This window comes from Microtus oregoni, unplaced genomic scaffold (assembly GCF_018167655.1).
Source record: "Microtus oregoni isolate MIOR12 unplaced genomic scaffold, Mior012 000062F_ref0000492, whole genome shotgun sequence".
Taxonomy (NCBI): Eukaryota; Metazoa; Chordata; class Mammalia; order Rodentia; family Cricetidae; genus Microtus; species Microtus oregoni.
This window is the reverse complement of record NW_024543872.1, coordinates 8,635,012-8,778,361: the sequence shown is the minus strand read 5'-3', so window position 1 is coordinate 8,778,361 and position 143,350 is coordinate 8,635,012. Positions and strand designations below refer to the sequence as shown.

The 143,350-nt window shown below is 47.3% G+C and overlaps 3 protein-coding genes across 3 annotated transcripts in view; all 3 read left to right on the top strand.

Moving 5' to 3' along the window:
• Positions 1 to 405, top strand: part of LOC121439677 (solute carrier family 35 member F6-like) — an 11,685-nt gene extending 11,280 nt beyond the window's left edge. Inside the window, exon 6 of the mRNA XM_041640251.1 lies at positions 1 to 405. This exon is cut by the window's left edge and continues 795 nt beyond it. The gene's annotated coding sequence lies outside the window, so the exon portion shown is untranslated.
• Positions 406 to 6,340: 5,935 nt separating this feature from the next.
• LOC121439702 (histone H3-like centromeric protein A) lies at positions 6,341 to 12,910 on the top strand. The gene is made up of 5 exons (XM_041640286.1): positions 6,341 to 6,713; positions 10,741 to 10,838; positions 11,251 to 11,328; positions 11,587 to 11,741; positions 12,814 to 12,910. The coding sequence occupies exons 1-4, from the start codon at positions 6,476 to 6,478 to the stop codon at positions 11,719 to 11,721; spliced, it is 549 nt and encodes a 182-aa protein (XP_041496220.1). The 5' UTR covers positions 6,341 to 6,475; the 3' UTR covers positions 11,722 to 11,741; positions 12,814 to 12,910.
• A 44,916-nt stretch (positions 12,911 to 57,826) lies between these two features.
• LOC121439756 (dihydropyrimidinase-related protein 5) lies at positions 57,827 to 139,508 on the top strand. The gene is made up of 13 exons (XM_041640374.1): positions 57,827 to 57,949; positions 88,653 to 88,917; positions 119,168 to 119,326; positions 119,901 to 120,080; positions 120,839 to 120,907; positions 122,946 to 122,990; positions 124,574 to 124,649; positions 125,689 to 125,845; positions 129,515 to 129,656; positions 132,023 to 132,165; positions 132,986 to 133,193; positions 135,145 to 135,313; positions 136,952 to 139,508. The coding sequence occupies exons 2-13, from the start codon at positions 88,657 to 88,659 to the stop codon at positions 137,035 to 137,037; spliced, it is 1,695 nt and encodes a 564-aa protein (XP_041496308.1). The 5' UTR covers positions 57,827 to 57,949; positions 88,653 to 88,656; the 3' UTR covers positions 137,038 to 139,508.
• The last annotated feature ends 3,842 nt before the right edge of the window (positions 139,509 to 143,350 follow it).

Below are 143,350 nucleotides of genomic sequence, written 5' to 3'. Positions count from 1 at the left end.
TAGCTTATGAATCATAAGCTACAGAGGATCCAGTGAGCAGGTTCAAATCAAAACTAAGAGATGTATTCTCCAAACTTATAAGATACTCCTTAAGCCTGTCTGAAGACCTAGGTTCTGGCTCAGACTTGGCTGCGGACTCAATGTGTGCACCAGGTCTGTCCACTCTGGGGCACATGATGTGGCTTTTGTGCCTTATGGCCCCAGCATTCTGCAGGCCTCTGATTGTCACTAGCATTAGAAAAGAGGAGTGGTACCCCCCCTTCTCCCATGGTGGTTTTTTTTTTTCCCCCACTTTGCAGCCCTGACTGTCCTGAAACTCATGATGTAGACCAGGCTGGCCTGGAACTCATGATGTAGACCAGGCTGGCCTCAAACTTACAGAGATCCACCTGTCTCTGCTTCCTCAGTGCTGGAATTAAAGGTGTGCACCATCATGCCCAGTACCTCGTCGACGTTTTGATGTTCTGTTCTTCATAACTCAAGGCCTCTCTGCTTGGGAAAGACTACAGGGAGATTCCAGGCAGCCTGGGGAAATCACTTCATGAACCCATTTTGTGTTGTTTGAAGCAAGGTCTGTGTAGCAGCAGCATTCAACTTCCTCTGTAGCTCCAAGCTGGCTTCAAACTCAGTCCTGCCTCAGCCTCCCAAGTGCTAAAATGACAAGAATGTGCCACCTCACCCGGCAGTTTCCATTTTAACGTAAGGAGACTGAAGCCCAGAGTTGTAACTTGTTCAGCAAGAGAGATCTGTCTCTGGCTGTCAGCTTGGGCCAAAGACCTGGGAGAACCCTGACCTAGAGCCACTGTGACTCTCAGCAATCTGGACCCAGCGTGCCCATCAGAATGACAGACTACCCACAGAATTCTTCCCCATGGAGTAATTTGGCATTCCCAGCGTTCGGTTCAATGCTCAAACCTCACTCCCTTTCATGATATCTGCAGAGGCAGGTACAGAAGGAAAATCTATGGCACTCCCAGAAGGCTAAGTGATAAACACATAGAGCCAGCGTCCCAGCCAGCCAGGTTTGTCTGATTTGAAACCTGTGGCCCACTACCATGTGGGTCTCTGGGTCTTTGGGGTGGGTTTCTGTGGCCGGGCTAAGTGCCTAACATACTGTACCCTGCAGGTACTCCCACCCTGGATAGAAGAAAAACAGCAGGCCCAGGGCCCTGGCAGCCCTCAACCCCAGTGTTGCTCCTGGAATGGTTGAGTTCAATAATAAACAAAACCCTAACACCTTTCTTAGACTGCAAAGAGAAGAGGCCTTGACGAGCAAGGTCCTCGGTTTACCGTTGATTCCCACAGATTCTCATGGTGTGTTGAGGAAGAAACTCCTTTCCATCGGCCCTGAGTCCCGGGGGCCCCACACTTATCTGGATTACAGTGTGTGACCCAGGGAGACGTAGATGAGGATTCTGTGCCCACTTACTCAAGGTGGCAGAGACAGTGTGGGAGCTGTCTGTACAAAATCAAAACTGGCGCCCCACCCATAGCCAATTGGGGGATGTTGTTTTTGCGTTTATTTTTTTTGTTAAAGAAATGGAAAATTGTCGATATTGAACTTTTTTAATGAAATAGAGAAGGTGTAAGAGAGGCCCAGGAGTCGCATCTAGAATGTGTCAGAAGCACAGGCATCATTTATTCCTTCCAAGGAAGACTGCAGAGCCCAAGGCCGGGGCTCAGCAGGTAACACTTGCCTCACAAGCCTGGTGACCTGATCAATCCCAGAACCCTCAGCAGAAGGAGCAAACTAATTCCTAAATGTTGACCCCTCTGACCTCCACATGCTGTAGCACACATGCAACCACGCTCACATACATATCATACATACGTAATAACAATTGTAAAAATCCTGAAAAACACTAATGCCCAGCATGGAAAGGACTTCCCCGAGGGCACAGTCTGTTACAGACAATGCCAGACGCTCTGGTTCGTTGCCCATCCCGTCTACTACAGATGGACAGACCAGAGTTGGTAGCCAGAATCTCACCTTCCATGGGCTGCCCCACTTGTGCTAAGCAGGCATGAGCTGCCATGCCCACTTGCTGACATCCTCTTAAAACCCATCAGCAGGAGACTTGAGTCTTAGAAAATTGGGTTGCCCTTCTTGAACACTTTTTGGGGGGATAGTGAGACAAGGTTTCTCTGTGTAGCCCTGGGTGTCCTGGAGCTCACTCTTTAGACCAGGCTGGCCTCGAACTCAATCTGCCTGCCTCTGTCTCCTGAGTGCTGGGATTAAAGGCGTGTGCCACCACTGCCGGCTTGAACACTGAACGCTTTTTTAGGCCTGGGGAACCTGAATTCTGGAGCAGTGCTGCTGTGGCTCTCCTGATCTTAGAAAAGTGGAGACCCGGGTCTGGCAGCAGTGGCCTCACAGTCCATACTTCCCTTCTGAAATCCTGTCTTAATTCACGAGTGAGAGTGAAGACAGCATTGGGCTCCGTTCTGCACTGCTGCTGTTTATGATTTACATAATGCCATAACTAGGTTATTTGCCACAAGATAAATCCGATCACCCAGAAGTCAGGACACATGACCTTTTGTCGTTTGATGTGCCCCTTGCTCCCACAGGTGCACCCATGAAGGGCTTGAGAAAGGCTGCCACAAGTCTGGGGAAGCTCATGAGGTTGGTCTGCCTCTTGGGCATCCGAGGAGCTAAGAGTTCATTTACAGGTTCAGGTTCATCAGGACGCTCCACCACCGCTCCTCTACATAAGCACCACCGCAAGGAGCTGCAGCATAGGCTACCTGCCTCCTCAGGGCTTTCCTCTCGGTGCTGCCAAACCATTTCTACGGTGCTCCCCCAGGATCCAAAGCAAATGTCCCCTTCAGCCCAGTAGCAAAGAGGGAGGTGTGTAGCGGTCAGGTTTAACGTGGCTTTCCTCCAGAAGTGGTGGAGGAGGAAGCAGTGGCTGTCTGTGATGGAAAGGACCGAAGACCAGAGCACAGCATGCCTCCACACCCTGCTGCAGGAGGCAGAGGGGCATGGCTGTCCCAAGGGTAACTCCCACTTTGGGAACATTTGAGCCACATGGGCAGAATCAACTCTAGTGACCCTCATCTACTTCTTAAATGCATGTGAATCTGTGTGCGTGTTTAAGTGCATGTGTAGAAGGTGTGTGTACACGTGTGTGCATATGCATGTAGAAGCCACAAGACAACTTCAAGGAAACACTGTTCCCAGCTTATTATACCTGCAGTGCTAGAACAGGGTACATGGGGCCCATGACCAAAACAGAAAGCCATAGCCCTAAACAGAAAGGAGGAAATCCAGCTTCCTAGTCAGTTCGTTCTCCCCATGTTGGGACAAGGGTCCCTACTTGTGCTGTGCAAGATGGAAACTATCGTTTACAGCAGGCAAGTGAATCTCCAAAGTCACGAAGCTAGCGAACAGGAAACTAGGAAATCCAAGCTTATATAAAAAGCTTATATAAAGTCCATACTGAAGCAATGCCCTTAAGCTGCCTACAGTCAAGGTAGGGACTGTGTATTCTGATCATGAAAGTGGCCCAGAAGTTGTGTGTGTGTGTGTGTGTGTGTGTGTGTGTGTGTGTGTGTGTGTGTGTTGGAAATTGAACACAGGACCTCATGCTTGCTAGGCAAGCCCTCTACCAATGATCTATAGCCCCAGTCCTGTTTTTACTTTTGATTTTGAGTCTTCCTCAGTTGTCCAGACTGGCTTTGGGCCCTGTAGTCCAGACAGTCCTTGAACTGAGGTCTTCCTCGGCCTCTCAAGTAGATGGGCTGATGGGTCATAACCACCGTGCCTATTACAATTGATATTTTTCAAGCCAGACCTCCTGGAGTCGGTGTGGTGACGCCTCAGTCACATAGCCTGCCACTGCCGTTACCCTCCTCCTTCACTCCCTTCTAGCTTCTCACTGCACTGTGAAAGCCCGAGTGTGTCTTTTCCAGTTAGCATGAGCAACGTGGTTGTTCCCAGCTCCCGGGTCACCACAGTGATGCCAAAACAGCAAAGCACATTACAGGCCACAATCCCTGGGCCTGAATGGTCTTCTTGTCTCAGACTCTAGAGCAGCCTGGGACTTCAGATGTGTGAATTGCACCTGGTTCTCTCTTCAGTAAAAAGAAAGTAAAACCACCACAAGAAGCAGTGTGTGGTGACAGAAGGTAGACGCCACCGCTAGGTGTGGGGTTCAAATCCCGACTCAGCGTCTTGTTCCTATGTGATGTCAGCTTTGGCTGAAGGCATCTGTCTCAGAGATGTCACAACCAACTAATGTCTCCCCCTTTCTCTCACCTACGCTGAACTCCACATTAGTTCGGAGGGCTCCTATGAGCTATAATTTACTCCTCCTTGTACCATTCAATTCATCTAGAGCTCAAAGATGGTGAGTGGTCACCTTGACATCTTCAGCCCACTTGGTTTCCATTTAGTTTATTTAACAACAACAAAAAAAAATCAATAGTTCAATTGGTTCAAAAATCAAAATATGTAAAAAATGTGTACATTAATAAACACCCCTCCCTCTTCTACCCATATCTTCTGCTTCAGTAGTAGTCAGTTTCATCAGGTTCTTATAAAAACGAGATTCTGTCTTCCATCTAACTTTCTACTTCCAGTTTAATAGAGGGCTGTGTGTCTAAAGCAGAGCTCGTAAGTGGAGATTCCCTCTGTCTAATTAACAGTTGATCTGGATTTCTTCCGTCCATGCTGAGACCTGGATAACTGGGGACGGGGGAGTATCCTTCTGTGATTTGACTATACCTTAAAGGACTTAGCAAGACCTCCCCCCCCCCCCCCCGTAGTAAATATAACTTTTTTTTAGAGACAGGGTTTCTCTGTAGCTTTGGAGCCTGTCCTGGCATTCGCTCTGTAGATCAGAGCTGGCTTTGAACTCACAGATATCTGCCTGCCTCTGCCTCTCAAGTGCTGGAATTAAAGGTGTGCACCACCACTGCCTGGCTGTGGCAAATATAAAATTTTGATGACCTTAAGAGCATCCATGGTACACAACCACAGCCACCATCAGTCGCTAGAACTGTTTTCACTTCCCAGTTGGAAACTCTGCCCTGACTAAACAGTAACTCCCTGGGAGTTGCCTCGGTCCAGACTCCACCTCCGAGAAAACCCACCAAAGGACCCCTCCCCAGAGATGCTCAAGACCACTCCCACAGGGTATTTTAATTGTACCCCAGAGAACAAACACGTGGCTTTCCCGTCTTCCTCCCCCCACCCCCTCTCTGATCAGCTGGAAGGCCATCCCTTAAACCTGGGCTTTCTCTAATTTGGTTTGATTTGGTCTGATTTGGATTATTGCGTCTGCGGAGAGATTTATCAGTGGGTAGTATACTGAGATTGAACACAGAACCTTGTGTATGAGGTGAGTGCTTTGCCGTTGAGCTATGTCATGATTGGTTTGTTTGTTTATTTGTCTGAGACTAGCCTCCAACCCACTAGGCTAGGCTGTTCCTGAACTCACAGCAAACCTCTTCCCTCTACCTCCCAAGTGCTAGGATTAAATCCACACAGGAAGTCAGAGCACCTACGACCAATCATCTCCCAAAGTCCCCACCCCTAAACACTGCTGCACGCAGGACCAAGCTTTTGTAGGACGTTTCAGATTCGAACCGTGACACATTTCCATAGCAGCTGCACCGTTTTACACCACCCACCTCAACGTTGCAGAAGGCTTCTGTGAAATCACTGATTATATAAGGATTTTCTTGATTAGAGTACACGTTCATGGTAGAACATTTAGAAGTCTCAAAAAAGCAAAATGACGAAATTGAAATTCTCTTTATTCTAATTACGGAGACATGACCCGAATTCATATCACTCCGAGGAGAAAGGAAAAAGCCAGTTTTTCTCGGACAATATCGTCATGGTGTTCGATAAGCACGATCCAAGAAGAGTGCTAGCGCCTGCCCTGCCTGGACCTTGTCCTCACATCCCATCATCCTGGCTGTCCCCACAAACCTAGAAATGTTCCGAGGCTGGTTGATCTCATATTGTAAGGTCACGGGAGCTGTATGGAGTTGTCACATTCTTGGGTGATCTGTTTCCCCATCTTCAAAGGCACACCAACGTTGATATGAACGAACGCAAAGAACGTTTGAGGGAATGAATTTTACAAATTCACCACCCACAACAGAACTGAGATATCCTTTTGCCCAGAGGGCACCAGAGCCAAAGAGCAAAAGCGAAGAGAGAAAGCCCCGCCTTCCTTCACTTTTCCAGGTTCTCATTGGCTGACCTGCGGCCAGTCCTTCATTATCACTGGTCCTTCCGACTGTCGCTCCACGGTGGCTTTCCAGAGTCAGCCACTGAGAGTCACGGAGTTGGTATTTTAAAATGCGATGGGCGGGGCGGGTGAATTTTGAACTGATGGCGGCGGAGCTCAGTTGTCGGTGATGCGCACTGTGCACGGTCGTCTCGCTCTTTCGTCCGGCTTCGGCAGCAGGACTCGGAAGGCTTAGCGGAGGCGGCGGAGCTTGGACCCTCCTGCCAACCATGGACCCACGTCGCAAGGCGAAGGTCCCGAGGAGACGGCCCCCCAGCCCGGTGCCGGGACCCTCGCGGCCAAGCCCGAGCCCGCGCCGCCCGTCGAGAACCCCGACGAGACGACCCTCCAGCCCGGTTCCCGGACCCTGGCAGCCAGACCCGAGCCCGCGCCGCCCGTCGAGGACCCCGACGAGACGGCCCTCCAGCCCGGTCCCCGGACCCTCGCGACCGAGCAGCATCCGTCAAGGTAAGCGTGTCTGCCTGAACCTCCGAGACCGGTCCCGCGCGCGCCCTGCGGAAGCTACGGACCGGCGCTGCCTCTGGTTACCGCTTGTCGCTAACCACATTAACTAGTTTGTTTCTTGGCGGTTTTCCAGTCAATGAGAAAAGCCAGGCGCAGACAGGACAGGTAGCTTGAGCAAAGACACTGCTCATTCTGACGGACACGGATCTCTGTGGGTTTTTTTTTTAAAGTATTTATTTTAATTTTTATGTATGTGTGTATGTGGGCTGGAGAGATGGCTCAGCGGTTAAGAGCATTGCCTGCTCTTCCAAAGGTCCGGAGTTCAATTCCCAGCAACCACATGGTGGCTCACAACCATCTGTATGTGTGTATGTGTCTAAGTATGTGCTCCATGTCTGAGGGTGCTGGCGACGGCCAGAAGAAGGCTCGGAAACCCCCGAAATCACAGGCAGCTATGAGTTGCCCTGTAAGGGTGCTGGGAACACATCACATTGGATCCTCTGGAACAGGAGTTACAGACAGTTGTGAACTGTCATGTGGGTGCTAGAAATTGAACCAGTGATCTTACCGACTGAGCCATTTCTCCAGCCCCTCTATCTCTACTCTTAACCCATTCCAGTTCTTGTCTTACATGGCAGCTGGAATGTTATTTTTCCTTTGTTTGTTTGGTTTTTCAAGACAGGGTTTCTCTGTAGCTTTGAAGCCTGTCCTGGAACTCCTGGAACTCACTCTGTAGACCAGGCCTTGGAACTCACAGAGATCCACCTGTCTCTGCCTCCCTAGTGCTGGGATTAAAGGTGTGCACCACCACCGCCTGGTTGGAATGTTATTTTTCAATTAAAAAAAAAGCACTTTGGCGAAGAAGGGGCTGAAGAGATGGTTCAGAGGTTAAGAGCACTGGCTGATATTCCAGAGAACTTCAGCTCGGCTCCCAGGACCCACATAGAGGCTCACAACCATCTTTAACTCCATTTCCAGGGTATCCCATGCCTTCTGGTGTCTGCAGGCCCTGCACACACAGACATACATGTAGGCAAAGACCCATATACGTAGAATAAAATTTTTGGTGTGACATTGCCTTCCATGTACTAAATCCTGAGGGGAAGAAGATGCCCTGTCTCTGCCCGCCCTGGAGTTGGAATTGGACCTATGGGCCTGGCTAGAAGGACTAACCCCTGCTCGAAATTCTCTCTGGCTCCCAACAACGCGTTGGCTCGTGGAACCCCGTCTTCAGTGCTTTTGGTTCCCGCACTTTTCCATGGCGCCTCTGACCAGTTCCTTTTATAACCAGTTGTACTTTCATCGTGAATCTTACAACTCTCTTACTCCCCTTGACTTTCTCAAAATCTTTCTTTTTCGAGAGAGAATAAGGTCTCACTATGTAGCCCTTGCTGTGGTCTGTTATTGTTAGCTTCAGCTGTCAGCGTGACATAAACCTGTCACCCAGGAAGAGGGGACTTCTATCAGACTGGCCTATGGCCACGTCTGTGAAGCATGTTCTTAATTGGTGTGGGAGAACCCAGTCCACTGTGGGTGGTGCCGCCCACCCCTGGGCAATGAGCTTGGGCTAGGAAAGCAGGTCAGTATGTAGCGCTCCTCCATGGTTCCTGCCTCCAGATTCCTGCCTGGAATCCTGCCCTGGCCTCTCTGGAGGATGGACTATAGCATGTGAGCCAAATAACCCCTCCCTCCCCACGTTGTTGGTTGTGGTGTTTATCACAGCAACAGAAACCAGAGTAGAACAGGATCTTCTCTCTTTGTCTTCATGATCCTAACCTCAGCCACAATTAAGTCTTCTCTGCCTGTCACCTAGCAACAGGCCATTTGCTTGTCTCCCTTCTTCCATGGCCCTTGCAGTGTTCTCACTGCTCGGGATAGTATTCTTTATTGGCTGGACCTTAAATAACTGTTTCTTTGAAGCTAATTTTATCCTTAAATGCTGTCCTTTTCAGTGTTTCTATTTTGCAGTACCAGGGATAGAACCAGAGGCTTTGTATGTGCAAGGTGGGTGCTCTGAGGGGCACCTCCAGCCAGTACCCGTGTGTGTGTGTGTGTGTGTGTGTGTGTGTGTGTGTGTGCTTTGTCTTGTTAATTGTTTTAGCCAAGCTGTTCAACTAATCAGGCTTATTCATTTTTATCAGTCATTGTTTATAATTATTGAGCAGGTATACTATTTACTTATTTAATTTCTCATTTTCACTAATTTAATATATTTAATTTGTCTTGTTTATCTTAATAGCTAACACTTCAGTTGAATTTAACTCAGTTATCTATTTTTTCAAGATTTATTTTTATTTTGGGGGCCTAGAGAGAAGGCTAAGCAGTTGAGAGCACTGACTCTCTTCCAGGGTTTGATGCCCGATACCCACGTAGTGGCTAACAATCATCTGTAACACAGCAGGGGATCTGACTCCGGACGTCTGCAGGCACCAGGCATGTACATGAGACACAGACATGCACACAGGCAAAACACCCACCAAGATTTTTGTGGTTTTTATTTGTTTTAATTAGAATTTTATAACTGTGAAGAAACACCATGACCACAGCAACTCATATACAGGGAAACATTTCACTGGGGCTGACTTACAGTTCAGAGATATTGTCTGTTGTCATCTGGGCGGGGAGCGTCAGGCAGCCGTGGTGCTGGAGAAGGTGCTGAGAGTTCTACATCTGGATCCAAAGGCAGCAGGAAATGACAGCGACACATCTGCCAGGCTAGAGCTTCTGAGACCCCAAAGCCCACCCAGTGACGTACCTCCTCCAACAAAGTCATAATACCTCCTAGTAGTGCCGCTCCCTATATGCCTGTGAGGGCCATTTTTATTCAACTACAACATTGTTTACCTCCACAGAGGTCAGATGCAGGTGCCAGGGCATTGGATTCACTGGAATTGGAGTTAGATGGTTGTGAGCCACCATATGGGTACTGGGCACCAAACCTAGGTCCTCTGCAAGAACAACAAATACTCTCAGCCAATGAGCCATGTCTCCAGCCCCACTTTTTATTTCTAATTATGTGTTGCACCTTAGTACAGGTGCCCAAGGACACCAGTCATTAGTTCCCCTAGACCTAAAGTTGTAGGCAGTGTGAGCCACGTGACCTGACGTGAGTGCCAGGAACCAAACTTGGTTTTTCTATAAGAATGGTACACACTCTGGACCTTAACTCATCTGGCGGTCTTGTTTTCTACTAGATATATTTCATTTGCTTCTGGCGCTGTTTTTAGGGTATCTTTCAGGTTTTTAAAAGTAAATGTTTATATTAACCATTTTAAATAGTCTAATATCAGTTAAGTTTCTTCTCCGACATTAGAGTTAGAGGTATGGTCTTTCTTTGTCTGTCGCGAGGAATTGAACCCATGGCTTCATGCATGCTAATCAAGGGATCGAACCCATGGCTTCGTGCATGCTAATCAAGCACGTTACTGCAGAGCTGCATCTCTAGAACAGATTTTTTGTGTGTGTGTTTTTATTTTCTAGGGAAAATTCGAATTTTTACCAAAGGCTGTGACTTCACAGCCCACATTCCCAGCACTAGCCCTGAATTATGCCACTTCCAAAGTTCCAACACAACCTCTAATGAGCACTGGCCAACTATCACTACTTCCCTGGGCTCCAGAGTAATCAAGACAAGGGATATTAGGTAGTATCTAATTCCTTCCAGCTGTTAAAAAGGAAGAAAAATGCCTAAAAATTGAAATAACGAGCTTTTCAATCTAGGTGGGAATGGGAAAGATAGATGCGTGGAGTACTGCGGGGCCCCGGCAGGAAGGAGCTGTTGGGAAGTGACTGGGGTTTCAGAGGGCTTCACGGGAGTTAATACCCAACCCAAAGAAAGGCTCAGACTGCGCTTGCCTAACAAGCCTGTCTTAAGCACCTGTCTGCCATTGTTGCTGACTCCAACAGCTGGGAGTGAGTGAATTCCCTGCTCTGGGGTAGAGGCCTGTGGAAACATCTGTGGTCTCAGCTGCACAGCAATGGACCAGTTATTTCCGCTGCACCTTCCTTACGACCTACCTCTTCTGCTCAGGTCTACGCCGAAGGCGGAAATTTCTATGGCTGAAGGAAGTGCAGAAACTGCAGAAGAGCACAGACCTCCTGCTGAGGAGACAACCTTTTGCCAGAGTTGTGAGTTCTGGAGACCTTCACTCTGCTCTGGGCCACCTTTCCTTTCAGTCTCTTGGGTTTGTGGCTGAACGTCACCTCGAACCTTTGGAACACCGCACATCCTCTGTATTTCTGAGGCTGTTTTCTCCTCATCCCCTCTGTCTGTGGTAGAGCCCTCTCCTCCAGTTTCCCTCCCTGCCCTGGAGATTGCCCTTTCTCCTCTCCACCCATAAACTCTGCCAGTTAAAGCTCCCAGAAGTCGGCAGCTACTCTGTGCCAGGCCCTAAGAGGTAATGGAGGTAATGCCTAAGAGGCAGCAGGTAATGGAGGAAATGAGGATGTGGAGAGATACTTGGAGAAAGACCCTCTACTCTTTGAACACTCACTCACCTCTGCTCTCTGCTCACCCCCACCCCACCACACCCCTCCACAGGTTAGAGAAATCTGCCAGAAATTCACTCGCGGTGTGGACTTCTGTTGGCAGGCCCACGCCTTGTTGGCCCTTCAAGAGGTAAGGAGTAGAGGTAGGTGAAGGCTGAGAGGGGGAAGAGTATCCCAGAATGCCAAAGGACTGCATATGAGGTACCCCCAGACTGTTCCTGACCTCCCGAAAAGAACAGCCAACATGTAATACGTGATGGTGTGGAGGGGATGTGGTGGATGGCCATGGGGTTCGCCCCGCTCTTTACTTCAGTCCTTTGAGTCAGGATGTCTCCAAGAGAAAACAGTCCGGGCCCTTCATCCATGGTGGTCTTCTCTTTGTGCCCAGGCAGCAGAAGCATTTCTAGTTCACCTCTTCGAAGACGCCTATCTCCTCACCTTGCACGCTCGCAGAGTCACCCTCTTCCCCAAGGACGTGCAGCTGGCCAGGAGGATCCGAGGCATTGAGGGAGGGCTCGGCTGAGCCGGCAGCATGTTGTGTGTGTAAGTCTTTCCTGCTCAGACAGTGCTACTTGTTACTGGGAGTGGAGACTGAAGGAGAGTGTCATCCGTCCTGAGGCTCTTGCCATCTTACCTGTTTGTTCCCTGTACAGGTCTGGCCTTGCCCCATGTCTTTTTGTACAATGTTAAAATAAAAGCTGAGTGTAGTGATTCATGCGTGTAACCCCAGCACTTGGGAAGCCAAAGCAGGAGGATGAGCCTCTCAGGTGCCAGGCAGGATGCCAGCCAGCACTACATAGTGAGAGCCTTCTTCACAAAGAAGGGAAGATGGGAGATCTGCTCCATATATCTGGCAGTACATTTTCCCGTTTACACAGAATAGATTCCCTCATTTTTTTGTTTTTAATTTTTGTCTTTTTTTTTTTTTTTGAGACAATGTCTCACTATGTAGGCCAGGCTGACCTCAAATGCAGAGATCCCCTTGCCTCTGCTCCACCCCCACTTCAGATTCCCTAATTGAAATTACCTGGTGTGAGTGAGAACTAAGCATATAACGGAGTTTATTAGAGACGCGTGAACAGGCCTGGGGACGTCGGTGTGCAGAAAGAGCTTGAAGATGGCGTGGCCAGCTCTTAAAGGCTGCCTAGTGCATGCTTGCAGGGGGTTGATGAAGCTACGTTATACACAGATGACAGAGCTCACACATGGTACCCAGGGCTTATGTAGCTGCATCATACGTAGGTGATGCAACTATGCTGCACGTAGGCCATGCAGGGCCTTTTAAGGTCTCCGGGGTGGCTAAGTATTTTGCCTGAGCGCTTGTTCACACATGAGTAGCCCTGGAACCCGAAAGTGCCCGCCACCACTCTAGAATCATAACACTAATTTTAAAGGAAATTTTTCTTTTAAAAAGTCCCTGTTAGCCAGGCATGATGGCACACGCCTTTAATCCTGCACTCAGAAGGCAGAGGCAGGCAGGCAGATCTCTGAATCTGAGGCTGGCCTGATCTACAAAAATGAGTTACAGGACAGCCAGGACTGTTACACAGAGAATCTTTGTCTCGGGGTGGGGGCAGGGGGAGCCGTGTTAATAAATGTGATTCCTAAATTTCAGAGTCAACACCTGGGACATCTGGAGCCACAGCTAGACCAGTGATGTCTGAGGAGCTGCCTGGACTCGGCGGGGGTTGAACAGCATGCACACGTTGCCCTTTAAGCTTTCTAAGTAGAAGACTGTGTGGCATTTCTCTGTGACAGAGATAAAAGGCCATCTGCACAAGTCCATGGACATGAATGTTTGCAAACCAAAGGTCAGTTTTGGCGTGTGAACTGCTTGACTGTTTGACTGTTTAAGGGTTTCGGACACATGAGATCTGCCGTGTTAGGAGGGATATTGTTATTTTAGTCTTTCTGTGCTACGTGCATCTTTTACCATTTGTGTATTTGTGCTTTTGTTTAAACTATAAGGGAGAAAAATCTGGGTGCAAGGCTTGAATCTGTTGTATGGAAAACCCTGGCAGTCCCGCCATAGAAATGTCTGCCTTCCAGATTGATTTCACCAGTAGTGCCTGTCAGCAAACATGCAGCTTTTCAAAACTTAATTAGAATTGAATACAACTCTCCCCTGCCTTCCCTTTAATGCTAGGGCTTGAATCCAGCGTTTTGTACATGCTAAGCTTGGACTGTACTGTTGAGCTACAGCCGCAGCCTGAAGTGTACAGTCTTTCTGTTTCCTACAGAGTCCCTCATAGAACTGGACATTTTAGTCCTAGCTGTAAATCATATAAAATGTGTCATATCAGTTTGGGGTTTTAAAATGCGTTTTTGGTATTTTTACAGGTATTTCTTCTTAGCTTATTTAGGGGAGAAATAACAAAATTTTTCTTAATAAAAAAATTAAAATGAAGTTACTGTTATAGGTGTTATAAGCTCTTTTAGTAAATATTAAGCTCATTTTTACACCATTTGAAACAGCCACAATGTAAACAAGAGATGTGAGTGGCGGAGCTTTGCCGCTGATGAGACAGACACACACAGGACTTGCTCTTTTGTTGGCAATAAAAGTAATGTAAGAGTCTGTCTCCATGTATGTCTGCAAGCCAGAAGAGGGCACCAGACCTCATTACAGATGGTTGTGAGCCACCATGTGGTTGCTGGGAATTGAACTCAGAATCTTTGGAAGAGCAGGCAGTGCTCTTAACCACTAAGCCATCTCTCTAACCCCCTGATTCTGATTTCTTTCAGTGTTTAATTTTAATTTTATCTTCTGAGCCTTGAAGGCTGAGTGCTGATCAAGTTTATTCATTCACAGAACAGTGTGATAATTCTGGGACTGTGGGGTTGAGAGAAACACCTCAGCCCTCAATATCCCAAGGAGGAAGAAAAGTAGGCCCTAGAAAATGGTAAAGGTAGAGCAGACATACATGGAGACAGACTATTGTATACATAATAAATAAATATTTAAAAAAAAGAAATCAGAATCATTCTGGTCTAAAATCTATAATTATTAATTAATGACAGAAAAGAAAACTGGCCTAGAACACAAGAGAAAGCCCTTGTGACCCAAAAATATAACCCCCAGTTCTGTTGTTCTTAAAGAAAATAAAACATTTCTCCCTCTGAAGAAAAAAAAAAAAAAGTAATGTAAGAGGTTTCCTATCAAGGACCGGCCTTGATAAAATTACTTCTACCAGGGTAAGAGCATGGGAATTGAAGAAATATAAGTAAAGAATATGAAGATGCATAAAAATAATAAGACAGAAAACACAGGAAGTATTGGGAGGGCATTCCAATGATCAAAATCCTAAAATTCACCCATGTTTATTTTTCCACGGCTTTTATACCCAGCATAAAGGGGGGAGGGTAACATGATAAAAAAGATAACTCACAGTCAATGGCTGTATCTCTCTGAGACGTCAAATCTTTAGCCTTCTGTTGTCTAAGTGACAGAGGTGCCCTTCCCTAGGTGACCTCATAGTTACAGAAGAAGGAGCAAAAGTACATTTGCATATCCTGACCACCTGTCAGGAGGGCACCAGAATTACTAGAACGAGCTCTCCTGAGTTAGGACAAGCAACTAAGCTTGTCCATCTCCAAACTCTCTGACCTTCAGACAAGGTGGACATGGACCTGCAGTCCCAGGAAAATGGGACCTGCTGCCCTTGGACTTGAGGTGAATACAAGAGCGAGCACTAAACAGTCTGTGCTGTTGATGAGGACTCGGCAGCTGACTGACCTCGAAGTTCCAGGTTTTGCCATTTAATAAACTTTACCCTTTGTAAACATCTGCCATTTGATCAGATATATGCAGCCATGCAAATAAAGCTTATTTGTGGGAGTTTTGAGTTTTCAAGTTCCAGGCGGGATGAGTGTTCTCAGCAGTGTGGTGTTTACGGTGTTTACGAGAGTATGGCGTTTTACATCCTGGGAACTAATGGAATGTGATTGATTACAAGGTGAGCTCTTTAGCAAGCGAGCCATCCCTGGGGGGTGGGGCACGGGGGTAGCAGTAGGCCTTGAGGGCTATAGTCTGGCTTTGCCAACATGGGTTACTCTAGTCCCTCTGCCTTCCCCTACCATGATGAATGTTATCCCATGAATCAAAAGCCAAAATAAGCCCTCCTCCCTGTTTGATTGAAAGAGAGACCCCAGCCCTCTGACACCCCTATATCCAAGGAATCTGGGATGATTGGAAGCGTCGCCTCAGCCCCTGGCATTCATCCTTAGGGTGCCAATGGAGCAGAAAGCTCCATCTCAAGCCCCCTGGCCTGAATTGCCTTAGTCCGGACTCCACCTCCTGAAGAGCCCACCAAGTGCTAACTCCTCCCCAGGGAGGGTCAGGACCAGAAAAGGAGCACTTGGTCTTTGGGTTTTGTGTGGTCCACCCCCCACCTCTCGCTATGCTCCCAGCCAACTGGGAGCACTGCGTTTATTACGTGGGCAATTTTTATTCGGCCTAATCTGGTCTGATTGGAATTATTTGCATTGGCGGAAAGGCTCGATTTAAGATTATTTCTAACACTCCCTTAACTTGCTTCTGTCAGGGGTGTGGTCACAGAGACAGACTAGCTAAGAGAACCCCACTCCTCATTCCTTAGCTTGTTTGATGCAGACAGGCTCCTGCTGTGTGAATTTACCACCCCCCTCTGATTTTTACCTTTCTCAACCAGGCGAGTTCATCATTCTTCTCTAACCTTTCCATTGACTTTATTTCTGCTTTCAAGTTTTTAATATCAAAGATCTTTTAAATATTTATTTATTTATTTATTTATTTATTGTTCCTCTTTTTTTCCCTTGATTTTATTGAGGTCTATTTTTTCCCAGTGCACTCCTTTCCTCTCCCCTCCCCTCCTACCCTCTCCCATGGTCCCCATGCTCCCAATTTACTTAGGAGATCTTGTCTTTTTCTACTTCCCATGCACATTAGATCCATGTATGTCTTAGGGTCCTCTTTGTTGTCTAGGTTCTCTGGGATTATGAATTGTAAGCTGGTTTTTCTTTGCTTTATGTCTAAAAGCCACTTATGTGTGAGTACATGTGATATTTGTCTTTCTGGGTCTGGGTCTGGTTACCTCACTCAATATGTTTTCTAGATCCATCCATTTGTTCACAAATTTCAAGCTGTCGTTATTTTTTTCTGCTGTGTAGTACTCCATTGTGTAAATGTACCACATTTTCCTTATCCATTCTTTGGTAGAGGGGCATTTAGGTTGTTTCCAGGTTCTGGCTATGTCAAAGAATGCTGCTATGAACATAGTTGAGCAAATGTCCTTGTGGTACGATTGAGCATCCTTTGGTGGGTCTTGAGGTAGGTTATTTCTGAGAAATCGCCATACTGATATCCAAAGGGGCTGTACCAGTTTACACTCCCACCAGCAATGCAGGAGTGTTCCCTTTATCCCACATCCTCTCCAGTATAAGTTGTATCAGTGTTTTTGATCTTGGCCAATCTTACAGGTGTAAAATGGAATCTCAGAGTTGTTTTGATTTGCATTTCTCTGATGGCTAAGGTTGTTGAGCATTTCCTTAAGCTCAACAATTTAGATTCCTCTGTTGAGAGTTCTCTGTACTCCATTTTTTTTATTGGATTATTTGTTCTTTTGATGACCAATTGCATGAGTTCTTTGTATACTTTGGAATCAGCCTCTGTCTGATGCGGGGTTGCTGAAGATCTTTTCCCATTCTGTAGGTTGCCATTCTGTCTTGTTAACCATGTCCTTTGCTTTAAAGAAGCTTTTCAGTTTCAGGAGGTCCCATTTGTTAATTGTTCCTCTCGGTGTCTGTGCCACTGGAGTTATATTTAGGAAGTGGTCTCCTGTGCCAATGCGTTCAAGTGTACTTCTCGCTTTATCTTCTGTGAAGTTCAGTGTGGCTGGCTTTATGTTGAGGTCTTTGTTCCATGTGGACTTGAGTTTTGTGCATGGTGATAGATATGGATCTATTTTCATTCTTCTACATATTCATATCCAGTTATACAGCATCATTTGTTGAATATGTCTTTTCTCCATTTTATATTTTTTGCTTCTTTGTCAAAAATCAAGTGTTTGTAGGTATGTGGGTTGATATCTGGGTCTTTTGATTTGGTTCCATTGGTCCTCCTGTCTGTTCTTATGCCAATCCCAGGCTGTAGTAGAGTTTGAAGTCAGGGACTGTGATGCCTCCAGAAGTTCTTTTATTGTACAGAATGATTTTGGCTATCCTGGGTTTTTTGCTTTTCCATATGAAGTTGAGTACCATTCTTTTGAGGTCTGTGAAGAATTTTGCTGGGATTTTGATGGGCATTGCATTGAATCTGTAGATTGCTTTTGTTAAGGTTGCCATTTTTACTATGTTAATTCTACCTAACCAAGAGCATGGGAGATCTTTCCATTTTCTGGTGTCTTCTTCAATTTCTTTCTTCAAAGATTTAAAAGTTCTTGTCATAGAGGTCTTCCACTTACTTGGTTAAAGTTTCTCTGAGATATCTTATGTTATTTGCAGCTATTGTGAAGGGTGATATTTCTCTGATTTCTTTCTCAGTCCATTTATCATCTGTGTAAAGGAGGACTACTGATTTTTTTGAGTGAATCTTGTATCCTGCTACATTACTGAAAGTGTTTATAAGCTGTAGACGTTCATTGATAGAATTTTGAGGGCCACTTACGTAAACTGTCATATCATCAGCAAACAGTGAGAGTTTGACTTTTCCAATTTGTATCCCCTTGATCTCCCCCCCCCCTTTTTTTTGTCTTATTGCTCTAGCTAGAACCTCAAGAACTATATTGAATAGATATGGAGAGAGTGGACAGCCTTGTCTTGTTCCTGATTTCAGTGGGATCGCTTTTGAGTTTCTCTCTATTTAGTTTGATGTTGGCTGTTGGCTTGCTGTTTATTGCCTTTATTGTGCTTAGGTATGTTCCTTGTATCCTTGATCTCTCCAAGACCTTTATCATGAAGGGGTGCTGGATTTTGTCAAAAGCTTTTTCAGCATCTAATGAAATGATCATGTTTTTTGTTTGTTTGTTTGTTTCCAGTTTGTTTATACAGTGGATTACATTAACAGATTTTTGTATGTTAAACCATCCCTGCATCTCTGGGTTAAAGCTGACTTGATCATGGTGGATGATTTTTCTGATGTGTTTTTGGACTCGGTTTGCCAATATTTTACTGAGTATTTTTGCATCAATGTTCACGAGTGAGATTGGTCAGTAATTCTCTTTCTTAGTAATGTCTTTTATTGTTTGAGTATCAGGGTAATTGTAGCCTCATAAAAAGAGTTTGGCAAGCCGGGCGATGGTGGCGCACGCCTTTAATCCCAGCACTCGGGAGGCAGAGGCAGGTGGATCTCTGTGAGTTCGAGACCAGCCTGGTCTACAGAGCTAGTTCCAGGACAGGCTCCAAAGCCACAGAGAAACCCTGTCTCGAAAAAACAAAACAAAACAACAACAAAAAAAAAGTTTGGCAATATTTCTTCTGTTTCTATTGTGTGGAAGAATTTGAGGAACAATTATATTCATTCTTCTTTGAAAAATCTTTTAGAATTCTGAACTGAAACCATTTGGCCCTGGGCTTTTTTTAGTTGGGAGATTTTTGATGACTGTTTCTATTTCTTTAGCAGTTATAAGGTCTATTTAATTTGCTTATCTGGTCTTGATTTTATATTGGTAAGTGATATTTATCCAGAAAATTGTCCATTTCTTTTAAGTTTTCCAATTTTGTATAGTACAGTTTTAAAATATGGCCTAATGATTCTCTGGGTTTCCTCTGTGTCTGTTGTTATATCCCCCTTTTCATTTCTGATTTTGTTAATTTGGATATTCTCTCTCTGCCTTTTGGTTAGTTTGGATAAAGGTTTGTCCATTTTGTTGATTTTTCTCAAAGAACCAACCCTTTTTCTTATTGATTCTTTGTCTTGTTTTTATTTGTTTCTATTTGTTGATTTTAGCTCTCAATTTGATTATTTCTTGCTGTCTAGTCCTCCTTGGTGAGTTTGCTTCTTTTTGTTCTTGAGTTAACTCACTAGTGTGGGATTTTTCCAGCTTATTTATGTAGGCATTTAGTGCTATGAATATTCCTCTTAACACTGCTATTATTGTGTCCCATAAATTTGGGTATGTTGTGTGGTCATGTTCATTGAATTTTAGGAAATCTTTGATTTCTTCCTTTATTTCTTTATTCACCCAGTGATGATTCAAGTGAGTGTTGTTTAATTTCCATGTGTTTGTGGGCTTTTTGAAATTAGTGTTGCTGTTGAATTCTCATTTTAAACCATGGTTATCTGATAAGATACATGGGATTATTCCAATTCTTTTGTATCTCTGGAGGTTTGCTTTGTTACCTAGTGTGTGGTCAATTTTTGAGACAGTTCCATGAGGTGCTGAGAAGGTATATTCTTTTCTGTTTGGATGGAATGTTCTATAGATGTCTGTTAAGTCCATTTGATTCATGACATCTATTATTTCCCTTATTTCTCTGTTAATTTTCTGTCTGACTGACCTGTCCAGTGGTGAGAGTGGGGTGTTGAATTCTCCCACTATTAGTGTGTGGGGTTTGATGTGTGACTTAAGCTTTAGAAGTGTTTCTTTTACTTATGATGGTGCTCTTGTATTTGGGGCATAGATGTTCAGTATTAAGATTTCCTCTTGATGGATTTTTCCTGTAATGAATATGAAATAACCTTCTACATTTCTTTTGACTAATTTTAGTATGAAGTCTATTTTTTATGGTGGGGAGATCAGACGCTTAAAAGAAATCCCACACTAGCTCAGAACTTAGAGACAGGTATTTATTTAGGGCGAAAACTTATAAATTAGAAATCTCTGCTTGAAGGGTGGATTGAGATGGGATTCAAACAATCCGAACGGGCAAACAGGAACCAAGGGGGAGGAGAGAAGGGCCGGACATGCTTCAACATCCGGGTAAATAGTATATGAGGCCACGCCCCAGTAGACAGGTAATAAACCTTCCTGAAGCATATTTTGTTAACTGTTAGGATTACTACACCAGCTTGTTTCTTAGGTCCATTTAATTGGAAAATTTTTTTCCCAACCCTTTACTCTGAGGCGATGTCTGTCTTTGAGGTTGAGGTGTGTTTCTTGTGTACAGCAAAAGAATGGATTCTGTTTCCATATCCAATCTGTTTACCTATGCCTTTTTATAGGTGAGTTGAATCCATTTATATTAAGGGATATTTATGAACAGTGATTTCTAGTTCCTGTTATTTTACTTTTCATTGTTGGTGATGTTATTGTGTGCATTTTTACCTTCTTTGAGATTTGCTGCTGTGAGATCATCTATTGTCTGCGTTTTTGTAGATGTAGCTAAGTTCTTTGGGTTGGAGTTTCCAGTGTAGGGCTGGATTTGTGGCTAAGTTATTGGTTAAATCTGGTCCTGTCATGAAATATCTTGTTTTGTCCAACTATGGTGATTGAAAGTTTTGCTGGGTATAGTAGTCTGGGCTGGCATCTGTGGCCTCTTAATGTCTGCATAACGCTTCACCAGGATCTTCTGGCTTTCATTGTTTCCATTGAGAAGTCAGGTGTAATTCTGATAGGTCTGCCTTTACATGTTACTTGGTCTTTTTCCTTTGTCGTTCTTAATATTCTTTCTTTATTATATATGTTTAGTGTTTTGATTATTATGTGAAAAGGGGACTTTTTTATTTATTAATTTATTAATCATTAGTCTATTCGGTGTTCTGGAAGCTTCTTGTATCTGCATATGCATATATTTTTTTAGGTTGGGACAGTTTTCTTCTATGATTTTGTTGAATATATTTTCTGTGTTTTTGAGTTGGACTTCTTCTTCTTCTATCCCTATTATTCTCAGGCTTGGCCTTTTCATGGTGTCCCATATTTCCTGGATATTTTGGGTTAAGCTTTTGTTAGATTTAATGTTTTCTTTGACTGATGAGTCTATTTCCTCTATTGTATCTTCAGCGCTTGAGATTCTCTCGCTTGAGATTCTCTCTTCCGTCTCTTGTATTCTGCTGTTTATGCTTCATTTGTGGTTCCTGATCTTTTTCTCATGATTTCTGTTTCTATAATTCCTTCGGCTTGTGTATTCTTTATTATCTCTATTTTGGTTTTCAAGTATTGAATCATTTCTTCCATCTGTTTGGTTGCTTTTTCTTGGTTTTCTTTAAGGGATTTGTTTTCTTCCCAATTTTTTATTTGTCTTTCCGTCCATTTCTTTGAGGGATTTTTTTCATTTTCTCTTTAAGGACCTCAAACATTCTCCTAAAGTTATTTTTTTAGGTCATTTTCTTCTGCTTCATCTGTATTTGAGTGTTCAAGCCTTGTTGTTGTAGGGCCATGTAACACCTGCGCCTGCATTACTCTCGGTACAGTTCGTGAGCCACTGTACCATATGTGAGCCAGGCAAGGGCCTGGAGACTGAAGTCATTCGAAACGACACAAGAGACCTGGGTCATTCGAAAGGAGATCAGCCGAATGCCGTTTATTCAAGTTTAGGAAAATCATTATATACCTAACTGCTGCACAAGGAATTCCTCCCAGGCAGGTGGGAAATTGCCACACCCAAGATGGAGTAAACAATGCCCTATAGCTAATCACCAGGTGGGGCAGAGGGAGCACAAGAACAAACAGGAAATGCTGGCTGGCCAGAAACTGTCCTCAAAATGAAACCCCAGAGCAGGGATAGACCCATGGGCCCTACAGGGCCACTAGTTTTTGTTGGTATTGCGTTGCTCTTTGTGGTATTGAGTGGTGGTTCTTACCTTGTCTACCCATCTTTTCCTCTGATTGATTGTAGTTGGGGCTCTGTCTCTGGTGATCAGTCTTCCAGATGCCAGTGGATCCAAAGCTTATTCCTTGTGGTGCAGTCAGGGCCATGGTTCCAGTCACCCTGGAGGTCACTCAGTGTTTCAGGGGAGCGGGGATTGTTCGGCCCTGCTCCCACTGAGGTTGCTGCTTTGAGCCTGCTCCGGCAGAGGTCACTGGCTCAGGCCTGCTCCAGCGGAGGTCGCTGGCTTTGGCTTGCTGCCTGAGAGATCACTGATTTGCGCCCAGTCCCAGCAGAGGTCTCTGTCTTGGGCCTGCTCCCTCAGCAGTGGCTCCCTTGTACCTACTTCTGTGGAGGTTGTTGTTTTGGGCCTGCATTGGCTGAGGTCACTGGCTCAGGCCTGTTCCCACAGAGGTCCCTGGCTTGGGCCCAGTCATGCAGAGGTTTCTGGCTCTTCCTGCCTGCTCCCTCAGCGGTTGCTCCCTAGTACCTGCCCCAGTGGAGGTTGCTGGCTCAGGCCTGTTCCCACAGAGGTCCCTTGCTTGAGCCTGCTCCTGCAGAAGTGCCTGGCTTGGGCCTGTTTCACAGAGGTCTCTGGCTCGGGCCTGCTCCTTCAGGGGTCGCTCCCTTGTACCCCCTTTTTATTATTATTATTGTTTTTTTGAATGTTTCTTTTTTATATAAAATGCCAGTCAGCATTCATTGACTCAGTAAGACAGCCACTATAGTTATTTAAATCAAAGATATTGATGGAGGTGAATAATAACATCAGGAAGGTAGGAGGCGACAAAGGGAAGGTCAGGAAGCTGCTGGTGTCCCAAGCCCACCCTCACTGTAACCACGTAGGACTCATGGCCCCCACTACCATCGCACCCACCTGTGTGCTGCTCCTGAGCCGCTGCCTCACGCTGAGCATCACACGTGGCGGCGACTCTGCCAAGAGCCCCGTTAAAATTGGAAAGGAAGATGTCTACTTGTTCCTCCTCCCTCCCAGGCCCCACAGGCATCTCCCATTGGCAGAACCTAACCGGAAGCAGCCACAAGGGAGTCTGGGAATGTACCTGACCAGATTCTAGTCTCTTTTATTAGAACTTCAAAGAGTAAGAACGAGGACTAAAGCCAATAGAATTGGCAACTATCCCCTTCTCATGAGTGCAATGCCTTTTTAAGTTCATCATAATATTCTGTTACTGGTTTTGTTTTGCTGTGTAGTAATTGTTTGTTCTAAAGTACTTTCCTTGTTGTTCTAGTCTCTCTAAGGGTCTCCTTTAGTAACTAGCAATATTTGCTTGAGGCTGTAGACAAAAGCTAACAGAGTTCTGAGCATGTATGTGGCTGCGAATAGCTGTTGGCGAATATTTTAGAGACCCCTCAGAATAAATACCTTCTCTGAGGAGAGCTAAAGCTCAGGCAGTGCCGAGCGGAGAACTGATACCCATATTCAACATCTACACACAAACCTTCAGCAGGTCCCCAGTTTTAGCCTCCTTGCATCCAGGGACCCTTTACCAAATTGACTCAATGGTAAGAGAACCCTGGGGAGAGGCAGCTAAGTGGGGAGCGCAGGGAAACTTGTAGGGCATTGTTTGCCAGTTGCCTTGCAGCCAGCCCTGCCCAGCTCTCATTTCTGCAGTTGCGGAAGGATTTGATGCCCTGAATTTGGGGCTGCTGAAGGCTGCTGAGTGGATGTACTGGCTCAGGGTTGCCCTGCCCTCGGTCTTAGGAGCTGCAGAAATCAGTGTCTGCTTGTCCATCTGAGCTTCTGCTTTCGAAAGTGTTGCTGCTTTTGCCTCCATGGTTCTCCCCAGCTTTGTCTATGTGTGATGATTCTCTTAACTCTGTACAGAATTGTGTTTTGGCAATTTTCTTTCTTTCTTTTCTTTCTTTTCTTTTCTTCCTTCCTTCCTTTCTTCCTTTCTCCTTCTCCTCCTCCTCCTCCTCTTCTTCTTCTTCTTCTTCTTCTTCGTTTTTCTTTCTTTTTTTTAATTTATTTATTTATTAAAGATTTCTGCCTCCTCCTCGCCACTGCCTCCCATTTCCCTCCCCCTCCCCCGATCAAGTCCCCCTCCCTCATCAGCTCGAAGAACAATCAGGGTTCCCTGACCTGTGGGAAGTCCAAGGACCACCCACCTCCATCCAGGTCTAGTAAGGTGAGCATCCAAACTGCCTAAGCTCCCACAAAGCCAGTACGTGCAGTAGGATCAAAAACCCATTGCCATTGTCCTTGAGTTCTCAGTAGTCCTCATTGTCCGCTATGTTCAGCAAGTCCGGTTTTATCCCATGCTTTTTCAGACCCAGGCCAGCTGGCCTTAGTGGGTTCCCGATAAATAAAGGACATTGAGCCTATAATTCGCGATCCTAGAGAAGCTAAATAAGAAGGTGAATCCAAAGACAAACATATAGGCATCCTCCTGAATATTAACCTTCATCAGGCGATGAAAGGAGACAGAGACAGAGACCCACACTGAAATCTCAAGGTCCAAATCAGGAGCAGAAGGAGAGAGAGTACGAGCACAGAACTCAGGACTGCAAGGGGTGCACCCACACACTGAGACAATGGGGATGTTCTTCTTCGTTTTTCAAGACAGGGTTTCTCTGTAGTTTTGGAGCTTGTCCTGGAACTAGCACTTGTAGACTAGGCTGGCCTTGAACTCACAGAGATCCGATCTCTGCCTTCCAAGTGCTGGAACTAAAGGCATGCACCACCACCGCCCAGCGGCAAATTTCTTTCTTGACATGATAAAGCTGACTCCACAGCTTTCTGGGACCCGTTTTTGCTGTTGAGATGTCACTCCAACCGTTACTCTTTGAAGCTAATACTATTTCCTTGATTTATCTTTTCTTCAAAAATTTTTCCTTGCGTCTGGTGTTCTGCAGTGTCATGATGTTGTGTCTAAATGTAGGCTTCGTTTTCTTAGTTTGCTTAGGCTTCTTGAATATGGACTGATGTCTTTTCATCAATTCTCACCCATTATCTCTTCAGATACTGCCTCTTCCCAGTCTCTCTCCTCTCCTGAATCCCCAGTTACCTGCTTTTCCCCTGCGTCCTCTGCCAAGGCTTTTGGATTACTTCTGCCCTATTTCATAATTCATTAGGGTTTTTTCTTCAGCTGTTCCTAATCTATCTTTAAGCTTTTCCATTTTCCTTTCATTTTGTTTGTCCTATTTTGAGACAGGATCTCGCTATATAGCCCTGGCTTGTGCTGGAACTCACAGAGATCTTCCTGTCTCTGTCCCCGCCCCCACTGGGATTAAAGGTGTGCACCAACAGTTCTGTCCTTTGTCCCTTTTCTTAATTTTAATTATTGTGAGGCTTGTTTTGTTTTAGTTTATTAGTTCTATAATTATTATTTTGTTCTTTTGTTGTTGTTGTTACTGTTTTGCTTTGTGTTTGAGACAGGGTCTCACATAGCCCAGGCTGGACTCTAGCCTGCTGTGTGACCAAATGTACCTTGAACTCATTCTCCTGCCTCTGTTTCCCAGAGCTGGGGTTATAGGTGTGCACCGCCATGCCTGACATCACCATGTTCAACTTCCTTTTAATTTCTTATGTTACTTTTAAAGATTCTTGTTCTCTGCTAAAAACCCCTTTCTCTCCTTTCATGTCAGCATAGTGGCTTCCAGCCGTGTCCAATGGTTCTGACGTTTTGCCTCCCTATGGATCTATTGCTGTATATGGTTTGGGTTGGTTCTCATGCGTCTCCAGTGCCTGTCACTTATAAATGAGGAAAGAATATGAGGCCTCAGATGCCACCTTCTAGAGAGACTCCTTTCTCTCCCACCAGCCGCCTTGAGGCACTGAAAATCAGAGCACCTCAGTGGCTTTCACCCACTCACCTCACAAGATCAGCCAGCTTTTCCCAGGTGTCCTGTGCCAGCCTCCACCTCCCTGCTGAATTTATTTGAATGGCATTGTTTCCCAGAATTGAAAAATTCCAACAAAATGTGTGTGTGTGGTATGGACTTTGATAGAGTAGGTGTGTGCACGTGGCCCTGGAAGCTAGAGGTTGATGCCAGGTGTCCTTCCTCGATTGCTACCCACCTTTGGTGCGCGTAAGTGTGTGCATGCATGTGTGTGTGCACACGTGCACACACCAAAGCCAAAGGAGAATGCCAGGTCTCCTCATCTATCACGCTTCACCTTATTCCCTTGAGACAGGACCTCTTACTGAAACTGGAGCTAGCGGCCCCTCAGCCCTAGCAAGGCTGTAAAATGGCAAACCCCAGCTATCCTCCTGTCTCTAGCCTTCCCTGCCATAGCCCCAGAGTTACAGGTGCACAAGACTCAAGACTATGCCCAGCTTTTCACTTGAGCATCAGGGACCTGAACTAGGGTCCTCACCTTTGCACGGCAGGCACTGTAACAGTTGAGCTCTCTCCCCAACCCCTCATTATTTTAATCGAAATATTTGCATGCCCTTGAAAAACCACAAGTCACAATTTCACGCCTCTGAAACACCATTATAACAGTATTCAGATTGAGAATCAGACACTTCCAGCTCCCCAGAAGCCTGCTCTGGGCCCCACTCTAGAAGATGCTTGCTTTGCCAGGGGTAGTAGTCCTGACTCACAAATTGACACAGGCTGCTGTGAGAAGAAATGGGAGAGGATGTATTCTGAGTCTCCTGCATCTGTGAGAACTGTTATTTCTTACAGGCAGCTGTGTTAATTCTCATGACTGCGTAGACAACCCTCCACATGGGTTCTGCTTCCTTGGTTTCAAACAATCTCTCTAAAGAAGACTTGGGAAGGAATGGCATCTGTGCTGAACACATACAGATTCTTTTTCTTGTGACTTATTCTCCCAAACAAGTCCCAATGGCCTTTTACGTTGTATTGTACATTAGAGTGGCATCCAGATGAGGTTGTGTATGGAAGGTGTATGTGGGTTATTTGCAAATATTCTGGTTTAAACAAACAAACAAAAAATAGTTCTTTCACACGTAGATCAGGCTAGCCTCCTGCCTCAGCTTCCCAAGCAGGCATTCACCAGCACGACAAGCCAAACTACTATGCAATTTTATATAAAGAACTTGGGCATCCATCCACATGAGATGTTGAAACCAATTCCCTGTAGGCACTAAGAAACAAATACAAAATATCCCATTGCACAGATATACCCAAAATGGTATTGGACGCTTGCGTAGATTCATGTTTAAAGCTGTTAGAAATGTCGGACATTCATTATGCTTAAAAATTTATGAGATGAAATTATTTGTAAATGTTTTATAAATATTGTAAAGAAACCAATTTCAGTTCAGAAATGTATTTTTAATTTCCACATAATTCTATGAATACATATTTCATACATTTTTCAGAGATGACCCATGGCTAAAATTAGACCTTCAGGTCCACCATCCGTGGACAGTTATAAACCCCCACTCTAGAATTAGATGACCTATTTTGTCTCAGACCTCATATTCTAGATAAACATTTTTTTTTTTAATTTTTCGAGACAGGGTTTCTCCGTAGTTTTTGGTTCCTGTCCTGGAACTAGCTCTTGTAGACCAGGCTGGCCTCGAACTCACAGAGATCCACCTGCCTCTGCCTCCCGAGTGCTGGGATTAAAGGCGCACACATTAAATTTTGGGGGTGAGGCTTTTCTTGGTTTGTTTGTTTTGTTATTGTTTTTTGAGACAGAGTCTCACTGTCTGTCCTGGAGCTCACTATGTAGACCAGGCTGACCTCAAACTCACAGAGATCCATCTGCCTCTATCTCCCCAATGCTGGAATTAAAGGCTTGCACCACTATGCCCAACTTAAATATTGCAGTTCTTTTTTTAAAAAAAATTATTTATTTATTTATTATGTATACAATATTCTGTCTGTGTGTATGCCTGCAGGCCAGAAGAGGGCACCAGACCCCATTACAGATGGTTGTGAGCCACTATGTGGTTGCTGGGAATTGAACTCAGGACCTTTGGAAGAGCAGGCAATGCTCTTAACCTCTGAGCCATTTCTCCAGCCCCTTGCAGTTCTTTTATATAAACTTTTTTTTAAAAAAATGTTTAATGCACATATGCATGCATTTGTGGAATATCTGCCTCAACTCTCCATCCCAGGGGACATTCCTCTGCTTGGGTGAGAGTAGCGATGGCTCCGTCTTTCCAGTGAACGCTCTTTAGTCCCTCATGCAAACTCACGATGGCAGACCTACATCATTTGCAGGAGACAGATCTGCAGCCCAGCGGCCTGGGGCATGGGAAAGCTGCTACACTTTAAAGAGCAGCAGAGCGTTTGTTACCCAGGGTTTCTCTCCCCTCCCCCACCCACACTGGGCCAATATTTCTGTCTCACTTGATGCCCAGCGGAAGAAGTTGGTTCCTAATTGCTTTAGGATCGATTTAAGCTATTTCTGCAACTGTGGTTATTGCAAACCTTTAAATCCATGTCCCCGAGATCTGATTCATGACATGATCTTGACTACCCTGGCGCCTACCCACATCCCTCCTGACTCCAGTCTACTTGGCTTAACTCACCCCATCCAGTGGGCTCCCAGCCACCCTGTTCCCCAAGTACCTGTCTTCCCAGCCCTGGCCAGCACCTTTCAAACACCGTTGACCTTCAGCTCCTTAAAAATTGATCGCATTTTCCAGAGCAAACAATCGTTCCCATTTATCCTCGTGTACCTCAGACTCCGTGGCTGGGCTTAGCTCTGAGCGTCTGTGGCTCTGGGCTTTTGCTTGGGCTGTGAGAGCAGAGCTTCAGGTGTGCACAGCTGTGGGATTTTCCAGGGCAGAGGTCCTGGGAGGCAAGATCGTTTCCTGGGGAAGAAAAGCCAGAGGGTACCCAAGTCTCCTCCTTTGGGTGGCGTGAGAGGCAGAGAGGCTCCGAGTGGTGAAAGGACAGGCCGAGGCACTTTCTGGGGTGACACTAAATCCAAGACACTGTGTCTCAAGGTGTTTTTTTGCTGTGAGCAAGTCCTTTTAGGCAGTACCTCCGCTGTCTTTGTTCCCTATACCTTACATTTAGCCCAGATCCATCACAGACTTTCAGGGTCCAAAGGTATCTTTGAGGTCATTTAACCCAACCCTCTAGCAAATGTAAATGTCTTCTGTTAACCTAAGCTCTGTTCTCATGCATTAATGTTGGGAGACTCAGTATTTGCCCCTGGGATAAAAGCTGTCTTGATGTTTAGTATGTATAATGTAAATGCCCTTAGCTTATTAACCAGACTCGCTGAGATCCCAGAGAACTATTAAATGTCTCCCTTTAACTAAAGAGGGAAAACATGTCCTGAGTTGCTTGATTATCACAGCTAAGATTAAGGGGTGGTTGACTTACCACTATTTCACTGTTTTCTTATATCGGTTTTTCAAGACAGGGTTTCTGTGTAGCTTTGGAGTCTGTCTTGGAACTAGCCGTTGTAGACCAGGCTGGCCTTGAACTCACAGAGATCCGCCTTCCTCTGCCTCCCGAGTGCTGGGATTAAAGGCGTGTGCCACCACTCCCCAGTCACTATTCTTTTTAAAGTAGGTTGTGGGCTGAGGATGTAGCTCAGTTGTTAGAGTCCTTGCCTGGTGTGCAAAAGGCCCTAGTTCAACCCCAGCACCACACAAAGTGGGTTGGTGACACACTTCTAAGATCACAGAGCTCAGAAGTGAAGACAGGAGGGTCAGAAAGTTCAAGGTCATCCTAGGCTAAGAAATGAGTCTGAGGCCAGCCTGGAATACCTGAGATCTTGTCTAAAAAGAACCCAGGCTGAACAGATGCCTTAGGTCTTAAGAGCACTGGCTGCTCTTGTAGAGGACCCAGGTCAGTTACCAGCACCCACATAGCAGCTCACAGCCACTAACTCCAGTTTCAAAAGATCTGGTTCCTCTTCTGGCCTCTGCAGGCACCAAGCACACAGGAGGTGCACAGATGTACATTCTATTCAGGCAAAACACCCATGCACATAAAACAAAGCAAATAAAACTTTTAAAACACTGTAGGTTTCATAGGGAAAATGCATTGACAGGAATATGTCAAAGTCTGGTCCCTAAGTTTATGAGAGATGATTTGGAGAATGGTAATCTATGTACAAGAGCTCTATAAGCCCAGGAGAGATGTATGTAGTGGTATATTGTTTGTGTTTTAATAAATAAAGCTTGCCTGAAGGTCAGAGGGCAAAGCAGACACACTAGTCAGCCACACAGGCCAAGGAGTGGTGGCGCACACACACCTTTAATCCCAGGACTCGGGAGACAGAGGCAGAGGGATTTCTGTGAGTTCAAGGCTTCCCTGGACTACACAAGATTGAATCTGTCTAAAAGGTGATCCCAGTACTTGGGGTCCTACACCCTTTAATCCCAGCTCTAGGGAGGTGGAGACAGAGAGTTATGGCTGGGTGGAGAGAGGAATATAAAGGGGAAGAGACAGGAACTCTCTCGGTGGCGTGTGGAGTCTGAGGACTCATGGAGACAGGATCTCTCCCTTTCAGTCTGAAGATTTGGTAGAGGTAAAAGGTCTCTCTAGTGTTTGGCTGCTTCACTTTCTGATCTTCAGGTTGAACCCCAATATCTGTCCCTGGGTTTTTATTATTGATGCTATAGATGTGTTGGCTTAACTGGAAATAAGGGAAGATAAATTTCCATTTTAAAAGACATTGGCAATTGATGGAAACTACTCAAATATTGTGGTAATTCATGATTCCTTGTTATATGCTATTTGGGAAAGAAACCTGGAGATTTTACCCGACTCTGGGTGGGATGGGGAGATGTTCTCTCTGGTGAAGGTTCTGGGTAATGGTCTGTGCTTTTCTCTCTCTTTTTTCCTTCATTTTTTTCCAGGTATGTGTGTATGTATGTTTTCATGTACACAGCCATCAGATGCTGTGTACCCTGGATCAGGGCAGGCTGGCATGGGCTGGAAGGCAGGACAGATGAGACGCTTCAAAGCATGTCCTCCCTGGAGCATGATGGAATGCAGCAGTCCCAAGGGGAGGCTGTGACCATGGCAACACCTCCATTGCCTGTGTGCCATGGATAAAGAGCTAGCGAACTAGGCCAGAGGCAAAAACGTTAGGTAGGACATGGGACTCCCAGAGAACTTCTCTCATTTCTTCAATCCTTGGGCATGTGTGTACTTTCTTGCTTGCTGAGTATGCTTTACTTAATATTCTCATAGAAGAACCTACAAATACAACGGCATATATGCAAGTCATCAAAATGTAAGTGAAACGTTAGTATGAAATGAGGAGAAAGAAAGCATGAGCACATCTTTTGTTTTGTTTTCTTTTGAGAATGGGGTAGCCTCGAAGTCACTACGAAGCTGATGCTGATTTTGAATTGATGTAGCTGATGCTGATTTTGAATTGGTGTAGCTGATGCTGATTTTGAATTGATGTAGCTGAGGCTGATTTTGAATTGAACCTCCCAAGTGCTGAAATTACAAGTGTGTACCTCTGTGCTTTTTATAAACATCACAGAGCAAGGCAAGCAGCGGAGGTTTTCCATGATATATTCCTCTTTCTACAAGTTACATAGACATGCCGTAGTGATTCAGAGCTAAGAAACTCAGCTCCAGGAATCCTGTGATAACCACCCCTGCGCTGCCTTCCAGGAGACTGGTAGGTTCTGTTTCCATGGCAATGAGGTCAGCCAGGAGAAACAGCCAGGAGACATCAGAGAACAACCTGGGTCAAAGTCTTTGGCAAAGCCACAGTGGTATAACTGGAGACCCCATTTCTTCTCCCCTTTCCTCGAGGTCCTCACAGGAACTGTCCCAGGTCTGGGGCTCTCTGTACCTTAAGAAAGGTACAAGACATCACTGGGAAATTAAGGACCTTGGTTCTAATTCTGACAATATTGTTGCTATGCCTATTTGGTGTCTTCATTTCCAGAGTTAAATCCAAAAGGCAGGGACTTCCCAGGTGACATTGTTGTCCCTGGAGACCTGAGGTCTTGGGTGACATAAGTCTCCATCATGAAGGCGTCCATAGGCTATAATCTGCACCTGTCTGTGATTGACCAGGAATAAATTGATGGCTTTTTTTTAAAATTCAGAATTTAGCTTGCAGGCCAGTCTCTTACTTTGCCTCAGCTTGGTCCTTGAGGTCATTTCCAAGTCTTTGAATCCTGCCGCCTTCCAGAACCACCGGGCAAGCCTGCAAGTATGGCTACCCTCCACAGACATAAAACACAGGGCTCTCTCCCCAGCAATGCCCGGGCTACCCTCCACAGACACAAAACACAGGGCTCTCTCCCCAGCAATGCTCAGGCTACCCTCCACAGACACAAAACACAGGGCTCTCTCCCCAGCAATGCCCGGGCTACTCTCTACAGACACAAAACACAGGGCTCTCTTCCCAGCAATGCCTGGTGCCACTGAGGTGCCTCCAGTACACCAGCTACCCCCTGCTGAGCTCTTTGGCAGCTTCAGCCAAGTACAGGAATTCAGGGACGAGAACCACTTCAGAGGAACAAGGCTGAGGTGGAGGATGTCTGTGATGCTCATAGGAGGTGGGTGGGTTCCTCTTCCTGAAGCTGGCTCAGCTCCACAGCCTACGAAGGAGACCTGTCTGCAAGGGGCTGTGTCTTGCCTCTTTTCTTGTTGCTGTGATAAAACACCTTAACCAAAACAATGAAGAGAGGAAGGGGCTATTTTAGTTCATAGTCCAAGTCTGTCAAGGCAGCAAGGACTTGAAGCAGCTGGCCACATCTTATCCACAGTCAGAAAGACAGCACTGAATGCATTGAATGCACACTGCTCAGTTCCCTTTCTTCATTTATATAGTCCAAGATCCCAGCTAGGGAAGGGTGCCACCCTTAGTGGGCGGGTCTTCAGGTCTCAATTAATGCAGTCAAGATAGTCCCTTACAGACATTCTCAGAGGCCCATCTAAAGTCTATCATTTTTTTTATAATTTATTTTTTTTTGTTTTTGTGCATTGGAGTTTTGCCTGTGTGTGTATCTGTGTGAGGGTGAAGGATCACCTGGAACTGGAGTTACAGACAGTCTACTAGGTAGGTGACGGGAATTGAACCTAGGTCCTCTGGAAGAGCAGTCAGTGCTTTTAACCACTGAGTCTCCAGCTCCTCGAGGTGACATTTAACACTAACCACCACAGGCTGTACAAATCTTGGCTTCTTTGACAGGCTGCTGCCTTGTGAATCCCCCAAGACTAGGAAATATAGCAAATCTCCTGCATCCCACGAGATTGCCTCAGTGAGTACTGCAAACTGAAAACCAAAGCAGGTTACTTTAGGGAGCTCGGGTTCTTATCCCTGAAGATAAGCAAACCGCAGGTGTTACATTCCCTACCTTGTAACAGTGTCCTGGAGGAATATGACCAGGAGCCAAACCACTCACGGTTTGCTGGGTGGGTGGGGCAGCAAATAAAAACATGAATTCTGAGCCTTCAACCAGCAGAGGGCGCCATACACTTCGGGATGTGATACGCCTGGCTGAGGACCAAAGTAACAGCAGCTGGCAAACAGGATGTGCCTGCGGCTTCACAGGACAGATCCAGTTGTCCAGTTTTGGAGTACTAACCCCGAGAAGCCTTCACTACAGTTCATTTTAAGGTCCTAAATGAAGCCAGTCACGGTTGTGTGGCATGTGCCGTTCGTCTTAGAAGAGCTAAGCAACCACACCCTAGATTCTAAATTTAGTAAACGTAAGATTTTAGAATTATAATACACGGACCTTTGATCTATCTGCACAGACCTTTACTAAGAACGAAGACAGCTCCAAAGATAGGGAAAGTCTGTTAGCTACAGTTGGCTAGAACCCAGGCTCCTGCAACACAATGTCTCTGCACGCATGCTTGTCTCCCAGTTCCTAGCCCAGAACTCTTAGAACAAACACTGAATGAACAAATGAGCAGACGGACAGACGGACGGACGGACGGATGGACGGACGGACGGATGGATGGACGGACTGACAGATAGATGGCTTGTGGCAGGAATGTATGTTATCCTCTGCATTAGAATTTGTGTTTCATCGGTCTGTTGTTTTAGAGATCTATTAGTCCCAGGGGTCTGATTCATGCAGGTTCATTTCACAGTCAAAATATCTAGAACCCAAACCAAGGGGATTAGCAATAAGAATTGACACCAAAAATACTTAAAATACTTAATGCGTTTCCTTCCTTCCTTCCTTCCTTCGGTGTGTGTGTGTGTGTGTGTGTGTGTGTGTGTGTGTGTGTGTATGTTCAGGTATGCTTGCCTCTGTGGGCCAGTGGAATCCAGTGGCTGGCACTGAGATACCTTTCTCTATTGATCCCCACCTGATTTTTACTCCTAGCAGCCATATTGTTTATTTATTTGGAAACAGGGTCTTCCATGGGATCTGGAGCTCTCCACTTCTGTTACACTGCTGGTCAGTGAGCTCAGCCCTGCCTGTCTCCGACCCCTTGCTGGGGTTATAAATGTACCACCATTGCTGGTCAGTGAGCTCAGCTCTGCCTGTCTCCGACCCCTGTGCTGGGGTTATAAATGTACCACCGTGCCTGACTTTTAAATGGGAGCTGGAGATCAGTTCATGCTTTTGTGGTAAGCATTATATGGACTGAGCTGATTCCTCAATTCAACAGCATTTAACTTCTTGCGTCTCTGGTTAAGTATCAAGCCAATCAATACTGATGTGAGTCAGGTGTGTGTGTGTGGTGGCGCTTTCTCCCAACTCTATGTCTCTGCTTCTCTTTTTACACTGCTGCTCTGACCCCAGGATGTAGAATGTCATTAGCATAGTGAAGGGGAAGACAAAGTATTTGACCCTGAAAAATCTAAATTTAAGGGAAAAAGGTGTAGTCTCTCCAGTAGGGTTTGTGTCAGCTGGAGATCACATGGTCTCTCACTGACCAACACAGCAGTGAGCCACGGGGAAGAAATGACAGCGAAGACGTGGCTACCTGCAAGCAGAAAACCGTTGGTGACCAAAGATGTGCCGTGTGACCAATGTGGCTAGACGGATTGGAAGCTGTCACAGAAGATGGCATTAGAGATGGGTGTGGACTTTTCACAGCAAGGCGTTGCAGGAGAAACTGCAGCTGTTGAGGAGATGGCACTGGGAAGCGAGGACAGTATAAAACTCAAGACTGCTCAGCAGTCCATGGAGAGGAAGAGGAGAGAAGCTGTAGGTGTGGATGGATCTGAAGGCTGCATGGTGGAAACAGATGAGGGTACCCTAGACACAAGGAAACGGTAAAAGTGTGGAAAGCCAAAATTAATGCTGGGGGCAAAGGGCAATTTTGCACACTAGAACTCATGCCTACATGGCACGACCATGGTTGTTTGGCTATAATGAGCAACAGCAACCTTTTAACAGCTAGCTGAGTAGATACTTAGCCTCAATCAAGGAAGATAGTGACTATTGAAAATGACCATCATAAAATACAACATCCCTTCATGATAAAGGTTTTGGAGAGAGCAGGGATACAAGGAACATACCTAAATACAATAAAGGCAATATACAGCAAGCCAACAGCCAACATCAAACTAAATGGAGAGAAACTCCCAGCGATTCCACTGAAATCAGAAACAAGACAAGGTTGTCCACTCTTTCCATATCTATTTAATATAGTTCTTGAGGTCCTAGCTAGAGCAATAAGACACCAAAAGGAGATCAATGGGGATACAAATCGTAAAAGAAGAAGTCAAACTCTCACTATTTGCTGATGATATGATAGTTTATATAAGTGACCTCAAAGATTCTACCAAGGAATTTCTACAACTCATAAACACTTTCAGTAATATAGCAAGATACAAGATTAACTAAAAAAAAAAATCAGTAGCCCTCCTTTACACAGATGATAAATGGGCTGAGAAAAAAATCAGAGAAACATCACCCTTCACAATAGCCACAAATAGCATAAAATATCTCAGAGTAACTCTAACCAAACAAGAATTTTTAATCTTTGAAGAAAGAAATTGAAGAAGATGCCAGAAAGTGGAAAGATTTACCATGCTCTTGGGTAGGTAGAATTAACATAGTAGAAATGGCAAGCTTAACAAAAGCAATCTACCGATTCAATGCAAATCAATCAAAAATGCCCATCAAAATCCCAGAAAAATTCTTCACAGACCTCAGAAGAATGATACTCAATTTCATATGGAAAAGCAAAAAACCCAGGATAGCCAAAACCATTCTGTACAATAAAAGAACTTCTGGAGGCATCACAGTCCCTGACTTCAAACTCTACTACAGAGCTACAGTACTGAAAACAGCCTGGTATTGACATAAAAACAGACAGGAGGACAAACGGAACTGAATCGAAGACCCAGATACCAATCCACACACCTAAAAACACCTGATTTTTTTTTTACAAAGAAGCAAAAAATATAATATGGAAAAAAGAAAGCATATTCAGCAAATGGTGCTGGCATAACTGGATATCAACATGTAGAAGATTGAAAATAGATCTATATCTATCACCATGCACAAAACTCAAGTCCACATGGATCAAAGACCTCAACATAAAGCCAGCCACACTGAACCTCATAGAAGAGAAAGCGGGAAGTACACTTGAACGCATTGGCACAGGAGACCACTTCCTAAATATAACCCTAGTAGCACAGACACTGAGAGAAACAATAAATGGGACCTCCTGAAACTGAAAAGCTTCTTTAAAGCAAAGGACATGGTTAACAAGACAGAATGGCAACCTACAGAATGGGAAAAGATCTTCAGCAATCCCGCATCAGACAGAGGCTGATTCCAAAGTATACAAAGAACTCATGCAATTGGTCATCAAAAGAACAAATAATCCAATTAAAAAAAAATGGAGTACAGAGAACTCTCAACAGAGGAATCTAAATTGGCTGAAGGACACTTAAGGAAATGCTCAACAACCTTAGCCATCAGAGAAATGCAAATCAAAACAACTCTGAGATTCCATCTTACACCTGTAATAATGGCCAAGACCAAAAAAACCAAGACAACTTATGCTGGAGAGGTGGTGGGGTAAAGAGAATACTCCCGCATTGCTTGTGGGAATACAAGCTGATTCAGTGCCTTTGGATATCAATGTGGCGATATAACCTTCCTCAAGACTTAGCAATACTACTTTGGGTATATATCCAAAGGATGTTCAACCATGCTACAAGGACATGTGCTCAACTATGTTCATAGCAGCATTGTTTATCATAGCCAGAAACTGGAAACAACCTAAATGCCCCTCGACCAAAGAATGAATAAAAAAATGTGGTACATTTACACAATGGAGTACTACACAACAGGAAAAAAAAATGACATCAAATTGGATGGAACTAGAAAACATCATATTGAGTGAGGTAACCCAGACCCAGAAAGACAATTATCACATGTACTCACTCATAAGTGGCTTTTAAACATAAAGCAAAGAAAACCAGCCTACAAATCACAATCCCAAAGAACCTAGACAACAATGAGGACACAAAGAGAGACTTACATAGATCTAATCTACATGGGGAGTAGAAAAAGACAAGATCTCCTAAGTAAATTGGGAGCATGGGGACCATGGGAGAGAGTAAAGGGGAAGGGAGCAGAGAAAAATGTAGACCTCAATAAAATCAATTAAAAAAGAAATAAAAATAACAAAACTGCAAGAAAGAAAGAAAGAAAGAAAGAAAGAAAAGAAAGAAAATGACCATCATGTCCCATCACTGCCTGGGTATTTCATGCTGAAAGGAAACGGCATGAGGAATGACAAAGAAAATCGCTGAGAGTTTTGGGAGACAGAGAACATGGTATCTGTATGTATGTTCTACTTTCATTTTACTTTGGATAAGCTATTATTCCAGTGATAGTCTACATAAGACATCACACAATGTAAAACAAAGGTACAGAAATTAATAATCTTAATATTATTTTAGACAGAGTCTCACTCTAACCCTAAATGACCTGGAACTCACTATGCCCCTCAAGCTCACAGACATCTGCCTCGCCCTCTAGAGTGCTGGGATTAAATGCCACCACACCCCTTGTGTTTCTGCTTTTTAAAGAATTAACCCATCGATGTGACCATTGACCTTAATCACCAATATGTAAAATTTCTCTACTAAAGAGACCTTCATGTTTATGAGTTAGTAAATATGAAAATAAGTCATTGATTACAGAGAGCCACACATGGAGAATCCCAGATCACAGCAGGGAAGGAAGAACTGCTACTGAGCGTTGTTCCTCATTGCAAGGAATACCAGCAGAGAAAGCCGACTGAATATCCGCAGAAGTGCAGACCTACACAGAGGGTGGGGGAAGGAGGGAGAGAAGAGGGAGGAAGGCGGGCAGGGCTCATTCTCTGCTTTATTGGATCACACGCAGCTACATCAGAGAATTGGTAACAAGGCTCTGTTTTGATGACATCCTGGTGCCTATTAGCAACTGTACCATGGACATGACAGGAAGGAACAGGGAGCAGCCAACGCCAGACTGGCCACCACAAAGTGCAAGAGCCATTGCAGACAGAGCTTTGCATTAAAATCTGCTCCCTTCGAGCATTTTCACGGACTCGGAGACTCTTAGTGTGGGGGCCAGCAAGATGGCTTCGATGGTAAAGGCGCTTGAGTTGCAAGCTTGTCGACCTGAATTTGTCCCCAGAACCCACACAAAGGTGGAGGAGACACCGATTCCATAAAATCATCTTCTGGTCTCAACACACATGGCTGTGACACATACGCCTACCCCCTCGACACTCTACACAATAATAATAAATAAATCTTAAAATGTAAATAAATAAATACCCCAGCTTGGGAAAACTCTCAGTGTCTTCTGGTCTAGACACATACCGTGCCTGAGCCTCCTCTCCTGTAGCTTGTCTTGCCTCTGCTTGGATCCTCTACCGACGGGGAGCTGCCTCATTACCTCCCAAGGTATTCTGTTCATCAACTGTTTCCAACTCTCTCCATTGAGATTACAAAACAGACCACACACCTCTCTGGCATGACAGACATCCCTGTAACAACCAAGAGAACCCCGTGAGACCTTCAATATCATGCTGTTCAAAGTGGCAGGAAAGAGAAGGCACCAGGCCTGGATGAAGTCCCTCCCTCCCTTAGTTACGGTTACCATTGCTATGATGAAACATCATGACCAAAACTAAATTGGGAAGGAAAGGGTTTATTTGGTTTATGCTTTTATCACGTCTATAGTCCATCACTGAAGGAAGCCAGGACAGGAACTCAAACAGAGCGGAAACCTGGAGGCAGGAGCTGATGCGGAGATGGGAGACCATGGAAGTGTACTGCTTACTGGCTTGCTCTCTTAGGCTTGCTTAGCCTGATTTCTTATAGAATACAGTACCCACTTGCCTCTAGGTGGCCTTACCTGCAATGGGCTGGGCCTTCCCTCAACAATCACTAAGGAAATGCCTGTACAGGCTTGCCTACAGCTTGATGTTATTAGGGCATTTTCTCAATTAGCCTCCCATCTCTTCAGTGACTCTAGCTTGTGTCAAGTTGACATAAAACTAGCCAGTGCACTCCCTCAGACCTCTGTCATGGATCCCCCTGCCATCAAGTATTCTTTTTTTTTTAAATATTTATTTATTTATTATGTATACAATATTCTGTCTGTGTATATACCTGCAGGCCAAAAGAGGGCACCAGACCCCATTACAGATGGTTGTGAGCCACCATGTGGTTGCTGGGAATTGAACTCAGGACCTTTGGAAGAGCAGGCAATGCTCTTAACCTCTGAGCCATCTCTCCAGCCCCCATCAAGTATTCTTAATCACTCTTGTGGTTCTTAAGGATTTGGGGATCAGCGCTCAACTCCTGACCTCTGTGAGGACAATAAGGGCCAAAGCTCTTGTGGGCGCCAGAGGAAAGTACTAGAAGTCATGGAAGATGCTGGGGGACCTTTCCTGTGCCTGTCCTCTGACACACAGGCCTGTGTTCAGTTGGAACACCCCCCCCCCCGCCATGCTTTATCCAGAAAGCCCCATTTCTCTCTCCAAACCCTGCCCTCTCTTTGCTGGAGAATCTCCAACAAAGAAAAGGCACCAAAAAACCCAGTTTCATATTCTTGGTGGCTGTGGCAGCTCCACCCCTGAAGTTGCCTGTAGCCCATGACCCCGCCCCAAATTGTCAGCTTTTGAGCATAGTAGGGCACAAACCCAGTTTGTAGGGGACACATCATCATCCCTTGCTTACATAAGCTCCCTACTTTAGTCTGGGAGGAGGTATGACTTCTCCTGCCTGGATCTCTGGAGCTGAAGAATTCACCCAGGAGTTGCTTTGTTCAAATAAACCTGCTCTTTTACTTTTTCAGTTTGGCTTGATCTGGCTTACTGCATCAGAGGAGAAACCTATTATCACATTACAGAAAGCCCATTAGGCGGGATTAGGGTACCTCTAAAATATCCTCTTGGCCATTGTCGTGGACCCATGGTTAAAAATCCATGATGTTGAAAGCCTAATCCCCAGTTCCTTCAGAATGCGTCTGTACTTGGGCATAGAATCTTTAAATCAGTTGAGATATAGTGAGGTCATTAGCGTGGTTCCCAACCCAATGGGATTGATGTCATTATAATGAGAGGATTAATTGATGCATATTATTAATTAATTTATAATTAATTTGTAAATGCATATAATATTTTATTATGAGATTTTTCACACATGTGTATAAAGTAATTTGATTATATTTGCCCTATGACCTATTCTTGTCCCCTACTCTGCTCTTCCCAATTAGTCCCCTGGAACGTCTTTTTTTTTTTTTTTTTTTGGTTTTTTGAGACAGGGTTTCTCTATAGCTTTGGAGCCTGTACAAGCTTGTCCTGGAACTAGCTCTAGTAGACCAGGCTGGCCTTGAACTCCTGATATCCACCTGCCTCTGCCTCCTCAGTGCTGGGATTAAAGGCATGAACCAACACCACCCGGCTGTCTTTTATAATACATATATACTTGCCTAAAAGAAAATGTGCAATATTTGTATTTCTGAGTCTGGCTTCTTTTGTTGAATGTGATAATCTTCAATTCTATTTATCTTCCTGGAAATTGCATCATTTTATTTTCCTCTATGATTGAATAAAAACCTTTTGTATACTACAACATTGTCTATGTCCATTCATCTGCTGGCGGACTGACAGGTGGATTTGAGAAGGTGGCCACGTGAACAGTGCAGCAGTAAACACGACGTGCCAGTGTCTCTGCGGTGTGCTGACTCCGGGTTCTTTCCAGTATCCACTAGGAGCTCTACAGTTGGACCATATGGCAGTTCTATTTTTAGTGTAGTTTTTGGGAGGACCCTGTATTTCCATAGTGACTGCATTAATTTCCATTTCCACTAAGAATATGAGAATTCTCTTCATCAGCCCCTGCTTCCTCTCTAGCACGTCTGTGTCTGTCTGCATGTATGTATGGATGTGTGTGTGTCTTTGTGTGTGTTCATGTCTCTTTGTGTCTCTGTCATGTCTGTCTCTGTCTATTCATGAGTGTGTGTGACTGTCTGTCTATTCATGGGGTGTGTGATTGTCTGTCTGTTTATCCATGGGGTGTGTGACTGTCTGTCTGTCTGTCTGTCTGTCTGTGTTTCCTTCACAATAGCCATTCTGACTTGAGACAAAGGCTCCTTACAGTCTTGCTTAGGGTTTCCCTGATGGCCATGGCTGTAACATGTTTTCAAGGAGAGAGCCCAGACTCTCACAGGTAGATGGGTGTCTTGTTGGAATCTGCAGAGAAAGGATTCTGTGGCCGACAAGGGAATGTAGAGCCTGTGGTGAGGCAGGAGATCTGGAACGCCCTGCTCCACCCGACCTCCAAGGTGTTAAAAGTAATACAGTATGAGAAGAGAGACAGGAGAAGGCTGGGGAGGAAATCAGAGCATGGTGTGAATGTGTCACCTGGAAACTAATTTTTGTACTTTAATTTTTTTTAAAATTCTAATCTAAAAATTCAAAGAAAGAAACCACATCAGGGCATGGGTGATGGAAGAAAATAAACCCCATTAGGCTGTCATGCTGGCAGCGAATATTAATAAGAACCATGAGAAGGTCTAGAGGCAGAGCACATTAACTCAGGAACTTCTGTGTCTCCAGAACTTTCATGTATGGAACAGACGCTTAAAAAAAAAATCCCACACTAGCTCAGAATTGAGAAATTTAGGGGTAAACTCACAAATCAGAATTCTCTCCTTGAACGGAGAATAGAGATCAAATCCAGCAATCCGAAAGAGCAGCGGGGGGGGGGGGGGTGGAGAAGAAAGGGCAGATGCAAGCTCTGCATCAGCATATATGGTTTAAGAGGCCACGCCCCAGTAGGCAGGTAACCACAAGCCGTAAGATTTCCTACCGCACTCATGTGAGCTGATATTCCTTTCTTCTCGGTGACAACTGTCAGGAAATAATGAAGCATTTCAGTGAAAGGATGGAGACCTGACTTTGACCCTGTAGCTCCATTACCTGGTCCAGGGTATCCCTTTCCCTAATGATGACACACCCTCCCCCCTGGAGCTGTGTTTTTGTAAGGATGAGAAAGTGCCTAGTGAGATGAGTGGATGGTATCTGCTTCCATAGTCACTGACGGAGTGGATGATGCCTACTTCCATCATCACTGACGGAGTGGATGGTGCTGGCTCCATCGTCACTGACGGAATGGATGGTGCCCACTTCCATAGTTACTGCTCTGTAGTACTAGAATTCTCAGAGGTTGAGTGAGTTAGTTACCTTAGGCTAATTCAAGTAGATCCAAGATGCAGTGATAATTACCAGGGCATGGCTAGTGAGATGGCTGTGCAGGTAAAGGTGCTTGCCACTAAGCCTGAGAACCTTGCACATGGTGAGATGGAAGATCCAGATTCCTACGATCCACACATTGTAGTACATACACCCCTTACACACACACGCACACACACAAATAAATTAAATAAATATATACATGTCATAAATAATAATTACAATAGGAGGGAACATCCTGGGATAGAGCAGGTAGCATGGTGACATAAACAGGGTTTCTGCTTCAAGTCACCATCATAGGGACCCTGATTCAGGGTCACAGATGAGGGAGAAGCATGGGACAATAAGGAGGCCAGGATTATTGGGGCCAGCAGCTCGGAGGTTTTGAGCAATCCCAAAAGGTTGTCATGAGCTATTGAACAGGATTTGCCACCCTTGACAGCAAAGCAGGGAGGCTAATGTGCTGTGACATTTTGAATTTGCTTGGTACCTTCCTGCCAAACAGATCAAAGCACCTCAAAATAAGTTTTTTCCTAAACTTCTGAGAATTAGGCACTGAGGAAAATTCCATTTCGTCTATTCACTATCTTCGAGCTCAGAATAATCGCCAACATGTGACCATTCTCTCTGGTTTCCAGAGAGGTTTTTCACACATGTCCTCGGTGACACCCTGGGGAACCGTGTGGGGAAGACCGGCCCCAATTTCCAGAAGGGTAAAGCAGAGACCTCATGGGCCTGTTCCAGAGAAGCCATTATCCACCCTAACCTGTTGGTGCTATTACCATGGCCCAGCGTCATGCCGCAAAGGTCACAGACAGAGCCAGTCCCCGAAGGCCAGAATGAGACTGGGAGGTGAGCTCTGAGCATCCTCCAGGTGACTACTTCCTCCTTCTTAAGATACCCAGTGTACTGGGTGGTTTGGTGTGTCAACTTGACACAGCTGGAGTCATCCAGAGGAAGAAGCCTCAGCTAGGGAAAACTCTCCTTGAGATCCAGCTGCAAGGCATTTTCTTATTTAAGGATCAATGGGGGAGGGCCCAGCCCATGGTAGATGGTACCATCCCTGGGCTACTGGTCCTGGGTTCTATAAGAAGGTGGGTTGAACAAGCCAGGGGAAGCAAGCCAGTAAACACACCCCTCCGTGGCTACTGCATCAGTCCTGCTTCCAGGATCCTGTTTTGAGTCCCTGTCCTCCAGTGGTGAACAGCAATGTTGAAGTGTAAGCCTAAAACACTCTTTCCTCCCCAACCTGCTCTTTGGTCAAGGTGTTTCATTGCAACAATAGAAACCCTAAGACACCCAGTATTTCTATGTTCCTAACACCTTCTCCCCATTTGCTCCTTCAGGACTCTCTCTATCTCTCTCTCACACGCATGCACATGTATACACACACACGCACACACACACGCACATGCACGCACACGCGCGCACACGCGCGCACACACGCGCGCACACACACACACACACACACACACACACCCCTCTACCTCCCCCTGCCTTTGCCTTCTGGTTTCCTGCAAGGACTTCTCTCCTCATGATACACATGGCCCTGTCAGTCCCTTCCTGTCCCAACACGCTTCCCCTGCCTTTACCTTTGCCCTTCATGCTTTTACTCCCAGCTACTCCCTGCTCTAAGTGAAAATAAGCCCCCACACGCTGCAAGCACTGTCCCTACCCTGCGACATCAGCTTCCCGGCAGGTCTCTCACTTGGGACACCAAGCATTCCCCAAATTTTCTTCTTGTCCTTACACACCTCACCCCTGTCTTCTCCTTAGCTTTTGGTTGCTTTCCTGGAGAAATATAGAGAAATGTCTGTTCATCCCAGATAGAGAGTGCAGTGGTAGACCAAAGAAAGGATTCCTTCCAAATCAAGCCAGGTTCTAGAGTTACAGGAGGAACCTGGGCAGCCACACCATTGCTAGGCCGATTGCCCCCCTTTTATATTGTGGCTATTGGACTCTCAGGAAGGGAGTCAACTTGAGCATCCTTGCAGGCTCTCCACATGGAAATCCAAATAGCCCTGAATCTATCCAGGATAGCCAAACAAGGTCAGGGTCAAATCTGGACGCGTCTTCCCCCAAGATGTAGGTTTATTACCTGCCATTTCCTTGTCTAAACCAATAGTTCTCAACCTTTGCAATGCAGTGACCCATTAATGCAATTCCTCATGTTGTAGTGACCCCCAATCATAAAATTATTATTATTATTTTTGGTTTTTCGAGACAGGGTTTCTCTGTGGCTTTGGTGCCTGTCCCAGAACTAGCTCTTGTAGACCAGGCTGGCCTTGAACTCCCAGAGATCCGCCTGCCTCTGCCTCCCGAGTGCTGGGATTAAAGGCGTGCGCCACCACCACCCGGCTATAAAATTATTTTTGTTGTAATTTCATAACTATAATTTTGCTGCTATTATGAATTGTAATGTAAATATCTGTGGTCTTGGGTAACTAACCAAGAGGTCATGACTCCTAGGTTGCAAACCACTGGTATAAACCAACCAACCCTAAATTAGGGGGATAGGATTCATTCCTAGTCATCAAAGACCCGTCAATCTCCTAGTCCTCCAGGAGAGATGGGACATTGGCTCTGTAGAGCAGCCTTTCTGTGTGCCTTGGTTGGTGTGTCTGTATGCCACCTTTTTTAAAAAAAATAGTTTAGCCGGGTGGTGGTGGCGCACGCCTTTAATCCCAGCACTCGGGAGGCAGAGGCAGGCGGATCTCTGTGAGTTCGAGGCCAGCCTGGTCTACAAGAGCTAGTTCCAGGACAGGAACCAAAAGCTACGGAGAAACCCTGTCTCGAAAAATCAAAAAAAAAATTAGTTTATTTTATTTTTTATGTGCATTAGTGTAAGGAGGTCAAATTCCCTGGAACTGGATTTGCAGACAGTTGTGAGCTGCCATGGGGGGCGGGGCTGGGAATTGAACCTGGGTCCTCTGAAAGAACTACTAGTGCTCTTAACCATTGAGCCGTCTCTCCCGCCCCCAGCTTCTCCACCTTTAATAACTTTTTCCACTTGTTCTTTCTATCTGCTGTGTCTGAGACTCTCCCTGCTGCCCGAAGAGCTGAGATTTCTCCTGCCCTTTGATTCCTTAAATAACAGCAGAAGCGAACCTGATCCAGTTCCCTAGATACTAACAGGCCCACTTCTCAAACTGGCCTCCTAACACAAGCCCATCTTCCCAACCTGAATACCACAGTTAGCTGCATCCCACCGAAGTCCCCTACCTACAGTATCACAAGAAAAGCCACCTTCCCTGGGTGGGCTTCCCTCTCCCCTGCTGAGCTTCATGACACTGGTGACCTCCTTCTCTGCGACTGGCCAAGACTCTAGCCAGCCAGTCTCAGCAGGGAGAGCCGAACGTCACTGCTGAACTTTAACATTGATAAAACGCCTAGCAAAGTACTGGCATCAAATGGTGGCTGTATTTATAGCAGAGGCCAAGATATACACAATTCCACCTACAGTGACCCATACATGAGTTCCTCAGCCTTGGGCATCTCTCTGCAGCAGGGAGGCAGTGGTGCTCTACTCAGGGATCACCTACAAGGGGAGAGCCTGAGACACAATGGCAGGGAAACAGGAGGTGAAGAATGTGGTTAAAAACTAAGTCCATCCCAGGCACTGCAGCAAATAAACAAAGCCTTTGTCTTAGGAGCAAAGAAGGGGCTGGGGCAGGCTGGGAGGTTGTCCCTCTACACATGAACCCATGAAGGCCCTCCTTGGGCTGGGGGGTGTTCCACTGGAGTGCTGTTTAGGGGCTTGACTGGGTCAGCTTTTTTCCCTGCTGCCTTCCAATTCTGAGCTCAGCTAGAAGGCTGTCCTCACACACCCAGCGTGGCTTCCCAGGCTCTCACTGGAGATCTCTTACAGAGAACAGAGCTTCATGAGACTGTCGACTCACGCCACTAAGCCGGGCTTTTTTTACTGGGTGTTGGAGATCCAAGCTCAGGTCCCAGGCTTGCACAGCATATTCTTGACAGAGCGAGCCACCTCCTGAGCCCCAGAACTCAATCTTTATTCCAGGTGCTATCCAGTTGGAGCAAGAGTAGCGGTAGCAGCTTCATTGCAGGGAGTTATGGTTCTCTGGGGGTGGAGATGCCTCTGCTCTAAGTTGGCGGATTCTATCAGGAAAGTCTGTTGTACTCACTACAAGCAGGGGAGGGGCCAGGGCAGGTCACGGGGTCCTCTCTGGTACCCACAAGAGCATCTCATCCATGCCACACCTGAAAACCTTTCTCATGTCCAAGCATGAAGACTTGCTCATATCTGTGATCCTTCAAACCCACTGACCATGCCGCAGTTCCTTCCCTCCAGAGGGCTGGGCTTCAGAACCCCAACAGCAGGGATCGCCTCCTTTCTCTCTCTCTGCTCTTGGCAAGTGTCTGCCTTCTTTCCCAAGGAAATATTCATACAGCATCTTTCTCAGGCACAGCTGTCCATGATTAAAGCAAATAAGAACCACTGCTTAATTTTACCCTTCATTATGGCCGTTTATGTTCTGGAACAAACCGACACTTGATGTGTGCCATCCAAAGTCCTTAAAGCAGTCCTCCAGACCCTCTCGGGGGCGGGGTGTCATGAGGTCAAAACTATTTTCATAATCATAATAAAACATTGATTCTTCCCTCTTACTTTCTCTTGAGCACTGAATGCGACTCTAAGATGCGTGAGGAATGGGATTGCACGCCAAAGCAGACATGCGAATCCAGCAATCTTCTATTCAGCTACCCATGAGCAAGATTTGGAAGCACGAAATGATGCTGCTTCTTATTCTTGTAGAAAACATAGTATTTTTCACAAAATAAGTTAGTAGGCAGTGACTTTATTATTTCCAACACACAAATTCTTCTTTAATCTGAATTCATTTTCTGTGTGTTGATTATTAGTAACTGTAGCCCAGCTGGGCATAAGCTCTTGGGTACCCTCAATAATTTTAACTGTATGCAGAGGGTCCTAAGACCAGAATGCCTGAGAAGAACTACTACTCACTCTCTCTTTTTAAGTACACACACAGTTTTTTTGTCTCTAGAGAGTTCTCACATATCGGTGATAGCTGACAGACAAAGTAATTTCTATTCCACAAAGAAACTGATGGCTGGAAAACTAAGATGTGTTTGTCACCTATGTATTTCGGAAGAACGCATATAACACAGCTTTGCATGGCTGAACAACCCTCTTATGCCTTCTGAAAGTGACAGGAACACGCATCTTCAGCCAAGTGTGATGGAGTGTGCCAAGAATCCCAGCACTCCAAAGACTGGAGCAGGGGGACCAGAAGTTCTCAGTCATCCTTGGCCACAGAGCAAGTTCTAGACCAGCCTGGACTCCGGTGAGACCTTGCCACAGACTACAGACTGACAGAGAGAGACAGACAGACTGATGCTTTCTTCCTTGCTGTGACAGAACACCTGAGGGAAGCGATTACAGGAAGGGTTTATTTGGCAATGGTCTGAGGGGTTACATCCTGCTCTGATGGGGAAGCAGCGGTAACAGGACATTGCTGGGTGTCATTGTGCCCACCATCAGGAAACAGAGAGAAGGGAGCCCTGGTGCTCCTCTAGATTCCCCTTTTCCCTTTTAGATGGCACCACCCAGACTGAGGGTGAGTCTTTTTCAAGTTAAATTTCTTTTTTTTCCTTTTTTTCCTTTTTTTTTTTTTTTTTTTTTTTTTTTTTTTTTTTTTTTGCAAGACAGGGTTTCTCTGTGTAGCTTTGAAGCTGGTCCCAGAACTCACTCTGTAGACCAGGCTGGCCTTGAACTCACAGAGATCCACCTGCCTCTGCCTCCCAAGTGCTGGGATTAAAGGTGTGCACTACCGCCACCCAGCTCCCAAATTAAATTTCTCTGGGAACTCCCTCACAGACATAGCCGTAGGTGTGTCTCCCAGGTGACTCCAAATCCAGGTGACCATGGAGACTTGTCATCTTGCATACCCTAAACATAAACATAAACATGTTTCTATAACATATGAAACATAAACCCTTATATAACACGTAAAAAGTGAACACAATATCCGACTGTAAAATTATCTTAATAATTTATGTCAGTATTCTATATCATTTGGTATTAAGTAATCCATGGCTATTAACTAACTCTTAGATTTTTGCTGAAGGTTTTTAACTACCCAAATATCATGGTAAAAATCTTCAAGATAGCATCTATCTTTTTCAATTGCTGTTGGTATAAGAGCTTATAGATATTATTGACACATAGACTCATAGACACGTATAGTACTTGGAACAGCTTTTGTGGCCAACCAAGAGTATGGGTAGGGGCTGACATGTATCTCAGCTACAGAACACTCACCTCGAATGCTCCAGTGTCCGGTACTTCCTTATTGATTGGTTGTTCAGTTGGTTGGTTTGTTGATTGGTTGACTGTGAGACAGGAGTTCGAGCTCAGGACCTTGCACATACTGGGTAGGCGCTCTACCACTGTGCTCTACCCCAGCCCAATGCATTCGTCTCTGGATTCTATCCCTAGAATCACCACCCTCAAAAGTTTGTCCTTAACAATGAGTCAACACAAAATCTCCCCGTTTCTCTTCACAGTTGTCTCAACTGATTTGTGCCCCAAATAACCACATAAACAAAAAGGAATTCCGTCACCTTTCAGCAGTAGAAAGCAATTTCTATCCTCCATCTTTGGGGATTCTCAAATGCTCAAGCTGTACAAAAAAAATGTATATTTGCAGCCATTACCACCACCAGGGGAGTAACATTGGTCTGGTGGGCATGAGAAGCAAACGAAAAGACAAAATCTGTAAAGAGGCTGATGAAGGAGTGTTACGGTCTGAACCAAGCATGTTCCCACAGGCTCATATGTTTGAACACTTGGTAGCCAACTGGTAACTCTGTCTGATGGGGTTCTGAAACCTAGCTGGGAGATGTCTGTAGGTCGCTGGGGGGCCAGGCATCTGGGGATTATACCTACCTCTGATCCCAGTCTAAAGTCTCCTACTTCCTGGTCTACCAAGATGTGAAATGCTGTTGCCTCGTGGTCCCACCACTAAGGAGAGAGTCACCACGGCCACCCTACCTTCCTCACCATGACGGTTGTGCCCTAAACCCACCAATCCCAGTAAATCCCCCCGAGGTTGCTTCTTACCAGGTATTTATTTGGTCATAGCAATGAGAAAAGTAACTGAATATAGGGATCACTCGGATGGCCGACGAGAGACAGGCTGCCCTTCAGCCCTTCGGTGAGCTCCTCTGGCAACAGGCACCTGGTCCTGGCAGGTGACTTCACTGGTCATGGGGCAAGAGCCCCCCACAGCCATTAAAGGATATGATTAAAATACACTTTTCAAATGGCAAAATCGTGACTCCTGATTGACTTATACTATAACAAGAGTACACACCAAAGGCTTAACTAACCTATGGATTGAGGCGGGAACCCATAACTACACAAATCAGGTTAGAGAGAAATCCAAAAGACAGAAAACTGAAAATCCTGAAGAGAATTTGCCAGCAGAGACAAGACAGGCTTCTTCCATGGGAATCGAAGTCAATTTCATGTTTTCCAGGAAAACCTCATTTGCCGTCCTATAGACAGGCTTCCCACAAGTGGGTTTCCTCCATGGCTGAGCTGCAAAGTCTCCCAAGACAAAGACCAGTGCAGACTCCTAAGAAGTGAAGGACCTAGGAAGGGTCTTCTAGACCCTGAGGGCTGTGCTTCTAAAACTCAAGAGACACTAATTAATTTTAAGAGCATAGTGTATTGAACCCAGTCATTCCGACAGGAATCTCTAATGATTTACTGTATATCAGGGCGCACTGTAGAACTGTCTGTGTAATTCAGTGTGAATCAGACTCGCGGCATTTCAAGTGGCCGTTGTGGTTAGCAGCCCGATGACAAGTACCACAAGACAATGTCTCCTCCCAACGAAAGGATACCTGGTCATCATGAAAAAAAAAAAAAGAGTTAAAACAGAAAGGTTTTTTAGCACTCGGGAGGCAGAGGCAGGCGGATTTCTGTGAGTTCGAGACCAGCCTGGTCTACAAGAGCTAGTTCCAGGACAGGCTCCAAAACCACAGAGAAACCCTGTCTCGAAAAAGCAAAAAAAAAAAAAAAAAAAAAAAAACAGAAAGGTTTTTTTAAGGTTAAACAAGTGTCGTTTAAAATAAAATCTTATTTTTAATGAAATAGAAAAGAGAGTAGAGAATAACTTAGGCAAGGCAGTTCATGTCTTGTAATTTCCGTCCTGGGAAAGTGAACACAGAGGATCAGGGGTTCAAACTCAGCTCATCTAGGTGTTTGAGGTCTGGCTGAGCTACCTGCGACCCTGTCTATAAAAAACAAAAGCGCCTGAGCAGAGATGTGATACCCAAATCTTTGTTTTGATTCTCCCTGAAGAGGGGAACTATAGGTGTGGATTTTTAATTCTTTTTCAAAACTTATTCTCTATAATTTTCCCACAGCAAATAAACCTGCTTCTGCAATAAAAAAGAAATCAATAAAATGCAATTTTGAAAAGACCACATTTTAAAGCTGCCAAACTGGGGTTTATTTACCTCGAACAAATTTTAATTCCATATCAGGCCACATGCTCCCAGGCCAGTTATGTTTCTGGAATGTTCTTTGGGTTTTTGTTTTGTTTGGTTTGTTCTTTTTAGACAGGGTTTCTCTATGTAACAGTCCTGGCTGTCCTGGAACTCGCTTTGTAGACCAGGCTGGCCTCGATCTCACAGAGATCCACCTGCCTCTGCCTCCCCAGTGTTGAGAATAAAGGCATATACCACCACTGCCTGGCTGGGGGTTATTCTTAGACCCAGGACCATATGAGAAAAAAAAAGGCTCCTCGAATGTTGAAACGCAGTTCATGGCATGAAAATGGAACATTCTCAGGAAGACCTACAGCAACGTGGATAAAAGTTACATGTCTTCCTACTTTCTGCCTTTGACTTCACATAGGTCAAGTAGCCTTTGAAGGCCAATGTCCCATTCTTGGTCACCATCCCCCATGGGTAGGCCATTCTGGTCTGGAGTCTGACCTCTAACCTCACCTGAACCTCTTTAAGTGTTAAACATCCACTCTTGGATTTATTTTATCCCCCAGTGTCCTGTTCTGTGAACTAAGAGGAAAAAGGACACACCCACGGTCCCCCACAGAATCCTAGACCCACGGCAATTCTTTTCTCACTTAGAATCGGTCCTTAAGACAGAGATCATGGTTACTGTGCCCCTTAGCACTCTGAGCACATCCCAAACTACCATAAATACTGGGAGCTGGATCTGGTGGGCCACACATAGAATCCCAACACTCGGGGCTGTGGTAGGAGGACTAAGAATTCAAGACCAGTCTGGGCTACATAGTGAGGTCATGTCTCAAAACAAACTGCTTAGTGCTTGTGTTGGTCCTCACCTCTCTCACACTAGCCAGCTGGAGGGATATTTCTCTCACCATGGCAAAAGCAGCTCTTTTCCAGCCTTGTGTCCTCATGAGAGTGCCTTCATTTCTGTCCTCAGAGCTGAAGCAAAATGCCTGACACACAATGGAAGGAAGGGAGGGTTTACTTAGACTCTCAGCTTGAGGCAATACAGGTTGTCACGAGGGAAGCAGCTCTGGCTGCAGTCCATGTTGCATCCACACTCATCCACACTGCATCCACACTTCGTCCACACTGCATCCACACTTCGTCCACACTGCATCCACACTTTGTCCACACTGCATCCACACTGCATCCACACTTTGTCCACACTGCATCCACACTGCATCCACACTTCATCCACACTGCATCCACACTGCATCCACACTTCGTCCACACTGCATCCACACTCATCCACACTGCATTAACACTTCATCCACACTGCATCCACACTTCATCCACACTGCATCCACACTGCATCCACACTGCATTAACACTTCGTCCACACTGCATCCATGCTTCGTCCACACTTTTTCACTCTTCGTTCACACTACATCCACACTCTGTCCACACAGCATCCACACTCGTCCACACTGCATCCACACTTTGTCCACACTGCATCCACACTCATCCACACTGCATCCACACTGCATCCACACTGCATCCACACTGCATCCACACTTCATCCACACTGCATCCACACTGCATCCACACTTCATCCACACTTCATCCACACTGCATCCACACTGCATCCACACTTCGTCCACACTGCATCCACACTCATCCACACTGCATTAACACTTCATCCACACTGCATCCACACTTCATCCACACTGCATCCACAGTGCATTAACACTTCGTCCACACTGCATCCATGCTTCGTCCACACTTTTTCACTCTTCGTTCACACTACATCCACACTCTGTCCACACAGCATCCACACTCGTCCACACTGCATCCACACTGCATCCACACTGCATCCACACTGCATCCACACTCATCCACACTGCATCCACACTCATCCACACTGCATCCACACTGCATCCACACTCATCCACACTGCATCCACACTCATCCACACTGCATCCACACTCATCCACACTGCATCCACACTCATCCACACTGCATCCACACTTTGTCGACAGTGCATCCACACTCATCCACACTGCATTAACACTTCATCCACACTCATCCACACTGCATTAACACTTCGTCCACACTGCATCCATGCTTTGTCCACACTTTTTCACTCTTCATTCACACTACATCCACACTCTGTCCACACAGCATCCACACTCGTCCACACTGCATCCACACTTTATCCACAGCGCATCCATGCTTCGTCCACACTTCACCCACAGCCAGGAAAGACAGAAACACCCTGCAAACCTCCTCCCTTTTCCAGCCCACAAATGGCACCTCCCATATTCAAGACAGGTCTCCACCCCTGAGTTAAAACTTTTCAGAAACTCTCTAGATGTATTTCCAATAAGAGTCTGAACACATCCAAACTGACAGTGGATATTAACCAGAACATTCAACCGATCAAGTAGTAAAAGATTCTTTACTGCGTTTTTAAAAAATAAAATTTTATAAACTAATCAGGAGCAGAGCTGGGCTTTCCAATGACCTCAGCTCCCCAAGGAGCTAATGAGGCAGTGTGCTGTAGGGTGGGACAGGTGCAGGACAAATAGATGACCACAGCACTCTCTCATAAGCTCCCCGGTCTCTGAGGTGGCCCTAAGAGTTGCTTTCTTACCCTCATTATTATTCTTGCTTAGTACACAAACGGATTTTGTTGAGGGAGAAAAAGAGCAGAAAACAAAGCTTCATTATCCTTGTCTGTATAATGTTGGCATTGTGAGACTCAGTGATTTCTAGGTTCCTTCTGACTTGAAGAATCTGTGTGCATGAAGAAAAGCAAGTTTCAAGTTGTGGATTTCAAACAAGGGACCAGAACTGCTGGGTGATCCTGCGGTTCATCCAGGGTGCGGGCTGCGAGCATTCTGATTGGAAAAGAGGACGAACTTTTCTTTCAAATTTGAATTAAAAATAAATACAATAACTACAATCACACCACAGGCTAGAAGGAATGGCCTTTAATTTCCAGAGTGCTCTCAGCATTCAGACAGCTATGACACACTAGCACTAACTTTGATGTTTTCATCTACACGCCCTCCAGGGTCCTCTTCTCCTGTGTCGTCTGTGTCAAGCTGGATGGGTCTCATTTCTCACTGCCCCTGCTTATGGATCTGATTGTCTGTTTGCCGTGTGGCAACTGAATGCAGGACCTCACAAGCTCAGCCTTGACTCTTCCCATCTCACCCCTGCCCCATCTCTACAGATCTTTAGATCTTCACGCTTCCTGTCTTCTTTCTCCCTCTCTCAAAATCCATTTCTCTGTTTTCTTGTCCCTGTTTTGGCTCCTGCTCTGTGACAATGACCTAGATACAGAGGTTTGACGCCCAGCTCACAGTTATTTTAATGGCTAAATAGAGCTCAAAGTGTTCTCCACATAGGTTTGTTGCTGAGAAATGTGACGGAATAGGAGGTGAAAAGAGTGGGCTGATGAAGAACCTTTTCCAGGACATGGAGATTGAGACAGGCTCTTTCTGGGTAGTCTTGGCTGTCCGGAGTTCACTACGAACCAGGCTGGCCTCAGATCCACAGAGATCCACCTTCCTCTGCCTCCCGAGTGCTGAGATTAAAGGTGTGCACCACCATGCCTGCTTAGGTGAAGAAGCATCTTAACACAGCTCCTTGCTCTTTTGGAGAAACCCCTTTCCCAGAAGGAACCAGAGGAGAAGCCGTTAAAAAGGGAGGGGCTAGACTGAGGCTAGTCGAACGTCAGCGAGCCATCCTGGGATCATTTACTACTTACTGGAGAGTAAAGCCTCCTGGAGTGGGAGGAGGAGCAAGCAGCAGCAGCAGAGGTTGACTTTCCACCAAGCAGATGTCCTTTGGAATTCTTCTTCTGCTCCTCAGAACAACGTGACTTTCTGGACATCTCTGGTTGAACCAGTAAGAAATGAGTCCCGTTACCTCGCTGGGTGGAGCTGTAAGGATGGGATGATGTATTGTGGACGATCTAACTGACCCTGCTTGCAGCCAAAGTTTTAAGTACTTCCTCCTCCTTTCATGACAGTCCCAACGTGTTCCTTGTTCTCATTTGTTGTAAGGTTATTTCGATCCTAGTGCGTATGGACTTGTAACACCTAGTAGCCTTGGGGTTTGCGGGCTCTGGCCCCAATCTTTGCCTATTCCCTTCTCTTCCCACCACCTCCATTCACGGATGGTCTTGAGTTTGAAGCTTTGGGAGGGTCCTCAGCTGTCTCCCCCATCCACAAGCTTACCCTCTTTCATCCTTGACTCTCAGATCCCTGCTCAGAACCACCCATCAGGTCAACAGCCACAGGAAACACGGCTCCTCCATTCCATGGTGATGGGTCTCGAACCCGTTTCTCCCTTGTCTGATTTCATCTACTTTATCTGACCTTTAAGGAGGTCTTTAGTAAGTCACACCAAATTGACCTCTGTGCCCATTATTGTGGAAGTGTCGTATGTTTTTATATCCCTCACACTGTTCTACAACTTTGAATAGATAATAGTTCCACATGTGAGTGCGTGCTATGCATGCTACGCCCTTTACACAAATTCCCTCCTGAAATGCATGGTGACCCTGGGAGGCATACGAAGAAGCTAAGGCTCAGGATGGGCTTTTTTGCCAATGTCAAGTATCCATAACCATTTGGGAACAAGGATCCACATCCAGAGATAGGTGACACTATGCTCAAATTAAATAAAGAGAATAAACTAATCAAAATAGCTAAAAGCTAAGTACTGAGAATACCTGAAATCTCAGGTTTGGGTGAGATTTTTATCAGTGTTGTAGGCCAGTTAACTAGCCTTCAGAAATAGGCAGCCTGAGAAAGCAAGCACTCAAGTACCAGCCCAACTAAATGCTGCAGAAAACACTTGCTGCCACTAGGGGGCTCCCTTCACCTTAGGCAAAAGGGGATCAGAAGCTCTTCCTGCTATGAGCTAAGAGGGTGATTAACTACATCTTCCAGAAGCACGAGACATTTTGCAAAAATTTTCCTGGGCAACTGGGGAGACCATAGGCAGGGCCCCAAGCTGGAGCAATTTTCACAGACCCATCCCAGACTTTCTAGGGTTAGAAGTGTTTTGAGGACGGCCCTAAACTTGACTGAAGGTTCAACAGGAGAACACAGGCCTGAGAGAAGACAGAAAAAACATTTTTCTTTTCAGAATTGGAGACCAAAGGGAGCAACCCAGTAGCCCCTAGATCAGCGATTCTCAACCTGGGAGGGGGGGGGGTCAAACGAAGAGCATTGGAAAACACAGATGTTTACATAATGATTCACAACAGTAGCAAAATTACTATTATGAAGTAGCAATGGAATAATTTCATGGTTAAGGGGGTCACCACAACATGAGGAACTGTATTAAAGGATCGCCGCATTAGGAAGGTTAAAAATCACTGCCCTGCATGCAAGTTGTGTGGCCCTAAATTTATCCAGAATGGATTGCCCAGTGGGACCCCACACTTAGGAGGACTGGGGTTTCACAAGCTGATGTATATTTTGTTAAAATTCAGTGGATCCCGCTCCCTCCAACCGAAATGATAAAGTACGATTTCCTCTGAAAATATCCCTATTTTGAAAAACACCTCAGGAAGGCAGCCGGATTCACACCCACACCACCACCCGCGGAACTAAGGGAAGCCCTGGAAGGAAGCCTCTTCTTCAACAGCAGTTGGAGATCCCCGGGAATCCAGGGAGGGGTGAGGGGCAGGATTGATGTTGTATTTCAACACGGTTTCTCAACAGCTTTGGGGTGACATCAAATGAAAAGAGGCAAATTGTAAAGCCATATTTAAGCTGTCACCCCAACTACAGACTAACGCGGAGCTCAGGGAAAGGCTTGGGCGTTAGGTTAGTTAAGGGAGAGGGCCTCCTCCGGGCTCCTTTTTACAGGATTGGTTTTTGTTCAGTCAAGTGTACACAAGGTGAAACTGGGCTGGGGAAGGTGGTAAACATCTGTAATCCCAGCACTCGGGAGGCGGAGGCAGGAGGATCACTACAAGTTCTAGGCTAGCGGGGGCTACAAAACAAGACCCTTAAAACAACAGTCAGGAAATAAAACAAGAATCGGTGACGCTGACGTGAACCGAGTTTAACACACACACACACACACACACACACACACACACACACACTCCGCAGAGATTTCATTATCTTTTAAAAGGAGCTGTCAAAAATAGGGTAGGCATCTTGAACCTGGGCGCTGCGCTGGAGAAAACTGTAGTCATCCAGGGAACGAACTGTAGGTTAGAGACAACAGAGTGGGCAGATGTGAACCGAGGCGACCCAGAGTGGTTGTTCCCGTGGTCGATGGGAACAGTTTTCTTGCTATGACCTCTCCAGCCTACAGTCCCGCCAGCGTGAGACTCGGTAGGGCGCTAACCCGGTGGCGCAAGTGGGGGCCAGCAGCCTCGGAGATCCGCCGCCGTCGCATTGTTTCAGCCCCTCGGGTGGGGTCTTGCAGGGGGAGGGGAGGCGGTGTGTCCTCGGGAGCCGCCCCATACCCTCCCAGGGGACCCTCAGCGCCCAGGCTTTGTGAAGGGTCGCTAGTTACCATGGGATCGGAAAGGAACGCGGAGAATGGTACTTAAAGAGCTGGGGGCTGGAGAGGTGCTAGGGCAGTGCCCTCTATCCCCTCTCGGACCCCGGCCCTGCAACAGGGACTGTCGGGATTTGTAGTCCCAAAGGCGGCGGCCGCCCGAAGGATGCGGGGCGCTGCTGATCCCGCCTCCCCCCCCTAACCTGCTAGCGCGAGGTGGCGAGGGCTGGGGCGGAGCCCTCGGATCGGTGATTGGCCCAGGCGGCTCCCAGCCCCCACCCTCGTCCCCACCCCCGCTCGCCACTCGGGACTCCAGCTCCAAGCGCGCAAGGCGGCCACCGAGCGAGCGCGCTAGCAGCCGCTCCCGCCCAGTGCATCCGCAGCTACCGCGCCGCGGCGAGACCCACAGACCGACCGACGGACCCGCACAGTTGCAGCATCCTGGAGGAGTGGGTGATGGCGTGGGGAGGGTGGTGGGCTTAACCTTCCCGGGCTGGTGCATCCATCCCGCTCTCTCTGTTTCTCCACGAAGCGCACAAAAGGGAGGGAATTGGGATGCGCCTAGGCTCTCCGGGCGCGGAGAGAGATGTTTAGGATTGGGGCAGCCATCCGGACTAAGGTGGGGGCGCTAGTCAGGTTCTTTGTACGTCCACCGAGCTCGGAGTGGTGCCTTGCGGTGCCTTAAAGCGTTGAATGTGTGCTGGAGAGATTTACAAATAACTAGGGTGAGGAGGCGGCCGAGTTGAAGGGGTTCACGCCTAGCACCCACTAGTCGCGCTGCCGTCGCTGGTCGACGTACAGTTAATGGCTAAAAGGGTGGGATTACGGGGGAGTGTTTCTCTAGTGACCGACCTGCCCCACGGTATATCCCTGGATCGCCACTGTCCCTGGTACCCACCCAACGCCTAGATGCACGTCCTTGGTTCTTTTCGCCCAACCTGGACCAAACCCGGGGACCGTCTGTATCTTCTATCCCGCTCCGTAGCAGAGCAGAGGCCTTCGAGGCACCCGCGGGAACCACAAAGGCCTCTTGCATCTGCCCAGTCCCTAGCGGCATGGCCCTAGGTCCCTCCGCTGGAGCCCTGTCGCCAAGTCCGCCACGCAGCACCGATCTTGGTGGGCGAGGGACGTCGACGCCCCGGGGCCTGGGAAGCTGATTGGAAACTAACCGCGAAGGGGACAAACGGGGGTGGAGGCCTGGATTTGAGCAAAAAGAAAACTGGGGAGCTGGGTGGGGACAGGTGATCGAATCTGAGGGAGGCGGCCGTGGCTCGGGAAGGACTGAGAAGTGGGTGGGGAGGGGGGACGGGTCTGAAGCTCTGCGCAGGTGGCGCGAGGCGAGGCTGGTCTGAAGAATGAAGAGGGGAGGAGAGACGAAGGAGGGTGCAGACCTCCTGGGTTCGAGTAGTGTAGTCAGTCGTGGGGAGGGGACTGAGGCTGTGCAGGGGAGGGGTCCTCATGAAGGAAGGGCTCTCCGTCGGGGGAGGGGCAGGCAGTTGAGGAGGGGCATGTCTTCGCCTGAAGACCCTCAGCTCTAGGCCAGTCGCCTACGGCCTAAAACGCTGGCTGGGCGTGGTCCTTGGACTAGGCAAGGGAGCTCCGGTGGCGGGTCCCCGACGGGGCTGGGCTGGCTCGGCTAGGAGCTTTGTTTCTAAGCTTGGAATAACCCATGGGGACTCGTTTAGAATTTTATGATAATCCGCAGCGCCCCCCGGCACACCCTGTTCGCGTTTAGCTGAAAGGCTTTGCCCAGCGGCAGATGCTGCCCGGGAGGTGGATTGGGGGGGGGGGGGTTCGTCTCCCGCCCCGGAGACCCCGAGAACAATAGCCTGCATATGTCCACCCTCCCTAGAATTCAAGTGTGAGGTGCTCTGGTGCAGAAAACGCTCTCTGAGAAACCTCAGAGCACGTGCTGTCTCTGGGGTTTGCCGTAGGGCACCTGGCACCCCTGGGAATTCTGAGTGGGAGTCGCATGTGTTCCCCGGGCTGTGGAGCCTGGGGACAGCCGCCGCCCCCGGCTTCTAGTGCCGCTCCGGCTGCCACGTCTCTGTCCCCGCCACACGCGATTGACGACTTTAGATAGTGGCGTGGAGCAGCATGGCAGAGATGCAAGTCCCAGAGGCCGAAGGTCGCCCTGGTGCAAAACAGTCTTTGTTTGTCCAGACCGCCTGAGCCCAAGTCTCGGACTGCTGTGCTTCCTAAATGAGCCCTCAGGGCTGGTGAGGTTCGGGGTAAATTGGGGAGAAACCTTAGGGTGGCGGTTACACGTCAAGGGTGTGGCTCTTGGGTTTTAGAACTTGCCGCGGGGGAACTCAAAGCTTCGCTTTGCAGGTGACCACACCCAAGCGAGGACATCCCTTGCAGATTATGCGCATATTGTCTCCTGACCTAAGGGATGGCTATATACCATATAGGTAGTGGCTGTTTGCCCATAGGAAAGCTGATGAGCAGAGAGTAAACACACGCCGAGGTCTTCAGTCTAAACGCCCTCTCTATTGCTGGCAGGCTAAACATCTTGCCTGTCGGCTGTAGCGCCCTGACATGAGAACTAACAGCCAAAAGCCTGAATTCTGTTATTTATAGTTTTAATTCTGTGACTGATAAGCTAAAGTGAATCTTAGGAATAACGTTCAATTATTACTGACTTGCAAAAAAAAAAAGTGAACCAGACATGTTTTTATTGTAGAATTGAAAAAAACTAAATGACAAAACATAGAACGTACGTTGTCTCGGTTTGCCATCAAATTTGTTTGGCTCTCCTAACCCAGCCTTGAAACCTGGGGGTTTTCATTCCCAGCCAGTCTATGAATTAAAGTATTCTCTGACAGTGGAGGGGAATGGTCACCCACCTCCGGGCCATTTGAAACCCCAACAACCTAACTAGGAAATCAGTAAGTCCGAGCTTGTTGGTTTTAAAAGGTGATGATTTGAGGTGGTGCCTCTCGGAATTTACAGCTAGTCTCCAAAGGCTAGCTGGGATGCTGCCTGCTGGATTATTTTTTTACTGTAGTTTTATTAAATCTTACACACAGTCACACACACACACAATATGTATTTGTATCTGAATACATTCATCCCGGCATATGAAAACTAGAATTTTAACATTACAAACCCATAAAGCTGACAATGGAGAGCTTTTATTGTGAAAGAAATGCTTTTTTTCCCCTTTCTTCCCAAAAGGAAAACATTTTGAAAGGGACCGTTTTGTTGGTTTGCTCTGTTTGTTACAAACCTGTGAATTTGGGGGTTTGTTTTGGTTTGGTTTTTTTAGAGGCAGTTTAGCCCAAGCTGGCTTCAAACTTGCAGCAATTCTCCAGACTCTGTAGTGCCACACACTTAAGCCTGAGTCACCGTGCTGGCCAATCCTATGGATTCTCAAGAAGGCTGGTTCTATGAGAATACCCAGCACCACCCTCAGGAAGGGGATGGTGGATAAGGGTGTCGGTGTGTTAAGCTGGCTTTTGCAAGAAAGAGGAGAAAGAAAGCACACACACCCTAGTCCCCCTAACTCCCCATTCCCTACCCCCGCTTCTGCTGGGGCTGCTGTAGAACATAGAACCTGGGAAGAACAGAGACAGGCGGCCCCAGAAAAGGACTTCTAGGTGCCATTTTTTACTCATTTCCATGAAACCAGGGACTTCATTTAAGTACACAATTTTGTAGTTGACCCAGGGACCCCAGGAATTTTCAGCGTGGCCTTTAGGCCACTGTGGTGTTAGCCTGTGTGGTTGCTTGATTGCCGTGTGCCGCATGCTTCTATCTCTGGAAACAATTCGCACGCAAGGTGGAGTTACACAGCCAACCAAAATTAAAATTAGCCTTGGGAACCTGGAGTGGCCTTCATTTTTGATATCTACGCCTCTCTCGTCTCCACGCTCCTTCTGCCTCCTCTCGGCTCCTCTGAGCAGTAATTCAGGTGCTCGGCGCCATTGGCAAGTCTCCAAGGCAAAGGCAAACTTTTTTCTTTGATATTTTTCTTTTTAGGTAGAACGTAGAAAAAATAAGGGATGGCAAGCTGGAATTGTACGACTAGAGTAGCTGAGAACCTGTCTATCTTTCTCATATAAAAATAATTTCCAAGGTTCTGATAGGATCTGGTATCTTCCCCCCTTCCTCTATAAACCTCAGTTTCAGAAAAGAATAAGTTTATGGTAGCCAATAGAGCCATCTTACAAAATGCCTTGTCAATGTGAAGTACCGTAGAAAGAAACTGGTGCCATATGATAGCAAATAAGTGTATTTCACTATCATTTATTTATTTATTATTGATTTTTTTTTTTTTTGAGACAGGGTTTCTCTGTAGCTTTGGAGCCTGTCCTGGAACTCACTTTGTAAACCAGGCTGACTCAAACTCATGTAGATCTGCTTGTCTCTTCTGCCACCCAAGTGCTGGGATTAAAGGTGTGCCACCACCATGCTCTTTTTTTTTTTTGAAAGCAGATATTTGATTTATTGCACTGCTTGTGAGAAAATAAGAACTCATTTAAGAGTGCTTCAGCATTTTTACAGGAAGACAAAGGTTGCAATGCTGAGGTATGAATTTTATGGACTTTGATATGTATGTATGAAAGTTGCTGTCAGTTTAGCAACATAGATTCAGGAAAGTATGTTTATGATTTGTCCCATTTCAGTCTTTGAAGTTTATCTTATTTAAAATAAACTGGCCAACCCTTAGCATCACTAATACCTATGAAAGACTTCTGTCAATCATTTGTCCCCTTATTCCTTCCATATTTTAGGCCTGTACTTAAAATTTAGGCTCAGAGGTAGTGGGAGAACAGACCCTTGGCCCACTGCTATTTTCTATCTGCTTAACCTTAGGTGAGTTGTCTTTCAGATACAGTAAATGTAGTTAGTTGATGGGTGCAGTGTGTACCAGAAGATGTGATGGTTTAGTAGGTGTGCAGATCTGAGAGCATTGGCTAGTACCTAACAAGTGGCCAATAAAAATGATATCACTGCCACCACCATCGCATTCTCCCCCGTAACCTATAGCAACATTTTGAAGCCTTGTCTGGTCTTTTATTCCCCAGGACAGGCTTCTGCCTTGTGACTTTCACTACTGGGAACCCAGAGTGCAGTTAGGACTCCTCTCTGAAGCCCCACCCTCAAAAATAGCAGGAATAACATGACTTTAACACACAACTGTTTTGAGCAGCTGAGAACTTGGAGAGTTTAAGAAGGTTCCAGAAGTGCACAGATCTCAGGTTTGGTGAATCACCCCTGTGTATGGGGTTAGCCTGTTGTCTTAGCCTCCCATACCATCCAAAGGAGCAATCAAGTACCCGAGGGATGTTGTCCCCAGGAGGCGGGAAGAGTGACCATGCTTAGTTCATGGTAAAATGTTGGGAATACAATAGCTCTGAGTTTCCAGCTAAGAAATATAGTTCCTGGGGCTGAGGAGAGGATTCAGTCAGTAAAGTGCCTACTGAAGGCCTTATTTGGAGTCCATGTAAAAGCCAGATGTAGTTTGTAATCTGTCGAGACAGAGACGGGTTGGCTCTCATTGGCCAACCGTGTTCAATGGGACTCTGTCTCAGACAATAAGATAGAAAACCATTGCAGAACTCCTCAGTAGTGACCGCTGGTCTCCCCTGTACCCCCATGCATAATCACCCAAAGTGTATGTGTTCACATCCACACAAACATGTGCATACACACACATGCGCACACACACATGTGCACCCCATGTAAAGAAATAAAGATCTCAGAATTGTTGACTTTCCAAACACATTCAGAGCATTTTCTCTATTTAGAAGTAGATCCCGGTCATTGCCATCTTATGGATGAGACCCCAGAAATACGAAGGCTCTCTCACCCAGAGAAGGAAGTTGTAGTCTGTGCTCAAACCCCAGGAGTCTGCTTAGAGCTTGTGTTGTCAGACTGGCTTGAGCTAGCACATCTGGTCATTCGTAGGGCAGGCTGGCGGGTTAGAAGTATGGGAGCCGATAGTCCAGATGTAAGCTAAAATCGCTTCTTGGGTTTCCCTGGGAATGTCAGCCTGTTTTTTTCTTTATTCAGCTGATTAGAGATGAACACTGTTCACACTATTGAGGAAAGTCTCAAAGTTTTCTTTGCTTATAGCCAACTGATGGCCGATGAGCACACCCTCAGCATCCATCCTGGGCAACTGAACTCAATACTAGGACGTGGTAGCCTAATCAAAGTCACACAAAATCTGCACATTCCATGCGCTTAAACCCTACCCCAAACTGAAAAGACATACTAGCTGGGTATAAGGTTTGTAGTGGACTAAAGAATTTTCATGGGTACTGTGGCACACCTATAATCACAGCAATTAGTAGGTAGAGATAAGAGAATCAGGAGTTAAGGCAGTGTACCAGATTCAAGGGCGACTTCCAATCCCATATCACTCCAGCTCCAGGGGATTGGATGTCCTTGCTTGGCCTCCAACAGCATCGAAATGCACATACACACAAATAAAAATAAAATAGATTTTTAAAGAAAGCCAAGAATAGATGTAACAAATTGAGTGGTAGGCCCTGAAATTACCCGGAAGTATGTCTCACCATGTTTAAAATGCAATTTGTTCCTATTTGTTCCTCTGTTTTCAACACAAACTACTGCTCAAACTTAAGCACATAACGGCTGGTACTGGAAGAGCAACTGGCTGACCGATTTAGATAATATTTCACGGAATTTTTCCAACCATTGAGACCTCTGGCTCCTCATTTAAATTTACAATCATTTGAGCTAAATGAAGTTAAGATTTTGTGAATGGCCAGTTTCTCGTGGGGAGGGAAAAAAGAGCGTTTCCGCATTCTGAATTGAGCATTGTCACTTCCCGCCCCCGACATCTGTCCATTTTCCTTGGCTTGGCAGAGAGTTTTGGGTCTGTCGCTGCATTAGTTGTGTGTCCCCCACGTTAGCAGTGCCCAGCACTCAGTCACACCATCCTGTGTCACACCGGGTCCATTTCCAGGCTGCTCCTTTGTTGATTTCAAATCCGCCATTGGCTTGCAGGGATTTCTCAGGCCTGGGGTCTTTATTCTCTTTCCTTTTGTCTGGTCCTGTCTTTCCCTTTGTCCTTCTGCAGAGCAAGGCCCTCCATTCATTCCGAAGCTGTCTCCTTTCTCATTTTCACTAGTTCAGACTTCTGTCTGCGTGGATTGATTTGCCCATTCTGGTATACAGCCCGAATGCCACCTCTTATTTTAAAATCAAACAGCTGTCTCTAGCATGTGCAGATTCCATCCCATCAGAGAGCTGTTACATGGACTGTCTTAGGTCTGCCAAGTTCCCACGTGGCAAAGCATATACGTAAAATGGCAATTTTGGGAGAGATAGGCAGAGTGGCTAAGGATGTATTTGAAATTTGTGGGGGCTGAGATGATAGCTCAATGGTCGAGTGCTTGTCCAGCATACAAAAGGCTCTGATTTAAGTCCTAGTAGCCCTCCTCCCCCACCCAAATAGTTTTCAAATGGTTTATGGTCCATGGAGACAGCCCAGCAGGCAAAGGCGCTTGCTGCCAAGCCTGACAACCCAAATTCAGTCTCTGGAGCCCACATGGTCATGCCTTGTCATGCATGTCCCCCCCACCCCAACAAATAAACGTCAAAAAAGAAAAAAACACGTATGTATGCTTGCTTATGTGTGTAGATATTTTGATGCCAGGGATTGAACCCAGGACCTTGTGCATGCTTGGCAAGTGCTCAACCACTGAGCTGTACTTCCAGGCATGTGCATGTGCTCACACGCCCCCCCAACACGCACGCACGTGCGCACACACACACATGCACACATGCACGTGCGCGCGCATATGCACACACACACACACAACTTTTTAGTGAAACCTAGTAGATGCTCAGAAAAACACCTAAGTGTATAGCTTGATGGTTTTTGCAAGCTAAACATAACATCATATAATAATCATCTTCAAAGGATTAGACGACCAAATACATAGTCAAAAATCCCTGTGCCTGCTTCCAGTTATTAACATTTCTCCCAAGGTAACTCGATACTCTCCTGACTTTATTTTTTTTAACTTTTTTTTCCATCTTTGACTTATCTTTATTTTTTTTATTGGTTTTTACTGAGCTCTACATTTTTCTCTGCTCCCCTCCCTGCCTCTCCCCGCCCCTTCAACCCTCTCCCAAGGTCCCCATGCTCCTCTCTTCTAACTTTTCAAATTGTGTGTGTGTACATTTTAGTACACCTGCACAATCAAATGACAATCCAGGGGCTCGAGAGATGGCTCAGTGGTTAAGAGCACTTCCAGAGGTCCCGAGTTCGATTCCCAGCAACCACATGGTGTCTGACAACCATCTGTAATGAGATCTGGCACCCTCTTCTGGCGTGCGAGCATACATGGAGGCAGAATGTTGTATACATAATAAATAAATAAATCTTTAAAAAAATGACAGTCCATGGGGGTTAGTTCTCTCCTTCCACTTTGTGGGTCCTTAGGATGGAACTCAGGTTGTGAGCCTTAGTACCTGGGACCTTGATGCCATCCCACTGGCCCCAAATTCTTTATCTTTGAGCAAAGTAACTGTGTCTCTTGAGTCCAGAGTAGCCTGTCAGGGGGTGCGATTTCATCCATAGTAACTGATAGGAGTTTTCTTTTTGTTTGTAAGATAGGGCATCACTATGTTGCCCTGGCGGTCTGGAGCTTGCTGTGTAGTCCAGGCTGGCCTTGAACCCAGAGACTCACTTGCCTCTGCCTCCTAAGTGCTGGGATTAAAGGTGTGCATCCCTGTGCCCGGCAATGATTCTTAATTGTAGGAAGTTATAGGTACATGTCAGTTTCTTTACGTGATCAACTTTACAAATCTGTGCCATTAGAGATTTTTCTCTTCGGTGCTAGAGAGGGAACCCAATGCTTTGTGCAGGCTTGGCCAGGGCTCTGCCCCTGAACTTCCTCCCCAGAGAATGCATCCTAGACAACCTAGTTGGCAAGTTGGTCATCACAGAGTTTGTGAGAAAGTTAGCATAAAATTGTCTGGGGTGGCGCTGGAGAGATGGCTCAGTAGTCAAGAGTGCTGGTTGCTCTTCTGGAGGACCCCGGTTCAATTCCCAGCACCCACATGGCAGCTCATAACTGTAACTCCAGTTCCAGGGATCTTATGCTCGCTTCTGGCCTCCACAGGTACTTCATGCATGTGGTGCACAGCCATACATATAGATGAAACCCCATACACATAAAAATAAGTAACAAAATTTTTTAAAAATTATCTGAGGTAACCACTCAAGACCTGTGATAAGAATTTAGGAAGGCAGAGGACCAAAGAAAAAGCTGGTTTTTATCAGTAAGTTCTCGCTAATGTTGCAATCTCTTATTAGCAGGCAGTGCCTAGTACTGGCCACCGAGAGAGAACGGACCTCCCTGCTGTGAGAGAGGAGACAGTTCTGGGCTTGAGGTCATTCACAGCGTCTGAGAAGACAGTGCCCACAGTCAGGAGCAGGAATGAATGCTGGCGCAGCCTGGCGAGTTAAGCTTGCTGTATGTAGTTCGACCTTCTTGCCTGACTGTCTTGGACCGCCAACCCTCAAATAAGGACAGGGAGACTTATTAATATGAAAACTTGGCCTTTAGTTTAGGCTTATTCCCAACTAGCTCTTACAATTTAAATTAACCTGTTTATATTAATCTAAGCTCTGCCGCGTGACTAGGTTACCTCTCCTCTGTACCATTTGTCTGACTTCCTCAGTGTCTTGCTGGCATCTTGAGCGCCTAGATTGATTCATCCCAAGTTCCTCTCTCTCCCCGGAAGTTCCGCCTTTTTTTCCTGCCTAGCTATTGGCCATTCAGCTCTCTATTAAACCAGTCACAGTGACACATCTTCACACAGTGTCAACAACTAATCTGCAACAGCTTAGTAACCAGGCGTTTGAATGAGAACTTTTCTTTCCTCAGCTCATAGTTGAAGTGGACTTGAACTTCCTCTCTCGGGACTGCCTGTATTTGCTGAGTGCCTACAACAGGCCCTGATCCCCAGGAAGGAGCTAGCACATGGGGAAGAGAAATGGGGACTTCTCGTTCATCTCCCTAAGCCTGTTTCTTTGTGAACTGAAGGACTGTTAACATCGGCTTCCCAGGTTTGGTGAGGGGCCGATGGCATGAGGTACTTAGAGCCAGAGGGGCGTTGTAAGTGGAGCTAATGATATTATCTGGATGGTAAGTTAGGGAAGTTGAACTGTGTAAAAATGTAGGTGCATAATGACAGAGGGTCAGGGTGGAGCTGGGAGAAAGAACCTACTAGAAGCATGGCGACCATGGCCAGCACTCTATGTATGGTATTGCCCTTTTCACTCTGCACAACCCTGCTTCTGTTAGTTCTGGGTTGCTCTTGCTGTGTTTTGTTTGAGTAAACTTGAGGGATCCTAAGTCCTCTTTTTGGCAAAGCTCCCTGTGCCACCTGGCCCATTGTCTTGGAGGTTTCTCTCCACCCAGGAAGGAGATGTCTCTTTCCCCTACTCTCCGCCTCCAGAGGATCTTCCTCAGAAACCCATCTGGGGAGCCTAGCCCTTTCCCACATGCTGCATGGAGGAGGGAGGCCCATTATGTCCCTCCCAAGCCTGTCACCTGTGTCAGCCCACCGTATGCTTCCCTGTCACTTCTGCTCAGTCACAGCCATGTGCCCCAGTGCCTTTGCCATGACTAACTCTGGGCTCCGGATGGTTCTTGGCCCCCATCACACTGTTGCTGCCCAGTCATTGGTCAGGGACAGTGTTGACAGTCTTGACACTCACTGCCCCCAGTCCTCTTTTCCCTTGCCCTCCTGAGAAACCTGGTCCTTACCCACCCACCTACCTCACTCTTCATTCTACTATGGAGGAACGTCCCAGCCTCAGAGCCCACTTTCTTGATTTTCCTAGGGCAGCCTGGAGTTTCCATGCTTACCTATTTTTTTTTTTTGTTTTGTTTTGTTTTTTTGAGACAGGGTTTCTCTGTGGCTTTGGAGCCTGTCCTGGAACTAGCTCTGTAGACCAGGCTGGCCTCGAACTCACAGAGATCCGCCTGTCTCTGCCTCCCGAGTGCTGGGATTAAAGGCGTGCGCCACCATCGCCCGGCCTTCCATGCTTACCTATTACTGCTTAAAAGTTTGCCCTGGGTAGCCAAGAAAAAGCTGATACCCTTGGAGCCGGGGCCTGGCCTGGAACAGCAGTATATTGAAAGGCTGTTTTGTTATCTTGAGGTAGACATGATCTGGATGCCATAAAACTGTCCTGTGTGCAGCTGTGTCCATGGGGTTCAGTATGTTCTCAGAGGGGCACACGCGCCACCATGATGTAATACTAGAATACTTTCATTGCCCAGGAAGAAGCCTCAGGCCCAACAGCAGTTGCTTCCCAGTTTCTCCCATGCATTTCCTCTCTGCTTCTTCTCCCCGTAGCAACCATTCAGCTACCCCTGTCTATGTGATTGCCCATTCTGGGTATCTGATACAAATGGAACCCTATAGAACTTGGTCTTTTGTGACCATTGAAGCCCCATGTTTCAGTCACTTAAAAAAAAAAAAAAAACAGTAATGTGATATCTTCACTCTGGTTCACAATATGTTCTTTCTTTGTGGTTGTTGTTGCTTTAATAGAAAGATTAAGGACATTTGGGAAAGGGCATACTGTTAAATAGTTGCCCACCAAGATGCTAAGCCTACCGTTGCTCAGTGGCTCAGGGCTCGTCTGTCATGTGTGAGGCCCTTGGTTCAGTCCAAAGAAAAGAAGATGAAGAGAAAAACCTGGTTATCTGGTGCCACACTCTGAAAAGGACAGCTCACAGAACATCAAGACCCCTTTCAGTCTAGAGCAGGAGCAAATCCTGCAGTAGAATTCTTCTTTAGGTAGATGGGGACGCTGGCCAACATCTAAGTATCTCAGAAAGAAAAAGGGGATTGTGATGTTTCCATCACTGTAGCAAAACTCCGAGAAAACAGATTGGAGAGGGAAGGATTGGCTTTGGCTCACAGTTTCAGAGGGTTCATGGTGGGCTGGCTTCATTTGTTTTTGGCTTGCAGTGAGACAGAATATCTTGGCAGCAGGACCTCAGGCAGGGGAAGCTGCTCACCTCCTCAGAGAGACGGAGAACATAGGAAGGGCGTGAATAAGAGCATCCATTAAGACATGCTCCTGGTGGTCCTCTTCCTCCAACCAGGCCCACCTACTCATCTCTACCCCCCTCCACCAATAATGCCATCAGGTTATGAACCCATGCGTGAATATATCCACTGATGTACAATCACTTCTCTGAATCTCCACCACTGAGCAATTTGTTGCTCCGGGCCCAAATCTTCAACAAGTGAACCTCTTGCAGAGAACACTTCCTATCCAAACAGTGACGAAGTGAATGTGGAGGGGCCAGCTGGAGGATGCTCAGCTGTGTAGAGACTTCTGTGTAGAGACTGGCAGTGTGTACAAATAGCTAATGCATAGCACGGCTCTCGGGCTGGCACCGAGAGAACCTTCTTGACTGCAGGGATCCAGCGTGCAGCATCATCGAACTGGGGTTGGGATGGGTTTGGTAGGGCAGGGGCTCCAGGCAGAGGGATAGGTATGAGGTGCCCACAGATCTGAGGATCTGGTGGGATCAGCGTGGCTGGGAAAGGGGACTTGAGCAGCAGAGAGAGGGAAACAGACAGGAGTGGTTAAAGGCAGCTGAGACCACGCCGTTGCGTTTTCATTTTCCTTTCTTGGCTCCTCCTTACTGGCATCTGTCGGCTTTCCAGAGTCCAAGACTGCTAGACCCGAGGAGTGGACTCGAGACGTGGGTCATGAGCAGCCCTTGGCTTCATCTACATTAATGTAGATGAAATGATTTAATTTACTTTAAAGCTCAGTAGTTGCCCCGAGTCTCTAGACTGTCCTCAGAAAGTCCCTTCCTTTTCCTGTGAAGTAAACTCACTGACAATGCCTGGACACTTTTGGAAAATATCTCTAGTGTCTGTGTATGTTTAAGAAAATCCTGTGCATACATGCAATGTGTTTATTGCCTGTAGACTTGGTTTAAAATAACATCACACATTTGCCTTCCCCTTGGGAACCTTTGTTAGGTCTTTTATGCCCCCAAAGCTAACAAATAGCATGAGACAAGTGGCCTGTCCTTGATTATAGAATCTTGTTTCAGTTAAGTTGTAGTGATTTTGTGTTGTTTTACATTTAGGCTGACATTGGGGTCACCAGAGCGTATTTTCTGATATACAAATTATATCATCATGTGTATGGACCACAAGAAAGACCCTGTGTGGAAAAAGAGAGTCCAGAGCCTGGAGAATGTAGTTTATGGTCTCTTGTGTTCGAAGCTAAGCAGTTGTCAATGACTAAATGTTTACAAGGACCCAGTGCCAAGTGTTATCACCCACGTGATCACAGATTTTTATGACACAGTCTTCTGTTCCCCCAGTCAGCCCAGACTGAAATGCTGGCAGTCATGAGATTCTTGAAGGCAGGGATCCCATGGTACCCACTTTGAACCCCGCCCTCAAGGATACTGAGGGTCACCATGTGTGCCCTTGTGCTTAGATCTTCTTGCCTTGCCATGTTTATTAATCATGTATGTGTTATGGGTCGAGCCAGTTAACTTTTCTGAACGTGATGGGCCTCTTTCGTTGCAGGGTTGCAGTGAGAACTAGATATTAAGTATCGTTAGCTCTTTGTAGCAGCGCCTCTCCATCCTGGGATTCAAGCAAGTGTGGACTGGAAAATATCTGGGGAAAAAATTACATCTGTATCCAATTAACATGTTCAGATGTCACTGTCGTTCCTACAACATAACAACTGCTTAGGCGGTGTTAAAATTATATTAAAGAATTATAAATAACCTAGAAAATACTTACTTTATGTACTTGTTTAGTCTGGGAGGGTAAGGGGTTGTTAGTGTGCCTATGGAGGTCAGAGCAACCTCTGACCTGCAGGAGCTGGCTCTCTTCATCCACCGTGTGGATCTGAGGGATTGAACTCAGGTCGTCAGCCCTGCCAGCAAGCACCTTTCCCTGGTGAGTCATCTTGCCAGCGGAGAGTGTCTACAGTATGCAGAAGAATGTGTAAGCATGCTCTAGAACTGCACGACATTTGTTAATAAGCTCCTTGAGCATCTTCCGGTTTTAGCGTCTTGGAAAAGGGGGATCCTGGAACCAGCCCTTTTCAGAGATGACCGGATAACTGCATATAAAACACACAGTCTGTGCTCAGCATGTAGCATTGCTGAACAAAATCAAAAAGGCTTTCAAGGGTGGGTAGTGAAACAACCAAACACCACTGAAAGAAAACACCACGAGAAAGGAAGAAAGCAAGAAGGCAGTGAATTGCTCTCGGCTAGCCGCCCTCAGCAGTGTGCTGACCATCTCTGATGCACCCGTTATACAGATGCACACATTCTCGTCCATTCTAGGTTTTGTTTCTTCATATTCGTTTTTATTTTTAAATTACGTATGTATGCCTGTGTTTGTGCATGTGACCACAGGTGCCAGCGGAGGCCAGAAGAGGGTGTTGGATCCCCTGGAACTGGAATTACAGGTGGTTGTGAGCCACTTCATGTGGGTGCTGGGAACCAAACTCAGTACGTGCAAGCTCAGTACATGCTCTTAACTGCTGAGCCGTGTCTGCAGTCACGGGTCCATTGTTTTAATGGTCGTCATCTTTCTTTAGAGAGAGAGAGAGAGAGAGAGAGCTTTTGACCACTAAACATTACCGCCCACCCTGAAGTAACCAGCGGGGTGTCTCAGGTCCTATTCACACCATGCACATCCCTATTATGTAATATGGGCAGAGAGGGAGATAATTTTTGTCAATGTTTATTTGTGAAATCGAACAGTTTGCATCTGTGTGCGGATTTCACAAGTGTCTGCATTGGGTTTCCATTTCAGTGAAATACACGTCTGCAGCCTGCCTGGTCTGGCAGAGCTCTTGCATACATAGATGACATTCAAAGGAATGGAGACCGCTGCAGCTTATCCTACCGCTGCAGCTCATCCTACCGCTGCCCACCGATGGGCATCCCGTGTGCTTCCAGTTGTTTGTGTTTGACTACAAGCAGTGTTGGTGTGGCCATTCCTGTGCCTGTCACCTAAGGTTCCGATGTCTTCATTTCTGTGCTTAAAGTCCTAGCAGTAGAGTCATGCGGTTTTCAGAAATCTTAATAGAGATCTTTCCAGACTTCTCCAGAAAGGTATCACGCTCCAGTCTCCGCCAGCACTGAGGCGGTCCTCACGGCAAACCCACACTCTCAATGCCTGCCACTGTCGGAGTCACCATTGCTCCGTCCGCTCGCATGCCCTTGACCGCTGTAAAGGCGAGACCGTTAGGTTTGCTCCGTCGTGCATTGCATCACGCCCTTTCTCTTGTTTCCACACGCTGGTCCCATTGGTACTTAAGAGCCCAGGGTTGTCACATGGACAGCACATGTTTTCCCAGCCATTTAACTGCCCATTTAGTGGCTGATTTCTGCGGCACTGTCTCGGTTTCTTTTCCTGTGGCTGTGATGGGGGAGAAACGGTTCCCTTTGTCTCATAGTTCAAGGTAGGGAAGTCAAGGCTGCTGGAACTTGAAGTGGCTGGTCGCATCCCAGCTGTCGTCAGAAGTGAGCGAGCAATAAATGCGTGTGTGCTGTTCAGTTTCTTTTCCCACCCAGGGAAATGGAGCCACCTGCAGAGAGAACCAGGCCTCCCACCTCAGTAATGGAGTCAGGATAATCACCCACAGGTCCATTTCCCAGGTGACCAGGGGTTCTTAACCTGTGGTTCACAGGGATCACATATCATGTAGCCTCCATATCAGATATTACATTACGATTCATAACTAGCAAAATCACAGTTATGGAGTAGCAATGAAAGTAACTTTATGGTTGGGGGCGCTCAATGCAACATGAGTAAGTGTATTAAGGGGTCGCAACGTTAGGAAGGTTGAGAACCACTGCTCTAGACTGTCAAGTGGACAGTTTCCACTAACAGTCAGAGACATCTTCTACTTCATCAAATTAATTGTGCGGGGTATCACAAAGCTGCCCTGCCTTGGTGGCTTAGGTTTCCAGATTCAGATAGAAAGTCTCCTCTGCTCCTTGGTTGGGTGTGTCATTTCGTGAATCATCCAACATCTAGTATTTGTATTGTTTAGTGTTTTACCTTCAGATAAAGTCCAGATAGGTGACCGACTCGGTGTGTTCTATAAGGTGGGATGCAAACTTAATATCCTTCGTGAAAAGTTATGCCATCGTTGGCTGCATGAATCATTTCCTCTTTGATGTGAAATGTCGTTTCTCTTAGAGTGCTTTGGAATCCCGTGCCAAGCACTGTGTTCCCCGCTCATGTGTTTGTCTACTCAGATGCTGAAGCCACAGCTCTGACCACAGTGATTTGGTAGAGCGTATTTTAATATTATTTACTAAGGTAGGAGTCCGTAACAGTCACCCATGTTAAAGGTGCGGTCCATGGATGATTTAGGAATGTGTAGCCGTGTGACTGAGGAGGATAGCTCAGCATTCCAGAGGGCTGGGGTTGATTCGCAGCACCCACGTGGCAGCTCACAACTGTTGGACACCCTTTCATGGACACACATGCAGACAAAACACCAATGTATATAAAATAAAAATAAATTGTTAAAAACCAAAACCTGTGCAGCCATGATAATGAGGAAGCCTTCTATGACTAGAGGAATCCTTTAGCAATTTGCCATCACTTCTCCTCCCATCCCCAGTCCCAAGGAAACCACCCGTCAAGAAAGATCCAAGTCGAGAAGATGCTCTCTGTAGAGGTGTGCTCTCTCTGGACCGGCCCGACAGCTTTTCTTCTTTGTTTTTAAGTGTTTTTTAAAATGTTTTTCTCTATTGCAAATACAGCGTTTTCCTATTTTTCTGCTACCTACTTGCTAGAAAAAAATACCTACTGTATTTGTTTTATTTCACTATTAAGATAATTTTACTAATAAAATATTAAGCCTTTTTTTTCAAGATTTATTTTATGTGCCTAAGTGTTGGCCTGCATGTATGTAGTTGAGCCGTGTATATGCCTGGTTCCTGAGGAGGCAAAAAAGGGGCATTGGATTTCCTTGAACTGGAGTTGCAGAAATGTTGTAAGCCACCATGTAGGTGCTGGGAATCAAACCTGGGTCCTCTGGAAGAGCAGCCAGTGCTCTTAGCCACGGAACCATCTCTCCAGACCCAGGCTGTTGGTTTTTTAACTATGTAGTTGTAATTCATTTCATGTTTATCCTGAGAATGGAGGCCATTCACTGCTACTTGCAGAAGTGACCCTCTACTCATTGAGGATGACATCTTGCTGCTAGGGACAGGCAGGGTGAGGGTGCCTTTCACTGAGTTGGGGACACTGGGACCGGAGCCAAGTGGAGGCAGAACTTTGTGGGGGCCAATGAGATACCAAAGTAGAAATTTCCAAAAGGCCAGTGGTTCTCACTCAATCTGTGCGTTGCGACCCCTTTGGGGTCACATATCGGATATCTGGAGTATCAGATATTTACATTATGATTCATAACAGTAGCAAAATTACAGTTTTGAAGTAGCAAAGAAATAAGTTTATGATTCGTCACCACAACATGAGGAACTGTATTAAAGGGTCGCAGCCTTAGGAAGGATGAGAACCACTGCAGTAGGCCATTTGGTGTGCAAGTTCATTGTTAATTAAGTGTACAAGAGGGGATAAGTAACTGGTCAGGGAATTTGACGGCCGTGGCACAGATTTCTTCCACTTGTGTTTTTGTGTTACTTCCCTTCCCCCACCCCCTAGCCAGGGCTATTGCTGACTGCACAACCACGTTACTGTAAAAATGCCTTCAAGAGCAAATAGTGAAGTGAGACTGTGTCCTGCTGCAATAGCTCCCCATGTATAATAATGTGATATGCTATATAGATTACATAGATATATATGTGTGTGTGTGTGTGTGTTTGAGACAGGGTCCCATGTCACCTGGGCTGGCCTCAGACTCGCTATATAGCCTAGGATGACCTTGAACTTTTGATCCTCTTGCCCCCACTTCCTCTGAATGTTGGTAAAATAGGCCTGTGTCACCAGCCCTGGTTTTATGCAGTTCTGAGGGTCAAACCCAGGGCTTCCTGCGTTCACTCTATCCGCTGAGCCACATCCCCAGTTTTCCGTCTTTTTCTTTTTATAACTAAGACGTTTTAGTTAGCATTCAAAACCATACTTCCGCTCTGACATTTTTCATATGCGGTGCACGCCTTTAATCCCAGCACTTGGGAGGCAGAGGCAGACGGATCTCTGTGAGTTCGAGACCAGCCTGGTCTACAAGAGCTAGTTCCAGGACAGGCTCCAAAACCACAGAGAAACCCTGTCTCGAAAAACAAAAAAACAAAAACAAAATACCATTTTTGCCTCTATTACTCTCCCTTGTCTTGTCCCTCCTTCCCCCCGTTTTCATGGTGTGTGTGTGGGGAGGGGGGCAGTCCTGAACTTGTGTAGCCCAGACTGACCTCAAACTCACAGTCCACCCAAGTGCTGGGATTACGTAAAGGCGTGTGTCACCACGCATGTTGTAGTGCTGGCTTTTCCCTCTCGGGGCGTCCTTCCTCTTCCTCTGTGCCATTATGACGGGTGATTTGCATTTCTCTGAATGTTAATAAAGGTGAACACCTTTTTGTCTTCTTATTAGCTCTCTATGTCCCCTCTCCTGGTGGCTCGCTGCTCATACTCTTCTCCTGTCTTCTCTAGTGGAGCATTTCCTTTCCTCTGATGGTCTAGAAGCACTCCCGTATACTGCAAATGTTAATCCTTGATTATATGTTGGCAACATGTCTGGACCAGTTTTTATTTATTTTTATGGAAAGCAATTTGTAGTACCTTTTGCAGTATTATGATTTCCCAGTATCATATAGTCTTCGTTAAATCAATCTTATTGTTCTGGTTTTGGATCCCGCTGCAGAAATCTCAGTCAAGTTTATTAGTACCTCTATGTCTTCTTCTAGTCTGCTTGATATTTTTTTTAATGTAAAGTGTAAATCTAATTATGACACTTATTTGCTCAAGACGCTGGCGAACCTTCCTGCTGCTCTGAGTCTCAACCACACTCTCGGGGCAGGTGTCAGGCCTTGGAGGATGTGGGCCCTGCCCTTTAGATTCCCACACATGACATGCACCAGTTGTCAAATGCACAGAACAAATGGCTCCTGGGACTCCTATCCGAAATTCCCTCGCTTGGCCTCTCCCATGCGCCGGGGAGCTAAACCACCACCACATTTCTGAGAGGGGTCCCCCGCTCCAGTTAGAGCGAAGTCTGTACCCCCCTTTCAGTGCTGACGTAGCTCATCTGACTTCCATCACGTGTTGGAAATGTCTGACTGTGCATCTCCTACTAGAACCTCTGACTCATCGATTGTTAATGCTCTCTGTCTCCTTGTACAGTGTTATCATACGGTAGGCAGTGACCTTGTTTGTTTTGTTTTTTTTGTCCCGTGCCTGCCTGTCTGTCCGTCTGTCCATCTTCCGTCCATCCGGGTGTGAGAGGATGGCATCTGGCACGAGGGAAGGGCAGAGTGGCGTCTATGAGGCTGCTTGCTTACATCTCACACATCAGGAAGCAGGGAGCTCAGCCGTTAAGCAGGTGATTGTCACCTTCAAGGCTCACCTCACAGTGACCTAGTCCTCCAGCCAAGTTCCCCCTCCTAAAGGTTCCACAATCTCCCAGAAACAGTTTCACCAGCCAGGGACCAAGTATTCAAACACATGGGGCAGAGGAGGGTGTCCTGATCAAACCGTGATGCCCTGTCTCCGTAATCTGTTTGCGATTTAGCAGGCTTCATGTCAGAGCAGTAGAGAGAGCCCCACAGCGATCGGAGCGATGTCCTAGCTCAGGTAAGCAGTAAGGGTCAGGCGTGAGCACAGTGGGGCACATGAGAAACATCTACTTAGTAGACAGAAATGAGCTTAAGGTACTTGAGTGCCGTGCTGGCTTTGAGGTGTCTCCTGGGTGCTGTGTTGGCTTTGAGGTGCCTCCTAACCATTCTGTGTGAGAGAGGATCAATGTGCTAGCCCACGAGCACCATCCGGACCTTGATTAGTACATAATTGTTTAGAATTACTCCAGCTCTCACCCCTCTGCACAGAGCGCATGACCTTGCCTGGTCCTTACTACCCACATCTGCTGAGGCCAGCTGCGAGGCGGGCTCCCTGAAGTACCCTGTGCTAAGAGGCGTGCTCGGGGCCAGTTTTCTGTTCTCAGCCACCTCCTCGCCAGTATGGGTCAGTTGCCATCTCCTGACTGAACTAAGAGATTTCAAGAAAGAAAGTAACCATCTGCTTTTTAAAAATTGTATTTATTTATTTATTTAATTTCTTAGACAAATTTATTTATTTATTTAATTTTCTGACTATGTATAGCTTAGATGTCCCCTCCATTCTTTCCCTAAAAATATTGGGTTCCTTCCTAGCTCTGTTCCTTCCTTTTGTATTCTGAGGGCCACCCAATTAACTCACCCTGGGCACCTGGCACCCACAGGCCAGACTGCCAGAGACATGGTTTTCCTGCCCCCTGGCAGCTGGAGCCAGCTGAAGCTCCCGAGACCTGCTCCCTGTCACGTTTTTATCCATTGGCCAGACAGCGGTTGTCATTCTAGCTACCGCTGACCCGCTATGAGCTGTGTGTCTCTCAGAGCCGCCGCTGCTGGCTCTGCCCTTGTAGACTTCACCCCGCGTCTCGATGCAGCTTCCTCATCCTGGTTCCACTTTTAAGGTCCCAAGACTACAAACGTACTGGCCATCCCAGCTTCTTCAAAAGAAACGAGAGGATGCCTGCCGTGGTCCTCTCCCTAGCCCTTGGTCCACCCCTGGCCCACAGAACGCTCAAGCCTTCTTGACCATTTCTGTTGGCTCTTCTTTTGACCAACCCTAGACGCGTGCAAGGCACCATCACGCTGGCTTATCCGTCCTTCAACCAGTGTTTGGTGAACCCCTTCATTTCTCAGAAGGATGAAGTGAATTCATCCAGGCCCAGCTGTCAAGAGCTTGCTTCCTAGGAATTCACCAGCCTTCGTCAGCCACAGCAAGAGTCACAGAGGTTACCTCAGAGGGCTCTTGTCAGACTTACTGAGGCTGGCATGCAAAGGCACTCAAGAGTTATGCTGTACTGATCGCGATGATGTCACTTGACAGCCACAGCGGAATGCTCAGTGGGCTGAACGCAAATCCAAGGCTCCTGGTGCTACCTCACGCTGAACCCCACAGCTCTTCCTTCTCGCACACCCTCCAAAGCCTTCATGTCTCCACTCCCTCCCTGTTTGTGTCCCGCTAAGACAGGGCCCCATCCTTAGTTTGTTTCATTTTTAATTTTAAATGTTTAATGGATTATATATACAAATTCATTTAGCAATTTAAGGACTAATTTGAAGCCAGTGTCTGTGCCTTTCACACCTATGGGTAACACGCTCTTGAGCCCACCACCACAGTCCCCTTCCGTACCGGACAGAGCCTCAGGGGCCATTGTGCCCTTCCTTGATTTTTCGTCCCACCTTACCAGGATAAGCCTAGTCTCTCGAATTCATTTTTGCCTAACACAATCATTATGTTAATGAAATTGCACTGTGCTCGTGTGTTCATGTCTGCCCGGTCCCCTCTAACACTGTTGACAAGTGTTACATGTGGCAGTGGTTAGTTCATACTAATGTTCAGTCTAAATGAGAAAAAAAAATGCAGTTTTTATTCATATTCCAATCTAAATTTAGATTTTTATTAGGTAGTCCAGAGGCTTGTGGTATTTTGTAGTTAGGTAAACTTGGGGTTTGGGGCTTTTTGTTTGTTTTGCTTTTTTTTTTAAAAAAAAAGAAAGAATTTATTTACTTTTTTTGTGAGCATTGATGTTTTGCCTGCGTGTATGTCTGTGTGAGGGTGCCAGATACCCTGGAACTGGAGTTACAGATGTGAGCTGCCACATGGGTGCTGGGAATTAACCTGGGTCCTCTGGAAGAGCAGTCAGTGCTCTTAACCACTGAGCCATCTCTTTGTCCCTGGGGTTTTTGTCGAATTATTGCTTGTGACTATCACACTCAGAGCTTAAATCTCAACCTGAGAGGAATCCTTTGCCTGTCCCCTTCTGGCTTCGGACATTTGGCCCTCCATGCCATGATTGGATTCTGGAAGTCTTGGAACTGCAGCTGCTTCCTTCAAAGGGTGCTGGTGAAATTCTTTCTAGGGTCTGGAGACAGCTGGCTGGGGCCCTGGAGAGTTCAGCAGAGCTGAAGAATCTACCCAGGTCAGGGAGGGGACTGACTGCTGGTCCCTGGTGTTGTGCTTTCTGGCTAAAGCCTCAGCCAGGGGTCTAGAGTCCTTTCCTCTGTCAGCCCTTCTCTAGGGCCTGGGGACCAGGACTGTGAACGTGGGATTTCATTATGCTTATAGCTCTTCAGAGTACTTGACCTCTAGACATTTAGAAAGAGCCAGTGTCTGCCCACGTGTTCAGGGCAGTATCCAGGGATATATAAGATGCCCATGGAAATTGACACCCAGTGAGGTTGACCTGTCCCAATCTATCCCAACCCACCCCCAATACATATGCCTGCATGTACACACACACCGCACGCACGCACGCACGAACTTTAGCTTCTGACAGCTGCCGCTTTCTCTCCCGTGCCTTCCAGCTAACCTTGCTGAACAAGTGTTCTGTGGTCCGCTTCTTCCCACCCTCTCACAGCTAATCCTTGGGAATGTGGCTGCTGTCCTCTGGGCTTTGCGGCTGGCTCATTAGGACCGGCCACGCTGATCCAGGCCAATCCAGATGAACCGCAGGGATTAAAACCTCTTACTTGATCTTAGCCTGTTGAGGACTAAGCACCCTTGGATTTGCCTTCCTGAAGTGACTTGTTCCTTTATCTCCTCCCTGGCCTGGGTGGAGGGAGGGGGCAGCTGTTCTTGGGAGGGGTTTGTAGCAGCTCCTTTGCCTTGAGTTAGTTTTAACTTGAGTTAGTTTTTAAACTAAAAAAAAAAAAAAAGCTGGTCCGGCCATCGCATGGGCATCCTAGCAGTAGGGTTCTCTTCCTTCAGAGCCTCTTAGGGTGCTGGGTCTTATTCCCATCACCTTGGGCTCCTCCTACTTTCTTTGTGCTACAGTGACCCAGGAGGGGAAGTACTGCAGATATAGATGCTTTGTGGTCCTCACACACCATCTATAGGCCTGATTCTGCCCAGCCTCCAGGTTAAAGAAAGAGGTCTGGAGGACATTAAACAGGTTCTTTAGTAGCCAGTCTGGACTATAAATATGTTTGTGGGTACAAAAGACCCAGGATGATGTCACATGTTGGATGTAAAATTTGTTACAACTTCTTTCTAGTTGCTGTGTCCAGATAGCCCTTGTTTGTCTATCTGGTCTTTCTTCGTGTCCAGATCCCTGGCATCCACATCCCCAACTGGTCTTTGGAGGTCCCAGACAAGATAAAGAGGTGCGGCCCTTTGATTGGTCCTCCTAGTTCCTCTCCCCATGGTGAGATTCTACTTGCGGAATCCCTCAAAACATTTTCCATGAGCCTCACAACTGACCCATATCAGGCCTTTTACTCAAGCCAGCTCTCCTGGACAGACACACTGGCCTGGGACTCCTGGAAAAGTCCGGTTATCTGAGACAATTGACAGGGTAATCAAATTTGTTTCAGACAAACTGTGTCCCTACTGCCTGTGGAACATTCCAGAAGGGTCTAGTGGGTATCTGGAGAATAAGAAAATGAGCTCTCATTAACATGGAACGGGTTTGTAGATTCCTGCTTATTTGAAAAAGGAAGGAAAGAAAAGAGGACCAGGGCTGGTGAAGAACGGAGTAACGGAGTTCTAGGGCAGGTGGAGTATGTGGAACATCAGGGAAAAGACATAGGAGTGGAGACAGCTGTGGCCTTCCTCCTCCTTCCTCTTTTTCCTCCTCCTTCTTCTTCCTCTTCCTTCTCTTCCTTCTCTTCCTCCCTCCTCTGTCCCTCCTCCTCCTCCTCTTCCTCCCTCCCCCTCCTCCTCCTGTGGTCACCTAGTTGTCACTGACACTAAGGAGCACTTACCTCTGAAAGGACTTGGCTGATGACAGTGCTGAACTTACAGCTCCTCCTGTCATTACCTGTATGCCTTACTTGTCTGTCATACTTTAATTATTTTACATGGTTATAGCTTAATACTGGAGATTGAATCCAAGGCCTCCCACATGTTAAATGCATGTTCTACCACTGAGCTATACCCCCAACTCCATAAATACCATTTAAAATTACTCCATTGTTGATTAAAATTATTAAGAATTATAAAAATTTTACTGTTTTATAGTTAAGTACTATTTTGTGCTTTCTAAATTTAGAAATCAATTTACTTAAAAATGGGGCTGGAGAGATGGTTCACTTGTTAGGAGCTCTGGCTGCTCTTCCAAAGGACCCAGGTTCAGATCCCAGCATCCACAGGTCTGATCACAACCATCTGTAACTCCAGTTCCAGGGTACCTGGTGCCTTGTTCTAGTGTTCATAGGCCCCAGTCGTGCCCATAATGCATAGACATGCAAGTGAGCAAAACACCCACACATGTAAAATAATTTAACATTTTTAATTTATTAACTTAAACCCAGCATTCCCCACTTGCCCCAAAGTTACTCTCTGGTTTTCACGATCTGTTGAAGCTTTGATTTGTTGTTATGGTTTCAACTCAAAAGAGAGATCATTTTCTGGATGGTTCCAGGGTTCTGTGTCAGCTCTCCCAGGACACCCTTCCTCTTCTTTGGTTTTTCAGTGTCAGGGTCTAGGCAAGCTCTACCACTGAGCCGCACCCCCTCCCTCCCATCCTCACACCCTTTGGGCGTGGCTTTCCCAGGATGGCTTTCCCATAGAGAAAGGTGTTAAATGCCATCTCTGCTGCTTTCTTCTGTGCTGATTAGAGCGGAAATAGCTGCAGGTTTTCTGTTCGTGGTATTCTGGAACAGCTGCAAGTGCTGGCCTTTGATCCTGTGGCCAGTGGTAACATCTCAACGGCCTGCTCAAGCCTGCTCATGCAGGCTTCGAATTGCACCAGCTTCCCTCACCCCTGGGTCGACCCCAGCTAACAGTAGGTTAGCTTAAATGTCACAGGACCTTCTTGCCTTTCTGTCTTTCCTTCCTTCCTTCCTTCTTTCTTTCTTTCTTTTTCTTAATGTCTTAGAGGATGTTATATGGCAAGCCACATTCACTCTCTCCCCACCCCCATCGACCCCCCCCTTCTCTTTCTCCTCCCTTCGCAGAACAGAAGCAGGCTTTATTAAGAATCTTCACAGGAAAGTGGAGAAATCAAGTGAAAGAGACACACCCCAGAGTGGGCAGGGTTCCCAAGGGAGGAAAAAAGTCCTCACACATTTTTGTGTGGAATCTCTCAAAAGAGGAAATGTGAGCCAAGCAGTGGCTGTTAAAAATAGGAATCTATCCCAAAGCTGCAGAGAAGCCGTGTCACCAAAATCCAAAAACCAAAAAAAGAAAAAAAGAATCCGTGTCTTAAAAACCAATGCCTTGTGCAGGAAGGAGCCCGGTTGCACCCGTGTGCCCCTGCAGCCTCCAGCGGAACTGCTGCGGGAGGGGGGGGGGGTCTGGGGACAGCTGTGAGGGACAGACTGCAGGCTCCCTTTGTCTGGCGCCTCCCCACAGGCACGGGGAGCTGGAAAAGGTGATGACAGAAGCAGACAGTTCCAGAATGCAGACTTGGGGTCGACATTTCCTTGGCAGAACACTGCGGCTTTCTAGGAGTTCCGGGTGTGTGCAGTTCACGGCTGCTGCCTTAACCCTGACTGTCTCTGTCAGCGCGAAGCGCCCAGGGCGGGTTCTGCATCAGGAACGCCCACCTGCGGTTTCCAAGAGGTGGGAGGGGCTTCTGTTCAGCAAGACTGTTGCTGGATAGCGGTAATTGTTGCCATTTTGATCCCTAAGAGGCTGGCTCTGAAGGCCCTCTCTTCCTGCTCAGGGTTGCCTTCGGCCCAGAACGCCTAGATCCCAGCATGACCTGTCCCCTTAGCAGCACTAACCCGGGTCTGACTGAGGAAATGCAGAAGCCAGGCTACAGAATCAGGAAATCTGGGGATGCAAGCTGTGTGCTGTTAGATAAAGCTTGGCACATCAAGAGATGCACCAGCTTGCCGTTGAAGGCCTCACTGCTTCTGAATAAATTTTAGAATTTTTTCAGATGCCTCAGTTTGCAGAGGAATACTACCCTGTCCCTCCTGGAGAGTCCTTTGTTGAGAGAGGCCTGGAGACAAGAGGCAGAGTCACACCAAACCGATGACAGGTGTAGTTCTGGAATGCCATGCGTTATTCGAACGGCTTTAACTATCTGGCATTTTTATCAGTTCTGCCTGAGACAGACATGTGTTCTGAATTCTTTTGCCTGCATAGACAAATAACCATCTGATTAAAATTTTTGTTGCTGTTAAATGTATGGCCAGACACATCTAAATGAGGTGCCAATTATTTCAAGGCCCACTTGTCCCTTAGTGGTGATTTAACTATAATGCTCATTTCTGTCCAGTGTGATGTTTAGTCTATTCACACTGTCAGACGAAAATGCATGGAACTGGTGATTTGACAGTTCTGAAGCCTGGAGTGCTGAGGTCAAGGTATCCACTGATTTGGTTTTTGATGAGAGCTCCGTTCCTGGCTTTTGAGGTGGGGAGTTCATTTATGTTGTATCCTCATGGGGAAGAGAGTGAGAACAGGATATCACACTCCCTTTTCTTCTAGTAAACATACTAATTCCATCGTAAGGGTTTCACCTTTAACCTCATTACCTCCCAGGGCTCCACCTCTGAGTGCCATCCCTAGCCCCTGGGATCCAGGTTTCAAGCTTAGGAAGGAGACATGGCATGCACTCTATAGTGTGTAATGAATCTGTCAGCCAGATACGGGCGCTGTCTGTGCTGTTGCGGTGTGATTGGGGAATAAACGGGGTGATCTGGTAAAAATCAATCCTAACATTCCATACAGTTCCTGTGTTTTGATCGGAACCTTCTGTCTACAGTGCTGCCTGGATCAGCTGGCTGCACCAGAGCAGAGGGACAGATTAGCCAGGAGCATTAATGGCACTAAAGAGCTATATTACAATTGCCTTCAAACCTTTGGGGGACTCTCCAAAGAAGACCAGCGGATCACGCCGACTGTGTTCTGTCCCAAACCCTTCCACAGGCAGCTGGCTGGCAGAGCTGTGGAGAGATGCCAGGAACATGCTCCTTTTGTTTAGTTAAAGAGCTGAGCAGGGCAAGCTGTAGGAACAGGTGCTAATGAGGTTTCGGGGGAGGTGAGAAGCCTAATGAATGTCAACAGCCAACAGCAGGGGAAGTAGACGGGCTTGGCATCTTGGTGGCACAGACTGGAAAATGGAGAAACCTGTGGCAGAATACTGACGTCACAAGAATCTCCAGCCATCACTGAACAGCGGGTCTCACCCTTGCCAGCTCTGGTCTGGTAGACTGCGAAGGAACCCAGTTTAAACCAGTATCTGTCAGTGTTTATCTCTTTACTTTTCCACTGTGAGGTGGGTACCTGTGTGTCCCTCACACAGTAGGCTTGATTTCCTCAGAGCTGGCCCTGGGTCTTTTCCACAATTGTGTCCAGAAAAAAAAAAAAAGGAAGTTACAAATGATTACAGTGTTGCATTTAAAGACATAGCCTCCAGATGTTTGAGCAGGGGATGTATTAAACAGCCTTGCCTTGGTATTATCTGAACAAGGCAGGGCAGGTTGGGGGTTTTCCAGGATAACCATCCACTATGCCTCCTGCAGCTAGAACCCAAGTCAGGACTGGGCTCTGGGCACTGGGTCCCATCCCGCCTCAAGGCTAGGCTGTGGTTAATACCTAAGTGGCTCCACTGGGCAGTTGTAGATCTGGGGGCTAGGTCATCCCGCTTCCATATTGGTAGCATGGCTTAAGACTGTGATTGTTTGTATTTGTATGCCAAGGATGCTGTAACGATGTCACAGAGTGGGCGGAGTAAACAATGAAAGCTTAATTAACTTGCTTCCAGTTCCGAGACTGGAAGTTTAATTTGGGGAGGGCCTGTCCTACTGGTGGGTGGCTACCTTCTCAATGGCTTCCCATCTTTATTTTTTAACATTCTTAGAAGAAAAAGAAAAAAAAAGACCATCTGGTCTCTTCTCTTACAAGGGCACAAATCCCATCGGGTCAGGGTTCCTCATCCTATTTATAACCTCATCTAACTTTAAAGATTCATCCCCAGATAGGGCCATCTGCCCCGGGGATACGGCTTCGGCATATACACTGGAGGGTGGGGAGACATGGGAGGTGGGGAGATGAAATCCTGAGTAAATGCATGTTGTTGACCCCAGGACAGCCAGGCTCACGGAAGTGGCAAGGCCTTCCGGTGGTGTGGGTACAGACCCCTGGTCTGGGTGCAGACCCCTGGTGTGGGTGCAGATGTTGATGGTGGGCAGTAAGTGTCGGTCACAGCTCCCTCCTCCTGTGGCTAAGTAAAGAGTGAAGGAATTTCTCCTCAGTGGGTCGCGGTCCAGCCTGACTACCTAAGGCTGGCCCAGCCCTGTAGGAATGGTGTCTCCCAGACCAGGGCAAATGTAGGATTGCCTGCTCTTCTCCAGGGGAACTGTCAGGGCTGCATTTGCTTTCATGGATTTCCAGCTGGGAAGTAGGGGGGAAACACTTGTTTAGATGGTGGCAGCCCAGAGAGAAGGGGAGGGAGCGCTGGAGCCCTGTGAACAGCGTGGCTCCGGTGAGAAAGGGTGGCACATCTGAATCCCACCAGCTGGCCTGGATCAGCTTACTCACGCCTGGCTCTCTTTTGTGGGGAGGGGAGCAGGGGGGAGGCTTTCAAACATCAGTTGGACACATTGGTGCAAACCTTTAGTCTCTGGAGGCAGCAGTAAATGGATCTCTGAGAGTTCAAGGCCAGCCTGGTCTACAAGGAAGTTCCCATTCAGCCAGAGTTACATAGAGAGACCCTTTCTCAAAACAACAACAAAAGCCCAAACAAGCAAACATATGAATGTTCAGATTATAAAAGCAACACAAGTTTGCTATATGACATTTGGAACTACTGGACCTATGACGAGTATCGTAGTCACCTGGGCTTCCAGCTCTGAGTTCCCACTACTAACTTCCCTTGCCAATCCTGATCTGAAGTACATCCCTGCCCCCCCACCCCCACCCCAGTGTGTGATCTTTAACAGGTCCCCACCCATTGCCTGTCCTTTCCAAATTCCTGTTTCCTCCTGTTCAGCTCAGGCCAACACTTCGTGCTGTGCTCGCTCTTCACAGTGCTGCACAGAGGTGCTGGGCTCGTGATGTTATTGTACTGACAGTCACTGCTGCTGTTTCCATGGGAGACAGTGCTCCTGACTTCTGATTCCAGTGGCAGAGTGCAGAGCGGAATCCCCCCCCCCCCCCCCCGCCCGTAAGGTTTCCTGCCCCACACACATGCGCTGTGAGCACCGAGGCAAACCAGCATTGTCCTCTGAAACAGGAATATGCTTGGAAAGGCAAGGGTTATGTGCCTGCACCTCCTCCCCTCTGCCCTGCCCCCATCATTATCTTGTCATAAAAACTGGGCCTGCCCCTTCTTCATTACAGCTGGGCTTGATGTTGTAATGAGAAAGAAGGGAGGAAGGCAAAAGAAAGAATTTGGCCTAAGTAGTTTTCCCCATTACCTAAGAACCAACTCCGTTTCAGATTGTTATAAAGTTAAGACTCCACTGAACTGTGGGGCAAAAGAGTCCATGCAGTGTGTTTGGCCTCAGACAACAACAGGCTTCTCCCCATCTTCCCAGCTTCTCTATTTCAACTCCCGTCCACAGCCTGTTTGCCAGTGCCTCCCACACTGGGGAGCAAGGCCCCTTCTCCCCCAGGGTCAGAATGATACCTTGCAGGGAATGTTCAAGGAGCACAGCTGTCACTCCCAGTCACCTGTGGTATATCCCGGCACTCCCCTGGGCGACAGCTCCTGATTGCCACAGCTGTCCCCCAACATTTCATTCGCACCTGGTGGCTGGTCTTGGAGGGCGCTCGAAGTTCTCTTGGGGTTGTTTCCACACGTGCTGGCTTAGGCAGTTGGCAGAAACTGCTCTAACCAACCATACACAGGGGTGCAAGCTGGACCCTCCAGGTGGCTGATGAGTCTTCTTGCAAGAGATGTTTCTTCCCCAGATCCCAAGACCTGAACTTGCTCAGTCGCAGGCAAAATGAAGCGAGGAGGATGGGAGAGAAAAATCTGTAGCTTCCTTGACCACATTCACAGTACTTTGCTGTGTTACCATGATCTGGTGTCCAAGATTACCAGATGTTCCAGAAACTTCTGGTACCGGCCTGCCGGTCATGCTTTAAGCCACATTGCTTACCCCGCGTGCTGTTAGTAGCTGAGGTCTTTCATCACTTAGTCACTGGTTCCGCATGTTGTCAGGGTGAGCTTCACAATGGTCTGCTTGACATACTTGGAAAGAGGGGCCCTCAACTGAGGGGTTGCCTCCGTCGGATTGGCACATGAGCATGTCTCTGGGACGTTTTCTGAATTGCCAGTTGTGTGGGAGGGTCCAGGCCATCTTGTGTGGTGCTGCCCCTGGGCAAGTGGGTCTGGGCTGTATAAGGAGGGAGGCCGAGCTGGCCAGTTCGTGGTGCTCTTCCATGCCCTCTGCTTCAGCTCTTGCCTCCGGGTTCTTGCCTGGAGCTCTGGCCTTGGCTTCCCTTCATGGTGGACTGTAACCTGGAAGCTGAAATAAACCATTTCCTCCCCAAGTTGCTTTTTGGCCATAGTGTTTATCAGTTCCGTGAGTTCCATGAGAGCCTACAACCTTCTTCTGACCTCCTTGGGCACCAGACACACACATGGTGCACATACATATATGTAGGGAAAATATTCATACGCATAAAAAAGATTGTTTTTTAGAAAGAAAAGACAGTGAGCAACTCCTGAGGTGTATCACCCACGGTTGACCTCTGACCTCCACATGTGTTTACATCCATGCCTGTGTCCTTGCACACACCTAAAAGTGATGTTTCTGTGGTCCCCAGTCCCCTCAGCTTCTATATTAACACCATTGTGTCACGAGTCCCAATAAAAACCCACTATGAGAACAGGGAAAGGCTTGTGATCAGAACTTCCTACAGGACTAGTTCTTTTTTCAGGCTACCCATCTCTATTCCCTGGCTACGAAATTGAGCTCTGAGAGGAAGGTGTGGGCTTCGGTGATGACGAACTGTCACCAAACGCAGTGGCCCTAACCAGATTGCACTTACCTTCCCTAGGAACATGCTCGCCAACTCAGCCAGCGTGCGGATTCTCATCAAGGGGGGGAAGGTGGTGAACGATGACTGCACCCATGAGGCGGACGTCTACATCGAGAACGGCATCATCCAGCAGGTGGGCCGCGAGCTCATGATCCCCGGAGGGGCCAAGGTGATCGACGCCACCGGGAAGCTGGTGATCCCTGGAGGCATTGACACCAGCACCCACTTCCACCAGACCTTCATGAATGCCACATGTGTGGACGACTTCTACCATGGGACCAAGGTAATGAATGCTCTTTGGTGTGCAAAGTGACTTGCTCTTTGTTGCTTTATCCTGTTTCTGGGACTGCTCCAGAGGAGACCCACATGAACCAATACTTCCCAGTGCCTCTACAAGGGCTGGAGAGATCCCTCAGAGGTTAAGAGCACAGGCTGCTCTTCCAGAGGTTCTGAGTTCAATTCCCAGCAACCACATTGTGGCTCACAGCCATCTATAATGTGATCTGGTGCCCTCTTCTGACCTGCAGGCAAAACACATACAGATAATAAATAAATCTTCAAAAGAAAGAGTTTCTCTAGGGGTCGATGTGGCAGTTGGATTAGGGGTTTCAGCTAAATATCCTGGATCATTTAAAAGGAAGCATTTAGGTCTGTTTTGATAACTGAATCACACAGGAGCTGACTTGACTTTGATATGTTACGTCCTGTAACACAGACCTAGGAAAAAGATGAGGATCAGCTAGTGTTTGTTGCTGTGCATGTTGGTTTGGTAGATCTGTCTGTGCATGGTAAGCGAGACTAACTTGCCAGTGTCGGTGGCAGACGGTAAACTCACCTCTAATTGTTACAAACAGCAGAAAGCGATCTTCTGGAATCCTCTTCTAGTCTGTTTGTTTTTGAGACAGGGTCTTAATATGTAACCCTGGCTAGCCTGGAACTCAGTGTCTACCAGGCTGGTCTTGAACTCACAGAGATCCACCTGCCTCTGCCTCCCGAGTGCTGGGATTAAAGGGCGCCACCATGCCCTGCTTCTTTTTGTTTTTTGAGACAGGTTCTCACTGTGTAGCTTAAGCTGGCCTCTAAATCAAGACAATCCTCCTGCCTCAGCCTCTCAAGTTTATTATTCTTTGAGTCAGCTTGGACAGTAGTAGTGGGTTCTCTTTTCTTTATGAGTATCTCAGACACAGTTCGTCACCTGGAGAGCTAGAGATGAGCTACTGTCTGTTCCCAACACAAACCACAGAAATCCAGACTTGTGAGACAGGTTAAGTCCAAAGAAAACTGGGTTGTGCAAAAAAAATAAAAATATAAAAAAATCAAACCCACAAGAGGATGGAGCTCGGATTATTGCTGCTCTTCCTCATCTTCTTAATGAACTGTCCGTCACGTTCCAGCCTCTCCCTGGACACCAGATCATGGTCTGGTGGAGGACAGGGCCTGGCCACACTCCTCTGCTCCCCCAGGGCCTGTGCCGACTGAAACTAGTGCATGTGTCTGCAGATATTTGCCCAAGAATAAGTGAACCTTGCTTATTGATATGGGTCTGTAGCAGGTGTCAGATTCACAATGAAGTTGTTTTAAAATCCAAAGTTGGATCAAATTCCTGGAACACAAGCCCCCTGCCATGGCAGCCCATCCCGTGGAGGTCTGACCTGTGAGGACTCACCTCTAATGAGAGCTGCCTGAGCGAAAGGGATTCGGCAGTTTCTGTGTCCCACGCGGGCCTGCAGCCTCCCTGAATCCCCCAAGCTCAGGACTCTCCCTGTGAGATTCGTTTTCTAAGGGCTCAGGTGTTCTCGATGGTAAGCAGCGACTGACAGGTCCCCCAAGCCCACCCTGAGGATTCTGGGTGGGGCTTTAGGGACAGGAAGGACTGGGCTCTGGCAGACATCCCTATGGGCTTGTCTACCCAAGGCAGATGGCCTAGAGGTCTTCCTTCAGGTGAAGACATGCCCACTTTCGAACCCAGAGGCTGCAGAACAGATGCTTGGAGGACCACGTTGTGACACATCACAAGAGTCACAGCCCAGCCTTTGTGCTGAGGTAAGATGCTCCCTGGCTCTGAGGCCTGCCTCAGCCTGAGGAAGAAAAGGCGGCAGACGCTCTGCCTTCTCTGAGAACTTTGTGCATTCTGCTGGTCGTGTTTCACTGGTGAGGTAGGAAACCTCATCCTTATAAACCTGGGATCCTTTCCCGGGTGCTGTGGGGGCACTTGGGACTTTTCTTAAAGTCAGTCACTGTATCTGGTCGCCACCCTGAGCACTAAGGCCAGGCCTATTTTGTTTGTGGCTGTTTTCTTTCTTTTCAGTTTTTCAAAGCAGGTTTCTCTGTGTAGCTCTAGCTGTCCTGGAACTTTCTTTGTGGACCAGGCTGGCCTTGAACTCAGATCCATCTTCTTCCTCCTGAGTGCTGGGATTAAAGGGGTGCGCCACCACCTCCTGGCTGTTTGTGTTTACTTTCATTGCCAATTTTATTAAGGTGCAGTGTACACACATAGGCATGCTCTGGTACCCAGAGTCGTCACGCCTGAACTTGCTCTTGTCACTGACTCTTTTTCCCTGCTCAGTCTCCATCAAGGGTAACCTCTGTCCTGACTTTAAATTCAACAGATTTTTTTAATGTAACAGGTATTCACAAATCATATACTTTACTATGTAAAGTATACAAAGGGACACATCCGTGATCCCCGAATTTGAGACACTAATATGGGAGGGTTTTTGCAAATTTGCGGCCATCCTGGACTGCACAGAATTGGGTCAGTCAAGGATACATAGAAAATGTCTCAAAGCCGGGCGGTGGTGGTGCACGCCTTTAATCCCAGCACTCGGGAGGCAGAGGCAGGCGGATCTCTGTGAGTTCGAGACCAGCCTGGTCTACAAGAGCTAGTTCCAGGACAGGCTCCAAAACCACAGAGAAACCCTGCCTCGAAAAACCACACACACAAAAAAAATGCTTCAAAATGATAAATAAATAAATAAATAAATAAATAAAACCAAAGCAGCCGAGTCAGTGGTTTTTAGTATATCTTTAATAGATTGGTTTTGAGTATTTACCTAAGATTCTTTATGTAAATGAAATCTAATAGTTCTTTCACTCAAATCTTACTGCAACTTGCTGCATGCCGTAGTCTGTTGAGTGTCCTGACTTTGTGGCATTCTACATGGAACTTATCCGCAGTACTGTCAGTGAACACCAGGTCCTACAGTATGGTTGCTATGGATGTGTCTATGTCTTTTGGCAAGCACATGTGTACACAGTGCTGTGCACGTCCCTGGGAATGTAACTGCCAGGCCATGGTATATGTCACTGACATGCTCGGCACTTGTAGATTCTGTCCAGTGGCTTCCAAACTGGTTAGGCCAACTCCAGCCCTAGCAGGCAGTGTGGAAGGCACAGTGATTAACACCGACATTACTGATAACCACTCCAGTCAGTCTTGGAGTCCGTTCTGTAGGATGCTCAGGCCTTGAACCAAAGATTATAGTTGCGGGTTGCTGCCTCTGCTCTGGGGAGACTTTTGATCCTGAGCCGGATGCCCACCCTGTCACTGTGCTTTCTACCGGCCTCGCAGAGGTCAGAGTGGCCTTCTCTGTCCTCTTTTCCACACTGACTATGGCCAGGGCCTCATTAGCCAGGAGTGACGAGTTTTCCCCTGAGAGCCTGCAGCTCTCTATAGATGATTAAAAGTTCTGTGCACGGCTGTCTGTGCCAGGTGGAAGGGAACCTTGATCTTTTCCAGGCTGCTTTTCCATTAGGACAGAAAATGCCAAAGAACATCCAAAGGCTCCTGTGGGATTAAAGGCCACTGTTCTGCAGGTGTGGGCTGATGCAGACACCCCCACTCTGTGTAATGCATTGTTGGGAATTTAAATCGTAGACACCCCTTCCCCAAGCCATCTTAGTTCCTGGTGACAGGACATCTAAATGTATGTGTGTGTGTGTGGTGTGTGTGTGTGTGTGGTGTGTGTGTGTGTGTAGAGGTAAGAGAACAACTTTGTGTAATTGGTTCTATTAAATGGGTTCCAGGGATCAAATTTACGTTGCCAGGTTTGCATGCCAAACACCTTCCCCTGCTGACCCATCTCGCTGTCCTCTAAATAAAAGTTTTTTACATTTATCTCCTAAACAAGCTTCTGTGCCCCAGCCTTCCTATTGCCCACCATTTAGGTAACAAAGGCCCTGACCTCCCCAGAAGTTCTTCCTCAATCTCCCATGAAGAGACTTCCTCCATGCCTTCTCCTTCACTGACCCCCACATCTCCCTTCCAGCTGCCGCTCCTAATAGCAAACATTCTGATTTCCTGTCTCAACTAGTCCCTAGTAGAAGAACTACTTCCCTGTTGACTCTGACTGTCCGGGAGCCTGTGGGTTTAATTATGACAACTTGGTCTTCATGCAAAGGCTATACACTCTGGATAAATGGCCACCGATCTGCTTAGCTCACACCAGGAAAGATTGACTCTAAAGATGTAGGTGTATATTAGAATCACAGTCCGGAGGAAGAGCTCCTGTGTGATTGGCCCACAGAGCAGGAAGGATCAAGTTGCATCTCTTCCCTGACTATCTGGCAGACCCTTGGGTCTTGAACCCTGCATTCCCCGTGCATGTCCTCCTCAGAGTTTGCATGCTTGATGTTTGGAGACCAGCCAACAGGCCTGGGAGAGAAAAGCAGTTGAAAGACTGACTTTGCCAGTAGCATCTGAGTCCACATTGTGCTGGGTCTGAGGGGAATTCTCCCTGGCACCGTAGCGAGCCAGCGGCTGGCTCTGCCTTGCTCCCCAGCTCCCAGACCCATCACTTGATCTTCTGTCCCAGGCACCACCTCCCCACACCACTCCAACCTACAAGCTTCCCCCTTCAGCAGGACCAACCACTTGTAGTAATCCAGATCCCATTCCTGAAGACTGTTTCCCACTGTGGGGAGGCAGATGTAGGGAAAGAAACATCCAATTGTATTGGCTAAGAGTAGGGTTGTCCTCTTTGTGAGTACCTCATGCTGCTGTCAATCAGTGGTTCTCACGACCTGCTGAGACAATCAGTATCAGTTATTTTATTTAAAAAATGAAAGTTTGCTCATGGTGTCTCTGTGTGTGTGTGTTGCCTATGTGTATGCCTGGGGGGAGGGGGGTCCTCTGGAACTGAAGTTGAAAATGGTTGTGAGCTGCCATGTGGGTACTGGAAATTGAGCCTGGGTCCTTTGGAAGAGCAGCCAGTGCTCTTAACTCTCCAGTCCAAAATTCATTTTTAAAGTCATAGGCACTAGCCTCTTCACTAACATTCTGGTGGATGGGCAGACATGCACCACTGTCAGAAGCTTCCTGTGTGCCTCTCAAGCCTCCTCCAAAAAACGATTCTAAGGACCACGGCCTAGGCAGGCTGATGGTTGTCAGTCCTTGGAAGCAATTTGCATTAGAACCACTTGGGGAATTTTTAACAGATGCCAGACAAATTAAATCAGGTCTGCCCCTCCCTCATCCCTGTGATTCTAACCCCTGGCAGGAAGGCTGTTGTTTGGAATGGGGCTGTGCCTTGGCTGTGCTATAATGCTCAACTGACTGGCCCTTGCCTTAAGTGCCAAGGCTGGCAGCTGAGTTCCATTTGACAGCATAGCCTGCCTGCCAATCTTACTTGCATCTGTTTTTCCACTCACATTCCAGGCTCCTAGACGCGGACTCCCAAACCCTAAAGCCTGCCACCCCTATACTTTCTGAGCCCCCCTGGCACCATATTCTACCTTTCTTTATGTCCCCTGCAGAAGTCCTCGGAGAGGAGTGGGCAGCTGGCTAGGGTAGTCATCAAGCAGAATACTGACAGAGACTGACTGACTTCTTGGAGGTCCCAGAGACAGCCTCCTTCCTGTGCCAAGGGCTGCCCAGTCACAGAGACCATGTCCTATAGATAGAAGTTTCTGTCCCTCCCGGTTCCACAGCCATTCAGTCCCAAATAAACACACAGAGGTTTATATTAATTGTGAACAGTTTGGCTTATTGTTCAGGCTTATTACTAACTACCTCTTACAACTTAAATTAGCCCATAATTCTTATCTATGTTTAGCCATGCAACTTGGTAACTTTTCTCAGTAAGGCATTCTCATCTTGCTTCCTCTGCTTCTGGATGACAACTGAGTCTCTGTCTTTCTTCTTCCCAGAATTCTCTTAGTCTGGTCACTGTGCCTATACCTCCTGCCTGGCTGCTGGCCAATCAGCATTTTATTAAACCAATATGAGTGAGCATTCTCCCACAGCATGAAAAACGTCAGCATCAAGGTTTTTATGGAGAAGAGTGTCAGGTACGAAACAGGCTTGGGGCTGTTAAGGGGCACAAACTGAAATGGACTGACATTCTGCCCCGACTGGAGGGCCCTTGCCCTCCCTTTCCGTCTTCCACTACAGAGGAGCCTGTCTGGCAGGGACCTGAGATATGCCAGGCTCTAATGCATAAGTGAATTCCCTTAGGTGTTCAACCTTGCCAGCATCCGTCCTAAGGCACCCATTTCCCCATTGGCCAGGCTGGTTTTGCCTCTGAAGTTTGCTCCCTTGAAATGAACTTTTTTGGTTTTTTGAGACAGGGTTTCTCTGTGTAAGAGTCCTAGCTGCCCTGGAACTCTCTCTGTAGACCAGGCTGGCCTCGAACTCACATAGACCTCTGGAAGGACCTCTTAACCTCTGAGCCATCTCCCCAGCCCACAATTTTTTCTTTAAAGATTTATTTTATGTTATTTGTATATGTGTGTCTGTGTCTGAGTGTGCACATGTGTGTGTTGCTCATGATGTCAAAAGAGAGCACAGGATCCCTGAGCTGGAGTTACAGACAGGTGGTTGTAAGCTGCTGGATGAGGGACCGAATGCAATCCTCTGTTAGTGTGCGAGCTGAGCTTGACCGCTGAGCTGTCTCTCCGGCCCCTTTTCTCTTCTGGATACCCTTGCTGCCTGTGTCCCTGGCTCTGCCACCCTGGCGCTTTCACCAACCTTCCTTGGGCATCATCCCTTACTTCTCAGCTCGTTTTCCTGGTTCAGCTGCTGCCTTACCGTGCCGCCCTCCTGGCTGGCTGCCACCTCGGTAGCCTGGCTCTGCTGGTTGGAATCAGCGTAGCTCTGCCCCTCTTTCTTCCTTGCTGTCCAGGTCACCCACAGTCGAACTGGGAGCGTTCTAGGAGCACGTCATGCTACAGCTCTGCCTTATGAGGCACCTGGAGGAAATTCTCCCCCACCCCACTCCTCAGTGGTACTTAGCCCACTTGCAAGGAGTATGTTAATTTTCTATGTAACTAATTACTGTATTCGTCGTAATTTACAATAGCCATTTATTAGCTGTTTAGTAGGTTGGAGATGTGGGCACAGGTCCTCTGCCACCCACAGTTCCACAAGCTATCATCAAGGTGTCACTGGAATTTAGGGTGCTCTTGTGCTATTGGTAGAAGTCCTATCATTGCCGCTGGAGAAGGCTGAGGTCCCTGTCCTTGTTGGCTCTTAGCTGAAGGCCGATCTCAGCTCCTCAGCGGCTGCCCACAATGCCTTGTCTCACGCCCCACCAGTCTTCAAAGCCACTTTCGTCTCATATCCCCTTCTGTCATCAAATCCTGGCCAGAATCTCTCCCATCATAAGCTCTGACCTGGGATGGGTTCACCGATTTATCTGGGGTCCACTTAAAGAGTTGGCTTCCTTTCTGGAAGACAGTGTGCTTGCTGTCCTCTTCACTGGGTCCTTTCCTTCTCCACAGAAGGGTGCGTGCGCGTCACTGTGAGTTCAGTCATAATTTTTCCCACCGCAAGGCATTCCATACACAATCAGCCATTCTGTTGTCCTTCTGCCTCCACTCGCCGGTTTTGTTAACAGATTCTTCCTCTGGGCTAGAGAGACGGCATGGTGGTTAAAAGTATGAGGGCCTGAATTTGATCCTCAACGCCCACACGAAACATAGGCCCAGCAGCACAAATCTGTCACCCCAGCGCTGGGGTTGGTCACATGGACCCTGAGAGGTTGCTGGCCAGCCAGTCTATCCAAACAGCATGCTCCAGGTTCCTCCAGGTTCAGTGAGAGACCCCGTCTCAAGAAATGAAGCAATGAGCAATGAAGAAAGACACTCCGCATCAACTTCTGGCCTCCACACGGATGAGCGTGCTGGCACACATACTTATGTACACATGCATACAACACACGGAAATAGATAAATAAGATGGTACAAACACGTTTCCAAAAGTTTTGGCTTTTGGTTTCTTAGGGATTTTTTTTTGTTTGTTTGTTTTTGTTTTGTTTTTTGAGGCAGGGTTTCTCTGTGTAACAGCCCTAGTCCTGGAACTAGCTCTTGAAGACCAGGCTGGCCTCAAACTCACAGAGATCCACCTGCCTCTTCCTCCCAAGTGCTAGGATTAAAGGCGTGCACCACCACCGCCCCACACATTTCAAAAATTTTAAATTAGATTTATTCATTCATTGCTTTTCGGCTTTTTTGACTAAGATCAAGTGCAGATTTATTTATGTTTTTATGTGTGAGGATTTTGCCTGTATGTTTATTCGGGCACCATATGCATGGCTGGTGCCCGAGGAAGTCATTGGATCCCCTGGAACTAGGGTTGCAGATGGTCGTGAGCCACCATGTGAGCGCTGGGAACAGAATTCCTGTCCTCTGCAAAGGTGATCGGTGCATTTTACCACTGAGCCATCTCTCCAGCCCCAAATAAATACATTTAAAAAATAAATAAATAAAAGTCACCTCAGCAGCAACCCCTCCGCTGCCTTGATCACATCCCAGCTTCAACTACTGCTGTTGCTTCCATTATCCAAAGCCTTGAGCTTAGGTTTCTAGATCTTCAGTCCAAGTACCTTACATCCGACCATATCCTAGCTGTCCACCTCTTGTGGCCAGGCTGTTCCCAGCCCATCTGTGGCACCCATCCTCGGTACCCCAGTGTCACACTTCCTACAGTAAAGTCGGTCCCAGCCTCGTCATCCTGGGCTTTGAGATTGCTTCCTGAGCTAGCTTTTCCTCTCAGCCAGGTGGCAGACTCTGAGGGCCGGAGACCATGGTTTATGTTTGGTCTGTGGTTGCCCGAAGACCCACACAGCTCTCATCACACAGCAGACACCCACTTAACAGCTGACTGTCAACTCGGTGTAGTAGTTAGGAGTGGAGCCGAGGCATGCTGCCCAAGTGTGAGCATCAGCCCCGCCTTCGCAGACCGTGCATTATACAAGTTAATGTCTCCTGGTCTCCCATTGTCCTGATCTGGAGAACAAAGATGGTTAATGGCCCTTTGTTTACATTTATTGAGTTACCATTTATGAAGAACTCGAACTAGCACTTGGTGCTTATTAAGCATTAAATAAGCATTTGTTAAACGCGTGTATTGATCATATTGACTGAAAGCAGAGCCTCGAAAATCTGCTTGTGGCCAGGCAGTGGTGGTGCGTGCTTTTAATCCCAGCACTCAAGAGGCAGGAGCATCTCTTGAGTTTGAAGCCAGCGTGGTCTACATAGTGAGTTTCAGGACAGCCAGGGCTCCACAGAGAAACCCCGTCTCAAAAAATAAATAATAAACAAATAAAAGAAAGAAACCCACTTGTGGTCTCTCTTGTGCATCGGCATTAAAACTATAGGCATCAGTTAGGAACTGAACGACTGGATTTCTTCCTACTCTTAGTATGCCCGACTTAACAAAGCCTTGTTGGTAATTTTCAGTCTGCCTGAACATTGGCTGGCAGTTCAAAATGTAGGAAGGCCCGGTTGGTCCTTCGTAGAACAAGCGTGAGAGAGACGCGTCATTTCTTATTTCAATTTTTATTGGAAATGACCCCTTTTGCTGAGTCCTCCCCACTCCCCACTTCCCAGAATAAAGGGCGTTTGCAAAGAATTTATCAATACAGAGAGGTCATTGCATTTTGCAATCTGGAGACCAGGGTAGAGCTCACCATGCCCGTGTGCATCTTAAGAAGCCTCCAGACCCAGGACAAGGAGCTCTGTGTTTTCTACTGGCCTCAGAAACTTTAGATAGAAAAGAGCTGGTGAGACAGTGCCGCCAGTAAAAGAGCTTACAGAGTTCCATCCCTGAGACCTGCACGGCAGAGGAGAGAATTGGCTCCCAGGAGTTGTCCTCCCACCTCCGTGCATGTGCCATGACACAGCACATGCAAATAAATACAATTTTTAAAATTTAATTTTTTTTTTAATTTTTAAAATTTAAAAAGGAGAAAATGTGTGTGTGTGTACGACAGTGATTCCTGTTGCGTACAGGCCGTGCTGTTTATTATTCTTTCCTTAGAGCCTTTATCATTTTGCTCTTTGTTGTTATTTTTGATATTTCAAAAGAGATTTTATGGGGTGTGGATGTGTGTGGTATATGTGCACATGCCCATATGTGGATGTGGGTGTTCGTGTGTACGCGTGTGCACATATGTGGATGTTCGTGTGTACGCGTGTGCACGCACCCATTCAAGTGTATTTGGAGGTGAGAGGAGGATGCCAAGTGGCCTCTATCGCTCTTATTCCCTTGAGACAGGATCTCTCATTGTACCGGAAGTGAACTTTTGACTAAGCTGGCTGACCAGCAAGGTCCCAGGATCCTCCTGTCTCCACTTCCCAGCTCTGGGATTATAGGCACATGCAGCCTGGCTTTTACATTGGTGCTAAGGGTTTGAACTCAGGCCCACATGTTGCATAGGAATCATTCTTTATATTAGACCCCTGCCCCAATTCCTCAAAGATATTTTAACATGGTTCTGTGCAAAACTTCAGAAGCGCTCAGGGGCAAGTCTGTGCCCCACCCCCCCCAAGCCTTGCTGAAAGGCTTAGCTCTGAAGGTTAGCTCTGAAGTCACCATAGTCCTTCACTGAGCATGCAATGCATGTCTCAGGATGACCATGCATGTAGACACCGAATCTATCCCCCTGAGAGGTTCCAGCCTTGCTTTTTTGTTCCCTGCAGCCAACGGTAAGGTCCTCTCCTTTAGAACCCTAGGAAGGTAGCCCCGTTGGGAGAGTGCTTGTCTAGCATGCATGAGGCCTAGAACCACATAAACTGGCTGTGGTGGGGGAAACAATGCCTACAGTCCAAGCACCTGGGAGGTAGAGGCAGAAGGACTGAGGAATTCAAGGTCAGCCTCTGCTGGTTTGAAGCCAGCTAGGCTACACGGGACTGTCTCACAAACAAACAACAGTGACAAGAAAAATCTTAAAAGCTAGAGGATGCTTACCCAGTGGCTATAGCTGGGATCTGACTACAGGAACAACTTCACTGACCAATACCTAGATCTTAGGCAACATCTGCTCTCATGCCCAAAGGCATCCTTGTGGCCCCACATCGACACACACAACTGCAGAGCTGGAAACTGACATGGGGAGGGGATTAATTTGACCTCTATCCATAAATTGCTTTCCCTGTTTAGATTTAGGTTCCATAGTATTTTCAATTAATATCTAAGAATTAAGTGAAGCTTGCTATCTTATTGGTGAGCTCCATCCTTGGGGAGATGCAGTTATTATTAGATACTCACCCCCCCCCCCCCGCCTTTTCAATCAATGTCTTTAAAGCAACTGGGGCTGGAGAGCTGGTTCAGCAGTGGAGCATGTATTACTCTTGCAGAAGACCTGGTTCAGTTCCCAGCACCCACATGGCAACTCATAACCATTTGTAACTCCAGTTCCAGGGGATTTCACGCCCTCTTCTGGCCTCTGCCACTACTGCATGCACTTGAGGCCCAGACATACCTGCCGGCAAAACAACATACACATAAAATAAAAATAAGTCTTTTAAGAAAAGAAATCAACCGGGCAGGGTGACACACACCTTTAATCCCAGCACTCAGGAGGCAGACACAGGCAGATCTCTGTGAGTTCAAGGCCAACCTGGTCTACAAAGCAAGTTCCAGGATTGTTTCAGAGAAAAACCCTGTCTTGCGGCGGGGGGGGGGGGGGGGGAGAGGGGGGGGAGAAAAAAAGAAAAGAAAGAGAAAAGAAAACAAATATATTAATAAATTTTATGTTTATCAATATACAATAAAACACATATTTTAACTTTTTGAAATTCTCTTTCCTTTTTCCAACTCTTCCAATGTACCCTCTACCTTACTCTCTCTTAAATTTATAGCTTCCTTTTCTATAATTGTTGTTGTTGTTGTGTATGTGTGTGTGTGTGTGTGTTCCTCAATCTATAAATACAACCTGTTCAGGCCTTATAATGTTACTTGCACGTATATGATTTTAGAACTGACCATTTAGTATAGGATAACCAAGTGGAAACTACACATTTTTAAAAATATATTTATTTATTATGTACACAGTGCTCTCTGTCTGCAAGTTTACCTGCAGGCCAGAAGTGAGCGCCAGATCTCATTACGAGTGGTTGTGAGCCACCATGTGGTTGCTGGGAACTGAACTCAGACCTCTGGAAGAGCAGTCAGTGCTCTCCACCTCCGAGCCACCTCTCCAGTCCCAAAGCTACACAATGAAAAGCATATGGTTTAGTACCTTTTGATATATTTATATATTGGTATACTTGCATGGCATTCCAATTAATATAAGAACCACATCTGCCATCCCTTCCCAGTGTTTCTTTATAGCTTTGTAATCTTTCCAACTACTTCTGGCCTCTCCCGCCCCAGATAATCACTGACCTTTCTCCTGTCGATATGGGTTAATTCCCAGCACTTCTGTATAAATGGGATAATGGAACAGGTATCCTCACTCTCCCCCTTCTTTATCTGCTTTCTGGCTTCGTCCTGTTAAGTTAGGGGCTATTGCAGAAGATGCTACTATGAGCATCTGCGCCTATGCGATCATACAGACAGGAGCTACCATCTCCCTTTGGGAAGTACCTCGCAGCGAATGTGTCAGTCACACCGTGGGTGTGTGTTTGGCTTTTTAGGAGATCATCAAACTGTTCCCATGCTGATTGCAGCATTTCTGTTCCTCCCGGCAGATGCTCTTCCTCTTCGCAGCCACCCGTTATGGTCCATTTGTTGAATTTCAGCCATTCTAATGCATGGCGCGACTCGTTGTGCTGTTAATTTCCATTTCCCTAAAGATTGTGGCTGAATATTTTTCCATGCTCATCTCCCTGTGTGTATCTTCGGTGAAGTGTCTGATGCCTTTTGCAAGTTTTTGGGTTATTGGAGCATGATTTTTTGTTTGGTTGGTTTGGTTTTTCCAGACAGAGTTTCTCTGTGTACCAGCCCTGGCTGTCCTGGAACTCACTCTGTAGATCAGGCTGGAACTCACAAAGATCCGCCTGCTTCTGCCTCCCAAGTGCTGGGATTAAAGGTGTACACCACCACTGCTTGGCTGGAGCATGATTCTTACCAGGTTGCAAGAGATGTTAATGTGGTCTACTCCTTTGTTGAAGATACACCTTGAAAATATTTTCCTCCGATTGCTTGTTTAATCTTAATACTGGTTTTTATTTATTTATTTTGTGTGTGAGATGTGTGAATACAGGCACACAGGTACCCCAGCATTCATGAGGAAGCCAGAGGACAACCTTGGGTGTTGTCAACCTCTGCCTTCTATCTCTATTGGGACAGAATCTCATTTGTAGCCCTGGCAGGGCTCAAACTCACTACCTAGACCAGATTGGCGTCGAACTCACAGAGATCGACCTGTCTCAGCCTCCCAGATGCTGGGACTAAAGGTGTGTGTAGCTTGTTTTTTTTTACTCTTTGGGGGCCCACCACTCAGTTCCCAAATAAATACACGGAGACTTATTCTTACTTAGGAATGCACAGCCTTAGCTTGGCTTGGTTCTAGCCAGCTTTTCTAATTTAAATTACCCTATTTCTCTTTAACTATGTTTTGTCTCTGGGTTTTCTACCTTTCTTTATTCTATATGTCTTTCTTCCCTTCTTACTCTGTGGCTGGCTCCTGGCGTCCCTTTCCTTCTTTTCTCCCTTCTAACTCTCCCAAACCTAGATTTCTCCTCCTACTTATTCTCTCTTCCTGGCAGCCCCACCTATCCTTTCATCTGCCTAGCTATTGGCCATTCAGCTCTTTAGTAGACCAATCAGGTGTGTTAGGCAGGCAAAGTAACACAGCTTCACAGAGGTAAACAAATGTAACATAAAAGACTGCAACACATCTTTACATCATTAAACAAATTTCCACAGCAGAAACAGATGCAACACATCTTAAAATAATATTCCACAACAAGTGTGTGCCACCACAGCTGAATGACACAAGAGGTTTTTGTTTGTTTTTGTTTTTGAGACAGGGTTTCTCAGTAGCTTTGGGGGCCTGTCATGGAACTCCCTCTGTAGACCAGGCTGGCCTCAGATTCACAGAGATTCACCTGTCTCTGCCTCCTGAATGCTAGGATTAAAGGTGTGCGCCACCACCATCTGGCGACACTAGAGTTTCTTTTATTTCTGCCGCATCCACTGAGCAGCTGGCCCTGGACTTCTGGGAGTCTCCCTTCTCTGTCTCCCGTTTTCCTCGTACAAGCTTTAGGGTTACGGATATATCTGACTTTTATGTGGGTTCTGGGGATTCAACCTCAGGTCCTCATGTCTGTACAGCATGACATTTTCTCCCTGAATCATCCTCCAGGCCCCTCAACAATGACTTTTAAAGGGCAAAAGTATTTTCTTAATGTTCTATGTTTTGATTTATTTTTCATCTTCATTTATTTGTTGTAGAATCAAGACGTTTTTATAAAATCCATGATCACTAACATTCTCCTGTATTTTTTTTAAAGATTTATTTATTAAGCATACAATGTACTGCTGGCAAGGAAGGCAGCAGACCCCATTACAGATGGTTGTGAGCCACCATGTGGTTGCTGGGAATTGAACTCGGGACCTCTGGAAGAGCAGCCAGTGCTCTTACCCTCTGAGCCACCTCTCCAGCCCCTCTCCTGTATTTTTAAGGTATTATTTTTATTTTATGTGTACAGGTGGTTTCCCTGTGTCCTCGTTAGGTTTCTGATGCTGTAAAGAGACACCACGACCACGGCAACCCTTATAAAGAAAACATTTAACTGGGGTGGCTCCCTGACAGTTTCAGAGGTTCGGTCCATTATCATCATGACGGGGAGTATGGTGGCATGCAGGCAAGCAAGTGCCAGAGCTGGGAGCGCTCGTTCTCTTAGCTCTGGGCACTGAACCCAGGACTTCGCGGTAAGCCAGGTGAGCGCTCCACCAACCGCCACATTCCCAGACCTTTTAAGTTCCTTATGTTACTCAAAGGGAAAGAATAATAATAAATAACAAGTAATAAATATTGACATAATTATAGGTATCTGTGTAAATGTATGTATGGCCTTTGTATACGCTGGTTTCAGTTCGAAGTGTGGAAATATGACGGCAACACGGAAGACAGTTTGTACTGCGCTCCCTTGTATCCTACACGGGGGCGTCCGTGGGTCGGCTAGAGGATCCCAAGCTGACTAGACAAGGGTAACTTTGCTTGGACTGAAAGTCTGAGAACTTTAGGGTTCCCAGCTTCTTTGTGATCCATTTCCCATCAGGCCTGGGCAGGCTTCTCCCTCCATGCTCACTTGCTTGACTCTCTCCCTTTGCCAAATGTAACACACACCTGGACTTCTGTCGCTGATCTCTAAGCCCCAGACTTGGTGGCTCCGAGGTTAGTCTGTTTTCTCTGCCATATAAAACAACACAGAACAAAATGGAGCCTCCTCAGTTGTCCAGCGGGCCGGGGATCCCAAACCCCTGCTAGCACCTGGAAGCGTGTAGCCCTCCCCAGAACCTGAAGCTTTCCCTCTGCGTCCCCTTGTTTTGGTGCCTGACCCCGCCCCCCATCGGAGCCAGCAGGCTGTGACTTGCTGTTCAGAGCTCGGCCCTCCCCCTCTGCCCTTCATGCACCTGATTTGGCCTTCAGAGGCCAGCTCAGGCAGACCCTGCAATCTGTCCTTCCTGAGTGGGAGGCTAGGTCTCCGAGGTTACATCACTTGTCAGGTAGGTAAATCCAGGGCAGGCCTGGCGCCCTTGCTTAACGGCTTCATGGCCTTGTAACCACTTAGTTGTGGGACTAAATGACGGTCCTGGTGTCGCTGAAACAGACAATGCACAGAGAGTAAGTGGGGTTACATACACTTCACTCTCGATTGCTGGTCAACCCTCCTCTTGAGCATCTGCGGGCAGCCTGGGCTTTTTCTAAGCATCCATGTGGCCTGCTGGTCTGTAAACTTTCCCACTTTGAGATAAGAAGGGCCTCTGCCAAAGAGCAGGGTGACAAAGGGTCTCTCTGTGCCACGGTACTCTAGAGCCATTTCCACAGGCCCCTTGGCTTCTTGAGCGCTGGCAGCCACGTTCCTTCTGCCACCCAGCTCCCTTGGAAGATCGGCTCCCGTCTCCATGGTAACTGCATGTCGGGAGACAGTCTGCACGGTGCTGGGGCTTTGTATTAAACACAATGAATTTAAATTGGGTGCTCGGCTGTGAAGATAATCATTCCGGATCAGAGAGAGGCCCCAGGCTCCTCATTTCATAATTTTAAATGTTGGTACAATTCTCAGGGTTAGCCCTGTAATTCAGGGCCCAGCCACACCCTCTCCTCTATGTTGGCTACAGCTTGGTCTCATTTCCCGAGCGCTCTTTTTCATTCTTTGAATTTTGGAAGTAGGGATCCCCTCGGTTATGTGGGTCTCGCCCAAGCTGAGGGATGACTAAACTGAGAGGAGCCTGGAGCTGTGGTCAGATGGGCTCTCGTTGGGTCTGCTTGTGTGATGTCCTCTAAGCCCCACTATAAAACAAGAGGAGTAGCCCCTGCCCTACAATACATTTTTAAAATGATGTTGACAAATATAGCTAACATGAATGTTCCGACTTTAACCGTGCCTATGCATATCATTCTGTGGGATTCAGGCACATTCATTTGAACACATTGCCACCCACGTGTCCAGAGCTCTTTGTCTTCATTGCAGCTCCCCATCACTAAATGCTAGCTAGCCCCGTTCCCTCTTTCCTCCATGTAACACAGCCGTTCTACTTTCTGTCCCTGTGGGGTGACCACTCAAGTTCTGCTTGTCCACGGTGGCTACTTCTGTCCCTTAGCATAATGCCTTCAGGGTTGAGCCATGTTGGAGCATGTTGAAGAATGCTCCAATTGTGTGCACAGCCACATGTTCTCGTCCTCCCAGCTGTGACTATGGATGGAGTCTTGAGTTACCTCCATTTTTTAGCTATCATGAGTGCTGTGGACATTCGTGTATGCATGTCTGTTCAAGTCCCCACTTGTAATTACAGAGCGTTTTCATTGTTGTTGAGACAAGGTCTCACTGCAGCCCTGGCTATCCTAGAATATACTATTGTGTGACAGAACTTTCCCTGGGGAGACAAAACACACACAACTCATGATTCCCAGCTAGAAATCCCATGAGTGACAGTATGCATACCACCAAAGTCCAACTTGGTGGCACTTTGGGTTTTTGTTGGGGTTACTTCCAGGAGTATGGGGAAAAGTTTACTTACAGAAGCAGAAATGACTCAAAAAAAGCTACATCACGGGCCGGGCGATGGTGGCGCACGCCTTTAATCCCAGCACTCGGGAGGCAGAGGCAGGTGAATCTCTGTGAGTTCGAGACCAGCCTGGTCTACAAAGGGAGTTCCAGGACAGGCTCCAAAGCCACAGAGAAACCCTGTCTCGAAAAACCAAAAAAAAAAAAAAAAAAAAAAAAAAAGCTACATCACTAAAACCCACCCCAGCATGGTGACAGCTCTCAAAGCTGGGGACCTGGAGCACACTGCACAGCCTGCAGGCAGCTCAACAGGTTAGAATGTCCTTTCTGGGATGTCAGTTGGCCTGAACCCCTTCCTGGAACCACAGCTGGTTGGGTCCCAGAGTCCTTTTGGCAGCTTGGCTTGTCTGAGCATCTTACTGCTTACTCTGGCAGGATGGGGCCTAGTGAATCTGGTCAGTTTCAGGAACTTCCTGAAACTATTTTGAATTGTTATTCTGGGGGGAGGGGCTCTCTAATGAATCTGGTCAGTTTCTGGGACTTCCTGAAACTATTTTGAATTATTTACCTCTTAGGTTAAAGAAACACCCTGCAGGGCTGGAGAGATGGCTCAGAGATTAAAAGCATTGCCTGTTCTTCCAAAGGTCATGAGTTCAATTCCCAGCAACCACATGGTGGCTCGCAACCATCTGTAATGGGGTCTGGTGCCCTCTTCTGGCCTGTAGGCATACACACAGACAGAATATTATACACAGAATAAATAAATATTAAAAAAAAAGAAACACCCTGCAGGATGGAATGTTACAATCTTGCAGGAAATTTATACAACTATGTAGACCAGGCTGGCCTCCTACTCACAGGGACCCATTTCTATGGGAAGGTGTACATTACGATTTCCAGCTTGCAGAACCTTTAAAACAAAGCTTATCTTTTATTTATTCTTTGGCCATTTCACACATGCACACAATGTATCTTGATCACACTCACCCTAACCCCTCCCTTCCATACCTCTCAACATAGCCTCCTCCCATCTTCGGGATTCTATCTTTTTTAACAACCATTGAGTCCAGCTGGTGCTGCCTGAATGCTGACTGAGCGTATCACCTTGAGCATGCTTGGTCACCACAGTTACAGCAAGCTCATAGATGCAATGGCCACATCGTGACCATAAGACAACATCTCCCAGCATCCCCTCCCCGTCGTCCAGCTTGTCCTTTCTTTCCATCCTCTCTTTCACAGTGTTCCCTGAACCTTGAGGGGATCAATACAGATGTCCCGTTTAGGACTAAGCATTCAACGGTCGCTTATTTTCAATACTTTGGCTAGCTGTGAGTATGGAGCCATTTTGAGGATCAAAAACAATAGTAAATATTAAGACTGCTGCACACAGTAGGCTATTAGTAGTAGTTGTTGTTATTATTATTGTTATTAGCCGAAGTTAAACCTAGAAGTTACTGTCATAATAGGCTGATTACTTCAATGAGGGTGTTGATGTCAGGCTGTGTCTGTCTCCCTGGCCAGCCTTGTGGAAATTCATTCATTCTGTGACCTAAAGGGAATGTCTTAACCTTGTGTGTCGTGCCTCACTGTAAAAACCATACATGCTTTTATATCCCTCCCACTAATTGATATTCATGTATTCCTAACTCCCAACATGGGGGAAAAAAAACCATTAAGCCCTCTGTGTACACTTCCTTGTTAACGGTCTATTTTAAGTACACCCTCCAGGAAACCCTGACACTGGGGTGGGACAGCTCCAGGCGCGTGACACCTGTTAGCACAGGAGAGCGTGGTCTCTGGAGTACAAATGCCCAGATTGCAGCCTGGCTGGTCTCAGAAAATCTGGGATGATGGCGGTGTCTGCCACATGTGGGGGCAACTGTGAAGACAAAAGGGGGGGGACCCACTCCTGGATCTCTCCATGCAAGTAGCAATAAAGGATAGGGTCTCGGAATGGTTCGGGATCTCATTTTACCAAGCCGTCTGTAGGAAGCTGCCCTGGAGCCATCCAAACATGAGAACCTCAGACCTTGGGACCATCTTTCCCTGTGGGCTCTGCAGTGTCCTACCAGACTCCTGCCAATGGTCCCATTGCCAGCCCAAGGCGGCTGCAGGCCACGGCCCCAGCTAGAGGCAGCTCCCTTGGTGTAGGGGAATGTGTGTCAGAGGGGAAGGAGGACAGGAGCCCTTGCTAGCTTCTTTGGACCAGTGCAGGTTCTGGATGCCCCCAACAGCACCGTTTATTAAAAGATGAAGGGAGAAGAAAGAGAGGATTTCATAGCTGAGCCATAGCAATTTGCTACAGGCCGTGGGTGTGCACCTGCTGAGCTGGAGCCAGGGCTGCTGAACAGATAAGCTCACTGGCTCAGAGTGGCAGAGAGCCCTGCTTTTTACCCTCTAAACTCCTGGAAGCCAGTGAGTCCAGGAATATCAATGCCTTGGCTCCTATAGCTTCATGCCGGCTGGAACCCTCTAGTTCTTGTCTGCACTTTGACCCAACATTGTATGGCTGCTTGATGGGTCTAAATCCAGACTGTCCTTTTCCTCTAGGTGCTAATCTTTTCCCAGGAAATCTGCAATCCGACAGCTCTGGGCACCAACTCAGATGCCCTCAAAACAAACCAGGATCCTCACTTGTAGCAACAGCTATTCCTCTGCCAGGGATGCCTCCTTCAGAGAATGGTACCACATCCTCCTAGGCTGTAGCTTCCTTACCTAATGTCTTAGTGTCCTATTGCTGTGAAGAGATACCATTATCATGGCAACTCTTATAAAGGAAAACATTTAGTTGGGGTTTAGTCCATTATCCTCATGGCGGGAATGTGGGTGGCCTGCAGGCAGACATAGCGCTGGAGGAGGAGCTGAGAGTTCTGCATTCAGATGGGCAGAAAACAGGAAGAGTGAGTGAACCATTGGACCTGACTTGAGATTCTGAAACATCAGAGCTCCCCCCCCCCACACACACACACAAGCACACACTCCAGCAAGGTCACACCTCCAATAATGCCACTGAGTCCGTGGGACTGGTTTTTCTTTTTCTTTTTATGCATTAGTGTTTTGCCATGGGTTTCAGGTTCCCTGGAACTGGAGTTACAGACAGTTGTGAGCTGCCATGTGGGTACTGGGAGTTGAACCCGGGACCTCTGGAAGAACAGTCAGTGCCCTTAAGCGATCTCTGCGAGCCATCTCTCCAGCTCAGCTGTCTCTCCAGCCCTTACAGGGGCTATTGTCATTCAAACCCCCCCCACTCCCATCAGAGGACCTTCACTGCCGCAGCTGAAAGTCTGGTTCACGCCTGCCAACCTAAAGTTCCACCTTTTGCCTCCATAAATCATTATTGCACTGCGTTTCTAGAAAAGGAAAGAACCCTTAAGGCTCTAGGGATATGTCCCAGTGGTAGAGAGTCTGCCTCGGAGGCACGAGGCCCAGAGTTCAATCCCCACCACTGCTTTAACCTTGTGTGGTGGTGTAGTCTATCATACTAACACTGGAGAGGTGGAGGCAGAAGATTCACCTTCAACTATTTGGGCAAGTTTGTGACCAGCCTGGGCTGTAGTAGTTATTAAAAAAAAATGCATATGGCACCTTCAGCCCAAGCAAAATTTAACCCACTTTGTTTTGTGTTGTGCTGGATTTCTACCTGGCTCCTAGACCCCTTCGTTAGTCCTTCTTGGCTCTCCCCGCTCAGCTGACTCAGCCTGCTTTCTCTTGCCCAGCTCCTGGCTTTAGGAGATCCCTGTGACTACCCTAATGTGATTCCTCATGTGCTTCTCTTCAACCACATCCTGGGTCACACCAGCTTTCAGGGAGTTTGCCCTCGCTTCCTGTTCTGCTAGGAAGTCTGGGACCAAGAGTGTGCTCTGCCTCAACCCTCCCCATCTCCTCCTGTATCCACACCCCGTCCCAAATGGGTAGCAAGTCGTAGCTCAGCCTAACCGGAGTGAAGAGCTTCTTAGCTTCCTCATCTGACCAATGGGGGTAGTGCACCTTTTTCATAGGCTGTTTTCAGAAATAAACAAGTATACAATAAGTGTTCGATTATGCAAATATCCAGGGTTTTTCATCTCTACTTGAATCAGCCCTCTCCCATTTTACCTAAAACACCCTCCCCCTGCACCCCCTGCACATTTGATCCCCCTCTCCTGGTACTGTTTGTCAACCACCTAGTTCGTTCAGCCTCCCCCGCCACTTATTTTCCTTCTCCGTTGTCAAAACTTGCTTGTTCAGGGAACCTGCTCCGCATCTGCCCTTCCCATCCCCATCCCAAGTTCTGATCGGTCATCCCCACGCTGCCACTGAACTCTCGTACAGGCAGAGTAACATTCTTGTCTGATTGTCATGGTCCTCCTCTGTCACCTGAGGCTGGCCGTGGCTGCATATAGCTTATAGCCAAGAGCAAGGAAAAACCCATCCCAGCTCTTAAAACATCCTCTTTCTGGGCTGTAGACATGTGGAGGGATGGGAGCAGAGCCAGGGTTCTCTCTCCAGGAGCTCTGAGGCCCACGCTCTCTGAGTCCCGTCATTGCTACCACTTCCGTAAATACAGGTTGACAACATTGCTAATTGCATGAATTCCAGGTTAATCAAGGTTCATGCACTCGGTCTCAATCCTTATTTCCTCAGCCCGAACCAAACAGGTCTGTTCTCCATCCTCTAGCTGTGCCCACCACCTCCTTCTCTGGTGGTCATGCCAACTCCCTGCCCCAATGTGACCTTCCTTTCCTCAGGACCTCTTTTGAAAGTGACGTTCTCCATCATCCTTGAGGACTTTGTCTTATACTGGCTTATATTCCCATAGTCTCCCGAAGTCATTTCTATTGGGAATGAGCATTTTCCCCTCGGTCTGTTTGCCAGTTGAACTCTGCTCCATACGGTATTAATATTCTTGTTCCTGAAGCCCCGGCTGCAGAGCACAGAGGACAAATGATGCTACTTCCAAGTCCCTGCTGCCAACAGTCACAGTTTCCTGAGCTCCCCTGTGCAGGCACAGAATTGGGTACTTGACACACATGATACCACTAAATTCTCTTTCTTTCCCCTGCATTAGTGTTTTATGTGCGGTCAGACTTGGCAGCAAGCATCCATCCCCCCAGAGTCATCTCTCCATCTCTTAATTGTCATAGTCACCCCCATGAGGGCTATAGTCACCCCCATGGGGGCTATGGTCACCCCTCCATGTCTAAAGTGAGCAAATGGAGTTCAGAGTGATTAAAAACTGCTCACAGTGTAACAGCTACTAAGTTACAGAACTAGGGTGCTTTATTGAAAAGTCAGAGTTAAACAAAAGCCAAAAGAGATAAAAATTTATAAAGTTTATTTTAAAAAAAATTTTTTGAAAAAAAAAATAAAGTCAGATTTTCCCATAACGCCAACCAGTCTCAAATTACTATGTAGCTGAAGCCGATCTTAAACCCTTCCCCATCCTCCTGCCTCCACCTCCCAAGTGCTTAGGTTGCAGTGTGTACCACTGTATCTGCCCCTGGAACTAGGATTTAAGCCTCCATCTGCACCCCTATCCCGGGTTTAATTCACGCTGGGGTACTCTTGCTTCTGGGTTTAGCATTTTCGTTCTTGAGGTGTCAGCCTACACATTAGGAAAGTGTTTTCTCTGAAGTGCATCGTGAACGAATGCTACCTGCATCCTCTGAAGAAAGCCGAGCAGATGGGGTGTGAGTTTTAGATACAGGAATGCTCCGGATGTGCACACCGAAAGGTCATAACATAGTCTACATAGTAAGTTCCAGGTCAGCCAGAGCCACTACATAGGGACACCGTGTCTCAAAAACAATCAAACAGAAACGAAACAAAACTACAATGCTGAGAAAAAGCCGGTTTCCAAGAAGGCCGCCGAGCAACGGATAACTGTGGACGTGAAGGATGTTACCCCAAGTATTATAGAAACCCCTTAGCCAGAAGTGAAGGATGTTGCCCCAAGTATTACAGAAACGACTTAGCCAGTGTTTTTTTTTTCAGTACTTAGAGAATGTGAATTTTTTTTAAAAAAACGGAAGATTTTAATATGAAAGAAAAAAGCAGTTCAGCGATTCTTGAGAAGCAGATTCACGTAAACAAATGATAGCTTCAGCAACTGCGTGAAGATGCATTTATCACCAGAGCTCCATTGGCCTGTTTGCTGTTGCTATAATGAAATACTACAGGCTGTATGATTTATACTCAAAAAAAAAGGCTTAGGTTGGCTTGTGATTCTTGAGGTCCAAGGCCAAGGGGCTACATCTGGTGGTGGCCTTTTTGTCAGGAGTATCCTAATAGTGTGTAGGGTGACGCAGAGCAAGAGACAGTAAAGACAGGCGTGTGGCTACATATTCTCTGGTCTTTCTCCCTGCAAGACTGCAGTGTTAAATCACGAGGCCCCACTCCATGACCTTGTCCTAATCACCTCCGAAAGCTCCCCACCTGTAAACACAGCAAGGGGATTGTTTCTGCCCTTTCAGTATCTCTCAGTGGGGATTAAATTTTAACACACAGACCAGGAGGAAGTTCCATTCAAACTATATCCAAACCATAGTAACATCGGATACTTGTCATCTGAATCTCAGTATATATGTAGCATGAATTCTAACTGGACTTAGTAAATAAAAACCCGGAGTTAGATATTAGGGGGTAAAAATAAAGAGATCAGAGAAGCAGTGCAACCAGACATAGAGAAAGATCTTTAATATCTACTAAATCCTCAGGCCAAAAGGGCGATCCTGTCCTCAGACAGCATCCTCTGACTGACTGCTTCAGACTGCATCCTCAGACTGCATCCTCAGACTGCATCCTCAGACTGCATCCTCTGACTGCATCCTCTGACTGCATCCTCAGACTGCATCCTCAGACTGCATCCTCTGACTGCATCCTCAGACTGCATCCTCTGACTGCATCCTCAGACTGCATCCTCAGACTGCATCCTCAGACTGCATCCTCAGACAGCATCCTCTGACTGCATCCTCAGACTGCATCCTCAGACAGCATCCTCTGACTGCATCCTCAGACTGCATCCTCTGACTGCATCCTCTGACTGACTGCTTCAGACAGCATCCTCTGACTGACTGCTTCAGACTGCATCCTCTGATTGACTGCTTCAGAGTGCATCCTCAGACTGCATCCTCTGACTACACTGAGCTCCTGTCTCCTCCCTCATTATATTCCTCTCTCCACTCGGCCATATCACTCCCCCTCTCCAGCTCTCTAGTGCTGGAATTAAAGACATGGGCTCCCAAATGACTGGGATTATCTTTGTATGAGCTCTGTTTCTCTTATAGACTGGATCAATTTTATGTAGCCCAGGGTGGCCTTGAACTAACAGAGATCCATCTACCTCTGTTTCCGGAGTCCTGGGAATAAAAGTGTGAGTCACCACTGTCTGGCCTTTAGTGGCTTAACTCCCTGCACTCTGATCTTCAGGCAAGCTTTATTTGTTAAAACACAAACAAAATATCACTACATATAAACTCCCTGTAAAGTGAGTTTTCCTCAGCCCATACATCTCTGTAGCAGTGTCTCAAAGTTTCCCTTGTATACACACCCCTGTGATCCTGCACCTTTTCCCTAGAAGCCCATGTTTTGGACTTGACCCAAGTGCCAATCAGCAGGGGACAATGTTGTTTTGCCTTGATTTATTAATTCTTGGCCTTGGATAAAGACAACCGCATTGGATGGGGAAGCATTGTCGGGGGGGGGGGCGGTCAGGGGAATCACTATAGGAAACTGGAGGAAATAATAAGATCTGCAGCAGTGTAAAAGATACCAAGAGCATATCCCTTCAAAGCTCTTTTACCTGAGATAGCTAAGAAGGATCAACTCCTTGTTCCTTCCTGTGTCTGAAAAGAAACATAACTATGCAGTTTGCAGAGCGGGTGCCTGGTGAGCATGCAGACCCCTGCATTTCCCCCATAGCGTGGTCTGATGGAACGGCTTTCAGACGTATGAAGATAACATGCGTAAAAGGTTCAACTTTACTACCAGTTCCTACTTTTGGCCAACTGAGTCATAAAGTGAATCATCATTAAGTATGATTAGTGGTTTTAGAGAACAAAGAAGGGGATCATTCCTGGGCATCAAATAAATCCAGATTGACCCAGCAGTATTCCATACATGTCAAGAACAAAATATCAGTAGCCTTTTCGAAGTCATAAAATTGTGTTTCACACTCTGCCAAATGTGCACAGTGTGTATGTGACTGCAGGTTAGATAATTCATGTCCACATTAATTGACAGAGATGTGAAATCCTACAATAGGATAAAAGTCTTGCCCACATACACAGGCAGGAAGGCCTGGTTAGACAGGTGTGTGTGTGTGTGTGTGTGTGTGTGTGTGTGTGTGTGTAAAAGGCTTGGATTGCTGGGTGGACAGTTTTGGTCAGCCACCAAGTTCAAGGAAGCCCTGATGGGTTCTGCTTTTCCCGGGTCAGGCGTGGGTTGTTGAAGGTCTGCAGACTCTACACTCCCACTTTCCGCCAGTGTGCATCTGAGTGTGGGCTCTGCTCACACAAGCGTGAGGGTCTTCAAGCAGGAGGTGAAACAATTAATGTCCAAGGAAACCAGTTGCCAAAGGATGCGGACAATGTGATAGCATCATGGACTAGATAAACACAGAGAAGTATGTCAGCCTCGGAGCAGGTAATGGTGGAGATTATTGGGTCTGTCAGAATAAATGCTATTTCATTCGGAAAGTACCTCAGGCTGGAGAGACACTCAGCAAGTAAGTCACTTGCCACAGCGTAAGGATTGGCGTTCAGATACCCAGGACCACACAAAAGGCCAGGTAGGTGTGTCAGCTCTCCTATAGTCCCAGCTTTTGGGAAGTTCAGTGACAGGGGCAACCTTGGGGCAAGCAGGCTAGGTAGATTAGTTAAATCTGTGAGCCTTGGGCCCAGCGAGAAACTCTGCCTAAGTGAAGACAGTGGAGGGCAATTAAGATGCCTACCTGATGTCAATCTTCGGGCTCCACCTGCAGCCACACATATGCAGAGGTACATCTGAACACGCAGGTGCACGCATGAGAATAAACACATGCACACACACACGTGCAAATGTGCATCTGCACACACAGATGCACACATATGAACATGAAACCACATGTGTGCACACACTACAGAAATGTACATACCCAAATATACAAAGAAAAATATCTCATCGGGGGGTGTACCTCAGTAGTAAAGCAAAAGCTTGGCACATGAGACCCTGGGTTCAGCCTCTTACCCTGCCCCCCAAAATGGTATTCTTGATAAAAATAGAAAGTTTAAAATATCTGAAGAAAAATATATGAAATTAGCAGTATCTGGTGGTAGGTTACATGGGCAGGGGTTTTTATCTTCTCTGCCTTTACTCTGCATCTGAATATCTGTATAATATTCCATAAACATCTGAAATAACTAACACATTTTACACATGGAGACATGGCTAACTAGGTTTAGTTTTAGCTTCTTCCAAGCGGATTTGTATAGTGCATATTACAAAGATGATACTGCTTTTAGTGTATGTTGTAAAATTGATATATCCCATTAAATAAATTTTAGAAAAGAGGAAAAAACAAACCACTCAGGACCAGTCACCCCAAAACAGCCATCAGTAACATATTTGCCTGCTTCCTCCCGCATTGCACGGAGTCTGCTGCTTCACTCACTGAGTATTGCTCCATTACTGCTCAGCCTCTCTGCTGCTAGGGCTTCGTTTACTCGACCATAGCTAGAGCCATGTGGGAAGAGGGATCCGACTGAGAAAATGCCCCCACCCAGACTGGCCTGTGAGAGGCCCATCCCACTGTGGGTGGTGCCACCTCTGGGCTGATGGTCTTGGGGTGTACTAGAAACAGGCTGAGCAAACTGAGCAGTAAGGCATGGCCTCGGTATCAGCTCTGCCATGAGTTGCTGCCCAGGCTTCCTTGATGGTGGACTGCTATGTAGAACTCTTTCCTCCCCAAGGTGCTTTTGTGTGTGGTGTTTCATCCTGGCAGTAGAAGCCCTAAGACAGCCTCCATGAGCATCATATGATCTTACTGCCTTTGGCTAAGTACCATCCACAGCTCACCTAAGCAACACTTTCTGTGTAAGTAGTTATGACATGTGACAGGCCCACAGCCAAGTATCCTTCCACACATCCTTCTGGAAGCATCAGGAGCAGGACAGTGCCTTGCTCCAGTGATGTTTCTGCAAGGCCTTCAAGAAGGGGACGATACAAAGATCTGTCACATCTGTGATGCCATCCTGTTCTTATGATGGAACCCGAGGCATTCATCCTGAGCATCAGAACTGTGCCTGTTTGAAAGGCTAGCCCCGTGTGTGTGTGTGTGTGTGTGTGTGTTGCCTGTGAGAGAATGTACACCTCCCAGTGTCAGGTAAGCCCTGAGCCTGCACTGGCGGGAAGAGAGTTTGCTGAGCCTGTGAACTATGGTTTGGAGGCTGTAGGAGGCCTGCAGGGGCAGTGGTGGTGATAGTGATGTTACCAGCACACCCTTCCAAGCCTCCCATAGCTGCTGCCCTGCAGGTGAGTGGCTTGTGGAGGTGCGGGGGGGGGGGGGGGGGCTCACAGCGGCTCCAGATAACAGCCAGTAGGTGTGTGGCGGCGGAGGGGGGGGGGGGTGGGGGGGTGCGTCAATACCACCGCTCTGCGCTTTCAGAACTCTTCAGTTCCTATTGTTAGACTCCAGAGGAGGCTGCTTGCGGCCTTGGGCAACTTGTATGCCTTTCCCACAGAACTCAGAGGCTGTGTCTGCTTAGAGCCCCTTAATCCATAGCCACACCACTGTTGGTCCCTGGAATTCCCTGACTAAAGGCCAGGACCCCCTTCCAGCATCCACACAAGCCTAACCTCTCTTCTTGGGGCTCAGAACACAACTCTGTGCACACTAGGTCCAAGGATGGCGTTTTACAGCAACGGACAGAGTTTAGACCTGTGTGCTCAGCACGTATCCAGGATGGAAGCTGTCCCCGGAGGAAGTCAATTTCTCTGCATTGTAGCTCAGTTTCAGAGGCCCTTGTAAGATCGTATTTAGCGTGGTGGGAGGATAACGGTTTATCAGCCTGATCTGTACTGTCGCGTGCTTGAAGACTTGCGAAGGAATAGCTTTTCCACCCTTGCCTCGGGGGTTCTAATTCCTTTATCACTGTGTGTGTCCCCCCCCCCCCAGTCCCTATTTCCCCCATCCCTGACTGCTGCTATGTGGAAGGGGCACAAAGGACAGCACCAGAGAATCAAAGAAGAACAAACAATTTAGGGTATACAACGCTGGTATACCAGATTCTCCTGCGTGCACGTGGACAGGCAAGAACTGCAGGGCAGGCCAAAACAGAGCATCCACCTGCTGTGAGCATGAATCAGCCTGGCAGGATCCAGCAGAACGGGAACAGAAGCCAGCTCGTAAACTACAATCTGTGCCCCACCCCCCTCCTCCCCCATCTCCCCCACCTCTGTTCCACCGTGTAGTACTACAGGGAACTACCGCCCTCTGTTGACTGCTTTGAGCAATGCAGGAAGTCAGACCACCGAGGCCTTGAGATTTTGCCTGTTGTTCAGTTGCTAGACTCCTTTCTCTTGGTGCCTTAGTCCTCCCCAGCCGTGTCTCCTGCTTGTGGTCAGGGGATTTGACTTTTATAGAGAAGGCAGCTTCTTCAGGCTTTTCACCCCTCTGGAAAAGAATATAGTTAAGATAATTAAACACACTCATCAAGATGGCACTTTACCATTCCAGAAGTGATAGTGGACTTTCTCTTCCAATTGCCCAACCAGGAAGCTAGACCCATGTGTGAAGAACCCTCTCTTGGCTATGTTAATCATAACAGAAGTGTTTGCGAACAGCACATTTACTCAAAGCTTCTTTTGGGTAATGTCAGCTTTGGAAGCTTGCAAAAGTTACATGCTCAAAAAGTTTTCTTTTTTGAGTAATGGGGGAATTTATTATGGACTTAGTCATTTTTCCTGGAGGGTTTGACTTGTGATTGTGAGCGAAGCTCCTAAAATTGTCTTTAGGGGCTGACAAGGTGTCTCAGTGATCAAAGTGTTTCCCTCACAAGTGTGAGGACTAGAATTCGGATTCCCAGAACCCAGCCTAAAAGGTGGAGTCAGGAGGCACCAGAGCAAACCTGCTAGCCAGATTGGTTTTCCCAGCAAGCTCGGGGTTTGATTGAGACACCTTGTTTAGTGGAGAAGATAGAAGAGCAATAGAGGATGATTCTCAGCATTCACATTGCGTCTCCACACGCATGCACACCCCATACACACACTGTGCCCACATACATGGAAAGATGCATACACGTGCATAAGAAATGGGGGAAAAAATCTTTTAGAATTAGTAGCTTGTGGAGCCTGTGAATTGGGTCATTTTTCACTAGTAAATTAGACATGCATCTAAAAGTGCTCTATCCCAGACAAGACAGGTAGAAATGAAGCAAATAGGCAGATCTCTGTGAGTTTGGGGCTAGCCTGGCCTACAGTTTACCATTTCAAGACAGCCAGGGCTACACAGAGAACCCGTCTTGAAAAACAAAAATAAAGAAAGAAAGAAAAGAAATGAAGCTGAGATGCTAAGGGAGAGGGAAATGAGGATGAAGGGATGGATTTTGAAGATGCAGTTGAATCTTTAAGTAAAACTGCCTCATAAGAAGCGACAAAATAAAACAATATCTTCAAAATACCATATTACACGATCCCTTGATTTTGCTTCACACCATAACATATGTACATATCCTCGGGCCTTTGATTGTGTTGTCTGTGTATTGTAGTCAGCCAGAAGTCACTTGGAGGGAGACTCTGCTGGGCAGGTAGAATCTAGCCTTGTGACATGCTAAGTGCTTTTTCCAAAGGGCTGAGCCAGAACTCTGCATGAGGAAGAAGCAGCTTTGTTTGCTAGACCCACAGTTCTAAGGAACATCATCCACCGCGCCTCTCTGAACCACCCCTTAAGGCCTCCCCAGCCTTGCTGTGTCTGATCTTCACCATCCCCGTGGTTGTTCCGAGTGCACCCTGAGCCCTGAGCTCCGTGTCTCGTGGTTGTTCCGAGTGCACCCTGAGCCCTGAGCTCCGTGTCTCGTGGTTGTTCCGAGAGCACCCTGAGCCCTGAGCACCGTGTCTCACTGAGAGCGGCGTCAGTGCAGGCAGAGCCGTCAAGACGACCTTTCCCCCTGTTCCTTCAGGCGGCGCTCGTTGGAGGCACCACCATGATCATCGGCCATGTCCTTCCTGACAAGGAGACCTCCCTCGTGGAAGCCTATGAGAAGTGCAGGGGTCTCGCTGACCCCAAGGTCTGCTGTGACTATGCCCTCCATGTGGGGATCACCTGGTGGGCACCCAAGGTAACAGTGCTGATGGAACCCCCCACAAAGGAGGCACCAGTGGTCTGGTTCACAGAGGGGGTGTAACTGAGCTGGCTAGGGCCTGATGCTCTTCTGGGTGTGTGAACAGTGCCCCCACCACCACTCCCCAGTGTGCCAGACACGACATTTAGGAGCCCATAAAGATGGGGGGGGGGTGGAGGGGGACTGTCCTGCCGAACTTAAAGAACCCATTTTCCTGCCTTCGCAGCGAGCATCACACTGCAACAGAGTCCAAGGCCATGCTCCAAACTCAGGAGCATTGTCTCCTCGCAGTGGCTGCTGGGGCTCAGTATGTTCAGATGTGCGCACGCGGTCTCATGAACATCCAATGGGGAGGAATGCCTAATGGTCGGCTCAGGCACCGAGAGCCAGTGGTCGTCTCTGGCACAGAGAGCCATGTCCTGTGTGCACTGACTGGAACTTACAGCGCGCTGAACCGAGGCCTCTGAGACAGAATTAGTCTTGACCATTCTCAGCACTTGCTGGACCATCTCTTCACCGGGCCAGCACCTGCTGGTCCTCCTTGGCACTGACTTTGTGTTTTGCTCCCCAGGTGAAAGCAGAAATGGAGACACTAGTGAGGGAGAAGGGGGTCAACTCCTTCCAGATGTTCATGACCTACAAGGACCTGTACATGCTTCGAGACAGTGAGCTCTACCAAGTGTTTCATGCCTGCAGGGACTTTGGGGCGATCCCCCGAGTTCACGCTGAAAACGGAGAGCTCGTGGCTGAGGCAAGTCAGCAGTAGAGGCTATTGGGTGGGAGTGGGGCCAGTGGGCACAGTGTTCAGGGCACCCTGATCATTTGTCACTGTCCTTCAGGGTTCAATAAATCTAGTAGTTAAATGATGTGAGATGTGGACACCTGGGGTGCCAAATCTTGGTCTGAAATTCAAACTTTAAATATACATATATATGAAGATATATATGTTAAAATATATATTAAAATATCTCTTTATAGTCCAAGAGGTTTCCTAGTCTTAGGTAATAATTTAGTGTGAATGTTATGATATTTAAATTCCACTATAGCAAAATAATTTAGAACATCTCTTGGTAACATTTTTTGAGGTACAACGTGCAAAAATAAACAGCAACATTCCATTTTCCTAAACCTGTCCATCAAAAGTGTTACATCATAGAAGTCTGTTCTCTGGTTCTCCTAAGTCTTGGGGTGAAGCTGATCTTGAAGTCTCTGATACCAGAGACATGAGTTGAGATTTCCAGAGACAGCTTTTAAACTAAGTAATGGTGTTTGTCTTTGGTACCCCAGAGCTGTTGCTTAGCAACTGGGCTGTATTTTTAAGAATAAAAGGTATTGTCTAGTCATTAAGAAGTGAGAAGGGAATCAGGAGGAGTTTACTGCCTGAGGCCCCTGGATTTATTCTTTGGAAAATGTGCATTAGGGTAGGAAGACATGCCTGACATACTTTACTGTCCTTTGGGGTTTCTTGTATATCTGTAATTCAATTGTCTCTCTTGTGCTGTTATTCAGGGTGCTAAGGAGGCTCTAGATTTGGGTATCACGGGCCCAGAAGGAATCGAGATCAGTCGTCCAGAGGAGGTAGGAGAAAATTCCTGTGTCTATGGTCACCTTTTTTCATGTAGACTTTCTGTATTCATTAGCTTTCTGTCACTGAAAATAGCCTGAGAGAAAATTATTGTTGTTGTTATTATTATCATTTTATTTATTTATTTTGCACACACTCATGGTTTCAAAGAATTCAGTGGATGTTTCCACTTGGTCAGAATGTCATGGTGACAGGGATGTGTGGCAAAGGAGAGCTATTCCCTTGATGATCAACCAGCAAGCGGCCAGGGAACTACCAGGGAAGACCCATCCCTATGACCTCTGTCCTCCAGCTCAGCCTCACCTCATGTTTCTCGAAACACCACCACTATCTAGGGACCAAGAATTCATGTCAGGAGACCATGGGAAACCATAACATAGCAAGTTTGGAACCAGCTTGGGCTACATGAGACCCTCTAGCAGAATAAAGGAAAATAAAATTATATCATTTGCATAGGGGAAATATGTGTTACACCATTTTCCCCCATAGATGAAATTCCCATCTCGAAGCTTCCCAGGGAAAACCAATGTTGAGGCTACCTTGACCTTCCTTTGGAAAGGCAGGATAAACCCCATCATGCGCCAAATTCTCATCTTGAGGCTTTGTGGAAACCATTTCAGGGTCACTTTATCCAGAATTGAGTGCTGTGACAAAAGGGACAGAGCCTTCATGCGTTAGGAGAAAATTAAGGTCCAGGCTCTGCGTTCTGGAGATTCACTTCTGACTGAGGAGGACTTGGAGCCTTCCCACTAGAAACAAAGCTCATGCCCATCCATGGTCCCTCAGATTCTCCACTTCTCACCAGGGTGGGAAGGAAAGGCGATGTGTGCGCTCACTGGGAGTTAACTCTGATAGTCAGTGTCTGCTGCTGAGAGACCCTGCCCTAGCTGCTGGAACCACAGTTGATAATGCCTGCTTGTGCTAGTACCGTGTTCCCACAGGCTCACCCTTTGAAGCAGAAAACTACCTCTTTTTTCTTCAAAGCCCAAAACACAGAGTAATGGGAGGGTCATGTGGCATCTGTATTCCCAGCTCCAGCAAGGTTGAGGCAGAAAGGGCTCAGGTTCCAGGCGGACCTGGGCTACATAGCGAGAGCCTATCCCAATCAATCAATCAATCAGTCATAGCAGGGTAGGAGTTGAAGCTCCAGGAGACCCGATGTGTGATCCTACTATCACTCAAGAGCCAACGTAGCGTAGCTTATTCCTGCCTTTATCCTGTCCCTGTTGGCCACTGGTTTAAATGTAGGTCCTGCTTGGGCACCTCAGAATTTGTAGAGAAATAGGCACCAGGGCTGGGAATGCAGCTCATTGGTAGATGTTTGCCTGCCGTGCGTGAAGTCCTGGTACTTACCCAACTCCACGTGTAACACCTACAATTGAGAGGTGAAGTCAGGAGGATCAAGAAGTTCAAGGTCATCTTCTGCTATGTTGTGAACGTGAGGCTGGCATGGGTTCTGGGAGACTCAGAGCACTTGATTCACGGGGTAGATCTGGGATAAGGTTGGCGAGGGGCCAGCTCAGACTCAGGCTTGAGCTGCCTGTGCCGGGCAACAAGAGGAAGAGCAAGGTTGTAGTGATGAAAAATAAAAATAAAAGGGATGAACCTGGGTCTGTGCCGAGGCAGACTGGCCATCCAGAAAACATCTGACAGTTATCACTTTGTGTATGGGGGGAGGGGTGCCGCAGTACATTTGTGGCCGTTAGAGGCCAACTCTGTTGATCCCAAGCAACAATTTCATGTCACCTGGCTTGCCCAGCAAGCACCTTTCTAAGCCCTGAGTGGCTTCCACCAGGGTACACCTGGTATCCTAAATCCTGGGACTCTCTTTCCGTGGAAGTCCTAGTGGTTGGGGTCTGGTGCTCCTGCCAGAGTGTTGCCCCTATCCACAGCCAGTCCTTGTGGGTGCAGCCAGCCCCTCTGCTGTGTCAGCTGCTCCGGGCACTCTCCCTGCAGAGAGCTCTCAGGCAGGTGCAGCTGGCTTGAAGGGGGTGGTGAAGGCGGTTCCTTATTGTCCCTTGTTGTTAACAGCTGGAAGCTGAAGCCACTCACCGCGTCATCACCATTGCAAACAGGGTAAGTAGCCCCCCCATCCTCCACACTGGGGCCATGGTGTGAACCGCGTTCTTGTCTTGCCACAAGCGGCTCTCAGGACCGCAGCTGAATAGGTGGACATTAGTCTCCGAGTTCTGGTGTGCATCCTGCCCGCCCCAGCGCTCCGCCCCACCCCTTTGAGCTGATGAAGGGCTGAAGCTGCCGAAGCTGAGATTCATTGCTCGAGTATAAATGGCTTAGGCAGTTATCATTTAACCCTATGCTCCTGGGGCCTTTGTTTTCCCCACTGCTTTCCCGGGTTCGATTCAGGAAAAGCCCTTAACAAAGCACTGGCAGAGCGTGGTGGGAACCAGCTAGAGATGGTGCCAGAATCCCGAACCTTGCTCTTAACTATTAAATGTGGGCTTTTAACCACGTGCCCCATCATGCCCCCCCTCTGATCTCCTCCCTCATTATCTGAAATCGGGATGATGGCATCACTTACTCTGGAGAGTTCTTTGTGCCTAGGAAGGACCATCCTTTTCTGCAGGATGTTGCTAAAGGGTTTGATTTGCTCAGATAATCTGAACCACCGGCTCTAGAAGGTTAGATTTCCAGTGGTGTGGTTCCTGGATGGCAGAGTCAGCACCATGGGTCTGATTTACAGATTTAGATAAACAAGCTCTCGAGCTCCAGAGAGACCCAGCCAATCAGAAACTGGCATGCTGTGTTGAAAGTTTGTCTTCCCCCAACCTCATGATTCTAATGAGGGCTCCTGCTTGGGACCTTCCCCTCTGGCCAGGGCTACCCAGAAGGATGTAAATGCTGAAGTGTGGTCTTAGGATTGTATGGGAACAGGGAGGCTGTATATCACCAGCCTTAGGATTGATCAGCTCACACCAGGTATCTCAAAACCCCTGACTCCTAACTTGATAACCAGTAAAGGCACAGAATGGCATCTTGGAAGGTTTCCTCTTAGCTCCTGGACCTTGTTCTGTTGCCATGACAACAGTTATCTTACCAAATACTCCTGATGGACACCCAGTCCACAATAAGGAAGGGTCTGACCAACCATCAGTCCCTTGGTTCTTAGCGCAAGCGTGCCCAAAGAAATTAGGCCGTGGGCTATGTTTGCACAGTTCTGTAGAATAGCTGATGCATCTGACAGTCCAGATATTTACAAGACCAGTTAAGTCCAACCCAGACTCTGAGACTGGTTTTTCTCCCGAGTACATTCTGTCCGTCGATAAAGCAACCTTCAGACTGCCGGCATCGGAATGTCAGGTTTAGGATATGACTGTTTCTGGGTCATCGTGTTTGTGAACAGAAAAAAATGAAACAGGAAAAAAAATCATGAGATCAGAGAAAATCTGAGGTTTAGACTCATCCTCTGCCACCTGAGGTCACCCCCCGGGTTGGTGGTCCTCGATGCTGGCCTCCATCTGCAGCCTCTTGTGTACTCAGCTCACCAGCCCTGCATCCCAAGCGTAAACTACCATCTAGTCACGAGTAACGAGTGACACACAGGGATGCGTGTCGGTGCAGGACTGAGAGAAGGGTGGTCTGGGGGTGTGGCAGCTTTACAGGAGCAGGTAATGCTACTTCCTGCTGTCTCTTGCCTTTAGACTCACTGTCCCATCTACCTGGTCAATGTGTCCAGCATCTCAGCTGGTGATGTGATTGCGGCTGCTAAGATGCAAGGTAAGTCTTTGTACCTCCTGCCACGGGATCAGAGGACAGGGTTCCTCAGCTCACATTCTGCCAGGCTTGGCTGCTGAGACCAGGCTTAGCCTGCCCTACCCATTTCTTCATGATTGTCTGCCTCAGAGTGCCCTGAGCTAGCCTGGGCTCAGTACATGAGAACTTTCTCCTCTCGCGTGTTTGCCCAGCAGCTTTTCCAGAAATGTCTGTTACCTGGACCGGGTCAAGTAAAATTAAAGTCTTAAACTGAGTCATTAATTGATGTCTTTTTGGTCTGGTATATTGAATTAACAGTTAATTTGGCAACTAATAAAATGCTAGACCAATGCCAGTGGGCATGTCGGGAGTGGGGGCAGTGTAGGAGTTGAGAGTGGGGCCATGGTGGAAGTCACTGGTAAAATAACAGTGCGTGGGCCCAACTTCCCCTTCTCTCTCCCTTGAGCCCTGTGTCTGACCCTCTAGGGGCCTTAGTGTGACTCCTAGCGCAGACCCCTTGGTAGTACTGAAGCTGTGGCCTGGAGCACTGGTAAGGGGTCCTAGTAACAGGAGAAACAAAGCTAAGCTAGACCCTGTGAGTGTAAGCCAGAGGCGTGGGTGCCACAGCCTTCATTGTGATATCTGGACCCCCACACTCTGCCTGTTCTTCAGCTGAGGGCCCCTGAGGGATTCTGGCTGGACTGTTGGCCCAGCCTGCTCTTCTGACTGCCTGACTTCTGAGTCTGCTGTGGATTCCACCCCAGCTGCTTCCAGAGCTGTCACATCCCCTGCCTGCCCAGAGAACAGCCTGGACTGCCCACTAGGCCTGGCAGTACATGCATGTCCCACTGTCCCCCTACCTCACTCCCCCACAGCTATGTGTACACAGCCAGGCCATACTAGACTTCTCGAAATTCTCCTCTATGCTGCCGGCCTCCGGATCCATGTCCCTCGGGCCTGAGGAAACGGGGGCAAGCCTTTTCCTATTTGCTGTTAGCTTCTTCACCTGTGTAGTGCAATGTGCTGTCCAACCACCTCGTGATGCTTTCCACTCTCCTTCCAGGGAAAGTGGTGCTGGCTGAGACCACCAACGCGCATGCCACACTCACAGGCTTGCACTACTACCACCAGGACTGGTCCCATGCGGCTGCCTACGTCACAGTGCCTCCTCTGAGACTGGACACCAACACCTCCACCTACCTCATGAGCCTGCTGGCCAAGTAAGGCATTGGAGACAACAGCAGTCCACACAGGGGGCTATAGGTCTTTAAGGTGATGTCCTCCAACACTAGAAACCAAACATGGCCTGCATTTGGTTCCATAGGGCCCTCGGGGTGATTTTGCTTGAACCTCTTCCTCCAGAGCCCAGCTGTCCCTTGCTATCCTGTTGAGCGTCTCTGACAACTTCATTTGGAGTGAGAGCATTGACCAGCATTTTAGAGGCCATTGAAACCTCATCCTGAAGCCCAGTGGGGAGTTGGGACATAGGACCTCTTTTCATATGTGTGGTCCTCTCTTTTCCTGACCGCATTCGTTACTGAGGGAGCAACTTTTAAGAGAAGAAGGCTTATTTTAACTCTTTCCCAGAGCTAGGTCCTCTATGAAGGCTTGGGAGCAGGCTGCGGGGACTCCATACCTAAGTGGATCAAGAGACAGAGCAGAGAATTGCAGATAGCTACCTGGATTTCTTTCCTTTTACTCAGCCCAGACCCTCAGCCCTTGGGATGGTACAGCCTGTTTTCTTCCTCCCTCAGTTAGTCCTTTCTAGAAAAGCCCTCGTCCGCACACCCAAAGGTGTACTACCTCCCTAACACCCTGGCAGCTCTTAATTCAGTCCAGTTGGCGTGGAAATAAGCCATACTTACCTTCACCTCTCCCTGTTGTTGCCTCAGTTTCTCTCCTATGTGTTCCTTCCTCCTCCTGTGCATTCCTTCCCACCTCTCTCCATCCCTGTTACACCTCTACCAACCTCCATTCTAAATCCCTTCCCTATCTAATGCTCAACCCCAACCTGAAGAAAAGAGTCCAAGGAACATTCTGGACTTGGCAAGGCACAATCATGAAAATGTTGGTTTTGTTTCCGGGACAGCTTACAGCTTCTTTTGTCCTCTGCTAGTGACATTCTGGGAAGAGATATTACCTTCTCTTACCTTTGGCTATTAAAGTCATGTCTACCTTAAAGTCGGCTCCTTGACCAACTCCCCTAGCTCTCTGTTCATACTGGGGCAGATGGAGGAGGAAGAAAGATGGGACTATCTTCTCCATGCCCAGGCATGGTTTTTAGTCACCTTCCAGCGCCAGCAAGGGCCCTCATGAGGTCACTTACCCCAGGCCACTTTCTACAGTAGTCATGGGGCTTAACTATCCCTTGGTGGGAGAGCAGGCTAGACCACCCGTGTCTCACCCAGAGCTTGGCTGTAGGCTAACCTAATAGGTCAGTGTACCAAAGAACCTCTCAGCCCCTGGAAGAGAAGTCTGCCTTCTGGTCCTGATGCTAAGTTTGGGCTTCTGGAGAGGGCAAGAGGCACACATAACTGAACTATACTAGTCAAGGTGTGGTCTTGTCCATCACTGACCCGTCTTAGTGTAGCTCCAATCTCTCTTTAAAGATAGTCTGGTAGGTTGTCAGATCTGGGTGAAATCTCTTTGCAGAGACAAGTTTTTCCGCTTCCTCACCAAGCTTCCGTCTCTTCTCTCAACATGAAGGTTTCTGTTGAAACTGCTTTCCTGGGGTCATTGTTCAAGAGTCTGACAGCCAAGTGGAGGTGCCCAAGTGACCCAGTAAATAAAGTGGAGAGCCACTGTAGAAGGCATCTGGTGGCAACTTTGGGGCTCTGAATGCATGCATGCACAGATGGTGCACCCACATACACGCAAATATGCACAACACTCATATATACGTATTAAAAAAACACTATAATAAAGACTTGGTTCAACGTCAGAGAGTCCTTTGAAATGTTCCACTTGCTATAAGCAAATTTGCCAAAGGAACAAAAGCACAGTAAACGTCCAGTCCGTCCATACTCAAATAGACAGGAATAGGAAGCATTGGTCATTGAATAATTTTTCATAAAGCCTGTTTTCCATTTACTTTAATTATTTAAATTCTCATGTAAGAATTATGATTTCATATGGTAGAGAAATAGTTCTAGTTCCTTTTTAATCAGTGCACATTGTAAATGTGTGCTATTTTATAGGATTCAGGGTAAAATTTTAACTATTCATAAGAATTTATGATTACTATAATTTTCTCCTATAACATGTTACTGGTCTAATTCATGCAGTGCAGAATGCTGGCTGGAAACCCAGGCGTCAGTTCCCTTTTTCAAGTCTAGTTTCCTGAGCAAGTGAGATACCTCAGCCGGTGAAAGGCCATTGCCACCAAACCTGACAACTTGAGTTTAATTCCCAGAACCCATGTGTTAGAAGGAAAATTGTCCTTTGTTCTCCATGCTCATGCAGTGGTAAACATGTGTGCATGCATGTGTGTGCGTGTGTGCGCACACACACACACAAATAAATAGGTAAGTAAGAAATAAATAAATTATAATTTTACCATCATTCATTCACACTTGCTGAGTGGTACCTGCTTCTGACGAAGATAGGTATTCAGTTAAAGGTGGAAGTTGAGCCTGAGTTTCAGGGTTCCTGACCTGTAATGTGTTATTCTGTGTTGGTCTCTCCCCTGGGCTAAGCCTCATCTGGATATCTGGGGGTCTCTGAGAAGAGAGTAAACCCTGAGACATCCTCATTTCTCATGGCTTCTGTAGGTGCAGATGGTGTGGGGAGCCTCGGGGGTTCTAGAACACTCCTGCTCTCCGGAAGTCTCTTCCTGTCTCTGGAACCCTGACTGAGGTCAGCCCTCTTACCCAAAGAGCTTAGTCATCTTGCTGTGGACTTGCCAGGAACATTATAGTCTTTGGCAAGAGCCTTAACTGATGGGCCTGCCAGCTCCCGGGAGAGACAGCCCTCCATGTAGCCTGACTGGCAACTGTCCGGTAGCCTCAAAATCTGCCCCCATACCCCATCACACCCTGCTCTGTGTCCAGAGCCCCTTCAGAGTGGGTGTCCCCTGTAGCTCATGTACTTATCTACAGAGAATGTGAGAGCCTTGGGGTCTCTACTGGGCACTCCCAGCAATGTCCCTGGTTCCGCATGATCTCCTTGCTGCAGCCAGGGCCTTCCTAGGGTTGCTTTGCCTTAGTGGCAGAAGCATTTTCATACCTGAGGCTTCTAGTCTAGAAATCTCCCTCTTTGGCGGACAGTATGCTGCAGCATGCCACCCTCACCTCCCTTCCCAGTTCTATATCTGCCTGAGGTCCTGGTTGAGCCTTAGGTACTCATAGCCCTCACCGTGTGAAGACTTTGTCATGGATGACATTGATGACAATGTCTTCAGCTTCTAGATGGGTGGCTTGTTAAGTCTTGGCACCCTTTCTCCTGAATGCTTTGACTCCCAGTCACTTAGCAAGGTTAGCACTGAACTTGGAAAAGCTTTGTCAAACACCTGTTGTGTGTGTCTTGCCGGGACAGTGTGGGGCAGGCGAGCTGGTGAGAACAAGCTGCCACGTGAGTCCTGAATATGAAGCCCACCTCTGCCATCTCACCCCAGCTAAGCCCTAAATGGTGGGCAAGTTGTTCTCCACCTGTTATTTTACCAGTCACCAACCCAAGGGTTGGAGTCTCCTGGAACATGCCCTGTGCATATGCCAATTCTGTGGATAGATAAACTGTTCATTTAAAGGAAAGAAACAAACCGTTAGAGGAGTAAGTAAGCAGCAGGGTCATTCTCTGGGTTCCCAAGCCCAGGCTTTCCCCCTCAGCTTGTTCCCCACCCACTGGGAGATCGGCCTCCTGTCCCCTCACTTGTCACTTCTCCCTCTCTCCAGTGACACTCTGAACATTGTGGCATCAGATCACCGGCCATTCACCACGAAGCAGAAAGCCATGGGCAAGGAAGACTTCACCAAGATCCCACATGGTGTGAGCGGCGTGCAGGATCGAATGAGCGTGATCTGGGAAAGAGGCGTGGTAGGTGTGATCAGGGAAAGGGACGTGGTAGGTGTCTGCAGCCTTGCCCACACTGAAGATCCCAGCGAAGCCCACTCATCAGGGTGTGTTAGTCAGGGTCCTCTAGAGGAACAGTACTGATAGAACATAAAGGGGATCTCTAAGAGTGGCTTGCAGGCTGGTCCGACAATGACTGTCCCCAACAGAAAGCCCAGGAATCCAATAGTCATTCATCCATGGGGCTGGATGTCTCAGCTGGTCCCTGGTATATGTTGGAATCCCAGCGAAGCAGACTCTAATATCAGTGAAGGACTGTCTCAGCAGCAGTATGTATGAACTTGCCAATAGGAGTCAGGATGAGCAGGCAAAGAGAAAAAAGCTCCCTTCTTCCATGTCCGTGTGTGTGTGTGTGTGTGTGTGTGTGTGTGTGTGTGTGTGTGTGCTTTTAGAAGGTGTGGCCCAGATTTAAGGTGGGCCTTCTAACCTCAAATGATCCAATCAAGAATAATCCCTCACAGTCATGCCTAGCTGCCTGAGTTTCAGCTAATTCCAGTCAAGCTGACCACCAAGAATAGCCTTCGCAGGAGAGCTGACCCAGTCACGGCTCCTGTGGTACCCAGTAGCAAGGCAAGAGGTTGGTAGTATCCGTAGATGGCGGAGGTCAGGCTTAGCTAGCACAGCACCAGCTCACACATGCGAGGGGCGGAAAGGCTCTCCCCATTACATCAGAAAGTGGTAGGTAGGACCTGTTAAGGAAACGTGACAGTTTAGAGGAGTATGGGAGGAAATCCATGCAGTTGGAACTTTAGCATTTTGGTTTACTTCTTCCTACTTCAGCACATGTACTGGATTTTTCCTGTTGGTTTCTGAGGCAGGATCTCACTGTGTAGACAGATTTGGCCTTGACTGTTTGGAGGTCTTCCTGCCTCATCCTCCCAAGTGGCAGGATTTTAGACGTAAGCCACGGTGCCTAGCTAGATTCATTATTTTAGTAACTGGATTCATTTTTTCCCCCTACATATTTTAAGTCCTTTTGAGTGTCTTCCTAGAACTCTACAAAGCTGTGGGCTTTTTAAAAAGGTGGAATTTGGTACTTGTGATCTAACTTAGCTCTTCATACACACTAGGCTGGAGTTCCACCGCTGCCTACATCGCAAGGCTCAAAACGTCTTTTTTAAATTGCTATGTAATGCTCCTTTCAATGGAAATGCTGTATTTAATTCTTCTTTGTTTTCACACTTCAAATGCCACTATGGAGCAGTCCTTGCTTATGAATGTGACCATTTCCAATTACTTCCTTAGGAGAGATTTCTAGAAGGGGATTTTTGGGCCAAGAGATATAAATATGAAGTTCTGGGTCTATTTTGTCTAACTGAATTTCAGAAAGATAGGGGCTGGGATTTCATCTGAATACCACCTATTCTGCCCATGGAGAGTAAGTAGTTTTTGGTCTTGGTCTGTCATTGTTACTCTCAACACTCAGTATACGCTCAAAGAGATTTGAAGTCCTAAAAACAGCCTCCTGCTCAGGGCAGGGCTGAGACTTAGCTCCGGGCATTGTCCCTGGAGGAGAGAGACGCGGCTATCTGCGGCAGAGCAGGCAGCTCTTTCAGAACCCAGAATACACTTCAGCCTCTCCCAGCCATCTCCAGTTTCAGGTGGTCCACAGTCCACAAAACAGTGGGAAATTCTAAAAATAACTCATAGTTTGCAGAAGTTTTTTGTTTGAGACAGGGTTTCACACTGTACCCCAGGATGGTCTGGAACTCATTTTGTAATCCAGACTGGCCTTAAACTCACAAGAGTCCTACCTTAGCTTTCCCAGAACTAAAATTACTGACATGAGCTACCACATCCCATACTGTAAGTATTAAATAATTTTTGTTACAGTATATTGTTAAATTATTCTATTAGTTTTTGTTAGCTTCCTGCGGTGCCTAACTTTTGAGTTAACTTGGTTGTAGGTGAGCATGTATATGAAGTAAACCTACTCTGAATCGGGCTCAGTTCTCTGTAGTTTCAGGCGCCCTATGTGGGCCTTGGGACAATACCAGCAAACAAGGAGACATAAGCTTTTGCACACGAAGGGAAGCTCCTTAGTCATCCCAAGTGGGCACATGTGTGGACCTTATCTAGGGGGTGCATTTGCTCCAGGCAGGCAGCCTTTGGCACAAGTCACCAGCATGGCTGAGTGAGGGATGAAGGGGCAAGCAGGGTCTCAAGCTCTGCCCAGTGCCTCGTATTGGGACCGTGCCTATAGCACTGTTTGCCTGAGGACCACATCTGTGGCCCTCTGAACTAAAAGACCACAGGCTGGTTAGCAAGTGCCTGGGGAGGAAGCCATACGTCCAGATCCAGGCTGATCTGACACATTTACCACATTCCAGGTTGGAGGAAAGATGGATGAGAACCGCTTCGTAGCTGTCACCAGTTCCAATGCAGCCAAGATTCTCAACCTGTATCCTCGCAAGGGCCGCATCATCCCTGGAGCCGATGCCGACGTGGTGGTGTGGGACCCAGAAGCCACAAAGTAAAGCTTGCCGCTAGTCTCCTGGGCCTGGGGGGACTTTATTCCAGAACGGCAAAGGCGAATGACCTTTGCAGCATTTCCAGGGTAGAGGAATATGACGGTGACTTGCCTCCCATGTGACTGTCCGCCTCCCTTGCTCATGTATACCCATTCCTTTGTACACCCATGTTCAGTGTCTCTGTCCCTGCTTCTAAGGGACCAGACAGATGGGAAAAACACACACTAGTTTTTGGGGTTTTTTTTGGAGACGGGATTTTTCTGTGTAGCTTTGGAGCCTGCCCTGAAACTCATTCTGTAGACCAGACAGGCCTCAAGCTCACAGAGATCCACCTGTCTCTGCCTCCTAAGTGCTGGGATTAGAGGTGTGCGCCGCCACTGACCGGCTTACACTTCTTATGTACAAAAGCCTTAATTTTTTTTGCATTAATTCTCTAAAGGCTCTGTGTCCAAATATGTCTCCATTCTTAGATGCTAGGGGTAAAGATTTCAACACAAGAATTGTGAGGGGAGGGCTGGAGAGATGGCTCAGAGGTTAAGAGCACTGACTGTTCTTCCAGAGGTCCTGAGTTCAATTCCCAGCAATCGCATGGTGGCTCACAACCCTCTGTAATGGGATCTGGTGCCCTCTTCTGGCCTGCAGGCACACATGTAGACAGAACACTGTATACATAATAAAGAAAGAAAGAATTGCGAGGGGTGGAATTAAGCCCCATCAGACAGCTCTGGGTACCATTCCTTCCTACCGGGCAGCATCTCGTGGCATCAAGCTGTACTCTCTTTACCGGTACTCAGATCTTGTTCCCCCCTCATCTCCCACCAGGACCATCTCAGCCAGCACCCAGGTGCAGGGTGGAGACTTCAATTTGTATGAGAACATGCGCTGCCATGGCGTGCCGCTGGTCACCATCAGCCGGGGACGCGTCGTGTATGAGAATGGTGTCTTCATGTGCGCAGAGGGCACTGGCAAGTTCTGTCCCCTGCGGTCTTTCCCAGACATTGTCTATAAGAAGCTGGTGCAGAGAGAGAAGGTAAGATGGGGTGGGACGAGGTCAAGGCCCCTGTTGGGGAACATGTTCACTTTTCTCCATTAACTCTCAGATGCTGTCGTGTTCTAGGTTACTTCTGCATCAGTGTGACCCGAATGCCTTAAGAGAGGAAAGGGTTAACTAAGCTCATGATTTCAGAAGCTTTAATGTGACCTGGTACAGGTTCATGATAATGGGAGTGTGTGAAACGGTGGTTTTCAACCTGTGGGCCGCGACCCCCACAGGGGCCATGTATCAGATACTGACATTACAATTCATAACAGTAGAAAAATTACAGTTATGAAGTAGCAATTAAATAATTTTGTAGTTGGAAGTCACACCACAACATAAGGAACTGTATTAAAGGGTCACAGCAATTGGCTTTTGGGAACCTGCTCCCCATGCTGGATTACCTTATCCAGCCTTGACACAGGGGAGGAGCTCAGTCCTGCCTCCCCTTGAGTGTCTGAGGGGAGGCCTGCCCCTTTCTGAAGTGGAGATGGAGGAGGAGGGGAAGGAGAGGAGAATAGGTGGAAAGAGGATGGGAGACTGAAGTCAGTATGTTAAATAAATGAAAATGTTATTTAAATAAAATATTAAAAAATGTAAAAAGGGGTCGCAGCATTAGGCAGGCTGGGAACCACTGGTGCAGTGGCTGATGGTTCGTGTGCAGCAGGCAGGGAAGAAGCCGGAAGTCAGAACCAGAGGCCGGCTGGTAGCCTTCAGAGTGACCCCAGTGACCTGCTTCTGTCAACCAAGTCCCGTCTCCTAGAGAATTCCATTCAGACAAGCCCTAACACAGCATTTCCTCTGGATGCTGTCTGTCACCATCTGTCCAGGACCCTATGTGGCAGAGACAAAAGGGATAGTGGAGTTGGAAAATTCTGGTTTCCACGTCCCATTTTGCATAGATCTATTATTTTATTACTATTATTAATGTGTGGTTTGTATGTGTATATATGTATACACAGGTGAGGAGGGGTACCCATGGACTCCAGAGGACTCAGATGCCCCTAGAGCTAGAGTTGCTGGTGATTATGAGAACTGAACTCAGGGCCTCTGCAGGAGCAGCACACACTTTAAACCTCTGAGCCACCTCTGCAGTCTCAGTAGACAAAATGTAAATGGGCAAGCAGAGAGGGAGGGAGGCTGGTGGGTGTGTCTGTGGCCAGTGAGCTCCTCCCATACACAGGCGGATTACTCTGTTCCTGGCCCCTCTTGCTAATGCCCAGGATGCCTTTGCAAGCACAGAAATCCCCTGTGCCTGTCGTTTCTCTCAATTAGACTGGGCAGGCAGCATGCAAAAGCGCAATTGAGGCTCCCTCCCAAAGGATACAGTGCTCCCATCTCTGCTGCTATTGCTGCTGCTCCCTTGGCCACCTGCATGTCCTCCAACACACTTCCTCCCTGTCACCGTGGTACTTTTAATATAGTGAGTCACCATCACGGACCTAGGCCAGAACAGCTCTAAGTGACAGAGCGGAGGCCGGAGCCTTGGTGGCCTTATTTGTGCAGTACAGCTCCTAACCCTTTATTTAGTATTGCTTCCGGCAATATCCCATGGCTACACCAACTCTATCTAGCCCGAGTTTTCTCTGGGTTGTCAGACCATGCTGAAAGGTCTTCCTGTTGGGAGCGTGGCCTTGTCAGGACACTGCCAGGATGTTCACGGTGGAGGAGTTCCTCAGCTGTGTCTCTGGAAAACTCCCCTGGAAGGATCCTACCCAAGCAGAGGGCAGAGACTGAGGCACTTTCTTCACATGCACATTTATGCGTGCATGCTTACACTCATCCTACGTAGAAGCTAGGAAAGCATTACTTCAGCACTTGGAACTACAGAAACTAGAAGCCTGTCGCCCGTGCCTCTTGGGTCCTGTGGGTCCTAGCAGGTGTTGGTGGAGGAGGTTGCAGCTGTGTGCTTGGCCTTGACGTTCCTGTCTTTTCTCTTCACCAGACCTTAAAAGTGAGGGCAGTGGACCGCACTCCCTACCTAGGGGACGTCGCTATTGTTGTCCACCCTGGGAAAAAAGAGATGGGAACGCCACTGGCGGACACTCCCACAAGGCCAGTCACCAGGCACGGGGGCATGCGGGACCTTCATGAATCCAGCTTCAGCCTTTCCGGTAAGGACGAGGATGTGAAAGGTGCTGGCAGGTGCAGGCAGGCAGGAGAGAGGCCTGGGCAGTAAACTGCAGCCTGTAGGTCCTTTGTAGAACCATGAGGACAGGGGCTGTCCCCAGGTGCTCAGCTTTGTGCTCTTAGAAGAGCAGCTTATGCCAGGAACCTGTGGTTCCCACAGGAGGTGCTAGTGGCCTGTGGGGAGGTGACCTCCAAAAACACACTCTCAAAAGGCAACTCACTGCCACAAACAGTGGGACATGAATGCTAGGTGCTGTTTCTTGTGCACTGTCCGAACACACTGAAGCTTTGTCAGTGTGGGATGTGTGGCTTCTCAGGATCTCCCAAGCACACCACAGCCTACAACAACTGACCCCACATGAAGTGGTAAGACCCTGAGCCTCTGGGGCCTCACTGGTCGGTTGCTTCTTCTGCCCCAGTCCAAGAGCCATGACTGGACAGTGGTTCCTTCGGACAAAGTAGACATCAAGTTGCCTGTCATCTCTCTTCCAGCCCCAAGTCTTAATCTGTTGGAGGTGGGGATCACAGAATAGTGCCCCACTGTGATCTCTGGGGCCCTAGACCCGTCTTTCTGAGTCTTAGATTTCCAGAGGCAGGGCCTTGGAGTATGGGTCATTCATTTTCCAAAATAGTTACCAGTTTCCTGTTTCAGTGTCTGTCTATTCATTGAGTGTAACTGGAGGTTTCTCTCCTGCCCGCCAGTTCCCGGATAAGCACTCAGAGGCTTCGTATTAATTACAAACTGTTTGACTTATTAGCTCAAGCTTGTTATTAACTAGATCTTACGGCTTAAATGAACCCATTTCTATTATTCTACATTTTACCACGAGGCTTATGACTTCTTAACCTCACATCTTGCTTCTCCTGCGGCTGCTGGCGTCTCCCTGACTCCGCCCTTCTCCCTGTATCTGTTTAGATTCCCCACCCCCTTGGCTCTGTTCTGCCTGGCTATTGGCCAAATCAGCGTCTTTATTAACCAATGGAAATATAACATATAGAGGGGAATCCCACATCAACCGAGACCTGTGTGTGAAGGTCTGTGTGACCACTGGCTGATCCCTTGGTCTAACAGCACAAATATTGCTGTCCATGTGAGTGAGTGGAGAAGCTCCTAAAGTAGCTCCGAGTCAGGAAAACCTGGGTTCACACCCTACTGCTGTAAAATGTGATACCCTGAGCCCGAGGTTTCTCATCCAGATAATGGAATAGTCATGGGGGTTAAATGACTGAATACCTGGGACTTGGGGAGTGGCTCCATCAGTAAAGCATTTGCCTTGCAAGCGCGAGGACCTGAGTTCAATTCCAAGAAACCATGTTGAAAAGGCAGGCACGGGGCTGGAGAGATAGCTCAGCAGTTAGGAGCGGGTACTGCTCATCCAGCGGACCTGTGTTGAGTTCCCAGTTTCCCAGCACTCAACTACCAGCAAATTCCAGCTCCAGGGAAATCCAACACCTCCTCAGGCACATGCACATACCAATACACAGCCCCAGACCTGCCCTAAAAGAGGTGGACAGCATTCCCTTGAGGGGCGGGAGAGGTCTGAGCCTCGTGGTGACAGGGAGCCTGCTAACCCAGAGAGCTTCTACGTGGTTGACTTTTCCGGCTTCTTTCCCCCCCGCAGGTTCTCAGATCGATGATCACGTTCCAAAGCGGGCCTCAGCTCGAATCCTTGCGCCCCCTGGAGGCAGGTCGAGCGGTATTTGGTAAAGGCTCTGACCAGCCCCCTCAAGTGAGGATGCTCCACCGCCACCACCCGCCTGCACACCTTCCGGCCACAGCTGCAGGGGGTGGGAGAGGCTGGGCAGGGCAGTGCTCTGCTGGTGGGGGCTCCAGGAAGCAGAGAGCCCTCCCCTTGTCTGAACGTGTTTCACGGGGCTTTGACCCACCCCTAACAAGGCACTTTGAGCTGTCCCTCCTGCTCTGCTCCCTCCTTCCTTCCTCGGCCCTGGGGTTTCTCTGGGCCCCAGCGGCCACACTATGCACAGCACCCAAATGCATAGCGCCTGGCCCCGCCCCTCCTCTCGCGACAACCACCAGTGCAGGCTCTGGGAAGGCCCGGACTTGAGTGCCCTGCCCTGCTGCCCACCCAGACAGGCGTCCAGAGCACTTTAGCAGATGTGTGTTATAAGTAAGGGCCTTCCCCCCTCATCCCTTAGGTACTATGGTGACATTTCCCAAGTCAGACAGGTGTTAGCTTCTCAGCCATGCCCGAGATGTCCCATCTTTACTGACTCACCCCTGTGTAGGTACAGTCAGGACACCCTGGTTGTGGCTGTGGTTGGGACACCCTGTGCCCTTTGCCGGCCTCTTTCCACTCCCTACCCACACCCTCTGGGAGCCCCAGACCCCAGATGGGTAGCTGGATGGGCATGGGGCTGGTGCCAGGCGCGTGTAAATGGTTTTGTTTTGCACGTTTGGTTTGCGCAGTGGTTTGGTTTGACTTGTTTGTGCACCCTGTGGACAATAACGGTGCTTCGTGTCACTAGCGTAGCATAGAATCGGGAGTAGATTTGGTTCTTAGGAGATGCTGCAGTCACCACCAACCAGACAGTCCAGGGCAGCGGTGGGGACAGGCTGTCCCCCAGCCCCTTTCCCCCAACCCAGGGTCCTGCTACAAGAAGCAACCCTAGACCATGCCTCCCCTGTCCCACACCCCTACCTCTTACCACCCCCATCTTACTTTTTCTACATTCAAATGTCCTGGATGCTAACCTTGGAAACCTTCAAGCAACAAGGCAGCCCCTCTCTCGTCGATTCTCCTGGTCACTCCCAGCACTAACCCCCATGTCCATATCCTCACACCCCTACACATCTTCCTATAAGTTGCCCCTGCTGGACAAGGCCTCGCTACTCCTCCTGTGTGACTAGCAAGAGGCCTCATGCCTGCTGAGAGAGGGGGAGTAGGAGAGGGTTGGCCAGCCAGCCACCAGGGTGTGTGTGGCGGGGGGGCTTCACCATGCAAGCCCTAGCCTGGAGAATCGGCTCCACTGCCCAAGTGCTGTGGGGTCCTGCACTCAACACCCCGCTCTTGTTGGCTGCTGGTTAGGCCCGCCCTGCCTCAGAAACTCTTTGGGGGTTCTCATAGGTGGCTACCCAATCTGAGAAGTGACCCGCCCTGTTTGCCATTGATAGGCCTCATCATCCCTCCCTCCCCCTCCTTGGGAAACGATCTCACTTTGGCTTGAACTCCCCAAACCTGCCAGAGGCCTCAGAGATCTTGGTACTCATCCCTGCAGTTTGTACTGCTTTGGGTCCACCAAAGCACTTCCACGCATCTGCTCTCGCTCCTCCTTATGGTGGGATGCTTACCACTCTCCCCCGTCTTACAGATTTAAAAAAAAAAATAACCTGAGGCCCCAAAAGTTAAGGCTGGCTGGCTCCAGAAGTGTCCATGACTGACCTTATGGCCTTAGCTGGTCTAACCTAGATGTGGAAAGCGGCTGTGGACTGATACCAGGCCCCCCAGGAGTTCCACCAGATAGAACGAATGCTTTCTCCCTGGGGAGAAAAACGCATTCTGCCTTGCTTTGCACACGTCGATCTTCATTATCTTTATTGTGAGCAGACTACTGTATACTCTCGGTTTGAGCCTGGACTAGAAAAGTGTTGGGAACTTGTATGTGGCTTTAGTTGCATCCTCATCTTCATTGTCCTCATTTTGGAGCTGAAATCATAACCCGGAGAGCTGAGGAAGCCATGGGAACAGTAGGCAATGACGCTGGAAAAGCCTCATGGGTAGCAAAAGCAGTGATACTGATCCCTGGTACAGTCCTAGCCTCTCCTCCTTTTTCTCCTTCTCTTCCTTCCTCTGCCTCCTGCTCCTCCTCCTCTTCTTTTTGAGACAAAGTCTTGCCTATGTAGCTTGGCCTTGAACTCAGAGCATCCTGCCTCAGTTTCCCAAGCACTGGAATTCCAGGCACGAGCTTCCACACCTAGCTATATATCATCTTTGTCTATTTTTGCCCTTGCTTGGTCATGGGCCTTGGGCAGATGCCAAAGATCCGAGGGATGGTAGGACCAGCGAGGCAGGGCACCTTGCTTGGGCCAGGAAAGCTTTACCTGAGTGCCTCCACCTGAGAAGTGCATGACCTGGCGTGGTGAGAGAGTACGTGTTCAAGGGGCCGCTGTAGGCCTTCCACTTCATCCACCCCCACCCTTGAGTACACCCAAATCCACCCTTCCATAGACTGTGCTCACCCAGGAGCTTCTGGGTGTGAATCAGGAGGCTCGAGGAGCCAAACAAACCATCACACACACCCACCCCCGTGTCCATTCCCTGCCCCCATCAGAGCTCCAGCCAGCCCCATCCCAGGCCCAGTGGCTGCTGGCTGGAACGAAAAGGGTCTCTGGTTGCACCGAATGCAGCTCTCAAACTGGTCTTGTACTTGCTGAATAAATACTGTTGTTCTTGCCTTAGCTGCTCTCTAGGTTTGTGGGGTTAACGCACCCAAAAATTGTGCTACTGTGTGTGTGTGTGCGTGTGTGTAGTGCTAGGAGCTCACAGTAGGCCTCTTGTCAAGCCAATGCCGTGATAAGGGCATCTCTTATACTGACCCAGAAACCACAGAACCACATGGAAGCCAAACCCCCTCCAGCTGCTGAGGCAGCAAGCACACAGCCTGGGGTCAGAATGGAGCTGTCAGTAGCACCCCAGCACCCAAGGGACTTCCTCACTCCTCTGTAATGTCATGGTGCTAAGATCGTGTCAATCCCACGATGACACATAGTCCAATGCTTTGGCCACCGTTTGAGGCAAAAACCAAACAGCCCAACACGTTGTGTTCTGGTGCAGGTTTGTATTAAACTGTAGCTACTTCTCACTCGGCCTCTGTTGTGTTTATTCAAGAAGTGGCCTGGCAGAAAGCCACCTCTACAGCGGTTATGTGGTGCTTCCATTGCTAGGAGAACAGCTTTGCTCCATCACTCTGATCCAGTGGCAGCTCACTGGGAGGTCCGGGCAAGGTCTGGAAACGTAAAAATAAAAAGTTTAAAAATAAACATTTGTTTTTAAGGGTCATCCCTCTCCCAAGAGCCCAGGATTTCTGATGGTGCAAAAGCAAACATTCGACCAGATTTCCTGGGACGGTTGGCACGTTATCTGAACTAAGAAAAAAAAATTAAGGAGATATTAGAAACAGAAAGAAGGGATCTAGACGCCCCCACCCAACAGATGACACTTGTTCTCCTGGCTACCATTTGGAAGCCTACAACCCCATTCCGTTCAGCAGGAGCAGATGGACTGTATTCCCATAAAGACATGACAAAGTCATCCCAAGGCCCCAATGTGTGTTTGAAGGGCCTTTGCCTGCTTACTAGCTTTCTAGACCCGACCCTCCCCACCTTTGAGTCTGGCCTCTGGGCCCTCCAAACTGCTTGGGTGTTGGGAGGACTCCTCTGATTAAACCCACACTGAAATGAGTGGCTATCATTGCAGTACTTGGACTGTTGAGGCGGGTGGATCATGAGTGTGAGGCCAGCCTGGGTCACACATAAGCAGATCCAGTCTCAAAGAGTGGGTGTACCATTCATTTTAGTACTGTGGGACACCTTGTGCCAATTTCTTAACCCCCAAAGACGCAACTCTAATGAGGAAATTCTAGATCGTGGTGAAAATCTGCATAGCACACTGGGGCGCATAGTCGGTTACCTAACTGCCCCCCAAACTATAGTAAATATGTGGGGCTGGGAAGACGCAGCCTTTGGTCCTAGCACTCAGGGGGCAAAGGCAGGCAGAGGCACAGAGACTGTCCCGTGTCCTCGACTGTTTGCAAGGCATGAGGGAGGCGTGTGCAGATACAGACTTGGGAAGACCCCGTACACCTTAATACGTGTACAGTTGGGAAAGGACCACAGGTTTGGACTGGAAAATCGCGCTCAGCCAAGAGAATCTACGATTTGGAGTGACTCCAGTCAGCAGCTGTGCAGCCATCACAGAGATTTCTTAACTTGGGGTTATAGGTTGACTCATGCAGGCACAAGTGACATTAGGAACTGTGGAAGAGGTTCAAGGAAACCCTGGGTCTGAAGAACAAACAGTATGATACCGGTACTAAATGATTTTTTAAAAAATGACTTTTTTATTTTATTTTATTTTACTTTTTGAGACAGAATTTCACTATGTAGCCCAAACAGATCTGGAACCATGTAGACCAGACTGGCCTTGAACCCAGGGGAATTAAAGACACACACCACTACACCTGGCCATAAGAAGCTTTCCCACAACACTGCCAATGAACTTAATACATTGTTAAAAGTTTGCTTTAAAAACACCTTGCTCTTCTCTGTGTTCACCTTTAGAGTGTTGTCAGCATCCTGTCTGAGCATTGTTTCCTGGCTACTCACACAGATGCATTGGACATTTTCCTTGAAATGCAAGATGTTCTTTTTTTTTTTATTAGAAGAAAGTGATCCTTTTGAGATGAGAATTTCTGTGCATCTTTCTCATTGGACAGAATGACAACTGGTTATAGCAATTAAAGCCTTCCAAGTCCCTCTGAGAAGACACTCTCTGCAAATCCAAGGTCACCGAACTGAAAACTGTCACAGGCCCTTCTGTGTGCTTTGGTGACACCATCTAGCCAGTGTCTCTCTTGTTGCTGGAATTCGTCACTGTAAACTGGCCTGAGTGGCGGATGGATGACCCTGGAGTTTCTCCCTTCTGGTCGGCCCCAGCAGCAGCACCAGGCCACATTCCAAGGCACCTGAGCGGTTAACTTCACTAACAGACTTCCCAGGAAAGGCTTTGACCCTTCATTCCTAAGGGAACCAAAGCTACTGGAAACAACTCCCAAGAGGACCAGGTGTGTTTTGAGTCTCAAGGACAAGATCCTTCAGTGGCAACGCCTTATGGCCCTGCTCCGATGGCAGTGGATCATCTGAAGGAATTCCTGGTGCCCACAAGAGGATCTTCCAGGCCATCATGGGTATAGTAGGATGAGTTGCTATGTGGGGGCTGCTGATGTTTATTTGGTGTTCAGCAGGTCTCTGTGAGCAAACCATCCGCCATGTGGCCTGGTGGTGTCTTCCTTCGGAAGGCTTTGTAATTCCTCCTTAATGGCTGCACTGTGGCCATGAAACTCCCAGAAATGGTACCACAGGTGATGAGAGAAGGCTGCGCCTTCCGTTTGTAATCCTGTTCTTCATATACAGCATGTTCATCTGGCGTCATGGTCATGAGAACGAGTATCCCAATTCCAGTCACTGGGCAAAGCCAATACTTTGGGGGTCATATTTGTTATCTGGTGTGGACGAAGTGGGGCTTCCTTCTGGACCCTTGGACTGAAGTTGCTCATTTAGCCCAGTGCCTCTCAGCCAGGGCCAGTTTTGTCCTCCAGGAGATACGAGTAGGTGATATTTGGACATTCTTTTGGCTGTTACAACTTAGGGGTCTGGGACCTACTGGGATATTGGGGATACCACTCCAGGACACTGCTGAGCATCCTACTCAGGAGGTACTCAGGGCAGCCATCACAATAAGGAATTGTCCAGCCCAAAATATCAACAGCACCAAGCTGGAGAAAACTCTATTCTAGCTTAGTGATAATATGAGATCATTGCTTTAGAAAACTGCATGAGGAAATTTAAGAAGGAGGAACAGCCAGATGGTGGTGCCACACACCTTTAATCCCAGCTCTTGGGAGGCAGAGGCAGGTGGATCTCTGTAAGTTCAAGGCCAGCTTGGTCTACAAGAGCTAGTTCCAGGACAGGCTCCGAAGCTACAGAGAAACCCTGTCTTGAAAAAGCAAAAACAAAAAAGAAAAAGAAAGAAAAGGAAAAAAAAAAAGGAGGCAAAGCTAAATTTATGGTACAACTGTATGGCAAGACATTCTATTCAAGAATCATCGTGTACAGCGCTGGACCATAGCATCCCAGTAGCAGTCAGAAGCAGAACCCCAAGGGGTCTTAGCATGTTCTTTCCCATGACTCTACCTGTTAACCCTCTGCCACCAAGATCAGGAGCCATATTGTACGAGATTCTGCTTGACCACTGAGGTGCTTCAGGGAACAGAAGACTCTGCAT

Bases quoted from the DNA above. Each gene is read 5' to 3' on its own strand.
- LOC121439702 (XM_041640286.1), top strand. From the start codon at position 6,476: ATGGACCCACGTCGCAAGGCGAAGGTCCCGAGGAGACGGCCCCCCAGC. The intron at 10,839-11,250 runs GTGAGTTCTGGA...ACCCCTCCACAG, and splicing joins GACAACCTTTTGCCAGAGTT to GTTAGAGAAATCTGCCAGAA. The intron at 11,329-11,586 runs GTAAGGAGTAGA...CTTTGTGCCCAG, and splicing joins CCTTGTTGGCCCTTCAAGAG to GCAGCAGAAGCATTTCTAGT.
- LOC121439756 (XM_041640374.1), top strand. From the start codon at position 88,657: ATGCTCGCCAACTCAGCCAGCGTGCGGATTCTCATCAAGGGGGGGAAG. The intron at 120,908-122,945 runs GTAGGAGAAAAT...TGTTGTTAACAG, and splicing joins AGATCAGTCGTCCAGAGGAG to CTGGAAGCTGAAGCCACTCA. The intron at 135,314-136,951 runs GTAAGGACGAGG...TCCCCCCCGCAG, and splicing joins ATCCAGCTTCAGCCTTTCCG to GTTCTCAGATCGATGATCAC.